The sequence below is a fragment of the Loxodonta africana genome, chromosome 6, assembly GCF_030014295.1.
Source record: "Loxodonta africana isolate mLoxAfr1 chromosome 6, mLoxAfr1.hap2, whole genome shotgun sequence".
Taxonomy (NCBI): domain Eukaryota; kingdom Metazoa; phylum Chordata; class Mammalia; order Proboscidea; family Elephantidae; genus Loxodonta; species Loxodonta africana.
The window spans coordinates 30330415-30474593 of record NC_087347.1 but is presented as its reverse complement, the minus strand read 5'-3'; the positions used below and the strand labels follow the sequence as shown (position 1 = coordinate 30474593).

Sequence of the window (144179 nt, the reverse complement as noted above, 5' to 3'; positions counted from 1 at the left end):
GACTGAGGGCTCATTTAAACCTCTTCAGGCCTGAGACCAGAAGAACTTGATGGTGCCTGGCTATCTATCACTACTGACCTTTCTGACCAGAGACAAAATAGAAGGTCCAAGTTAGAATGGGAGAACAATGTAGAACAATCTAAATTCATAAAAAAGACCAGACTTACTGAACTGATAGAGACTGGAGAATCCCCCAAGACTATCACCCTAAGGTACCCTTTTATCCTGAAACTGAAGCCACTCCCAGAGGTCTCCTTTCAACCAAATAGTAGAATGGCCTATAAAATAAACAATAACACCCATGAGGAATGTGCTCCTTTAAACAGTCAACCATATGAGACCAACTGGTCAACATTTACCCAAAAACAAAGATGAGAAGGCAAGGAGGGGCAGGGAATCTGGATAGGTGTGGCAGGTGGGACAGAAATGGTGAGAATGCTAACACACTGCTAGGATTGTAGCCAATGTCATCGAACAATCTGAGGATAAATTGTTGAATGGGAATCTAATTTGCTGTGTAAACTTTCACCTAAAACACAACAAAATATTAAAAAATTAAAAAAACATACAAATTTTAAAGAGGAAAATATCAGCAACACAACAGAAAAAAATGGGCATAGGTATGAAAAGTTGAAAGGAAATATAAAAATAACCAATAAATAATTTGAAAAGATGTTCAACCTAATTAATAAATAAATGCATGTTAAAACAATCATGAAATATATTTGCACCAGTCTAATAAGCAAAAAAAAAAAAAAAGCTCCCTGAGTGGTACAAATTGTTTTCACTCGACTACTGGCTTAAAGATTGATAGTTTAAACTCACCCAGAGGTGCCATGAAAGAAAGGCCTGGCAATCTGCTTCTGTAAAGATTAAAACTAAAACCAAACCCATTTCTATCAGGTCAATTCCAACTCATAGCAACCCTACAGAACAGAGTAGAACTGCCCTATAGGGTTTCCAAGGAGCGGCTAGTGAATTTGAACTGCCAAACTTTTGGTTAGCAGCCTAGTTCTTTACTGCTGCACCACCATGTTACAGCCAAGAAAACCCCATAGAGCAATTCTACTCTGAAACACATGGGGTTGCCATGAGTCGGAATTGACTCGGCAGCACATAACAACACAACAAGCAGAAAGTAGAAAGCTTGACAACACCCAGCGGTGTCAAAACGTGAAGAAAAAAGGCAGTCTCATATTTCCCAACTCACAAAACCAATTTCCATCTAGTCGACTCCAACTCATGGTGAATCCACACATGTCAGTGTAGAAGGGTATGCCATAGGACTTTCAATGACAGGTTTTTCGGAATAGATCTCCGGGTCTTTCTTCGAAGGCAACTTTGGGTAGATTCAAACCTTCAACTTTTTGGTTAAGAGCAAGTGCATTAACCATTTCGTCACCCAGAGACTCCCCAATGTCACACGTCACTTTGATCTCTTCTATAAGAGGCTCCATTGGATTGATGGCTCCAGTTGTGCCCTCCTCCTCTGCCCTTTATCTTTCTTTCCAAGCACGAATTCATTCCTTTTCCCTTACAGTCCAAAGAGGAGCTGAGACTAGCATATGCTGTTAAGCAAAACTGTATGAGTGATTGAGGAATAACGAAAGGGCAGCTTAGAAAGTGATCTTCACTACTAAAAAAGCAGGTACAGTTTAACCTCACTTCTAAACCCTCCGTATTTTAGTCGTCTTCCATGAGAAAGAAGCCAGCTTACCCCTCACAAAGCAAAGTCTCTAGGTCTTTCCTATCCTGAGCCCCATAAAAAGCCTCAAACACAGGGGATCTGTCCCTACCCCAGCGTAAGGTGCACTTACTCCATATCCTAGGATAACTGACAGTGAGATGGCTCGTCTCTTTCAGTAGATGAAATCACAATAGTCAATATTGTGTTTCTCAAAATCTGAGTTTTTCTGTGTTGAATAACATCACGTGAGAGTCCCCACAGATAAGGGAAAATAGGGCACTTAGGGCAATTAGTGTTAAATTGCTGAGTGATCTCTCACAGTTGCTCATTAGCGTCCCTCCTCAAGCAGCATGCAGGGCAACCATGCAGCACTGTCACAAGCCCTACCTGCTATGCCTTAGTTACGCCTCTGCCAACAGACCCTAAAGCCGTATTTGGAAAAAAATTTTTTCTTTAATTCTTCAAGCACATAGCTGTCCATATCAAAATGCGCCCAATTCATAGCACTGAACTGAACTCTAATACCCAGTTGTAGCATCTACAGTCAGAGTCTTAGTGGCTGTGTTACCTAATTAGGGTCCGTGCCCTGGAGCAGTCGAGCCAATGAAACATACTCTAAGTCAGAAAGAGAAAGTTCGTTAAGGAGATGCATACATCACCATGGACCCAGCAGCAACACAGGCTGTCTCTATGGAGTCCCAAAGAGCAATTTGACATTAGAGCTTATATAGAATTTTACAAGGGTTAGGAATGTCTTTGTAGTTACTTGGCCAGAGGTATGCTCAAGAGGGGTCATTCATTACAGGGTAGTGACAAAAGATACCTTCCAGACATTGCTTTATTAGGCTAAAGATATACATATCAGATACCTGGGCTCCAACTTTCCTGTGGGGGTTGTATGCCACAGGTGGTCAGACATGACAAAAGGTTATTTGCCTCAGTTTAAAACAAAGAATGAAGTCATTAACATTTGGTCAAAACAAAGTCATTAACAGAGATATGTGAAGGAGGGGGCAAGCAGAGGAAGGAGAAAACTTAAACGTTCATCATCGCCTTAGTTATGTCAAGCTCTCAGCTGCCCATTTGGAAATAGGGGAAGAAAAAAAAAAACATGCTGGGGAGTATTTGGGGTCACAACCGTGACGAACTCTCAGCCATGATTTCCAGTATTGTATGGTTGTCTACCATTTTGTCATCTGATGTGATTTCCCTAAGTGTTGTAAATCTTATCATTACGATCAGATGGATTAGTGGCATTTATATTGATGAGATCTACAAAATTAGATAGAGTCTTAAGCCAATCTCTTTCGAGATATAAAAGAGAGAAGCGAGGAGAGAGATGGGGGGACCTCATACCACCAAGAAAGCAGCACCGGGAGCAGAACATGTCTTTTGGACCCGAGGTTCCTGTGCTGAGATGCTCCCAGACCAAGGGAAGACTGATGACAAGGACCTTCCTCCAGGGCTGACAGAGACAGAAAATCTTCCCCTGGAGCTGGTGCCCTGAGTTTGGACTTCTAGTCTACTGGACTGTGAGAGAAGAAACTTCTCTTTGTTAAAGCCATCCACTTGTGGTATTTCTGTTGTAGCAGCACTAGATGACCAAGACAGTCAGTAAACTCTTGCCTTACACCCATTCTGATGATGAAATCAAGTCAAAGTTGTACCAACTGTGAACCACCACCTCCAATAACCCATAATGGAGGATTCTCCAAAGTGCAATTATCTCAATAAAAAAGAATTCAAAACTGAATCTTTCTTCAGCACTCAGACTCAAGTACATTCAATTCTTCTACACTGTACATATATTATGGAGTCCCTGGGTGGCGCAAACAATTAAGCACTGGGCTACTAACCAAAAAGTTGATGGTTCAAACTCACTCAGAGATACCTGGGAAGAAAGGCCTGGCAACCTACTTCCGAAAGGTCAGAGCCATGATAGCCCTATGGAGCAGTTCTACTCTGAAACACATGGGGTTGCCATGAGTTGGAATAGACTCAATGGCAACAAGTTTGGGTTTTTTTGTGTGTGCATGTATTACTTGTATAAACCAAACTGAAGCCATTGCCATCGAGTCAATTCCAACTCATAGTACAAATTAATAAATGTTGTTTAAAATAATCCTTTAGTCATTTGGGCTCAGAGGACAAAGAATATCTCCATGAGTATAATTTTTTTTTTTTTAATTAGCCTTTCTCTACCAACACCAATCTTAGATAAACTTAGGACATGATTAAGTTTTATCTTGGGCTCACTTGATTCACTTTTGGGTCAGAACTCACCACTTAGACTATTTGTAAGTTTTCTCCATTCCCTCACCATCCACTTGCCTCCTCCATTCCTATAGGTACAAAGAGAGGACAGTGCTCTGATTTTATTAAGAACTCAAGAGAAGAAAAAAAAAAGTCAGAGGGATCTCAACTTTTAAAAAATGGTATTTATATTGCAACCAGGCAATCAGGACAGCTGTAAAGAAAACCTCACGACATGGAAATTAGGATCTATCCCAAATAAATCAAGCTTGCAGTTGGCAATTAGGAAACATAAGGTGAGCTTTGTGACATATTTTTATAAATCTTCACAAATAAACTGTCACTTAAGTTAACTCATGCCCTCTATTCTGTCTCGATTTTTTCGTTTGAGTGTTTTTCTGTCACCTTATGTTTTCAAAATAAAGAATTTTTCTTCAGTCGTCAACAGATACGCCCTGCTGAGAACTGCAGATGGAATACAATCTGCTTAGTTTAACTGAAGGCTGAATCTTGTTCATAAGATTTCAGATACGCTGCTTGGTTTACCTTTATAAACACCATCCCTTGCCCACAATTCAAAGAAGAGCACACATACTCACAGAGGTCTTTCCGTAGAGCTTTCTCTTTAATGATCCAGGAGAGAAATTTCATGTGGGGGTATAAAAGAGAGGGAAATATTTGGCAAAATGTTGAAAGCGTATGATAATGGCTTCCAAGGTTCAGAAGATTAGATTAGGAAGTTTCCAGAATATTTGAAGAATAAAGTAATGCGTTAATTACGGAAATTTGATTTGACTTTGGAAAGACTTCTCCATTGAACATGCCTGTGCAATGCCAGTTCCCAAAGTATCTTACTATTAAATGGAAACTTTTGTCTTCTTCATTGTATGTTTGAATATACTTTGCTTCTTTGTAGAGAAGTACTGCAGCAGGCAGCCTTAAGACAGACCCTGGCGATCCCTACCTCCTGGTGGGAACGGTCTTGTGTAGTCCCTTCCCATTGAGTGACTTGCTCACCAATAGAATACAGCAATGTTGAGGGGATGTCACTTCTATGATTAGGCTGTGACACCATCTTGTTCACAGAGCCTCTCTTTTGCTGGCTTTGATTAAGCAAGTTGCCATGTTGGAGAGGCCCACATGGCAAGGAATTAAGGGTCACCTCTGGTCAAGAGCCAGCTAGGATCTGAAGCACTCAGTATAACAGCCCTTGAAGAGGTGAATCCTGCTAACAATCACATAAATTAACTTGGAGGTGGATTCTTCCCCAGGTGAACCTACAGATGAGACGCCAGCACTGGGAGACATGTTGACAGCCTCTGAAAGACGACTAAGCAGAGGACCCAGCTAAGGTATACCCAGATTCCTGATTTTGGGGTATACAATTAACTTTACCCACTGTGGTCTTTGTCCCTGGTTCCTGGGAAGTAATCTCTAAATGCTTGGAATTTCCCCAGTGATTAGAATCTTTGTTATCCATATGAGTTGTAGATCACACCTGAGGGTTTATGATAATGAGGAGACTCATGATGGGTAGAGGCTGGCTGTGCCAGGAAGGCCTACTCCACAATATCACCCTGACCTGAGGGAAGGGAAGGTGGAGGTTGGATTCAACCACATGGGCAATACTTCAACCAATCAATCAATCATGCCTGTGTAATGGAACCCCAATAAAAAGTCTGGACGCTGAGACTTCATGAGCTTCCTGGTTGGTGAAAGACATGGGTGTTTGAGAGGGTGATCGGGTCACAAAACCTCCACATTGGGAATCTTCCCAGATCTCATGCTATGCATCTCTTTTTTTTTTTTTTTTTGTATTCTTTTTGCTATAATAAAACTGTAATTTTAAGTATAATGCTTTCCTGGGTTCTGTGAGTCATTCCAGCAAATTATTGAACCCAAGGGGGTAACAGGAATCTCTGAATTTGTGGCCAGCAGATCAAAACTGAGGAAGGCTCTGGAGACCCTCAAGCTTATAGCTAGCACCCTGAAGGGGTAGTGGGAAGCTTCAAATTCATAGCCAACAGGTCAGAAGCGAGGGTGCCCTGGGAACCACCGAGCTGTGGCTGGTGTCTGAAGTCTTAGGCAGTCTTGGAAATCTGGAGGACTGTGCCCCATAATTTGTGAGATCTGACCTAGTGCCAATGGTTAGGATCAGAGGAAGAAGTACTACATTTAGTTGGCGTCAGAGAGGAGATATAGATTTGGAATTAAAGTTGACCTCAGAGAAGGAAGGCAGAGAGACAGAGAGACACCCTTTATAGTTGCTGTCAGAGAGGAGATTTAGAGTTAGTGTTGGCCTCAGAGAAGGCAGATACAGAGACAACCAATACACTTACCCACAGAGACTATGAGATAATATATGCTGTTTTAAGCCAATAAATTATGGAGTAATTATTCCACAACCGTAGTGTTACAGATTGAATTGTGTCCCCAACAAATATGTGTTGTAATTCGTAACCTCTATGCTTGTGGTTGGAAACCCTGGTGGCGTAGTGCTTAAGTGCTACAGCTGCAAACCAAAAGGTCGGCAGTTCAAATCCACCAGGCGCTCTTTGGAAACTCTATGGGGCAGTTCTACTCTGTCCTATGGGGTCGTTATGAGTCAGAATTAACTCCAGGGCAGTGGGTATGCTTGTGGTTATAATCCCATTTGGGAACAGGTTGCCTTTGTTATGTTAATGAGGCAGGATTAATATAGGATGTGTCTTGAGTCAATCTCTTCTGAGATATAAAAAAGATTTAAAAAGCAAGTTAAGCAGCAGAGATAGAGGAAGAGATACGATGTCACCTGAGGATCCTCCAGGATAGCAGAAGCTCAGAAGGCAAGGACCTTCTTCCAGAGCTGACAGAAAGACTTCCCCTAGAGCCGGCACGCTGAATTTGGAGCCTCCTTTTTTTTTTTTTTTTAAACTGTGAGAAAATAAATTTCTATTTGTTAAAGTCTTCCACTTGTGGTATTTCTATTATATCAGCAGCACTAGATAACTAAAACAGATAACTAAAATACTTATTCCCTTTTGGGGTAGTTTCCATAATCTCCACTGTTTTCTATTGTTATAGGCTATTGTATACTTGTGAAATGACCTGTCACAGTTCTTCCTGACACACTGTTTACATTTTGGTGTTAGCTGCAATAAAACTCAGTAGAACTAATAATGACTTAAAAAACGGAGACTGGAAATAATGGGAGTTATTTTAGGGAAGGCCTCCTAGCAAGTCTAACCTGTCCTACACCTCTCCCACCCTGTTTTGATCTCTGACAATTTATAATTAATACTTCTTTTTTTTTTTTTTGCTTAAATTATTAGGTACATTGTCCCATTTAAAATGAAACTATCTCTAAACCCTTGGAGTTTCCCCAGTGATTAGAATCTTTGTTATCCATAAGGGTTCCAGACCACACCTGAGGGTTTATGATAATGAGGAGATTCATGATGGGTGGAGGCTGGCTGTGCCAGGAAGGCCTACCCCACAATATCACCCTGACCTGAGGGAAGGGAGGTTGGAGGTTGAGTTCAACCACATTGGCAATACTTCCACCAATCAATCAATCATGCCTGTGTAATGAAACCCCAATGAAAAGTCTGGACACTGAGACTTCATGAGCTTCCTGGCTGGTGAAAGACATGGGCACTTGAGAGGGTGGTGGTCTCCTAGCAATTTCATCTTTACCAGTTGTTTGGCTTCAGACTTCTTCAAAAGTTTTTAAAAGGAAGTGGGACAGGATTTCTGAAAGAGTAGAGAAGCTGCAAGGTTAAAAACTCAGAAAATAATTTCAGGATAATCGACTCGACAGCACTGGGTGCTGGGTTTACCAAGTTCTAGCCCTCCCTGGTTCATACCAAGAGAAATGACACTCCGAGGGATTTAAATACCCATATCCCCCTTTTGCACCTCGTTGCCGTGTCTTTTTACTATGTCTCTTGTGCATGACGGAGGCTTGACAGACATTAAGGGATCAGGCTTATAAACTAATTCTCTTTGGCTTCATAAATGAAAGGGTTGTAACCAATTATCTTGGAGGATGAAAAGCGAGTTTAGGGTCCATTCTGCCACAGAAGTTCTCATCAGAGGCTTGACTTCTCCCACCACCAGCCCTGGGCAACTTTAGAAATATAAGAGGAAGTTTTGGTGCGTGTGTGTGCGCGCGCACGCGCATGCACGTGTGCATGCGTTTGTCACAATGACTGGGCCATGATGGTCTTTATCTCCGGAGCCTCATCACCCTTCCCTATACCAGCCTTCCGGGGCAGTTCTGCTCTGTCCTATAGGGTCACGATGAGTCAGAATTGACTCGATGGCAATGGGTTTTTTGGTTTGTATACCAGCCTTTGTCAGGGTTCCTTAGACAGCATTGACAGATAGGACTCATTTTCAATCATGAGGGGAAGGTGTGGGACCTTGACCCCTCTCCTCCTGAAGAACTCCGGGCTCCTTAAACAAATGTGTTTACTCCTGCCCTAGGAAACTTCAAGCTCCATTTATCAATAGCTTCTATTCTCAAAAAAAAAAAAGAAGAAGAAAAGAAATCAAGTTCCTTCTCACTGAACACCCTAGGATGTAAATAAGCAATTGTAATACAATGTGACAAGTGCTATGGCATGTGTTGGCACTAGATACAGAATAACAAAACCAAAATGATAGTGACACACATGATTTAGTGAGGATTTCTCCTTGTTGTTGGGTGCCACTGAGTCAACTCTGACACATGGTGACCTGATGTAACAAGGTAGAACTGCCCCATAGGGTTTTCTTGGCTGTAATATTTTGGGAAGCAGATTGCCAGGTCCTTCTCCTGCTGGGAGTGTTTGAGCCACCAGCCTTTCGGTTAGCAGCTGAGCACTTAACCATTGGAGCCACCAGGGCTCCTCAGTGAGGGTTTAGTGTGTATTAATGTGCCTGGCATTGTGCTAAGCACTTTACATACTTCATCTATTTTAATAGGCATACCAATAGTATGTGGCAGGTACTATTGTTGCTGTTATGTGCCATTGAGTTGATTCCAGCTTATAGCCACCCATGTGAAAGAATAGAACTGCCCCAATAGGGTTTTCTTGGCTGTAATCTTCATGGAAGCAGGTCGCCAGGTCTTTCTCCCAAGGAATCACTGGGTGAGTTTGAGTCGCCAGCCTTTCAGTTAGCACTCAAGCCCGTAACCATCACGCCATCAGGGCTCCTTGTAGATACTATTAGGATCCCCATTTTATAGACAACCCTTAGGCTTAAAAAAAAAAAAAATTTAGGCTTAGGTAGGATAAATAACTTGTGAAGCAGAGTGTCACAGGTTGATTCCCCAAGAACAGGCTATGAGGTGGAGATTAGCATGCAAGAGGTTATTAGGGAGCAGAGTGCTCTTGGGGTCAACACCTATGGAAGGGAGGTAAAGGAAGCAGGACTGGGCAGAAAGGGAAGTTGAACCGCCATGCAGTCTTCAGCAAAGGCCTCAGCCAACCCCATGAGGAGCTCTGAAACTAGGAAGGCCATTCAGAATTGTCTTAGTTGGGGCAAGGGGGTCCTTCAACCAGTTTTTGGGGTGGATGGGATGGGCTGCCCCAGGAAGGGGACATAACCTTGAGTAGGGTGGCTCGCTTCAGCTGAGGCATTCCCTAAAGAGAGCTGGGACTTGAGGCTTTCTGCCACTCCCAGCAGCTGAGGGAATAAGAGCACAGCATCTACTACATAGGTTGTTGTTACGTTCCCTTGTGTTGATTTTCAACTCATAGCAACCCCATGTGACAGAGCAGAACTGCCCCATATGGTTTTCTAGGCTATAATCTTTTCAGGAGCAGATCAGCAGGTCTTTCACTTAGTGGAGCTGCTCAATGGATTTGAACCCTAAACTTCCCATTACCAGCTAAGCACTTAACCATTGCACCATCAGGATTCCATCATTACATAGAGTTAACTATATCATTTGAGCCAATTTCTCTAAGGAGTTAAAAAAAAAAATTGTCCTTAGGAAGAAAATTATGCTGTTTTCTTTAGAATAACCTCTTGAGAAAGAAGAGACCTCTCTGGACTAATGTGAATAAAAAAGAAGACAAAGAAAGCATAAATTACTCTGCATAATACAATAGCAAGACTCTGGGATTGTCCTCTGCAGGTTTGGAGGGAGGAGGTTGTAAGGGCTCTGGTGACTCAGAGAAGAGGAGGCAGAGAAAGGAGACCTGACCCCATCAACACAGCAGCGGGTGTCAGCTGGGGATACGGATTGCCTGTGGGAGGTTCCTCATGTGGGGTTGACCACGAATCTAAGAAGTCAAATATTTAATTGTAAGTTGTTCACTGGTGAAAGCCCTCTCTTTTTCCCAAAACTTCAGTAAATGTCTTTTCTACACAAGTTTTTTTGTTAGTGATGCTTTGGGGAATATAGAAGAAGCTAGCCCATACATGGAGTCCCTGGGGGGTGCAAACAGTTAATGTGCTTGACTACTAGTTGAAAACTTGGAGATTCGAGTCCACCCAGAGGCACCTCAGAAGAAAGGTCTGGAGATCTATCTACCTCCAAAAAAAAATCAGCTGCTAAAAACTCTACGGAGCACAGCTGTACTGTGGCGCACATGGAGTCACCACGAGTCAGGGTCAACTGGTCAGCAACTGGTTTTTAGCTAATGCTTAGGAAGAATCAGTGAAGCAAGCTGGAGAATTAAAATTCAAAAATCCAGGAAGCGGTAAGCATCCTTGAGAACACTTGAAAATAATGAGGAAAACATTGAACCTCATAGTATATTCAGGATGGGGATCAATTTGATAATATCTGGGTATAAAAGGAAAAGGTTACCTTCAGAAAACTGAAGGACTTTAGAATATCCAGTTTACAGTTGCACCAAGGAAACTGTGAAAAAGTTTGCTTGGGAAAGTCAGGGAAGGCTTCAGAGAGGAAAAGGACAAGCAAGCTGGGTATTGAAGGATGGGTAGGAACTTTTTAGGTGGACAGAGGTAGGGCAGGTAGGATAAAAATGCATTCCAGGCCAAAGAAACAATACGTGTAAAGGCCAGAGGTGTATTAGGTACTATGCCTAAAATTCTGATGAATCTAGAACACAGAGCATCAATTTAAAAAAAAAAAGGCAAGAAATTGGAACAGTAGGCAAGATGGTGGTAACTAGGGGCTTTACATGCCAGCTTGCATTTGGCTGTGTAAGCTCCTACTTCTCAAACCAAGGTATTTCTAACTGTGGAATATATGTGGCGAGCAGGGCTTACAGAAAACTACAAATAAATGTGGCTTATCTTTGTAGAGCATAAATTTTACATACAGATTTGAGAGAAAGGACCTTCTTTTTAGCTGAAACAAACATGGTGGTGTTTTGCAGTACAACACTTTCATGACTATTTAACATAAGAAATAAGATTTCCAATAAATTTCCTGATTGTTTCGGCTGTTCTCACATTCTGCCTTCTCACATGAAAGAAATTTTGATGAAACTACTAACTTAGGTGATGAGAAGTTTTAAACAAGAGAGTAAAATGATCTGCAATTACATTTAATTTTGTATTGCTCATATTCCATGTGTTTTAATTTCATATCACCAAATGAATTGTACTGCAGTTAATAATATGGAGAAGGGATGGAGAGAAAAAGACAATGATGGGAAAGAGACTGAGACAGAACCCATGTGTGGCTCACAGGTTAGGCTTCATGTGACATCTCTACCATGGTGATGTTTCCAATGGGTAGTGGGTCCTTGGTTTGGTCCCCAAATTAGCTGTTTGAAGATCTAGGTTTTATCAAGTCACCAATTTACCTGTTGTTGAGCAAATCCTAGAAGGCTGAGTCACACTAAAAAAAACTCACAAGAGATTGTTTTACCAACCCTGTTGACAATATCTAACATTTGTCTATCAGTTTGTCATATTGTGGTGGCTTGCATGTTGCTCTGATGCTGGAAGCTATGCCACTGGTATTTTAAATACCAGTAGGGTCACCCATGGTGGACAGGTTTTAGCAGAGCTTCCAGACTAAGACAGACTAGGAAGAAGGCCTGGCGATCTACTTGTGAAAATTAGCCAGTGAAAACCCTATGGATCACAGAATATTGTTCAAGACTTTAACCCACTTACTCTGATTCAGTCCTCAGGAAGGACTGATCACTGGAGGAAAATGTCATGTTTAGTACAGTAGAGGGCCAGCAAAGGCGAGGGAAGTAGTCCATGAGATGGATTGGCACAACAAAGAACTCAGTGGAAATCAGCCATGGACAAGCCACAGTCATTTCTGCAGAAAAATGTCTGAAAAAGGGTCAGCATCCTTCCCCCGTTTTCTGGAATTTTAACTCAGAAATTTCCTACAAAGTCTTGACTGTTGGCTCTGGGCATGCCCTCTGTTGTCTACCTGAAAATACAAGTCAGCCATGTCAGTCCAGGGCTTAGGACACTTGGACAAACTTTAGACAAAGGGCTGAAAACACTATGAGTACTACAGTTTGGGCATTACATTTGAAAGTGAATAAAAAAGCTTATGTAACACTTCAATGGATTTCTGTCTCCTGATGTCCTGAAATTCTCACCTTCTGGTAATTTAAAGAATCGAAGATAGTCTAGGGCAAGCCAGGGAAGGGGCCCCTAATTTTGACAGATCCTGAAACAACAATAGTTCCCCTGTCCTTGTGAAAACAAATTATATATTCACAAGTGTTATGGACGGAATTATGTCTCTCCAAAATATTTGTTGAAATCCTAAACCCCGTACATTTAAATACGGCCCTGTTTGGAAATAGGTTTTTTGTTATGTTAATGAGGTCATACCAGAGTAGGGTGGGTCCTAAACCTAATCACTTCAGAGTGATTAGCAGGAAGACAGAGGCCACGGGAGGATGTGTCTCCAAACAAAGAACACCAAGTGTTGCTGGAAAAAACCAGAAACTAGGAGAGAGGCCCATAGAAAGAATCAACACAGCCAAGACCCTGAATCTGGACTTCTAGCCTTCTAAACCGTGAGAAATTTCTGCTCTTTAAACCTACCCACCTGAGGTATTTTTTATTATAGCAATACTAGGTAGCAAAGACAGGTTGTGTGGTGAAAGGAGAATCACAATCAAGAGAATTGGATGGTTCTTGACAGATTTCCCTCAGACTGCGGCTCTGCACATGGCTATGCCTGCTTCACTAAGCAGCTTACCTTTCCAGGTGTGATAGATGCAAACAGTCTCTTCCCTCAGCTGGACAAACAGTAAAACAGCTCACGTTCTTAGTCTTCTTTTTCTAAACTGCAAGCAGACTAGCCCTTCACTGCTATAAAATTACTTCAGGAAAATTCAAATGAATTAGTGTGCATATTCTCTGATATTAACTGCATTTTAATCTCCTCAGTGAAATTCAGGGAATTCCATAGCCCAATGAAACTCAAGGGTGCCATTTTCTGCACTTTCCTTAAAATCCTGGGGTTTTTGGCTTCTTATGGCATGACTACAGTTTGTGAACAGTGAAGGCCAAGATTCTCACTATTGCTGTTTTACAGAAGAGATGAAAGTACACAAAACATAATAATGTCTCAATAATTAAATACCTGTTGATTAATGTATGCCCAATTGGTGATATGACTAATGGAATTGTCTTTTAGATAAGACAACTTTATAATAAAATCCTTCAATAATTAATTCCCCTTGGCTAGTGCCCAAGACTCTCATAACACTGAGTAGAACAAACAGCCTTTATGGAGGTCCCAGAATGCTTACTCTGAGATGTCTTTGTCCTTCCACAAAATTAGCAGCTCTGTGGAAGGGCAATGGAAGAAATATCTGCATGCCCCTTGACACTGAGATATCTAAAGGAATTCTTTCCCTTTCCTCTAAAATCTACTGTGATCAAAGAAGACTCAAGAGTGTCAAGAAGAAAAACAAGCTAACACAATTTGTATTGAATTTTGAAACAGCTTTCCCTGTAGCCATGGGTAACTGGGTAAGAAAGCACTAAACAAGTCCCTATGGGGATATTACATGATGGTATTCAATTTTAAATCCTGCCTCCTGCATTGGGGATTTCTTCAAGATATGGACAGGCTGTGAGAGACAGACTTAATAAATAGAAGCATTGCTCAGGGATGAGATTACCCTTGGCTATAAGGCAAAATTATTTCCAAATAGATCACGGCATTGAAAAAAAGATTTCTGGTTTCAGGGCTTCAAGAAAGCAGCACAAGTATTTAAAAGGTTACCCATAATGCTCCAAGAGTCACATACAAAATGATTGCAGAGACAAAAGGAAACCGTGATGATGAACAGGCTTGATTTACCTTTTTTCACAGAGCAACCAAATTCCCTTCTACATTGCCACACCTAACGGCAATACAAGGGATTACATCAGAAACCCTAGTTTTGCTTTCTTGCTGCAGGAGATGGGGGAACGAAACTTTACATGATAACTTAAAATGTTCCTTCTCTGGGGAGTAAGGCGCCCATGTAACTATAAAGTCAGAACTCCCTCTGTTAGCAGGCTACGTACTTAATTAGGGTCTGAACTGTCAATGTTCAATATGCTAATTATATGCTTAAGAACACTGATTATAATTTTCAATCTATCACTCTACTGGATAGGATACCTTCTGGATATATAATTACATAACCAAGGAATCTTAAAATACTCTCGGGTTGCCTGTTCCCAGTCAAGTCACATCATTCATGTAGTTAACATAACTTTGGCTGTATAACCACAAAAACATACTGGAACTTTGCCATCTCTGCCAGAATGTTCAGACACATCTCTTATTCTTCATCTGAAATAGTCATCTTTTTCTTTCTTTCATGTAAGGAATTCTGCTTTTCCAGAAGGCAGAATAACGTCCCCAGGGGCCTCGGAGCCATAAAACGAGTTCCTCCCCTGGTGAGGATGAACGGAAGACGACTGGCCCGTAGTGACTAGAGCATCTTATCTCTAGTCTAGACTATGACCTCTGGAAATTACAAGTTGCCAACTCTCACAGTCCCTGGGTTTTAAACATAAATGTAAAAATGACACTCAACAGGTTCCTACCACCTGCAGTATGTATTTCAGCCGAGCCAGTATTCCTATATCCACGTTAACCATTTCCTATCACCCCTTAGCTTGTGGGGTCCATCAACGTAGCTTCTTTCTGAAACATGCCCTGACCCAGATCCATGGCGTATGAGTCTAGGGGCACAAGCAGAGCTGAGGCGTGAACTGAAAGTACAGTCGTTATTACCTTACAACGCTCTGAGGCCCAAGAAAATCTGCCGCAAGCCTTCCATCCCCCAATGTTCATTCCACAAAGGGAAGGAGCATCCTTCTGATTCAATAAGACCATCAGTGGCCCCTCAAAAGTGGGTACAGTGGGAGCAGCATGGCTCCTCTCAGGCCTCTCACAATCCTTCCCAACGGGCATGATGGCGGCCAACCTCCAGAACGATTCCAACTGAAGCTTCAGGGAGAGAGTGAATCCGTCAGTCACCAGCTGCCTTGCTGGCCACAATAACAAAAGGGAGCAAGGAGACATGAGCCCACCTGATACCCTTGAAACTCCCAGAAATTCTTGGAGAAGGGTAGCTTTTCAAGGAAGCTCTTGTGTGGACAGAAGTTGTAGAAGAGCCCTTTGGACCTGGCACTGGGCTGAAGGTGGTTGCATTTTTCCTCAGACTGGTTGAAACCTGGGACACTTGGGCTTTCACATAATTACAAAACAGTGAGAAAGAGGCTGCCATTGGGATGGGATTCAACAACAGGAAATAGAAGAGAGAAATGAAGTGAGGAAAACACAAGGTGGGGGAGAGTCAGGGAAGGCTTCCTAGAGGAAGTGATGCTTAAACTAGGGCAAGAAGAATGAGTAGGAGTAGCTCATCTTACTGAATAGGGGGAAGAGGATCCCAGGGAGAGGAAGCAGTTTATGCTAAGGCCCAGAGGATGCAACCACAGGGTGAGTTTGGAGACTGGAAGCTAGAGCAGTGGGGGCAGAATGGAAAGGGGTCATCTAGGGGAAGATGAAGAGCCCTGAAAGCCATGTTGGAGACTCAGGACTTTTCTGTAGGCCACAGGTAGGCACTGCCAGGTTGAAGTAGTGACTTAACCTCATGGGATTTGCATTTGGGAAAGATTGCAATGGCAGCATTGTGAAGGAGAGATTGGAAAAGGTCGAGGCTGGAGTCAGGGAATCTGCTCAACTGTCCAGGGCAGATGAAGGTGGGCTTGGCTAAGGCAGTGTCAGTAGGATGGAGAAGGGACTACGAAATGAAAATTTTCTCCAAGCAGAAAGAATCAAAATAGTATATCACCCTGGCATAGTACTTGATGGTTTCCAAACTCATACCCAGTCTCAGATAATCCTCATACAAACCCACCGAGGCAAGCAGAGCCAAGAGTCATGTTACTTCTAGATAAAGAAATGGGCCCCAGTTGGATAACTCAGGGCTGGAAAGTCCCAGCCAGGGAAAACTCCACATGCCCAGGCCAGAGCTCTTCCCACTACACTGCAGTGTCTGGCACTAACAAGCTGATGTTTAAGAACCAGATAACCATACTCAGAGAAAATATGTATGATTTGAGAGAAACCCCACTGGCAAGGAGATTTTCTTAGTTTCTTATTGCTGCTATAACAAAATACCACAAGTGGATAGTTTTAACAGAATTTTATTTTCTCACAGTTTAGGAAACACAAAGTATGAATTCAGGGCGCTGGCTCTAGGGGACGCTGTCTCTGTCTGCTGTAGGGGAAAATCTTTGTCTCAGTTTCTTTAACATTCTTCTTGGTAATGTCTTGGAGTTTTCCACCTGACATCTATCTTTCCCGCATTCTTGCTTGCTCACTTCTGTGCCTAATCTGCTCCTTTTATGTTTTAATAGTGATTAGTTTGAAACATATCCTAGGCTGATATGGTCTCATTAACATAACAAAGAAAACCTTATTCCCATATAGGGTTATATCCACAGGTATAGGGGTTAGGATTCGCAACTAATACGGGGGGTGGTGGAAGGCACAATTCAATTCATAACAGAGACCAAGTTAAGGAAGAGAAATTCTATTTTTTTTTTTTTTTACAATAGATCTTTTTTTTAATTTTTGCATTTTAGATGAAGGTTGACAAAACAAACTAGCTTCTCATTAAATTGTTTGTACACATATTGTTTTATGACATTGGTTAATAACCCCACAACAGGTCAACACTCTCCTTTCCTAACCTTGGGTTCCCTATCACCAGCTTTCCTGTCCCCTCCTGCCTTCTAGTCCTTACTCCTGGGCTGGTGTTCCCCTGTAGTCTCATTTTGTTTTATGGGCCTCTAATCTTTGGCTGAAGGGTGAACCTTGGGAGTGACTTCATTACTGCGCTAAAAGGGTGTCTGGGGACCATACTCTTGGGGTTTCTCCAGTCTGTCAGGCCAGGAAGTCTGGTCTTTTTTTGTGAGTTAGAATTTTGTTTACATTTTTCTCCAGCTCTGTCTGAGACCCTGGAAAAGAAATCCTTGAGAAAGGAATAGTTCTTTCTAATGGTCAGAAAATAATATCCCTCTGAGAGCCATTTTTTAGAACAGTTAAATAACCAAAGAATTACATGAGAGATTTATTTTTATTTTGAGTTGATTTTTTTAATGTTTTATTATTTTGTATTTTCTTTCCTATATTTCAGTAAAGCCTATTTTTACCCAACCACTGTCTTCCTGTTGGTTTGTTGTACTGTGGTGGCTTGAGTATTGCCATGATGCTAGAAGCTATGCCACCAGTGCCTCAAATATTAGCAGGGCCACCCATGGTGGACAGGTTTCAGCAGAGCTTCCAGACTAAGACAGACCGATAAGAAAGGGCTGATGATCTACTTCTAAAAATTAGCTAATGAAAACTCTATGGAATCACAATGAATATTGTCCAATATAGTGCTGAGAGATGAGCCCCACCGACTGGAAAGCGTGCACAATACACAGTGGACTCAAGCATACCAGTGATCCTGAAGATGGCGGGGAACCAGGCAACATTTCATTCTGTTCTACCTGGAGCCACCATGAGTAGGAGTTGATTCAACAGCAACTAACAACAACATTTTTAACCAAAGATAGGATTACTGTCTCAAGAAACTGCTACCATTTGGTAGGTATATAAAAGGTGCAATAACCCCTTACAAGCAATATTAAGATATTTAAATAAATGAATGTCATTTATCTACCTAAAATTTGCATGTACTATCACGAAATGGAAACTCTGGCGGTGCAGTAGTTAACAGCCATGCCTGCTAACCAGAAGATCGGCAGTTTGAATCTACCAGGCTCTCCTTGGAAACCATACGGGGCAGTTCTACTCTGTCCTAAAGAGTCACTATGAGTCGGAATCAGCTTGAAGGCAGTGGGTTATCGTGAAATAGTTTGGTTTTCAGCCAGTTAACTGTGTTTTATGCTGAAAACTTCCAGAGACCGCATTCCAAAGAGGAGTAAACAGTAAAGATGTGTATCACAAATGTATGATCTTTGAAGGAGAAAACCTCCTACACCCTTGGCAGTGACCAAAGAGGAAAAGTGTAGGAGCTCTTTCTTCAAAGGTGACCTCCATGTGACTGCTCAACTGTGGTTCACAGTGACTCATTTAATCCCAAAGGGTTATCTGGTCAAAGCTGTGCTAATGAGTAGAACATTTCTTTATCTGTAGTTTGAGATCCTCAAACAGAAGATAATTAATGAAAGAAAATCATAAGGAAAAAAAAAAATTTTTTTTTTTTAAGTACCTAGAAAATGGCTGATAGATGGTACCCGGATGCAGCTGGTTGCTGTCAAAACTAGACCGTGGATACAAGACAAATCCTTTCCCACAGACTGGCTAAATTCTTTTATGTTGCCTAAATGCTATGGAATTGACATTCACAATATATAAAACTGAATTCTTGATATCCCAACCCAAATCTGGTCTTCCTCTAGTCTTTCCCATCTTCATAAATGTCACTTTGATTCATCTAGGTATTCATTTTTGAAAGCATCCTTTATCTTCACATTCAATCAATTGCCAAGCCTCAACTCTATCTAATAATCTCAAGACGCTCTTATCACCCTAGTTCATGACACCATCAGTCTTCATCCCAATGGGAGAACTTCAAGAGCCCCCTGCTGGTCCCTCCACTTCCACTTTTACCCTCTCTACCTTTCTCCCCATGGCAGCTAGAATGATCTTTAAATGCAAGCCAGAAATTAAAAGACCTAATAGGTACATGCTCTAAAGAATTGAAACCAGGCACTCAGATACTTATACGCTATTGTTCATTGCGGCATTAGTCACAATAGCTGAAAGGTGGAAGCAACCCAAGTGTCCATCAACAGATGAAAGGATAAACAAAATATGGGATGTTCATACAATGGGAATGTTATTTATTTGTAAAGAGAAATGACTTTCTGGTACATGCTACAGCATGAATGAACCCTGAAAACATTATGCTAAGCGAAATGTCAGGAAAAAAAGGCAAGCATTGTGTGATCACACTTACACGAAATATCAGAATAGGCAAATCCATGGAGACAAAAAAAAATTTTTTTTTTAAGATTAGTGGTTACCAGGGGCTGGGGAGAGGAGGAAATAGGAATTATTGCTTAAAGGCACTGAGTTTCTACTTAGGGTAATGGAAAAGTTTTGGAAATAGTTAGAGGTGACGTTTGCACAGCACTGCGAATGTAATTAATGCCACTGAATTGTATACTTAAAATGGTAAATTTTATGTTATATATGTTTTATCACAATAATTTTTTTTTAAGTCCCTTAGAGGTTTCCCTTTTCTCCTACAGTGAGTCCTACACTCTGTAGCGTGTTCTGCACTGTCTTAATGTGATCAGTCCCAGCCTCCTCTCCAAGCTGACTTCACACCTCTCTCCCCAGCACACACTGCTCTCCAGAGACACTGTCATTGAATCCATAAATATGCCAATTAACTTCCCACCTCAGAGCCTTAGCACATGCTGTTCCCTATGCCTGGAATACTCTGGTTCCTGATATTCACCCGGTTAACTCCTACCTCTTACAGGTCTCAGTTGTAACAGCCAGCTTTTCCTGATGTGTCAGTATCCGATTTATTCTAAATTATGCCATTCCTTCTTGACATAGTATTTTGAATCTACCATATTCATTGTTTATTTATCTTTTTAATACCTGTGTCTTCCACTATACTGCAATATCTATAAGAGTGGGAACAGGAACCAGGTTTGTCTGTCTGCTTCACTTCTGTTTCCCCAGCACAGTGCCTACTACACAGCAGGTGCTCAGTAGCTATTTGTTGAATATGTGGATGAATTAATGAGAAGCAACCAAAGCGCAGGAATATTTTTGCTGCACGGAAAGTTTTCATTTAAAAGATACTTGTACTTAATTCCATTTCTTCAGATTAGCATAATACAAAGAAATGGTACACAGTTGAGTTAAACATGCTTATATTCAAATACTGCTTGCACCACTTAGTAACTGTGTAATGTTGGGGAAGTTTCTTCCTTTTCTGCATTTTGAGTTTCTAAACTGCCTTTAGTATGATTACATCTCAACATGAAGAAAACAAAAATCCCTGCAAATGATCAATAAGCAACATCACGATAAACGGAGAAAAGATTGAAGTTGTCAAGTATTTCGTTTTACTTGGATCCACAATCAACACCCACGGAAGCAGCAATCAAGAAATCAAATGAAGTATTCCATAGGGCAAATCTGCTGCAAAAGACCTGTTTAAAGTGTTAAAAAGCAAAGATGTCACTTGGAGGCCTAAGGTGTGCCTGACCCAAGCCGTGGTATTTTCAGTCACCTCATATGCAAGCCAAAGCTGGACAATGAATAAGGAATACTGACGAATTGACACCTATGAATTATGGTGTTGGGGAAGAATATTGAATATAGCATGGACTGCCAGAAGAACAAACAAATCTGTCTTGGAAGAAGTACAGCCAGAATGTGCCTTAGAAGCGAGGATGGCGAGACTTCGTCTCAATTATTTTGGACATGTTATCAGGAGGGACCAGTACCTGGAGAAGAACAGCAAGCTTGGTAAAATAGAAGGCCATGAAAAAGAGGAGTACCCTCAATGAAATATATTAACACAGTGGCTGCAACAATGGGCTCAAACATAGCAACAATTGTGAGTACAGCGCAGGACCGGGCAGCGTTTTGTTCTATTGTACACAGATCACTGTGAGTCGGAACTGACTCAACAGTACCTAAAAACAACAAAATGTATGATGGGAATAATAATAAGGAGCCCTGGTGGTGCAGTGGTTAAGCCCTGGGCTGCTAACCAAAAGATTCATGGTTGGAATCCACCACCCACTCCGCAGGAGAAAGGTGTAGCAGCCTGGTTCCGTAAAGATGATAGTCTTGGAAATCCTATGGAGCAGTTCTACTCTGTACTGTAAGGTCACTATGAGTCAGAATCCACTTGACATCAGGGGTTTAATTTGGGGTTTTGTTTATCTCATAGTACGACTGAAAGCGATTTTTTTTCCTTTACAATTTTATCGTACTTTCCAATTTGTCTACTCTTGTAATCAGGAAAGAGCAGTAAGCATTATTTTAGAATATGCCTATCTCACAAGGTTATTTACACTGTGGAAACTGGCAAATGCTACAAATCAGGTTTTTGTTTGTTTGGGTTTATATTTATTATTGTTTGTTTTCAGACTACTGATGGTTGAACATTTGCCAGCACAACACTGAACTGAACTGCACATGCCTGAAGACAAAAATAATTACAAAACAAAATTACCACAAAATTTTAACACTTTTCATTAATCTTATTGTTGGCAGTAGCCTTGGCATTGTTATTCTGAGATTGGTTTGCACGTAGTATGGGATAGAACAAATGAGTAATTACATTGCTGTTGTTAGGAACCCAGATTTTGGAAAAGAGGAGAGAGAAGATACAGGTTCAGGAAGAGGTTAAGTTAGAACCCGTAGTCCTGAATTTGAGTTAGAAGTATCAGAATGAACACATGATGTATTTTATTTAGTCTAACATGATCGTGGGGTGGAATCAGCAAAACTCAAACTACATTGTTTCTTAAAACAAAATAAAATAACAAGGAAAATAAAAAGAAATGGGGAGAGGATCTACTGATTAAAAAGGACTTAAAAGATACATTAAGCAATCTCAGTGGATGGACTTTATTCAGATCCCAGCTCAAACACTGTTAAAAAAATAAAATGGAAGGAAGGGAGAGAAAGAGAGAAGGAAAAAGAGCAAGCCAAGTGAGCATGTTCCTAGACAGTCAAGGAAACATGAATGCTGACTGGAAATCTGATGTTATTACGGAATAACAATTGGGGGATGTGACGATGACATATGGTTATGTTTTGATAGCATTAGTCTTTGTCTTTTAGAAATACATCCTGAAATAGTTACATATGAAATTACATTGTGCCTCAGGTTTGCTTCCAATCATCAGTGATGGGGGTATAAGAAGGGCTACACCCACTGCTGTCGAATCAGTTCCAATTCATAGCAACGCTATAGGACAGAATAAAACTGCTCCATACAGCTTCCAAGGAGCAGCTGGTGGATTCGAACTGCTGGCCTTTTGGTTAGCAGCCGAACTCTTAACCACTGCACCACGAGGGCTCCAAGAAGGGCTGTAGAAAAATAAAATTGGTTATACACTGATCATTGTGAAGCTTGGTGATGGATACATGGGAGCTCAAGATGCTATTTATCTAATTTATGCTTGAAATTTTTCTCAATAAAAGTTTATTTTTAAGATTAAGACCCCTATACCTTTCTTTCTGCTAGATTTTGCCTTCCTCAATTTTCTTTACACATATAAGCATTTTTTTTTTTTTTTGGTTGACATAAATTTCTGGGGGTGTGTTTTCACTATCATTATCACCTACTAAAATCATTCACTAAGTATCTTAAGTGTGGGCCTCAATTTAATAAAATTCACATATTACCAAAGCAGAGGCATAAAACATGTCGAACTAGTTAGGGGGAAAAAGAACTCAACTTAATAGAGTCTTGTTATAGACCAAGGCACCTTTTAAGCTGCTAATGAAACGCTTTATTAGGAGTCACATACACCTGCCAAACAATAAGAAATCAAAACTTTTTAAAAAGCTACAAGCTTTTAAAAGAGTTATTGTTTCCATACAACAGTATAGAGGCCCACATAGAAATATTCTTAATGGCATCTAGAACCTGAGTACATCTGCTACAGGTGAGCCAACAAAGCCTCCATAAAGCCATGGGACAGACAAGGTGAGCTGATGGACTCGAGGGGCACTTTTATGAATAGCCCATTAGGAGAAGTGTTAGACAGCACTTCTATCCACTGGACATTCCCCAGAAAAAAGAAGCCACCCAGAAGTACAATGAGGCATCAGACTAAACCATCCCAACTTGTTTTTGGTGTGAAATACCTCTCCCTGATTCAGACAGACAGCAAATATTTAACGAGGAAAGAGGAGAAACAGGTGCAGTGTTTGGACGACTCCCTTGTACCATTCTGAGTCACCAGGACGGCATTTAGATCAGTAACCTTCAGACACAGCTGGTGCTTTTGGTCACTATAAAAAGTAGGTGGTGTTTAAAGAGGAGATTCAACCCTGGCTCTGGCCCCAGAGTTCCAACTAAATAGAAAACCCACACACCATGCATGGCAAGCAGTGGCGAGAGACCTCTGCCATCAACCACAGTAACAGAGGTGAACCTGGGAAAGCATCCTGAAGCCATTCTTCAGGTGAGATCAACACCTGAAGCTTTTAGAGCTCCTAGTCAGTGTTCTTAAAGCCTTAAGTCACTCAGAAGTGCAGTTTTCTGAGCAGCGTGAAGCCAGTGTCCATGTGAGTACGTCCACTGGGACATATACATCAGAACCACCCTGAGGTGCTGCTGAAATGCAGATCCCTGGGTTCCACCCAAGACTCCCTAAATCAAAATGGGAGGCTATGGCTTGGGAGGAGTCCTGGAGGTGAAGTGGTTAAGAGCTCAGGCTGCTAACCAAAAGGTTGGTAGTTCAAATCCACCAGCCACTCCTTGGAAATCCTATGGTTTTACAGGGTCACTACAAGTCAGAATCACCTTGATGGCACACAACAATGGCTTGGGAATCTGCATTTTTAACAAGCACCTCCGTTGGTATGTATCCAAGTAAAATGTGGGAATCGCTATACTGGGTCAGCAGTGAATGGCAAATGTTACCACACATCACCAAATGCCAACCAGCAGAAGCAAACGCTTATTATCCCCCCTCACTACCATTTCCACTCCCCAAGGACTTCCTGATGAAGAACTACTTTCGGTTTCCTAAAATTATTAAGCATGTCATAAAAGATTGAACCTGGGCTTGGGGAGGGAAACACTGAGAGCAGAAGTCCCTGTCTGGGGACAATTGCCAAAGTCTCTTTCCCCTTTGGAATTTTCTCAATTCCTTCACCTCTTTTAAGGCCTTGCTCAAATCTCACCCTCGCACAGGATAAGCTGTGAGCAACTCACTGAAAACAGCACCGGCTCCTCACCCCTTGCCCACACTCTCAACCTCCTTTTTCTTTCAGCCATAACATTTATCATCTTTTAACATCCTATAAAATCAACTTCTTTACTTTATTGTTCATGTCTCTCTCCCCTCACTGGTTGTAAGCTCCATGAGAGCAGAAATATTTATTTTGTTCCTCTATATATGCCAAGTGCCTAGAAGTATGCCTGACATACAGCAAAAAAAAAGCGAAACTAGTTGCCATTGAGTTCATTGTGACTCATGATGACCCATGTGCTTCACAATAGAAATGTGTACCATGAGGCTGTCATGGCTGTGTCCTTTGGGAAGCAGATAGCCAGGGCTTTCTCCTAAGGTACTTCCAGGGAGATTCCAGCTGCCAGCCTTTTGGTTAGTAGCTGAGTGCTTAACTGTTTTTGCCACCCAGGGACACTTTGACATACAGTAGTCATTCAAATAGATATTTGTTGAATGAATGCATGTTATTGATGTCCAATAACTGGATTTTAAAGCCACGGTTGTTAACTGAAGTAGAGAAAGGGGAAGGGAGAGCTCACGATGTGCTCAGGCATTCGTGTTTATTAATATAGTTACCCAAAGGTTGGAGGTTTGAGTCTGCCCAGAGGCACCTGGGAAGAAAGGTCTGGCAATCAAAAATCAGCCATTAAAAACTCTATGGAGCACAGCTCTACTCTGACACACATGGGGTCGCCATGAGTTGGGGTCAACTTGATGGCAACTGGTTTTTACCCATTTTCTCACAGAGTTTCTAGAACAGGGAGCTTTAACTGACAAGTTCCAATCTAACAGCCAGTCTTAAAGTCTGACCTGGAGATTCCTGAAAATCTCTCCAGGGAAAAAGAAATATTGCCTTGGTCACAGACTTATATCCTAGGTGATTCCCTCTACCACTTCATCTCCAAGTCATAACAAAAATCTTAACAGTTTTTGGAATCTAAAATTAGCTCTTCATCTGGAAGCAACAGGGAATTCCCAAGCCCTTTTTTTTTTTTGCCTAAGACCTTGAGGCAGGCCCCAGACACAGCTCATGAGTCTATCACCACTCGTCGTAAAAGCAGATAAATCAAACGTGGGCCTGGACTATTAAAACTGCATTAAAAGCAATATATATGAGCAAACATAGCCCATGAGACAGAAAGCAGGGTTGCTGGAAAAATCATTGGTTCAGAACAAGGGACTGGTTTGGCCCCTGAGTCTCACCAGGCCTTAATCAGTTCCAATCGCTCAAATCCTACTTGACTCCTAAAAACGAAAACAGTAGCATCAGCACTTTGTCTTCTGAGATGGAAGGTGAGCCTTTCAAGGAAAAGTGTGGAAGGACACCTACACCAAACCCTTAACTGTGGTTATCTCTGGGGTTCAAGATTGTAGGACGAGAGGAACACTTTTAAATTGACGCACTTACGGATCTTATAAATTTATCAACACAAGCCTATACTACTTTGCATATACTACTTTTATAGTTTAAAAATCCAGTAGTCTTTTTTTTTTTTAAGGAGTTCTACATTGGAGGAAGGAGCCCTGATGGCACAGTAGTTAAGCATTTGGCTGCTAACCAAAAGGTCGGCAGTTTGAATTCACCAGTCAATCTTTGGGAACCCTATGGAGCAATTCTACTCTGTTCTTACAGGGTCGCTATGAGTTGGAATTGACTCAACAGCAATGGATTATGTAGGAGTAAAGGAAGTCCATGGGTGGCATAAATTGTTAAAAGCTTGGCTACTAACCAAAAAGGTGGGCAGTTGGAATCCACCTAGAGGCACCTCAGAAGAAAGCCTTGGCAATCTATTTCCAAAAGATCACAGCCACTGAAAACTTTTAAGCACAGTATTTCTCTGAAACACATAGGATCGCCATGAGTCAGTTTGGATTTTGCTTACACTGGAGGATAAAAGTAGGCTTATAGTGCCATGACAATATGGAAGTTCTCCTTGAGAAGCAATTCCAACTTGCTCCATTGGGAAGCATGGAAAAACACACATCTCTTCTGGCTTGTGGATACTGAGGCCACATCATCCCAGGAACCAGAGTTTGGTCTCAACATGGGGTCCATAGCTGGGACTCTCTTCTGTCTCTTTAGCCTCTGCAGGGTCATAACTAGGGTATGGCGGGTATTGTACTGCCCCTAAGTGCATGGAGCCACTGAGCAGTTTCTATTAACCCAGTACAGCCAGCGGGGTGTCTACAGAAAATGACACCTACGTCAAGCACTGAAATTGCACCCCTGTCCAAACATATGACACCCCTTTTTAGATAAGTTTACCATAGTATCAGCTCAAAAATACAAGTCAAGCTTGTTAGTATTTTAATTAAGGCGTTACCGTGCTTGAGGACGGACGTTGGGCCATCCCAGGTTAATAGAAACTGCTCAGTGGTGCCACGCGCCCAGGACACCAGCTGATTAGAGCTGATTACTGGGAAATTAGAGCAGCCTCTTCCAGGTGCAATACCACAGATACACGACTGGTGGAGCCATGTGCAAGTGTGTACTCCACGAATAACTCTACTCAGAAAGGCAGTCTGCAGTATCCTCCACAAGGCTGATTGCCCAAGACCAAAGCTAATCTCCATCTGTTTCAAATGACTCCTTGTTTGCAGGAAGCCCACTGAACAAACTGGTTTAAACCGTCAAGCCCTGTTCCAATGGCACGCAGCAAAGGGATTTATGAGAAGCCGTGTCTGGAGACAAGAGGAAAATATAGGGTAATTAGAGCAGCCTCTTCCAGGGTCTGGCTGTGGTGTGTAACTAGACGGCCATCCTGAAGCAAGGCAGAGAGTTGGGTCATGTTACCTGGATTGGACAGAGCCACAGTGGGCCCCATTCACAAACCACATCCGTCAGCCCAGAGTCTGGAGAGGCTCCGTGCTGAGGGCACCTTTTCCAAAATTTGGTGACTCAGACACGTAACCAGAAAGAGTCTGCATCTCCCCGTGGTCAATGTCTGTGACTGAGGATGAGGCAAGGCTGGCATTGTGCAATGACTTTCAGAGTTGGAAGGAGCTATTCAAAGCGTGATTTCAAACTATGCTTCACAGAGCTCCAAGGATCAGAGCAGGCATCTCAGGGAATGAGGGTGAGGCTTAAGGGGGTTCTCTCTGGTTCACCTCTTCTGACTTCCTTAAGAGTAATTTGTTGTTTATCTATTTTACATTTGGCTTCCCCCCTGTAAATGACAGATGGCCTTGTGGCCCAATCTCAGCATGGAGTCACAGTCAAAGAAACAATTGTCCATCAAAATAATAATAATCAAAAGTAATTTGAATCTATACTACCTCTAAAGAAAAAGTCAAAGGGATGGAGTACACTCTCAGTGCACGCCAAGATGTCTTTAAAATCCATTACTTCCAATCTCTGCAATTCTCGATATCCTCCATGCAGAAAGCAGCTGCTTCCTAAAATCATACTCTTCATTCCATTCTCATAGCCAAATAAAAAGTTTTCAAGACATCCAGCCAGTGCAGCTCATCTACCTTGCCTCTCCTTTCCTGGCTCAGTTCTCCATTATATAGCTCAACTAGGGCTTCCGACTGGTGGAATTTGCATTTCCATATGTCTTAGCTATCTAGTGCTGCTATAACAGAAATACCACAAGTGGATGGTTTTAACAAACAGAAGTTTATTCTCTCACAGTTTAAGAGGCTAGGAGTCTGAACACAGGGTGCCAGTTCCAGGGGAACTTTGTCTGTCGGTTGTAGGGGAAGATCCCTGTTAGCAACCTTTCCCTGGTCTAGGAATATTTTAGGACAGGGGCCCCAGGTCCAAAAGACACACTCCGCTCCCAGCTCTTCTTTCTTGGTGGCATGAGGTCCCTCTCCTCTCTGCTCATATATATATAATATATATACATTTTTTTTTTTTTTAGTTTTTATATAAAATATATCAAGAGATTGACTCAAAATACAACCTCATCCTGTAGATTCTGTCCTGCATCACTAACATAACTGCCTTTAATCCTGACTCATTAACATCATAAAAAACCAAACCTGTTGCCATCGAGTCGATTCCAACTCATAGCGACCCTACAGGACAGAGCAGAACTGCCCTATATAGTTTCCAAGGAGCACCTGGTGGATTCAAACTGCCAACCTTTTAGTTAGCAGCCATAGCTCTTAACCACTATGCTACCAGGGTTTCCCATTAACATCACAGAGGTTAGGATTTACAACACACAGGAAAATTACATCAGATCACAAAATGGAAGACAACCACACAATACTGGGAAGCATGGTCTAGCCAAGCTGATACACATTTTTGGGCAACAATTAAATCCTTAACATTCTACCATTTGGCCCCCCAAAATTCATGTCCTTGACACATGTAAAATACTTCCACCCCATCACATCATCCCCAAAGCCTTAAATCAATTCCAAGTCCAAATTCCACCCTAGGCCAAAATTCTTCATCTGTAAAATCTAGAATACAAGTTATCCAAAATATAATGGTATAGCAGGCACAAGGCAGACATTTCTAAATGGTAAAAATTGGAGGGAAAAAAGGAATAATGGGCACAAAGTAAGTCAAAACCCAGCAGAACACATTACATTAGCTCTCGAGGCTTAAAAATAGTCATCTGTTCTCTGAGACCATTTAGGCAATGGCCTCGCCTTCCAGAATCTGGGTGGAGGCCCCTCAGCTCTAAGCTTCAGCTTCGCCTTCCAGGCCCACTTGGATGGCAACTCTGCCCTCTCGGTTTTAGGCAACCTCATTCTCCTAGTCCATCTGGATGGCGACCCTCCCCCACCACCACCGCTGCAGGCCCTGTTCTTCTGCCCCTCAGGCATGGCAGCCCTGCCCTCTCAGCTTTGAGAAGCGAATCCGGCCCCATCCCCCTGGCATTCGTGAATGGTGGCCCCACACTCTGGAAGTGAGTTGGTGAAGATCTGACTCTTTGAAACCTAGGAGGCTGGGGCCCCACTCTTTGACACCCAGCAAGCTGTGGTTTCACCCTTCGAGACCACAGAGGTCATGGTCCTACCCTCTGAGACCAACGCAGCTCTGTTTCCTATGCTCCTTGTCTCCTCAGCTTCTGCTTCCTGGTTCCTTGGCCTCTCAGACCCTCAGGGCTCTTAGGCCTCTTGAGTCGGCCCAGCCTCTGTTTGCTCCTGCTCTGGCAAGTGTTACAAAGCCCTTCAGCTCTACCAATATGTGCCCAGAGGCACCCTACTCCACCAGTAAATCTGCTGAAGGCACTCAGCTCTCTTGCTCCATTGGTCAGCTCCCATGCAGTCTCACGGAGGTCTCCTGGTTCTGCTGCTACCAGTTCTCTGCTACTGTTTCTCACTATGCCATCTGCATTGTTACATCTCTCCTCACTTCATTCTGTGCCCTCACCAGAATTGTCTGATGTCCATAATTCCACCAACAGTCTCTTCAAGACCATCTAGGCTTTTATTGTTACATCTCTCCTCACTTCATTCTGAGCCCTCACCAGAATTGTCTGATGTCCATAATTCCACCAACAGTCTCTTCAAGACCATCTAGGCTTTTACTATTAGGCACCTTAAAAATCTTCCAGCGTTTACTCATTCACAGTTTCAAAACCACTTCTACATTTTAGGTATCTGTTAGAGCAGCACCCTTGGTACCAAATTTCTATCTTAGTTACTAGTGTTTTTATAACAGAGGAGCCCTGGTGGCACAATGGTTAAGAGTTTTGCTGCTAACCAAAAGGCCAGCAGTTCAAATCCACCAGCTGCTCTTTGGAAACACTATGGGGCAGTTCTACCCTGTCCTATAGGGTCTCTATGATTTGGAATCGACCTGATGGCAAGGATTTTGTTTGGGGTTTTTTCATTATAACAGAAATACTACAAGTGGATGGCTTTAACAAACAAGTTTATTCTCTCACAGTTTAGGAGGCTAGAAGTCCAAATTCAGGGCACCAGCTCCAGGGGAAGGATTTCTCTTTCTGTCACCTCTGGAGAAAGGTTCTTGTAATCAACCTTCCCTTGGTCTCAGCACAGGCACCCCACATTCAAAGGATGCACTCCACTCCCGGCTCCTCTTTCTTGGTGGTATGAGGCCCCTCTCCTCTCTGCTCACTTCTCTCTTTTATATCTCAAAATAAACTGGTTCAAAATGCAAGCTTATCCTAAAGATTGTGCCCTGCATCATTAACACAACTGCCTCTAATCCTGTCTCATTAACATCATAGAAGTTAGAAAATACAACACAGAAAAATTACATCAGATCACAAAATGGAGGACAACCACACAATACTGGGAATCATAGCCTAGCCAAGTTGACACACATTTTTTTGGACACAATTCAATCCGTAACATTACCCCACATATACTAAATCAGAATTTACATTTCAACAAGATCCCCAGGAGATTCTTATGTATAACTTCCTGGGAACTTATTAGAAATGCAAATTCTCAGCTGGGAACTTGTTAGAAATCCAAATTCCCAGCAGGGGTTCAAAATGGAATGAACCTGTTTGAAGCCCTGAGCTCAACTTTGCCCCTCTGGTTTTTTGCCCCCAACCCTTTGGCCCATGACCCAGAGTCAGCCCCACATTGGAAAGACCAGTAATTGATGTAGTAAATATGAATAACCCTTCTTCCTTAGAAGCAGAGAAAATGGAGAAAAGACTGAATTCTAATACAGTGATCATGTTTTCTTTGTTGCATTGAGATCCTACATAAAAATTCACTCTTAAAAGGATGCCACTACTGTAGTCCATCCTAAACAGGGCCTCGTCTCTGTGGAAATTCAAACCAGTAATCATTTTGCCTCTAAACATCCAGTGACAAGGAGTTCATGACTTCACAAAGCAATCTGCATAGTTTTTGGCCAAGTTTCATTTTTGGATGTTCTTTCTTAGCCAGATTTTTGATAGGGTTTGAGGTCTAGCCAAAGGTCCTCCTGCTTAAAAATATCTCTCTCCATCAACCAACAGAAATGTCTCAATGTTTGAAAGTCCCACGCTGGTTTCCCAAGGACTGCTTAGATATAAATATAGTCTCTAAAACAGGTAAACCCTTCAGTTACTAACACCGACTTTATTCTCTGAATTCATTTCTCAAATTAGCAGCCAGTAATACCTTGATATGTTGGTTAGCTTAGGAGTGAAGACGGAAAAAATTCCAAAGTATGAGGTGACAGAGGAAAAACCCTGAGAAAGAACATGCAGCAAAGTGGAGGAGGGGCTGGAGCAGCTGGAAAGGACAGATCCCAAAGGCAGGCTCTATTACAGCCCCAATGTCCAAGTTCCCCAGCTCCCAGAGTGCTGTATCTTTAACCACCGGCATCACCATCTAAGAAGCCTTGCGCTGTCATAATATCAGTGGACACTGTGATTCCAGATGTACTTTTCGAGTGGAATACCTCCTGAGGGCATCACCTCAGCAATGCTCCTGACCCCACAAAATCGCTAACACTTTTTCCTCTGCTCTGACAACCCCTCTAACAATGGATTGACACAGTGGCTAAAACAATGGGCTCAAGTATAACAATCACAAGAATGGCACAGGATTCGGCAGTGTTTCGTTTTGTTGAACATAGGGTCGCTATGACTTGGAACCGACTCGACGGCACCTAACAACAACAACAACAACCCCACCGAGGATCTCGTCCCCTGGTTCCAGACACCCCACCTATTCTATTTACTCTATGTTCTGTTACAAACTTCACTCTCTCCAAGCTGGCTTCACCTCTCATCTCCTTGTGGTAACCAGGGCCTGTTTCCCCAACCAGTCCAGTCTGGCAATCTGGTCCCACGACCCAGTAAGCTCTGCCTCTCAAAAGACTCTCCCCTCAACTAGCTCTTTTCTTCTCCGACTTGTCTCTAATGGTTCGTAAGCAGCTGTACCTGGTGTCTCCTGTCTCCAGTCTGTCCAGCCCAAGCCTAGCTCTAGGAAACTTTCTTAAATTAAGAGTTTTACCCAGAAACACCTTTCCTGCTTGACATCACAAAACCAACCACGCTGGTAAGTCCTTACGTTCCCAGGGATCTCTAAATGTTGCCAAGTGAATGAATGAATGAATGCTTTTTACCATCCGGTGGTGTGAGAACTTACCGAAGAAACATTCCCTTGAGGGATACTTGTGCAACCATAACAACAACAATTATTTTCTGCTTTGAATTTTTTGTCAATACCATGTGTTTTCGTTAATGGAAGCATGCTGAATCATTGAGTAGATCTGAATTTTTGGTAGATTGTGTGGATTTTTTTTCTCGCCCCCCTCCCATAATCCTACCCTAAGTGTCTAGTGGTACATATGAAGTACCACTGATTATACCCCAGAGTCCCCACTGGGGTCCATTGGAACATATGTGTGACAAATAAAATTTTTCAAAATTTCTATTTTTCCTACCAAAAATTCAGACGCCTCGTACAATATACCCTGCAAAAAACAGTAATTTATGGCACACACCCATTTGTTTGGTTTCAAACAGTCATAAAGGCCACTGCCTTGTGGCAGCACATGGTGTCAGTGGTGCAGAAGCTTCCCAATAAACCTTCAGAGGCAGAAAAACTACTTGGTCCCTAGAGGTACCTGTGAGCAAGAAAGGGTATTGATGTTGCCCATTATGTATCTGTCGTTAGAGTCCTACTGGCTCCAGTAACAGTGAACATTCATTGCTTTTGTCCAACCATCTGTGATTCCCTTTCTTGTGATTTTCCTCTGGGGATTGTCAGTCAAGGCATTTGGCCCTCTTTTGGCCAAGAGATGGGTTCATGGCCCAGTTAGGCCAATCAGGCTCTCTCTTCCAGGAATTTGCATCTTAATCCATAGCAATAATTGAGCAAATTCCTCCAGAAGGCTCTGTGCTGTGAAGACTCCCCAGTTGTTTAAGGGGCAGCCTATTACTGCATGGGCGCTAAAGCCAGGCTGCCCAGGATTGAGCACACTCTACCACTTGTTATCCATGTGACCTTGATTACTTAAGGAAATGTTACTTAACTTCTCCCTGCCTTAGATTCCTTTCTGTGTATCGGGAATAGGCAGTGTCACCAGGGGCCTTCTTAGATTCAAGTAAAAATTCAGACTCACAAGACAGCCATGGGCTCTAAATTTGGCATCAGTTTACTCAGAAGTACGTCAGATCTCCTTCGGAAGCAGGAGTCCTTGCAATAATCCACATAGATTGAACTGTGTTCCCAAAAAATATCTGTCAACTTGGCCAGACCATGATTCCCAGTATTGTGTAATCATCCACCATTTTGTCACCTGATGTGATTTTCCTATATCTTGTAAATCTTACCTCTATGGTGTTGATGAGGCAGGATTAGAGGCAGTTATGTTAACGAGGCAGGACTCAATCTACAAAATTATCTTAAATCAAAAGTATCTTAAATCAATCTCTTTCGAGGTGTAAAAGAGAGAAGCAAGCAGAAAGACATGGGGACCTCATACCACCAAGAAATAAGAGCCAGGAGAATAGCACATCCTTTGCACCCAGGGTCCCTGTGTTAAGAAGCTCCTAGTTCAGGGGAAGATTGATGACAGGGACCTTCCCCCAGAGCCGACAGAGAGAAAGGCTTTCCCTGGAGCTGACACCCTGAATTCAGACTTCCAGTTAGCCTCCTAGACTATGAGAGAGTAAATTTCTCTTTGTTGAAGTCATCCATTTGTGATGTTTCTGTTATAGCACCACTACATAACTAAGACAGCAGGATTCAAGAATAAGGAGCTGAGATCCACATGAGGTGGGATGGGAGCTACCCTAGCTTAAAAGCCTCATGACCACCCCCCTCCCATGCAAGTAGTTCTTGCAACAATTTCTTAGGCATAGCTTTCAGGTCCTCCATATGAAGGCATGCCAGTTGAGTCAGAGAAGCCCAAAGCTATAGCTTCCTAACAAATATTTATAGTTTTCCCAACTTGGGTGCAATTTATAAATCAGAGATCATTTTTACCATAAGCAATGTTGCCTAGCATTATGGTTGACCTATATCATCATATCTGGTTTCCAGGGTAACAGGTAGGTAGTTAACTAAAGGTCAGATTCTCATGCAACAATTTTTTTTTTTTTAACTCTTTTACTCACAGAGTAATAATGGTTATTACTGCCCACTTCTTACCATTGTTGTGAGGATCAGATGAGTTAGTACATGTCAAGGGCTTAGACCAGTACCTGGCACACAGTAGGCACTCAATAAATGGCAGCTACTGTTGTAGATTTCTGGAGGTGCCTGTGTTTTCTCTCCTTTCCAGGATCTGATTATTCAGTCTTTGATTCTCCTAGCGCCCAATAATCCTTCTAATAAATTGAATTTTCTCTTAAATTGGCCAGAGTACCTTTCCACTGCTTGCAACTAATCAACTCTGATTACCACAGAGTGGCAGAGGGGAGGGTACCTGTCTGAACTGGGTGGTCTAACCCAATCTGACTCTTTGGGACTCTCCTAAGCCACAGATTTCTCAAATTATCACACAAGGAACCTAAAACTACCTGTGTCCTCCTGACCCAGAGTGACCAGAAGTTGATATGGCTTCCAGCCCAGAGCCTGGGGTGACTTGTCATACAGGGTAAAAAAAGGAAGAAGCCCTGTTACTCCGCTTACCTTGCTCTGTGATTTTAGGTCTCTGGGTTTATTAGTGACTTTAGAATGTCGCCAGACGGAGTATGTAGGCTTAAGTAGAGAGTGGTTTCGGAGAAGGTTAAGTTGTTAAAGCCACTCAAGGGGGAGCAGGGAATGAAAACTCAGGTAAACAAGACCAGGATGTGTTGCCAATATGACCCTTGGCCAGAAGCAAAGACCTCAGTCTAGGGAGGAGCAGGCTAATTTTTTTTTTTTTTTTTTTTTAAAAAGGAGAGTTACCACAAATAGCACAGTCATTTCTGTCTCCTGCTCTTTGGTGAAAAGGCATGATGGTATCAGCAAATCTTGTTCCCCTCCATTTCACTGAGGTAACCGTCTCCTTGTAGAAGTAGGATGACTCACTTGAAGGCATTCCTTCTCCTGTCTCCTTTTTATGGTCATGGTGTCTGGCTTTTTGAATTGATAATTCCTTCCCTTGTCTGAGCTTCCCCAAGTACCCTACTTCAACACCCTAGGTCAGGTCTGGCTTCCACTTTACTGCCTCTGACACACTGGCTACAACAAGCAGAGCAAGAAACCAAGGTGGCTTTCCTGTCCTGGTGGCCTGGTTAGGGGACTATAACTCTACTTCTTGCTAAAGTAAGTTTCCATGCCTGCTCCCTGGGTTCAAAGAACCTTGCCTGAGAAGACCGCTTCTTTAGAAAAGAAGAGAAGAGAAACAGATACAAAAAACTAACAAGTGTCTTGAAACAGGCTGATGACTTTGGAAGAAGCTCAACAAGGAGCAGACCACCTGGGCCTCCTGTTGGACTCAGTCTTCTTTGTGCTGCTCTTCTGTCTGCTGTAGACTAACTAAAACCAAACCAGTTACCATCAAGTCAGCTCGGACTCATGGCAACGCCATGCACTGCAGAGTAGAACTGCGCTCCAAAGGGTGTTCAGGGCTGTGAGCTTTCAGAAGCAGATCTCCAGGCCTTTCTTCCAAGGTGGTTCTGAGTGCGTTTGAACCACCAACCTTTTGGTTAATAATTGAGCACTTAGCCATTTGTGCTACCCAGGGACTCCTGCTATATAGCACAGTTGTAGCTGTTAGTTGCTGTAGATTCTCACTCATGATGACCCCATGTGTTCCAGAATAAAGCTGCTCCATAGGGTTTTTTCTTGGCAGTAACCTTAACAGAAGCAGACCACCAGGCCTATCTTCTGTAGCATCACTGGCTGGGTTCAAACTGTCAACCTTGGTTAGTAGTCAAGCAGTTAACTATCTGTGCCCCCCAGGGACTCCTGCCACTGAACTGTGCTTCCCAAATGTCAGTCATTTTCTTCATATGTGCTATTACTTACCTATTTTACTTTTGAAATTATTCCCTCTCTTTTTAACATAAATTTCTATTTTACCCTCTTCAAAGTCAAAATATTCATGCAATCGTGAGTTTTATGTGCTATTTATTTTATTAACACACACTTATAGAGCATTTGGGGAAACCCTGGTGGCATAGTGCTGAAGAGCTACAGCTGCTAACTAAAAGGTTGGCAGTTCGAATCCACCAGGCACTCCTTGGAAACCCTATGGAGCAGTTCTAATCTGTCCTATAAAGTTGCTATGAGTAGGAATCAACTCGAAGGCAACAGGTTTGGTTTTTTTATAGAGCATTTGGAGCCCTGGTAGCGCACTGGTTAAGAGCTTGGCTGCTAACAAAAAGGTCAGCAATTTGAATCTACAAGTGGCTCCTTGGAAACCCTATGGGGAAGTTCTACTCTGTCCTGTAGGGTCACTATGAGACAGAATCAACTTGATGGCATTGGGTTTGGTTTGGTTTACAAAGCATTTACTGTCTGCCAGGCACTGTACTAAGTGCTTTACAAATATTAACTCATCGAATGGTTGCAACAACCCTATGAGGTAGAGACTGCTATTATCTCCGTTTTATGATTAAGAAATTGAGGCTTAGATTAGTGAGGAAAGGATCACACAGTAAGCAGTAAAGTCAGGATTTGTATCCAGGTACTATCTGCTCTGGTAAAGATTACAACCTAGGAAACCCTATGGGGCAGGTCCACTTTGTCATATAGGGCCACTATGAGCTGGAATCAACCCAACAGCACACAACAACGATGGCTCCACAACTTGAGTTTAACCTGAGTTAATCCGAGTTAACTATTATGCTATTCTGCCTGTCTCCTTTTTAATATAAATTAAAATTAAAAACTAAATATTTAACGATGTCAATTTTTATTTATATACCATCTGAAATCATCTCACACACCACCGGTAATAGATACCATGCTTTGAGAAACACAAGCCAAGTGGGAGGGCTGCTAGCCTTAGAAATGATTTCATTTCAATTCTTTTTCTACTATTTACTGGCTATGTGGCCTTAAGCAAGTTTTGATCAGTCTAAGCCTCAGTTTCCTCACTTGTTGACTATAGATAATAATCCCTACTCTCTCACAGGTGGCTGGAGAGACTAAGGGAAATCATACCACTGAAAGTGCCTTGGGAAATATTGTTGCCACAAGTCAACATCATCTCCAATGATGAGTAAATGTTCAAGGAAATGGTGCCGCTACTTTCTCATTCCAGGCAGCCCTTGCTGGTTGGAAAATCTTTTAAATAAAAAGGAGATCCTTATGGTCCTTTTCACTAGAGATCGTTACTGCTGCCACCAATCCAGAATAAATTACTTCATGAAGTAAGGTCTGTTTATATTATTCCACTACCTGATGACTTCCTGTATATAACATTCAAATGTGAACATCTCAGCCAAAGACCCATAAAGCCATTTCCCCCGCACTTTACACTTAGCTGTGCTAAACATCTGCTTTTCTTGGCCACCTGAGTTGATGAGCTTCACTCTGCACCATGGTGAGGCCCAGGTGTCAAGCAAGGACCCAGACAGGTTCTTCCCTCCATGCCTCCAGAGGGGTCTGGGTTTATAGCTCCATTTCCCCCTCAGGAGCTAGCAGTTAGGGAACCATTGCAGCTGGGCTCCATTATAATCAATCAACCACCATGACTTTTTTATTTTTTTAAGGTAACAGTCAGGGACAAGGTTGCATTCTCACATTTTCAGCCAGGATGAAGCTGTGGCCACCTGGAAGGAGGCATATGAATATAAACCCTTGTCATGGATTGAATTGTGTCCCCCCAAAAATATGTGTCAACTTGGTTAGGCCACAATTCCCAGTATTCTGGTTGTTCTCCATTACATGATTGTAATTTTATGTTAAAGAGGATTAGGGTGGGATTATAACACCACCCTTACCCAGGTCACATCCCTGATCCAATGTAAAGGGAGTTTCCCTGGGGTGTGGCCTGCACCACATTTTATCTCTCAAGAGATAAAAGGAGAGGGAAGCAAGCAGAGAGCTGGGGACCTAATACCATCCAGAAAGGACTAGGAGTTGAGCAGGTCCTTTGGACCTGGGGTCCCTGTGCCTGAGCAGCTCCTCAAACAGAGGAAGATTGAGGACAAGGACCTTCCTCCAGAGCCAACACAGAGAGAAAGCCTTCCCTGGAGATGATGTCCTGAATTTGGGCTTTTAGCATACTTTACTGTGAGAAAATAAATCCTTTGTTAAAGCCATCCACTTGTGGTATTTCTGTTATAGCAGCCCTAGATAACTAGGACAACCCTGATGAGGGAACTTTGGATTTTCCTTCTTGGAGTGTTCCTGAAAGTTTAAAATCTCTTGACTCATACTGTGGAGCCCTGTTGTCACAGTGCTTATGAGCTCAGCTGCTAACCAAAAGGTCAGCAGTTTGAATCCACCAGGCACTCCTTGGAAACACTACAGGACAATTGTATTCTGTCCTATAGGGTTGCTATGATTTGGAATCTAATGGGTTTTAGGTTTTCCTCATACTGAAAGTAACCTGTTTTCCAGAATGAGACTAAAGGGGCATACCAGCCCTGGGGCAAAGGACTAGAAGGCAGGAGGGGACAAAAAAGCTGGTCATAGAGAACTCAAGGTTTAGAAGGGAGAGTGTTGATATTTTGTGGGGTTGTTAACCAATGTCATAAAACAATATGTGTACTGTTTGAGAAACTAGTTTTTTCCGTAAACCTTCATCTAAAGTACAATTTTAAAAAACAAGTAACTTGTTTCCTTGATTGTGCCTATGAGTATGGGCAAGGGTCTGATCTCTGTTCCTTTCTGCTCTTTCTCATTATCAATATAAAATGAGAATAAATGATGTGATACGTATTGGCTTCCTAGGGCTGCCATAACAACTTACACCACAGATTGGGTGGCTTAAGAGAACAGGAATTGTTTCACAATTCTAGAGGCTAGATGTCCAAATTCAAAATGTCAGCAGGCCATGCTCTCTTCCAAGGCTCTTGGGGAAGATCCTTTCTTGTCTCTCCCAGCTTCTGATAGCCCCAGGCATTCCTTGGCTTGTAGATTCATCTTCACATGGCTATCCTTCCTCTGTCTCTGTGTCTCTTTTATAGAACATTACTGATTGGATTAGGACTCACCCTACTCTGGTATGGCCTCATGTTAACTGATGACATCTTCAAAGACTATTTACAAATGAGGTCACATTCACAGGTACCAGGGACTAGGACTACCACATAAATTTTGAGGGACACAAATAAATCTATCACATAATGTCCGTGGGGTGCTTTGATATATTCAAGAACCAAAAATCAAATTCAAATCCATTGCCACCGAATTGGTTTTGATTCATAGCAATCCCCTAGGGTAGAGTAGAACTGTCCCATGGGGTTTCCAAGGAGGGACTGATGGGTTTGAACTGCCGACCTTTTTGGTTAACAGTAGCTCTTAACCACTGTGCCACCAGGGCTCCATATTCAAGAAGAGTAATCTGTAATTAATTAGTGAAACCCTTCTATCACAGATGCGTTTTGAGGCTCATACCTGATTCCAGCTCTTCAGTATCAAAGGATTTCTTTGAGCCCTGTGCTCACTTTGACCATTCAGAGTACATCTCGATATAAGAGACAACTTCACTGATAACTGACAATTGTGAGGAGAGGACAGATTTTTCAAAGGGAGGAAACACCTCCAGATACAGGGGAAACATCCCCTAAATCCCACATGGCTTTATCTCTGTACCTCTGTTGGAAAAACAAGAGCTTCCCAACATGGAAAGAAAACAACACTCTTCCTGAAACAATAAGGATCATATGTTGGGGACCAGATCTAATTAAAGAAATGATTCAAAACAGGTTGCAGCTGCACCAATAAGCTGGTCTCCCAGGTGCCTGCCCTTCACAGCTTTTGTATTTAATAGCATGGGGGCCTCTGTGACTTGGTAACACTTCAGGGGATGATAGTAAAATGCGACATGGAGCACAAGCTTACAGTCTTTCTTGAGTGGGATTTGCACATGGATGCCATCTATCTAATGTGCTTTTATGCGTATGTGTAGTCTTATACTGCCAGTCATTTTCCTAACCCACCCCCAGCACCTATTCAAGAAGCATAGGTCACGTCTTAAAAAATGAACCCGGTTGACCATAGATAACCATAGTCATTTAGCTGCTTGGGTTTTTCCCTTCAAACATTCCTTTTTTTACATTAAAACTTCACAGTGTATTTTTTTTTAATGGCTTTAAAATGTTACCTGGTCCTTCGTGCATCTCTCAACACCATTCACTTTCGCTACTTACCATCTGCCTTTTTCAGTACTGTGTTCTGTGCACCCAGACATCTTCCTTGCCTCAAACCTTCAGAGCCTAGATTCAGATCCACCATTGTTTACGAGGGATGACTTTGTTCCAGGCCTTGCATTAGATACTCTCACATGCATCACCCTAGTTGATTCTCATAGTTGTAAGGGAGCCAGGACACTGCCATTTTACACACAGACCTGGTGGTGGTTGATTCAAGGTTTACGCCTGGGTCTTCTCCAAGTCCTACACTCTCTCTACAAAACAAACTCCTTCAACTTCTCTCCCTCTGCTCTGCACTATCTCAACTGGTATCACTAATCAGTCACTCTCCTCTTTCCAAGAAGTATCCTTCCCATCCATGCTTGGGATCCTAGCCTGTAGGCAACTCTAGGACCTTTCTTCCCTGGATCTTGTATTTTCTTCCTTCCACTGACTCTCTCCTCCCACCTTAACAATCTTCAAGAAACCACTTTACCTTCTCCTTTCCTTTTACAACCCGAATTCCTGAAAAGTCAACTACACCCTTCCCCCCGCCCCCCTTGCTCAATCCTATTTGTTTCTAACTCTGAAGTTGCCCACCAAAAGGACAGGTTCAATTCACTGCCAGTCTACTCCTTTATTTTTACCACATTCTGATTCCATCCAGACGTCAGGGGAAATTCCATGATCCCCCAGCCATCTCGGAAGCACCCAGAAGATAGCCATTAGCAGGCATTCTGGAACTTCAGGCGGTTCAGGTCCTTATAATGCCTGTCACTAGAAAGAATTTTACAGCAGCCGCTGTTGTCAAGTGGAAATAAATTTTTAATAATAAGAATAACAGCAGTGGACTGATACTTTGGCCTTTCGCGCACAGCCATCCAGGGATATTCCAGCCTTAAAGTTCTATCAGTTCGAGCAAAAGCTGATGTTTCCACCTCACCTGGGAACACTTTAGCCCTTAATCTCTTTTACAAGCAGCAGAGGATTTGCCAGAGGAAGGCAGAGGACCTGGCTGTTTCCAGGCAGCCTATGAATGAGCAACCACAGAGGAATTGAGAGCTTTCCCTGTCTGTTTTTCTCACTAGTCTTTCCTTACAACTTTCTTGTAGGTATGGTAAATCTGAGGCACCCTGGTGGGGCAGTAGTTAAAGCCCTCTACTGCTAACGGAAAGATCCGTGGTTCGAACTCACGAGCTGCTCCACAGGAGAAAGATGTGGCAGTCTGCTTCCGTGAAGATTTACAGCTTTGGAAACCCTATGGGACAGTTCTACTCTTGTCCTGTAGGGTCCCTGTGAGTCGGAATCAGTTCTGTCGCAATGACTATGGCAAATCTGAATGCATAATTCTCAGAAACTATAACTCAGATTTTCTCTAGACACTACACAATCTTAGATGCTAAGATGCTTTCAAAAATCTACTTTCCCTTCTCAACTTCAGCTTCTGGCATTGATCAAGAAAGGGAGACCCACCTCATTTGCCCTCCTCAATCTTGTTCCTGCACTATCAAGACTAACCTATGGGAGGGGAAACTCTTCCAAGCACCCGATGTGAATTTATATCTTTACACACCTAATATATATTGACTATTCTTGAATCCTCATGCAGTTTGAAAGAGAACATAATACAAGTTAAACCTGAATTGATTTTAGCCTGATTGTTCCATACACTTATAAATCACTCCATATGTCAAACTCTGCCCTTTTTTCTGAATCAGTAATCACTGTCTTGGTAACATGGGAGAGCTAAACTCGACATTTGTATCTACCATGGGCCCTGACAGGGTTATTTGTTTAATTCAGCTAAGATTTGGGGTGTTACGTTCCATTAATTCACCAACGATCTATTTTAAATTAATGACTCTAAGTCAACTTCTTTTTGAGATGTTGGACTTGATATAAATACAATGAGGTAAGAAGTAATTCCCCATTCTGGTCTAATTTTGTTATTGTCCTAACTATTCCCACAAGAAAAAAAAAAAAATCCTCAAATGCTTCCAAGCTTCACAGGGGTATTTTTGTCTGTATGTTTACTCAGAAAGGAGATCACATCTACTGTTTAATTTTCATACTTTAACAGCAAGAGGAAGATTCTAAATCAATCCAGAAAACCCCAGCTATTTTGAATTAAAGTTGAAATTATGAGAATGATTTATAAGCACAAATTATTTTTGGCTTTTAATTTATCTCTAACACATAGATATAATTTAGCTACACATTGCATTAAGAGAATCTTAATGGTTTGAAAAGTGTGCATTTCCTTCCCACCTTTTCTTAAGAGCAAATTCTTCAACTTTGATGGTGCCAAAACCTAAAATTAAATGGATCACTATTATTCATAAAAAGTTCTCCACTAATGTTTACATATTGGAGGAAGATGAGCAAGCGGGTGAGCAAGCAGATAGAGCTTTACTATCCAAAGTAGTGGCTTCTGCTAAATGTCCTGTAGAAGGTAGGTACTCGAGGGTCACCTTTCAGCCCCAAATCTGGAGCTTGATTTTTTTGTATGACTACTAATGGGACCCATGATCCCATGACTCACATACCGGACCACTTCACGTACATTGCTTTTCCATCTAACTATGTCTCCATCTTAGAAAAGCAAAGTTGTTGTTGTTGTTTGCCTATTTTTACTACTGAAATTCAAATGGCCTCCTTTGTTCTGAGCTATAAGGGCAACAAAAAAACAGTCAAAACTGACTTTTCAGGTGTTTTATTTTTCCCCCATCTTTATGAGAGTGCTCAGTGAAAGGAGATAAAGTGCGCTCTTAGAAAACCATTACCTTGTAGATTTCTTAGCATCTTCTTCTCATGGTGCTCCTTTCACTTAGAAAATCTTCTTTTCCCTCTCCACGTAAGCAAGCTCTCCTGACTCTCCAAGTCACATCAAGGACTGTTCTTATGATACTTTTTCTGCCTAATTGGGGTTGGAATACCTAGCAAAGAGCCACATCACGTGAGTGCTCAAAGAACTGTGGAAGGGTGAGACTGCGCTTGTCTGCCTTTCAAGATTTTCATGTACCCCCAGGATAGAGTTGATAGCAGAGGGTGAACAATATAACCCTTAGGTTTATACCTGGTCTAAAAGCTCAGTTGTAACTGTAATCTCTGAGGAAGTATGTCTATACACACCCTATGGCTACACCATTGCCTCCTCTTCACCCTTCCCCACTTGTTTTAAATGCTACCTACAAACATTTCACCTCGGCATGTTACAGTGTTTGGGCAGGGAGATAAAGGTCAGTTTCTTTTCTGAAACTAGAGGCTGGTGCTAGAAAGAAAATGTTACTATTAGACAATCAAATACATACAAGTGTAGGAAAAAATTGTAAGACTTTGAAATGGACCAATAAGATGACCAGGTATCTTCAGTGGAAAACTAGACACTGTCTAAGTTCACCCTTCCAGGTTGCTGGATTCTGTGGGTCCTCTGTGCCTTTCATTGGTTGACTTCCCAACCTCTCAGCTTCTAGCAAGAAGCCGTGGTTGCACAGTGGGTAAACGCTTAACTGTCAACTGAAAAGTTGGTGGTTCAAACCCACCCAAGTGCTCTGCGGAAGAAAGATGTGGTAGTCTGTTTCCGTAAAGATTATAGCCTTGGAAACCCTAAGAGACAGTTCTACCTGGTCACTGTGAGTCTGACCCGATGGCAATGTACAAATGAACATTGTTTCCTGAAAATACAATTGATTTCCACTGCCCTCCGCCAATGAGTTATGCATCTATTTGTAAATTAATCGTAGAATTATCTACTGGTTCTTTGAATTCTCCTTTGAACTAATGTAACATCTTGCTTGTTCTCTCATTTATTAGTGAGTTAAATAGAACTTTTAACACGTTCATTTTATACCTGAATGACATATGTGATTACACTCTATTTTAAAAATTATACTTTAACACATGGAATCCAGAGGATAGTCCACATTTGTTCTTTATTTTCCCCAACTGAGGGATCCATGGCATCCCCCTCAGGTGAGTACCAGGGAGCATCTCAGATCTCTACCTTTGTCCTCTTAACGCCCCACCCCTAAAATCTTCTCAGTCTTTTCAGCTACTTATTCCATCACAAGCTTTGAACCAGCCAGTTCCATCTCAAAGGAAGAGAGTAGAATATTCTGATTCGTCAGTTCCCTCACCATGAAAGAGCTAAAAGAAAAATAAACCTTTCTATTGCTAATATTGATGATCCATCAGACCAAAACTCCAGTGTGTTATATGAATTCCAGTTGTCAAAGATCCCTTCCCAGGAAGAGGGTGAGGAAGGGCCTAAAACTTCTCTATTGCCTTCCTTCTCTTACAAAAAATCCTTCTTCTGCAATTTGTCTTTCCCTTAATGAGGATGGTTTCTGTTAATCCACATTACTCTTTCATCCAGTCTCTTACATGACTCTCAACCAATTCAGTGTAATATTAATTGAGCATTTACTACAGAGCAGGTATTGTTCTATTTGCTGAGGACTCATAGACCTCAGAGAGTTCACGGTTTTGAAGGGATCCAGCCAACTAACCAGTTGCCGTGAGTCGACTCTGACTCATGGTGACCCGATGTGTGTCAGAGTAGAACTGTGCTCCATAGTGTTTCAATGCCTGATTTTCAGAAGTAGATTGCCAGGCCTTCCTTCCGAGAAGCCTCTGGGTAGATTCAAACTACCAACCTTTCAGGTATCAGCCAGTATATTAATCATTTGTATCATCAGAGACTTCTTGAGGGGATCACCTTTACATAAATGAACGATTTTGATGAATGTAGCCATGCAACACTTAGAACTGTGTATTTTCAGGATGATTGCCTTGAACTAGGTTTCTAGTCTGTGACTAATTAATGCAACTAAAGGCATGCTCCCTGGGTGGTGCAAATGGTAAAGTGCTTCACTACTAGCCAAAAGGTTGGTGGTTTGAACTCACACAGAGTTGCCTAGGAAGGCAGTCCCGGTGATCTGCTTCCAAAAGGTCCCAGCCTTGAAAACCCTACGGAGAAGTTCTACACAGCACAAGGTAGGGTCACCATGATTCGGAATCAACTCAATTACAATGACGACAACAACAAAGGCTCAATAGAGCACCAAGCCTAAACTCCTTGACTTCTTTGGCATTAAATTTGAATAAACCTAGCCATTTCCAGGCCAGAACCTGTCTGAACACAAAATAGTAGAGATCAGATATTTCAGACAGCTGGTTATCAAGTTACTACTCACAACCCAGAAAATATCAACACTTAGTTTGGCTTTCGAGATGACAGTTCACAAAACACAAGGTTATGAAAGCTATCTGGATGAGCATTTAAGTGATTGCTGTATGGAGACTCGACATTTAGGGGGCCAGTTCTGCTTGGGGGTGCCTTTCTAAAGTGAAACCTCCAAGAGGCTTCCAGAATTTGCCATGTTTTATGAGTAAGTGTTAAAGTATGTTCTAGACCTTCCTCCCTTTCCAACTGCTGAGGCTTCACTAGGCTTTTAAACTTTCTATTTCATTATAGTACAAACAACTCTCCAAGCAGGCCCCCTGCTTCTCCCCTCAGGCTAAACGGAATTATTCATACTCAAGGTCTAAAGAGGAACATCACCATGAAGGAAAAACAGACTAAGGAGTGAAAACAAATTAGCAATCCAAACAGCCCTCTCCCTGCCTGTCACAGGAAGGCCTTTGGTGTCCTCTCCCAGAGTTGAGGGGTTTTCTGAGAAGAAGATTAAAGGATACATTTTCAGGGCCCAGAGAACAGACACTCTGTGAAATGTATATTCACCTAAGGCAGCCAGGACAAGCTATGCATATGCAGATCCAGGGTGGGCCTCAAACCCTGCAGGAGTCTCCAAAGTCAGATCAGCCCAGCTTGGGTGTTTGGTATTCTGTACCCACTGGGTACAGGTCTAAAAGTACATTTCATATTTTCTCCATGCTTAGATAGAAAAAACAGGAAAGAAAGAGGGAAAATAAACCATTAAGCTATCTTTAAAATGTTGTGAAACCTTATTTTAAAGAAGTTACTCTCTACTGGGGTGATTTTGCGCTCCCCCCGCCCCCGCCCCCCGGATACATTGCCAATGTCTGAAGATATTTTTGATTGTCGAAAGTGGGAGCGGGAGGTGCTACTAGCATCTGGTGGGTAGAGGCCAGGGATGCTGCTAAATGTCTACAATGCCCAGGGCAGCCCCTCACAACAAAGAATTATCGAGTCCAAAATGTCAGTAGTGCTGAGGCAGAGAGACCCTGCTAACCAAACACATTGCCATCAAGTCAATTCCGACTCATGGCAACCCCTTATATTACAGAGTAGAACTGCTCCACAGGGCTTTCTTGGCTGTAATCTGTATGGAAGCAGATTGCCAGGGCTCTCTTCCATGGTGCCACTAGGTGGGTTCAAACCACCAACCTTCAGGTTAGTAGGCAAGCGCAAACCATTTGCACCACCCAGGGGCCTATATATAAATAGTATTTAAAAGGATAAATGAGCCTAGTTTCTTCATTCTCTCTTGTGCTCTCGCTCTCTCTCTCTCTCTCACACACACACATACAGCAGGTTCTATGGGTATGCAACCTGGCCCCAGGCTCAGGAAGGCCCCTGCACTTAACTCAGTGCTCTGCTGTTACCATCCTGAAATTCTTAATAATTGTGAACAATGGGTGCCACATTTTCATCTAGCCCTGATCCCTGAAAATTATGGCACTGATCCTGCATGCAAACGCATGTGCACATGAAAGAGATCCAGCTGTATACAGGACCAGAACCGTAGGTTCTCCTTTGCACTCCCAATTTACTTCATCATAGTATTGCATGTTCCTGCTGTTTTTGAAACCCCTTTTTGGAGTATGGCAGAAGGGAAGCTGGAAAATATACCCATCTCATGGATTTCAAAGTGCCTGCAGATTCCCTTCTTCCCTGTCAAACTGTCTACCAAATCCACACCATGCACCTAGTTGCAGGTGGTGGGTCATGTGATATAACCAGACATTTTCTCAAAGACCCTGGATGAAGCCGTGGAAGCTGCAGAGGGTGTTCCTTCCTGCAGGGGTGGTAGGGCTTTGCATTAATAACTTTTGCAGAGATGAAAAAAAGAAGCCAGGGCAAGAATCTTAATCCCTATAATCTAATATTATCAATTTTCACATCTCTCCTCTTCTCACAAGTCTTTTCTCATATGATGTTCTCCATTGCTGACAAACCTATGAACATCCTTAAGATGCCCTATTAAAAACCAGTAAGTTAGGAACCATCACTTTGCTTCTTTTTTTGTTGTTGTTAGGTGCCATCAAGTCAATTCTGACTCATAGGCTCAACAGAATGAAACACCACCCAGTCCTGTGCCATCCTCGTGAATGTCGTTATGTTTGAGCCCATTGTTGCACCCACTGTGTCAATCCATCTCATTAAGGGTCTTCCTCTTTACCAAGCATGGTGTCCTTCTCCAAGGACTGGTCACTCCCGATAACACGTCCAAATTTATTAACTAGTACCAGTTGCCATCAAGTTGATTCCAACTCATGGCGATCTCACGTGTGTCAGAGTAGAACTGTGTTCCATAGGGTTTTCAGTTGCTGATTTTTCAGAAGTAGCTTGCCAGGCTTTTCTTCCAAGGCACTTCCTGATAGACTTGAAACTCCAACCTTTAACATCAACTGTGTTTGTGCCACCCCGGGACTCCTTTAAATCTGTTCCCCAAGGTCAATAGGTAACAATTTATTGACCAAATGTATGACCCTATTAACAAACAGATCACAATCTTGCTCAGGTTTCCAAACGAATCCCTTAAAATCTCCTCTTCATAGAGATATATAGACTTCTCAATGCACCAGAAGGAACACATACGTGGATTATTCGGGATGACTTCATGAAAAAAATAAAAGCAACAACAAATTCCGCTTTGAAGACTATACAAGTATAAGCCACCACTTCTCTGTCAGTTTGTCATGCTGTGGTGGCTTGCGTGTTGCTGTGATGCTGGAAGTTATGCCACTAGTATTGCAAATGCCAGCAGGGTCACCCATACTCAAGGTCTAAAGAGGAACATCACCATGAAGATTTCAGTAGAACTTTCAGACTAAGACAGACTGGGAAGAAGCACTTACTAATAAAGATCAAAGACTTCAACCTTCAGTACGGATTACACCTTAACATAGAGTGAACAAAAAATCCTCCCAACTGGACCAATAAGCAACATCATGATGAACAGAGAAAATATTGAAGTTGTCAAGGATTTCAGTTTTACTCGGATCCAAAATCAATACCTATGGAAGCAGCAATCCAGAAATCAAACAATGTACTGCATTGGACATATGTGCTGGAAAACACCTCTTTAAAGGGTTAAAAAGCAAAGATGTCACTTTGAGGACTAAGGTGCACCTGACCCAAATCATGATATTTTCAATCACCTTCTATGCATGTGAAGGCTGGACAATGAATAAGAAAGACCAAAAAAGAATTGACGCCTTTGAATTACAGTGTTGACAAAGAATACTGAATATACCATGGACTTCCAGAGGAGTGAATAAATCTGTCTTGGAAGAAGTACAGCCAGAATACTCCTTAGAAGCAAGGATGGCGAGACTTCATCTCAGCTCCTTTGGACTTGTTATCAGTAGGGACCAGTCCCTGGAGAAGGACACCATGCTTGGTAAAGTAGAGCTCAGGTCAGTGAAAAACAGGATGACCCTCGATGAGACGGATTGACAGAGTGGCTGCAACAATGGGCTCAACATCTGAGGATGGTGCAGGGCTGGGCAGCGCTTCCTTCTGCTGTACACAGGGTCAGTATGAGTCGGAACCCACTGGACGGCGCCTAACAACAACAGGAGTATGAGAAGCCCAGCCTACAAGGTCCAAGTCCAGGCTCCCTTGGTGAGGCTATATATAAATGTGTCTCTGCTGCCACCTTCTGCTGGATCAGCCAGCACACAGGTCCACTTGCATCTCCACTGGGGCATCCCCTGCAGCACTTCAGAACTGTACTTCGACAAAGTAAATGGGCTTTGGAAAAATATTAAAGCACAAATCACAGTTGCTGCCACATTAGTAAACAGTTGAGAACATCAATAATCATTTCCAAGTTTGCAGGCGATTTGAATTAAAACCACACACACAGACACAGAGTAGGAGTGGACAGAGCAGTCTGTGAGCAGGCAGCCCTGACTGCACAGTGGGACGCCCCAGGGACCTGAGCAGGGATGAGGGAAAGGACAGGGAGGGAGCCGATAGGCTCTGATCTTGCAGCTTGCGTTCTTCAAGGGGTTTTGTTTGTTTGCTCCTCTATGGGGAAAAGGCCAAAGTTTTCAGTCCACGTTTCCAGATAAAATAGAAATACGGTCAGTGTCCCTTCTCAGGCGTCATTGGAGACACACTCAGTTCTCCTTTCTTTTTTGTGCATCACAATGGAGACCAGATTTGCAAAGGTGATAGTGATCATGTGTTACTGCTGAGTTACCAGAACTAGAACCGTACCTGACGTACGGTCTGAAGATATGTGTTAACAAAGGAATGGTAATAACCAGTTGCCACTGAGTTTTTTTACTGAGTTATCCAGTTCACGAGGGTCCCACGTGCGTCCGAGTGGAATTGTGCTCCAACGGGGCTTTCAGTGCCTGATTTTCCAGAAGTAGGTCACCAGGACTTCTTTCCAAGGCACCAACTTTCATTTATTGAGGATATTTTATGCCAAGTCCTTCAGAGTTCTTAGCTCACTTTATCTTTATAATAATCTACTAATCTACAAGGTCTGTATTATTATCCATGTGTTACTGATGAGGAAAGTGAGATTAAACAGGCTTGGTAAATGGCCACACTGGCCAGAGGGAAGAAAATTCATGCTAAATTAGCTGTACCTCACAGAGAGTTGACTACATAATAATAACAACCACCAGTTTTTGAAAAATTACCCTGTGCCAGGATGGTGCGGAGCGACCTCTTATTTACTCCTAAGAACAGCCCAAAAGGATCAATATTACTAGGTATTGACATTTTGTAGATGAGGATCAGAAAACATAAGCAATTTTCCCCAGTTAGGAACTGGAGAGCTGGTATAACAACCATGGGCTGCCTCGCTGACCTGATCTCCTCACCAGACATGCTGCCTCTCACGACACGTTCCACTGTATACCTTCCCCTGAGAAATCACCATGAGAGGGACAACAGTGTGAGACACTCCCACATGCAATGTCTACCAAGTGGCCATCTGTGAGGTGTCTCCTTACAAAATATTTAGCAGACAATACAGCAATTCAGAAGCCCTGGTGGCGTAGTGGTTAAGAGCTTGGCTGCCAAACAAAAAGTCGGCAGTTCGAATCCACTAGCTGCTCCTTGGAAACCCTGTGGGGCAGTTCTACTCTGTCCTATAGGGTCACTTACTATGAATCAGAATCGACTGGACAGCAATGGGTTTGGTTTGGGGTTTTATCACAGTTCAGACATACACACAGATCTGGCAGGAACCAAACATTTTTTAAGAAATAAAGAGGCTTACTTGTGTTTGAATATTTAGGAGTCCTGAGGTGGAGATGTTAGGATTCGGGTTGGTTTGTGTGCAGTGGAATGGAGTCTCCTGAACACAATGGCAAAGGTCAGGAGGAGGTCAGCTGTAGGTAGAAAGCGTGAAACCACGGGCAGCAACATGGCTCCTCCACTCAGCTGCCCATAAACACCTCATACTAGCATATTTAAACAAAACTCTTGGTTGTTCACACTTGTACACAAATTTTCATAGCGGCATTATTTACAACAGTCAAAAAGTAGAAACAACCTAAATGCCCATTAATTGTGGAATGAATAAACAAAATGTGGTATATCCACACAATGAAATATACATTCTTCTGGGAGATTTTATGCTATCCTGACCCCTCCTTGTCCCTGGGTGGTAGAAATGGTTTGTGCTCAACTACTAACCTAAAGGTTGAGGTTCCAACCCACCCAGCAGCACCACGGAAAAAAGGCCTGGCAATCTGCTTCTGTTAAGATTAAAGCCAAGAAAACCCTCTGTAGCAGTTCTACTCTGTAACACATGGGGTTGCCATGAGTCAGAATCAACTTAAAGGCAACGAGTTTGGATGTGGGGAATTTTTGTTCCCTCCTCAGGTACAAATAACTAGTGCCAGCAAAATTTTGAAGGCTTATTGGAAGGAGAGTCAGTGGTCAGTATTCCCAGGTTATTTTTGCAGGTGTAACACCTCCCTAACAGTCCCAGGCTTCAGGCCTGCCCGTGACATCTTCTTCAAACGTTATACATTGGAGCCTTCTGAAAAATCATTCATTTATTTGCTTGTTCATTCACTAAGAGGTTCTAGAAAGAGAAGTGAATGCTGAGGCCTGAAATGGAGCAAGAGCTTTCCAACTTTATTTGCAATTTTGTATTTGAGAGAAGCATCCCCTTTACCACTTGTCAACAGATCACGGAGAGTCTGAAACTGGTCTTAACTGGTCCATGTTTCTTTTATGCTTAGTTTACTAAAATGAAAGTAATAATAAACCCAAACCAGACTTGTTGCTGTAGATTGGATTCTGACTCATGGCAACCCCATGTGTTACAGAGTAGAACAGCTCCATAGGGTATTTTTTTTTTTGGCTGTAATCTTTACAGAAGCAGAAAGCCAGGCCTTTCTTCTGCATCACTGCTGGGTAGATTCAAATTTGCATTTCCACCCCAGACATAGTGAATCAGAATCTACATTTTAACAAGATCCCCAGGGGCTTCTTATACATAACAAATTTTGAGACTCACTACCCTACTAATGGTTCTCAGAACTGGTCCCTAACCAGAAGCATTGGCATCACCTGGGAACTTGTTAGAAATGCAAATTCTCAGCAGGGGTTCAAATTGGAACAAGCAAGTTCAAAGCCCTGATTCAAACCACCAACCTCTAGGTTAGTAGTCAAGCACATTTGTGCCGTAATAGGCCCTGATAAGTTTTGTAAAATGGCATCACAGAAGACGGCCTCAGTGAAGGGAGACCAGCTTTCTGTGGTTGGCTATGGCTGGAGATGAGAGGATGCCTGAAGGGATTAGGACTTTAACAAAAGTAAGGCCTGGTAGATAGTTTTGAAGATAGAAGCTGACTGGCTATAAAGAAGATGAGTTAGAAAAGCTTTGACTTAAAAATAGTCAAGTTCTGTGAATTTAGTGAGCTATTCAGAGAAATTCTTTTATAAAGACCTTGCCAGGGTGGAATACAAGCTGGGGAATACCTTGTCCCATCTTCCTCATTTGCAGTGTCCATGTGTGCCAGTTTACAGCTTCCAAGGGATTTCAAATATCTTCTGGTAGCTTTGTTTTCTTTAAGGGATAAAATGCCTAAATACACACACGTTTGTAATATATACACCCATTATAAAGCTAGCTAAGCCCTGGTGGCACACTGGTTAAGAATTTGGCTGCTAACCAAAAGGAAACCTTATGGGGCAGCTCTACTCTGTCCTGTACGGTTCTATACAGTCACTATGAGTTGGAATTGACTTGACGGCAATGGGTTTGGTTTATTTTGGTTTACAATGAAATTCTAACGATAAATTGTTCTCTCTTTAGAAGATTTCTGCAAATGTATTGTAAGAGCTTTTAAAAATGTGTATATAGGGCTGGTCTTCAAAAGCAAATATAGTTATTCAGATACACAGCTCTGGTAGGAATCAAACGTGTTGGAAATAAAGAGACTTGAGTTTGAAGCAGACTCTTACCATTAGCTGAACTAAACTGGGCCAGTGCTTAATCTCTATGACCCTCAATTTCACTGTCTAGAACACGGAGATGGTAAAACCTGCCTAAGAAGATTAAACAGATGATTATGTAAAATTTGGTAGCTTTTAAAGTGATCAGATAGGTACATGGGGTTCACTGTACTAGTCTATTTTTGTATTTAAATTTTTCCATAGTAAAAACTTAAAAAAAAAATTAAAATGACACCAACACCCTAGTCAACCAGTAAGTATGTACCTGATAATAATATTCAAATAAATGCCAAAGGCAAAAAACAACTTGGTATGTCACAGAAGTAGCCCTGAGAGTAACGTGAATCTTTCCTGGGACAGAACCTCGGTTACAAAAATGATTTTACTCACAAGCCTCTAGTACTGTGAGGTGACCACACCCATGCCCCTTCGACTTTTCATTTTCTGCCAGTTATCAAATGTTTTCTGGGAAATGACAACCTCTAAAATTATCAAAACAAAACCCCTAAATTAATCACAAAACGGGAGAAAAATAACAGAGATTTGCGCGTTGACTCGGGCTTTTTCTTAAATTTGCGTCTCCCGGTGGGGAGCTGGGAACCGCGATGCTGACAGACAACAGCGTGAGGCAACAGCGCCATCTAGCGGTCAACCAGAATCCTCCTACAAAGCTCCTTAACGCAGGTAGGCGAATCCATTTGTTAACGTAAGATGCAAATCAGTTACATTTCACCAACAGGTTGAAATAATCGAAACATGCTCACCTGAGGGTGGATGGTGCTGCTTCTACAGATGTTTCCAGTTCCAGAGATTGAACATTACAGAGGCTCGGAGCACACCTCTAGGTTAAGTAACTCGGCTTGTCCCACCCCCATCTCAACCTCTCCACTGACCCAAGCTCGATGACAGGCTAAAATGCCTTAAGAGTCCCTGGAGGAGAACCTTCACAATCATTTAACTGGCTTCTCTTTCAGTAAACGAAAGAGATCATGTCAATTTTTGGAAATAATCTTGATTTTGCGTTAACTTTTCCCCCCTGATTTCCTGAACAGTGACTTCCGGAGAAACTACAACCGCAGACCGTTCGCTTAGCAGCCGAACACTTTAAACACTGCACCACCAGGGCTCCTTCGTATTAATCTACTACATTCCGTAAATGAGGAGCTATTTTTGATCTATATATGCCAATGATTTTCAACCTTTTTTTTCTAGACTGGAACCCTACTAAAAAAACAAAACAAAAACCAAACCCTTTGCCGTCAAGTCGATTCCGACTCATAGTGACCCTATAGGACAGAGCAGAGCTGCCCCATAGGGTTTCCAAGGAGCAGCTGGTGGATTCAGACTGCCGACCTTGGTTAGCAGCCGTAGCTCTTAACCACTAGGCCACCAGGGTTCCCGGAACCCTACTAGGGAAAAAAAAACTATTATTTGAAATGATAATGTTACAAGGAATAGATAAAAATGGGGCTTCTCCATTTAAGCAGGGCTGAGGTAGAAGAAGTTCCTGAGGGATGCAAATGGTTAAGAGCTCACTACTGCCCAAAAGGCTGGCAGTTCACACCTACCCAGAAGTTCCTGGGAAGACAGGCCTGGCACTCTGCTTTGAAAAGGTCACAGCCAAGAAAACCCTAGGGAGCAGTTCTACTCTGTACACATGGGATCAACATCAGTTGGACTTGACCACCTGGCAACTATCAACAACAACAACAGAGGGGAAGAACTAGATGCCCATCCCACTCAGCCTTCCAGAACTCCCACCTTCTCTCTCCCCTCCTCACCTAGCTCCCCCTTGGCCACTTCTACCACACCATCTCTTCAGCCCCATCCCACCACTTGCTCCAAAGACTTTTTTGCAGAGCCTTACACCCTCCCAACACAAGCCTTTTAAATTTAGATCTGTTTTTGTAGGTGACAATTGACAGAAAGTTACCTGCAGACCTGGGCAAAGGATACAAGGTACTTTAATATAGGTAAAGATGTAACTTACCTAACACAGACAGCTACAAAGAGTAGGAGACCTGTAGCATTTTCCCAGCAAGAAAGACAAGCAACTTCCTTGCCTTCTATACCCATGAAGGTGCATCAGCCCTACCCTCCGCGTCCTGCTGATGGCACCATATCCTTGGATGGGGATGCCATTAGATCCTTTGCGAAACTCGTGTGGTCGTTCTTCTGGGAGGTTTTATGCCCTTCTGATCCCTCCCTAGGGTTTACCCAACGGTCTGCCCAAGGTTCAACTAACCAGAGTCAATGCCAGCAAAATGCTGATGGTATACGGGAACGTGTGGGGGTAGAGGCTGGGGTGCCGCTAAACATCGTGCAATCAGGAGACAACCTCCCACAACAAAGAATTGTCCCACCCCAAATGTCAATAGTGCCAAGCTGAGAAATCCTAAAATAACGTTTTGGAAGAAAATCTCACGGTAATTGCTCAGCATCAGCTAGCATTAAAAAGCTTTGAGTAAGAATGATAATGCATCTGTGATATAGAACTTACCAAGTATTCGTGTCTGTTTTGACCAAGTAAGAGACCAGGAGAAGTTTCCTTATTTTACTCTCTGATAAACCACACTAATGACATTTCAGCTATAAGGTATGGTTGTCAGTTTCTTCCCAGACTCTCTGGTAGTCATGAATGGCCTGGTGACCCAGTTCTGGCTAATGATATTCTGTGAATGGAACTCTTCTTTAAACTGATAGATGTAGCCGGCATGCCCTTTGCTACTTCCATCTTCTCCATCCCTGGATGTAGATGCTGTGCCTGGAGGTATATATAGAAGCCCTTTTGGAGCCAGGAGCATGAAAGTCACAAATTAAGAATGAGGAGCGAGATCTCATTACTACAGTTGAGCCACGAACCATCCATTCCCAGACTTCTTGTTGCATCGGACAAATAAGCCTCTTAAGTGCAGGGTTCTCTATTACTCACAGGTGAACCCAATCCTGACTATACCCATTAATCCCTCAGACAACCTCAGACATGCCTGAATCCTAGAGTAGACGCTGCATTGGGTCTTCCTCCAAATTTGCTCCATAGGTAACGTGCATTGGAATCTCCTAGAGTTGTTAGCTGACATGAAGGTGGCCTGTGACTCATGGTGACTTCATGTAACAGAACAAAACACTGCTCAGTCCTGCACCAGCCCCATGTTAGGTTGCAGATCAGACCTTTTGGTTGGCAGCCATAGATCTTAACCACTACACCACCAGGGTTTCCAGTCTCCTGGACTAGGGGGAGTTAAAAATGCAAATACCCTTAGCCAGGCGACCAAGGTTAACACCAAGAGCAGTAACTCATGCTGATAGCATGTATCCTTGGTATGATGTAAGCAGAATAGCACTTTACGTCTTCTTCCCCAAGACCAATAACCCCAATCTAATCAAGCAAAAAATATCAAAAAAATCCCATTTTGGTACATTTTAAAAAATACCTGACCAGCACTCCTCAAAGACAAGGTAAGTCTGAGAAACTGTCATAGACAAGAGAAGCCTGTTGTTGTTAGGTGCCTTTGGATTGGTTCCAACTCATAACAACCCCACATACAACAGAATGAAACACTGCCGGGTCCTGCACCATCTTCACAGTCCTTGTTATGCTTAAGCCCATTGTTGCAGCCTCTGTGTCAATCCATCGCATTGAAGGTCTTCCTCTTTTTGGCTGATCCTCTACCAAGTCTGATGTCCTTCTCCAGGGACTGATTCCTCCTGACAGCATGTCCAAAGTATGTAAGATGTAGTCTTGCCATCCTTGCTTCTAAGGAGCATTCTGGTTGTACTTCTTCCAAGACAGATTTGTTCTTTCTTTTGGCAGTCCGTGGTATATTCAATATTCTTCGCCAATGCCGTAATTCAAAGGCATCGATTCTTCTTCAGTCTTTCTTATTCATCATCCAGCTTTCACATGCATAATAGGCAACTGAAAACACATGGCTTTGGTCAGGAGCACCTTAGTCTTCAAAGTGACATCTTTGCTTTTCAACACTTTAAAGAGATCTTTTGCAGCAGATTTGCCCAATGCAAATTTCTTGACTGCTGCTTCTATGGGTTTTGATTGTAGATCCAAGTAAAATGAAATCCTTGACAACTTCAATCTTTTCTCCGGTTATCATGATGTTGCTCATTGGTCCAGTTGTGAGGATTTTTGTTTTCTTTATGTAGAGGTGCAATCCATACTGAAGGCTGTGGTCTTTGATCTTCATTAGTAAGTGCTTCAAGTCCTCTTCACTTTCAGCAAGCAAGGTTCTGTCATCTGCATAAAGCAGGTTATTAACGATTCTTCCTCCAATCCTGATGCCCCGTTCTTCTTCATATAGTCCAGCTTCTCAGATTATTTGCTCAGCATACAGATTGAATAGGTATGGTGAAAGAATACAACCCTGACACACACCTTTCCCGAGTTTAAACCACACAGTATCACCTTGTTCTGTCCAAACAACTGCCTCTTGATCTATGTACAGGTCCCTCATGAGCACAATTAACTGTTCTGGAATTCCCATTCTTCACAAAGTCATCCATGATTTGTTATGATCCACACAGTCAAATGCCTTTGCATAGCCAATAAAATACAGGTAAACATCCTTCTGGTGTTCTCTGCCTTCAGCCAGGATCCATCTGACATCAGTAATGATATCCCTGGTTCCGTGTCCTCTTCTGAATCCAGCTTGAACTTATGGCAGTTCCCTGTCAATAGACTGCTGCAGGCACTTTTGAATGATCTTCAGAGGAATCTAAGGAGACATAATGATTAAATGTGTTTTGGTATCCTGGATGGGATTCTGGGACAACCGACATCAGGTAAAAACTAAAGAAATATGAATAAACTATGGATTTTAGTTAATAATAATGTATCAGTTTTGGGTCATTAGATGTGACGACTGTACCACACTAATGTAGGATGTTAATAATTGGAGAAACTGGGCATGAGATATATGGGAATTTTCTGTATTAGCGTCACATTTTTTCTCTAAATATGAAACCATTCTAAAATAAAATATTTATTTAAAAAAACTGCATATTCCCAGGCCCCATGCTCGTCCTACAGGATCAGACTATCCCAGGTGGAATCCAGACACGTGGATTTCTAACAAGACCCCCAGGTTTCAAAACTACTAAAACCAGTTGCCATCAAGTTGATTCCGACTCATGGCAACACCTTGTGTGTCAGAGCGGAACCGTAAAAACTACTCGTTTAGGCTTCGCCTGGAACCCCTGCTATGCTTCAGAGGAAAGACCTTTCAGGCTACCTGCTCAGCTACCACAGAGAAAGACGTAGAAGCTTCAAAAGAGAGGGATGTTCAGACTATCTAAAAGCGAGCGCTGGGCTTCTAGAACAAAGCGAGCAGTTTCCTTGTTGTGTGTATTTCATTGACACCAGATGGCTTTGGATACAAATGGCATGTTCAATAATATGACCAAAAAATTAGGTTTGAACATTTGCAGTAATGATGCTAATAAGGTTAACTCCAGTAAAATATCTAGACTGCATTTTTGTATTTCTGTTGAGGTCGTTCATTAACAAGTGAAAAATTTGGTGATTTAATTTTTTCTTGTATTTTGCTCCCACTGCCACCATTATGTGTCTTAGAATAAAAGAGTAATAAAACCAAAATCTGTAAAGTTTTCCTAGTCCACACCACAGGATATTTAAAGATGCCTTTCAAATCCATTTTGCTTCTATTATAGATGTTGCCATGTGAGACAGTGAGAGACCCAAGGATAAAAGCTAACAACAGGTAGAGAAAAGAAAAGCCCCACGAAACAGTTGTTTTAAACAGGAAGCAGGTGTTGATGTTTATTTATACCTGGCTGCTGCATAGACTGACATTGTTAAAATTTCAAAGTAGGCGTTCTCTCAGTAGACAAGGGACAAAGGGAAAAATAGACAAGAAACAAAAGTGGTAAACAAGCCTATGGAATAATGTTTAACCTAACTAATAAACAGACTGTTGCCACTGAGTCGATTCCTACTTGACCCTATAGGACAGAGTAGAACTGCCCCACAGTGCTTCCAAGGAGCAGCTGATGGATTCAAACTGCCATACTTTTGGTTAGCAGACGCGCTCTTAACCTCTGTGCCGCTAATAAACAGACACGCAAATTGTATCCACAAGGAGGTACCTTTTTTTTCTTTGACAATTTTTTTTTTAACTGGCATATATTCCAATGATGATAAAGATATGGTATAACTCTATTCTCATAATCACTGCTAGGAAAAGCATAAATTGGTACAAGCCTTATGGAAAATGTTTGATGATGTATGTAAACAATGATGTAAACATTCACGCCCTTTGATTCTTTCATTCTATTGAGAAAGCAATGTGCATGAAGGTATTCACTGCAGGGAAAAATTGGAGCCATCTCTATATGTCCAAAAAGAGATAAAAGATTGGAAAATATGTTACATCTACTTAAGTATTATGCAACTTTATAAAAATGATGTTTTGGAGGCTACTTAGTAACATTAAAAATGTTTATGGTCTGTGAAATGTAGTAAACTGTTAGTTCATGTATATGTCTTTGGCTTACACAATGTTTCTGAAATTTTTAATTAGTAACCAACATGTTAAAATTGAAAGAATTTACATAAAACATCGTGTTGTTTGGCTCTTCTAGAATAATCAGAATAGTTGGCAAAACTGAGTTACTTTGTATGACAACAATCATTTGGAGCTAAGTAGTAACTGTTCTCTTTAGGGCAAGGAACACAGGACCCCTTCGACCCACAGTCCCAACCCAGTGGCCCTTGGAGGCACTGGAGTGTACGATCCCTATCCCAAATTTTAAAAATTAGGATATAAAACTGGATATACAATTTACAAATATACATACGAGAAAGAATAAAAAGAAAGCTGCCAAAATGCTATGAATGGTTGTGTGAGAATTCTAGTATCATAGCTGGTTTTTTTCTTTGTACTATTTAAAATTTTCTTCACGTCTTTTGTATTTAAAAATGGGCTGGAAATTGACCTAACCCAATGTGACCAGTCATTTGGTAAATACCAGTGATCGCCAGTGTCATGGATTGAATTATCTCCCCCCAAAAATGTGTGGTATCAACTTGGTTAGGCCATGATTCCCAGTATTGTGTGGTCGTCCTCCATTTTGTGATTGTAGTTTTATGTTAAGAGGATTAGGGTGGGATTGTAACACCACCCTTACCCAGCTCACAGCCCCAAGATCCAATGTAAACAGACTTTCCCTGGGGCGTGGCTTGCACCACCTTTTATCTCTCAAGAGATAAAAAGGAAAGGGAAACAAGCAGAGAGTTGGGGACCTCATACCACCAAGAAAGCACTACCAGGAGCAGAGCACGTCCTTTGGATCTGGGGTCCCTGAGCCTGAGAAGCTCCTCTACCATGGGAAGATTGAGGACAAGGTCCTTCTTCCAGAGACAACAGAGAGAGAAAGACTTCCCCTGGAGCTGACGCCTTGAATTTGGACTTTCAGCCTACTTTACCGTGAGGAAATAATTTTCTTTTTGTTAAAGCCATCCACTTGTGGGATTTCTGTTATGGCAGCACTAGATGACTAAGACAGCCAGCAATTAGAAGTGGAAGAAGACTAGATGTCTCCTTCTCCATAATCTTGCTTCCAGGTGATATGTTACAATGAAAGCAAGTTTAGCCCAAGCTGCTAAGCATAGAATTCGTATTAACAGGAATTTACACTATCAGTTCCTGTAATCCCAGACACTCCCCCCTTTCTGTCTTCAGGTACTACGATATTGAAGTGAATGTTCAGATGAGGCTTGAATGAAAGTTTTATTCTTAGGCAGACACAATAATATTCTGTTAACAGGATCAGACACCATACTGTCAGGTCAGGTGACTGAGTTCTCTATGAAGTTGTCTGACAAAGGACAAATGGGTGCCACCAGGCTCAACAGATTCTTAACGTCTTCTTCCTGCAAAGATGGTGAAACCAGTCTTTCTAGTTAACCACATATCTTTACTACCATCCATTTTGTAAATGGAGCCCTGCTGGGATAGTGGTTAAAAGCATGGCTGCAAACCAAAAGGGTGGCAGTTCGAATCCACCAGCTGCTCTTTGGAAACCCTATGGAGCAGTTCTACTCACTCGAAAACGACTCGATGGCAATGGGTTTATTTATTTTATAAATGGAAAATTATTCCTAACATCCCTATGCGACCTAATGAACCCTCTAGTGTAAATTTCTATAAAATGATTAAGTAACTATCTCTTGAAAGTAGATTCCAGATTAAGATATTTCAAGTGCTAATTACATGTCTCTAGGATATGTGATAAAGTTTACTTATACATATTTCACACTATTAAGAATTTATAGGGTAAATTTTATATAGAAGTCAAAGCTGTTGCTTCTTAAAAATGTAAGGCCCTGTCAGTCTATACTTTATCTAGCTATTATAAAACGTCAACTTCATCTTTGCATTCATTATACTGTTCTTTACAGATTCATTCTCATGAAATACTTATAAAATAGAACAGTAGCAAAATCAGATGAACCCCACTTAGCTACTAGGACTAAGTGATCAAAAGATGAGACTTAAGCTAAGACCTGGTTCCCATATTCAATTCTCCTCACCACAGTATTTTAAAACATACATTAAGGGATATGAAAATTGGTTTTCCAAGTGTCCATTTGCGGTGTGCCAAAAGTCAATATAGAAGACGACTCTGGAAGCCAATAATAACATTTGTTGAAATATTATAAATAGAAAGTTCAAGGTGACTGGCCATTTTCATTCTGTACATGGTAGTGGTTTAGAAAGTATGAGAGCACACTGCTTTCAATGCGACATGATCGAATTTAAACATATTTCTGATGATGTCAGTAATAGAAAGTGGTCTGAAGAAATGAACAAATACATTAATGCAATTGAAAGGAAACCAGGTTTGTGTCATGATCCCTCTCTGATCACTAGAAAGGAATCAGATAAACTAGTTTCTGCTGCTGTCAATGCAGTCTTCTTCCAGAAAGCACTGCACTTAAACAGCTAACTCCTAGGGAAGCTTACACCTAATACCTTAGCCAAAGAAAGGTAACTTTTATGATGGCCTTTAAAAACCATTTCACCACTTAGGTTAAATGAATTTACAGACAATAATACCTACCTATGATAAAAATCTTTTTAAATGTTCTAACTAATATCAAATAAATACATTAAATATGATCCACAATGAAATAATGCCTATTTCAACAAATAAATGTTCTGGCTGGCTTGTACTAAAAAAAAAGTAGAATTACTATGAATATAACAGCTACAAATGCAAACTCAAGTTAAAGATTAGTGACTCGGATACTGTCATAATTGTATTCCATGGGGAAAAGATTCTAAGACGGAGACTGGCATACAAGCCTACCAGCCACTCCTTAGAAACCTAATGGAGCAGTTCTACTCTGTCCCATAGGTGCATTCTGAAACAGAATCAACTCTATGGCCAACAGGTCTGGTTTGGGTTTTAGGGAAGCGTGAGGGAAGGCAAGGCTGAGAAAAGGAAAAGTTTTACTGAGATGTAGTCACAACAGAGGCCTCAGCTAATCCAATGCAGAGCTCTAGAGCTGTGTAACCCCTGCATCAACTAGTCAATAGATGCCCCCAGGCAGGGTGGGGACCTTGGGCAAGGCAACTCTAATCAGCTGATGGCCATTCCCAGAAGGACTCAGTTGACACCAATACTGCCCTCCCCTGAGAGAATGAGTATTTCAGTCCTGAAGAGGGCATATCTGAGCAGTGCACCGAGTCATCCGATGCAGTCTACCCCCTCTGCTGCTCAGATACACGTGCTTTGTATGGTAAGTTCTCGAAGAGGCTTCTCCAGGACTCTGGTGTATTTCTTTTCCTGAGGAAAATTGTATGAAGAAGGTTAATGAAACAGCCTACAGCCCCAATTCTGCAGATGTTCTCAAGGCCACAACTAATACGATTCCTCTCTTCCCCTACCCATTCTAGATTCCTCTCACCCTTGGCTAGCACCTCAGCTGGTTTAGGTGCCTTACATGGTGGGTGACCCTGACCCTCACGCCTGGTGGGGTCTGAGCTGCTGGTCACCATGCTCATCTTAGCACTTGCCCATTTACTGTCAAATTGGGCAGGGCAGCACCAAGAACTGCTCAAATGGATCACCTGGATGGCAAACATATCTTTCCCAGTCCCCCATTGTGTAATAGCAGCTCTGCCTCCTCCTGATACTCAGGGACATGTTTCCCTGCCAAGAATGTGACTCCTTTCCCTGCCCTCCCTTGGCATGCATAGCCACAAGTGACCAGACATAGCCTCCTTCCCTGCCACCACGGCCACTCCATTCATGTGCCCACCCTGCCAGCATCGGGGTGGCCAATGACAGCTGTTAACTGACATCAGCCAGTAGAATCATTCTGTCTTCTTGGTTCTGTAGTGTCTCCTCTGCAACATTCTCTGCTGGACATTCAAATGCCAGATCTTCATATGCCCCCCGCTCTCCCCAGAGACCATTCTACATGCTTTTCCCCAAATCACCTCGTACTTCATCTTCCAATGTTTCTCCTTTAGGGCCTCAAACCAAACAGCCAAGCTGTTCTCCACTGTCCATGAGTCCATAAGAGGATGAGCAGCTGCACCGCCCAAAGCTGTTTTCACCGGGAAGATTTCCTCTCACTGCTGTCAGGACCATCCCAGTGTGGGCTTTGGGACAGCTGTATCTATTTTTGTCTTGTAGCCTCATCCAAAGATGACACATTCATGAACCCAGCCCAACCTTTTTCCTCCTCAGCTATCATAAGGGATCCCCAAGCCTACCCTCACAGGCAGCCAAAGATATGAGCTGAGAGATACCAGTTTAAAAGTAGTAGATAGATGGCTTGGGGCTCTGAGCCACCTGCTTGTGCAACATACCTGTGTCCTCTGGCCCTGCTCTTGCTTGATCCCAGATAATAACTTCCATCTTAAAATGGATTGCTGCCAAATTCCAAATAATTCATGTAAATACTCTGCCCCCAAGGGAGTGGAGCATAGTTGCCCACCCCCTTAAGAGTGGGTTAGGTATAGTGGCTTCCTTCCAAATAGTACAGTAGGGAAAGGAGTCCGGGAGAACAACTTTACAGTGGAGAAACCTGGCAAACACTACTTTGTTCAGGTGATCAAGGTTAACATTATTAATGACAAATAACGTTCGATAGCATATACCCTTGATAGGATGAGAGTGACATTGTATCTGTGGTCTTCCTCCCAAAATAACCCCAATCTAATCATAAAAAAAATCAGTCAAAACCCAATTGAGGGACATTCCACAAAATATCTGGCCAGTATTCCTTAACACTGCCAAACCCGTTGCCATCAAGTCGATTCTGACTCATCGACCCTGTCAGACAGAGTAGAACTGCCCCATAGTTTCCAAGGAGTGCTTGGTGAATTCAAACTCCTGACATTTTGGTTAGCAGCCATAGCTCTTAACCACTATGCCATCAGGGTTTCAAAAAAATCCCAGTAGCAAGCCAAAAGTTGTTTGTTCAATGATATATAATTCTTCCCCTGAAAACAGCATGGCTTTGCTCCAGAACCCTAGGTGTCTAGGTTATCATTCTCCTACTGGGCTACCCATAAATTCCATGTGGCATCTTTTCTCACCACCAAGACTTTCAATACCACTGGGTCTGCAGGGTCCTATGACCCAAATGGCAGTCCTCTTGGCCATAGCTTGGACCAGCTTTGGAACAGTTTTCTACTTCGGAGCTGGCAGTGTTTCATGTCATAGTTAGGTGGGATAAAGCAGTATTTCCAGGACAGGAACATGCTTCCTCCAGAACAGGAACAAGCCTACCAGACATCGTGCTGCCTTCTTAGAGGTGGGAGGGGCAGATGCAATGATTCACCTTTACTTTGAGGGGACATTCCAGCATCCCCACTGCTGTCAGTGAGCCCACTTCTGTATCAGCATCTGACCTGCAGAGCTACTGCTGAGCTTCTCAATGATGTTGGTGCATCCTCACCAATGCATTCCTTATCCTCTGTGCCTTCCTGTGTGCCCCGTTAAAGAAAACATACATAATTGTTCTGTGTAATGTTGTTGTTACTAGGTGCTGTTGAGTCAGTTCCAATTCATAATGACCCTATGTACAATAGAACAAAACACTGCCCAGTCCTGGGCCATCCTCACAATCATTGCTGTCCACCCATTCTTGCAACCACTGTGTTAATCCAGCTCGTTGAGGGTCTTCCTGTTTTTCACTGACCCTCTACTTTACCAAGCATGATGTCCTTCTCCAGGGACTGCTCCCTCCTGATAACATGTCCAAAGTAAGCCAGATGAAGTCTTGATATCCTTGCTTCTAAGAAGCAGTCTGGCTATACTTCTTCCCAGACAGATTTGTTCATTCTTCTTGCATTCCATGGTATATTCAATATTTTGTACAATAATATCTACGAAATATGAAATCAGGTGTTTGCTGATTACAATTTTTTTTCCTGGTATACATTAAAAGTTTAATAGAAAACTTCTGCCCATATAACAGCTGAAATCAGCCTGCATACACCAATGAACCTTGAACAGTAGTCAACAGGGAGACATTTACCCAGCAGGAAAACCTCCAACCTCTCACACATCTGTGGCTACGACTTCTGAAGGAGTTACTTCAGTCATCCTCAAGTCTCCCTCATACGCTGAAGTGTCCACATGGAGGACTGAACTTTACCACAGATCTGCCCTTGACTGGTTTTAGAATGAGGCAAGGTCCTTAAACCCATCTCCATCTAGGCTTCTCTGCCCTTTAATTTAAAGGAATTAAGGAAAGGATCATCTGTTCTTTCTTACTTCTCAGAAATACAACACATATACATCCAACTGAAAAGTAAATACAGAAAGTTTTTAATTTCTTGGGAGAAAAATTTCCTGGGAAATTCTCTGCTTTTATAATCATAAAGGCAATCTTATTCTTGTTCACTCATTACCAAAAAGAAAGACTATGGTAACGCTTTATTCTCCGTAGCTGCAAACAATCTCATCTATTTCGACACAAAAAAGGCAGAAAGGCAAAACACAAGTACTTAGTACAAAGATTACAACAATACAACTTTCAAAGATTTTTTGTTTTGTTGTGTGTTTTTTGTTTGTTTCACTGTTTATGTATTTATCTTGCAAAAGTCTACAGAAGTGTGGAAAAAATCTGCAGGCTAATTTGAAACATGAGTGAGGAATTAAGAGCTAAATATAAAAAATAAAACTTTTAATTTACTTACTAAACTAGGAAGAATTTTCCTGAAACATGTCAGTTCAATTGGCCTACAGTGCCTAAATAAATGGAGAACGTGTATGTCTTCTAACGAATATTTGAAACTTTTTTTTTTCTTTTAACACTACCAAAAGAGCTAGCCGGGATACGGAAATTCCCGAGTCACAATCTCCTGAACAGACTAAATACAGGTCACTTTTTAAACCTGAAGTCTGCAATGCAAAATCCGTAAAATAATGGAGTCATTCTTCACAGTAATCTACTGATGAATCCTGTATGTCCTTGAAGTCTTTTCAATAAAAGGAACCCTGATACCCTGACAACCTTCTTGCTTAAGATGCAAGTAACTTTTAAAGCTGGACTTCTCAGGCTGTGTATAGAAGCAAGCTGCATTTGCAACACGGCTCCATTTTGGAGTCTTCCGGTAAGTGAAGAGAGTCCAGCCTGACCTTCTTCAGTGCAGCACTGCCTGCATAGCTGCAAGCCTGCAGGAAAGACCCCGGGGGCTGGTGCAACTCTCAGCCAATAAGCTAGAAACAGATTAATGGAAGAAAAGTAAGTGGTGGCCAGGTGTTTCAATTTACAGATGATATCCCAGATAAAATGTTAAGGGCTTTTGGACTGGTAATGAACAAACAATATGCAAAAAAGGGGTAACCTGGTATCAATAATGTGAGAATTTAAGATGCGTGTGCCACAAATGAAGGCAGAACTTTTACAGGTGGCTGCAGAATGTTTGGTTTGGAGTTATTCTACTTGGAACTCACTTCTGAGCAGCGCCCCTAGACATCTCTATTATCTGGTACACCTATACTTCTCAATAATCCTAACTGATACTCAACATGATGTCAATGACACCCTCCAAGGGTCTGCAGTTCTTCCAAATCAAAGAAAGGTACACTATGCCTAGTATTATTTTGGTGTTGACCTACATTGCGTGATCATTATTTAGAAATTGGGAATCCATGTTTGAGCTCTATGAGAGCTCTATTAATTATATTGTTTCATTAACTAGAACATCCCATTATTCCAAGAGGATTAATGATAGGAGGTTATTGTATAGCCAAACCCAAACTGGGGCAGTAGGTTCTTCTTGGGATCTAAGCACCCATGATGAAATATCCCATTGACCAACTCTTTCACTCTCTTGCTGAGTGCCAGATCACCAGGGTATTTCAACACAATCTGAGCATTTCATAGAGTAAGGTCCTTATGAAGTCCAGATATTCAGATCCTTAGATTTTTGCAGGATTCAGAATCCTTCATTTTTCACTCAGCAAGTCTTCTACTTGCTCACTCTCTTCCACATGCAATTGTCCAACTGTGGTTGGCAACTGAGTCCCAGTGGAAGGATCCCAATTCTACCTCTTAGTCTTTCCTTTAGGGACTTGGAAATGGAAAGTAGTGCAGTTCTTTCTGGCCATCTGCCATGCATGGGACGACTCCATGCTTCTTGGGGTAAGTTCGACTGGCAATTTTAAAGAATTCTTCTGCAGCATCAAGAGCAATGAGACGGTCCTACCCAAAAAAGAAAGAAAGAAAATTACATATATACATCGCCAAGATGGGAACTAAGCTAAGATTTGCCATGTCGATGGGAAAACCAATCTAACAACAACAAAACCCACCCGAGAAATAATAATGAGCTAATAAAACATTTATTACATTTTTCTCAGCAAATTTAAAGACACGCTTTAATCTTTTATTTGCATTATCTGAGAAACATCTTGCCACTTTCAGAGTTGTTTTGTAATCTTTTTCAATGTTAGGCTATATAAACAATATTTCTCACAGCTCTTTGACCTATGGTTCAAAAAGCTGTCTACACAGCAGAATCAGCTGAAAAATACAGATTCTTGACCACAGCCCAAGCCTCCACAGGGCTGGACATAATCCAGAAATCTGAATTTTTAAAGTCCTCCACGTGATTCTCATGCCCTGGCCACTGGACCACCAACGCATATGATACCAACATCGTCGGCCACCTCTTACTGGGGTGTTGAGGGTGCTGGAGTGATGTGTATATGAAATAAAATACTCTGTTATTCCACATGCTAAGTAGAAAAGGCAAAAATGTCAAACAAAACTTGGACAGATGAAAAAAGGCATCCACTTACCACAACAAAGAGGTATCTCTCTGAGAGCTCCCAACTTGTTGGAAAAATACTGGTCTCTTCAGCCAGTTTTAACAACATTTCTCGAGCTTTTCCTATGTTTTTAGAATCATTGAGGGTGCTGAGTTTAGTAACTGTCAACAAAGAGTCTGCTTCTTTTTGAAAACCTAAGGTAAAAAAAAAAAAAAAAAAATACCCCTTGTGTGAAGTAATGTAGTCATGAGGAAACAATGGCCATGTAATATGGACCAAAGAGGTCGGGAGAGGCCCAAATGTAAATTCTGTGCCACATCAGAAATCTGGTTAGTAGGGCCCTTCATCAAAATTCTTTCAATCTTTCTTCTTAAGGAATTTTATTTTTTAACATAGTTTTAGCCTCTGGTACTTTTTTTTTTTTTTTACTGCTTACTATTGACTGCTTACTATTGTTTTGTTTGTTTGAAGCCCCACTTCTACCCCCGTTCTTTACCTCCTTTCCCTCCCCAGGATCCCTACCTGACCCTTAATCCCCAAAGTGGGTGCCTCCAGGCAATATACTTGGCTGGTTAAAATAACTCACCCAGTGGTGTAAAAGCCTAATAGGCTTAAACCTACCTGTAGTAACATGCATTGTGAAAAAGAGACTACTAACTCACATAACTACTGAATGAGCAAAGAGGGTAAAGGCCCCATCCCATCCCACTCCATACCAACTAAAGCAATAAAAAAAAAAAAAAACCTATTGCCATCGAGTTGCTTCCGACTTGTAGTTACCCTATAGGACAGAGTAAAACTGCCCTATAGGGTTTCCAAGGAGCACCTGGTGGGTTCTAACTGCTGACCTTTTGGGTAGCAGCCATAGCTCTTAACCACTACACCACCAGGGTTTCCAAATTAAAGCAACAAGGGCTAGCAACTTGGCAACCACTTTTGGAAAGTTATGATACCAAGGTGCCATGTTCTCTTAAAAAGCAGAAGGACTTCAAAATTGACAAAATTCATCTTTCGAACATCAAAATGAACTTACGTTATGATATGGGGGCTAAGTTTATTGTATCACAAACCTGATAGGATTAAGAAAAACCAGTACTCAATATCTACTTAACGCCACAGTAATTTTCCCAATTTTGAAGCTTTTCTTCCTTTTAGTCCTTCTAAAATACCGTGCTGAGTTTTGCTGCCTCTCTTACAAACAATAGCAGCCTGCCTCATCTCATAAAGGTATTACTGATTGACCAACCATCTCCATCTAATTCAATCCAGGTACCAAGCCAAACAATTCAACGGTAGTGCCATACGACTCCATTGCCCTGTGCTACCCTATACGAGGGACAGATGGAGTAACACATGGCAGAGTGCGTCCCTAAGACAAGGTCCAGTGATAATAGAGATAACAGCTGTTCATGCTCGAGGAGAGAAGGAAAGCAGGATTGGGAAATAATTAGTACACAGTAACCTTAAAATTCATCAATTACTAACAAGCCTTTGATAAAAATCATGGTGGACAAAGTGAAGAGTAATTATCACCACTAATCATGGTGGAGAAAGTGAAAAGTAAGGATCACAAACTATTTTTGCCATTTCACCATCACTTTCAGACTCACCTAAATCTTCTAAAATGTGTTTCCATCTGTTTCTCACTTCCCTTCGAATCTGCCGCAGGGCATAGATATCATAGTTGAGTTTTTGCCATTCCTGTAGGAAAATAAAAATAAGGTTTTATTTGTACTCTTTGGTCTAAACCTCTATCTCATTCCTGAAGTTGGAGTTGTCTAAATATGCAGTTCTCTTCATTAATCTTCAAAGCATGCCTAAAAGAAGAAAAGGAGAGGGACAAGATGGAGCCAGGGCTTCAGGTCCGAATCCCTGCTGAGAATTTGCTTTTTTTGTTTTGTAATTTACAGTTTTGTGTGTGTGTGTGTGTGCTTTAGAGGAAGGTTTACAGAACAAATTAATTTCTCATAAACAATACACATACTGTTTTGTGAAACTGGTTGCCAGCCCCACAACATGTCAACCCTCTGCACTTCTCAACCTTGGGTTCTCCATTTCCATTTGTCCAGTTTTCCTGTTCTCTCCTGCCTTCTTGACCTTGCCCCTGGGCTGGTGTGCCCATTTAGTCTCATATATGTGGGTGAGCTATGTTTACAATTTTTTGTTTTATGGGCCTCTCTAATCTTTTTTTTTCTAATCTTTGGCTGAAGGGTGAGTCTCAGGAGTGACTTCAGTACAGAGGGAATTTGCATTTCTAACAAGTTCCCAGGCGATGCTAATGCTGCTGGTTAAGGACTATTTCTGAGAACCACTAACAGTGCCCCCCCTCAAAAAAAACCCAGTGGTTCTCAAATTTTATTATACATATGAATCACCTGGGGATCTTGTTACACTGTAGATTCTGATTCAGTATATCTGGAGTGGAAATGCAAATTCTCAACAGGGAGTTCGAACTGGAATGAACCTCGTTCGAAGCCCTGGATGGAGTCAATAGGAATACCAACCGCTACTGTTTCTGCAGAATCTGCTGTGTACCAGGGGATATGACACTTTATGTAAACTTTTTATATTACCTAGTCTCTCTACTTCAGTGTTTTCACCTGTAAAGTGGGGATAACAATTGTAACTATTCCTTATAAGATGCTTGTAAAGGTTGAAAGCACGTAAAGGCACAATACCTGCGCACCGTGAGCACTCAACAAAAGCCATCGATTATTACAGCCATTTTATAGATGAAGAAACTGAGGCCCAAAGAGGTTAACTGAGTAATAGACTAATATGTGTCAGAATTGGTATTTAAACCCAGGTCTGGCTCCAAAGTTCATGAGAAAACTGACACAAAGAATTTAAAACAGCTTTTGTTAACAGGCTAAAATAGACTTGGGAATCCCAAAGTTTCCTGAGTCCCAGGCAATGTTTTCTTCACCATATCTCAGCATCTCTCTTTTTCATTTTTATCTCCTTTATAGGATGAATCTTTCAAGCATTCAGCAGAATTATTAAAAGATTATCATTCTGGAAACTTCTTTATCAATCTTAAGGACAGTAGGCCATCATGCTGGTTCCCATACAGACATCTGAATCTTCCTGCAGCATTAGAATCTTCACTGAGCTAAGCATTCCTTTAAAATGTCATGGAAAATTTGTTTTTAAGGAGACTTATCGATATAGAAATCATTTTATAGAGCATACCATTTCCTCCTCCTTAGCCAAGACATTAACCATGTAACAATCCTAATGCATAGTTTAAAATAACATTCTAAATGCTGAATTTAAGACTCAAGTTATTTTGACTCCTCTAACTGAAAATGTTTCCATGATGCCATTACTTCCCCATTAAGCTTCTTTCAAGGTGTGCCTTGCTCATTGCTGATCAACTTTCATGACTGGTTAAGAGAAATCAATTTAGCTGCCATTCAAAAATGTTTAGAGGTATCACTTTGAAAAAGAAGAGCTAGAAATGTGTGTTTCATTATGACTGCATTTTAGATCTTGTATCTGAAGATATGCCACAAAAAGGGCATGGGATTTTGGCTATTTTCTAGAAGTCAGGAAGTGATGAATTTGAAAACTCTTTTCTTGGTCCTCCTTTTTTGAACAAAGATGTGCTTGCATGTGCATGTGTATGTGTGTACGTGTGTGTATGCATGTGCGTTCATGCAGGCGTGTGGTGACTGGTGTGGGGGATAAAGCCTGTGACCCTGGAAAACAGCAAAGTTAAGTAAACAAAAAACCCAGTGCCGTCGAGTCGATTCCAACTCATAGCGACCCTATAGGACAGAATAGAACTGCCCCATAGAGTTTCCAAGGTGCGCCTGGCAAATTTGAACTGTCAACCTCTTGGTTAGCAGCCATAGCACTTAACCACTACACCACCAGGGTTTCCAAAGTTAAGTAAGTTATCTCAACATATGCGACCCTGGCCTCTTCTTTAGCATCCTGTTAAAACACACCTCTCTAATTCCTGCCACAGACTATAAGTTGGGGTGGGAAGGAGGGGGCGCCTCAAGTATTATTTGTATTACTTAATTGGTCATTCAGTATACTATCTTGGAAAAGATGCTCTACTTCTAGACACTAGAGCCAGACTGTCTGGGTTTGAATCCCAGCTACATTATTTATTAGCAACGTGACTTTGGATAAATTCTTAACTTCACTGTGTCTCAGCTGCCCTGTCTACAATACCAGGATAATAATACTACCTACTCCATAGGTGCTGCTAACCAAAAGGTTGGTGGTTCAAACCCACCAGCCACTCCACGAGAGAAAGATACGGCAGCCTGCTCCCATAAAGATTACAGCCAAGGAAACCCTATGGGGGGGTTCTACTCCATCCTATAGGGTCACTCTAAGTACGAATCAACTTGATGACACACAACAACAACTTCATAGGCTTATTGTAAGGATTAAATAAATCAATACAAGCCCTTAGAATGGAGCTTGGGTTGGCACACAGCCACCCCCAAATCAGAGGACACAAAACTAAGAAAACAATTCTCCAAGACTCAGAATTATTTCTACCGTAAGGACTGAACACAGTATTCATTACATTATACAGTATCCTATTTGTGAGGACCCCCAGAAGAAAATTTTCTCTGCTCTTATGATCAAGTACAGTTTTACTTTTCCTGAAAATTGTCTTTCCAGGCATTGTGAATTTTATAACTGATCGATTTTCTCTCTGACCTCGAAATTTAGAGCCCTTTCATGGAAGATATATAGGGTTTAGTACACATTTTTGAATTACTAACATTTTGGGCTACTTTTTATGTCTTTATTTGTATTTTTTCTCTTTCTCATCTTCTAGTTTGTATTAACTCACTGTATTTTCATGTAAGTTTCCTTAAATCCTTTTGGTAAAAAGAAGGTTACAAATAAGATATTAGACAGAGCAGTACTGTGCTCATCCTCAATGAAATTGACCCTGTTTGTTGTATTAAATGGAAAGTGGTCAGGCTCTTAGTCATTCTTGATTAGAGACACACACAATCCATCCGAGCTGCTTCAGATATTCAAACAACCTTCAATTATGCAACACACCACTAGGTGGCCTCATTAGCTTGCAATTAAAGATCTCCACTCATTTTTCTTTTCACTCCAAAGGCTGATGCCTCAGCCTTTGTTTTCTCAACTAAGTGTCACCCAATTCTCTGCTTTTCAGAGACTCGTTCACCATGAGGTCACCCTGGCTTCAGAATTTTTTAACACCAACACTGAATGTTATATAAATTCATGCAGTTTCAGCATTTGTTACTCTGACAAAATGTTTATTGAGAACCAACATATAACTAATAATCAATATGAGATTTAAAAAGCTGCTAAAATAGGTCCATACCTGATGCGTCTTTGGATTCCACCTCTCTCCTCCAGTGGTTTGTGGACTGACTTGCACATGACAGGTGCTTTTTAAGATTTGTGGCATAAACTATGTACTTTATATATCCGTACCATGAATATATAAAGCTTAGAAGCTTGGGTAGAGTTTTAACTAAGAATTGGCCTTTGAAAAAGGTAAAGAGTAAAAAAGGAAATTTGAATTCCTTTTACACATATGATCCCAAAGAACATTAAAAAAATACAGCAAATGTGAAATGATGCAACAAAATCTGTTCCAATGATACTTCTCCACGACTAAAGACACTAACTCACTCCCTCCTCGGCACTAGAGAAGAACAAGTTTTCTGACGTCCTTCTGTGACCTTTAAGTTGTAATGATTTCTCCTTTGGCCTTGAGACAAATCATTTTAAATAATATATTTAAAAGATGTTAAATATTCTTCAAAAGTGACCTGAACCTCAATTCCAGTAGACATCAAAAGTTGAAGTCTTGTTCTCTAAAATAATCTTTCATTTGTTTTCCCATAATTTCTGAAATCATACATTGTAGTCAACGTGATGCTGTGGCTGAAACTTTAATGCATAAATTAGCAAAGGTGTACTCAAATCATACAGAGCGAATTTCATAAGATACCTGGGAACCAAGTCAAATTGAGAAACACGTGATCGAAATTGAATAACTGAAGATGTTCGTAGCAATGTTTTGAGGTTTTTCATCTCTCCAGTTATTGGCCAGATCATATGAGGGCTGCTAGATAATTCGGTTGAGGCAACAAAATGAAAGGCTGAACAAAACCCGGCCTCCTGCAACCATCAACACTGGGTCCACTCCAGCTTTTGATTCCCATGAGCTGGGCTTGACCTTGAATCCTTAAGCTTCTGATGCCTTCATTTTTATCATGCACAAAATTGAAACAACATTCAATTCTTATCTGCACTGTATTACAGATGTTGTTGTTAGATGCCACCAAGTCGGTTCCGATGCACAGCAACCCTGTGTTCAACAGAATGAAACACCGCCCAGTCCTGCACAATTGTTGCTGTTTGTCGCAGCCACTGTGTCAATCTACCTCCTTGAGGGTCTTCCTCTTTTTTTTGCTGACCTCCTACTTCACCAAGCATGGTGTCCTTCTGCAGGGACTGGTCCCTCCTGATATTATAGACAATATACCTATATTGTAGATAAGTGAGATAGTAAAAAGTACTTCTTATTTCTTATCTGGAGATGATTTATATATTTAAAGGAATATATTCTAACAATTGGTTACATATAATTTATATCATCTTAAACTCTTCAGAACTCAAAAGGAACTAATTTATTTTTAATTATAAAAATAATATAATTACTGGGAATAAGAATTCAAAGACAGAAGGGTATATAAAAAGAAAACTAAAATTTTGCCCTCTTGTCCTTTTCTCCCAGTCTCACTTCTCAGAGACAGCTACTTTTGAACATTTTTTCTCTCTCCTCTCCCCGTCGGAGTTTCTTCCATACCTCCAAGTAATAGGCTTACTTATACTTCTAGCTCCTCATGTGTTAACATCAAACATCCTTTGTACTCCCTGCCATAAACAAAGGGAATTTTAGCTCCTCCTCTGCTCTCTCCCTCTCCCCGGCAGGGGAGGCTGGAAAATTAGGGAAACAGGCTGTCAGTAGTAGTCTGGACCAATCATGATCCATCTGTGAGGGCTGGTACCTTGCTGCCCAAAACAAAAGCTGAGTTCTTGTATCAAGGAAAAAAGGAGAGAGGTGGGCAATGGGGGAGTAATGAACATGTCTGCCACAAGCAAATATTTGATGTTTGCTTCCCCAACGTCTATGGTCTCCTTCTTCCATCAATCTGCCAAGTGTACCAGATTTTCCTTTGCAGAAGGTTCCTCTCACATGCTAAGAGTAGACCCTGATTGGCTTAAACCAATAATCTCAACTTTGGCTGTATAGTAGAATCATCTAGGGAACTTTTTGAAATACCAGTGCATGGGATCCACCCCTAAGACCCATGAAATCAGAATCCCTTGAAGCAGAAACAGGTTTGAGATCCAGTAACTAAGCCAATCCACATATCCCATTGGTTCATGAATGGGCATATAACCCAACTCAAGCCAAGGAGTTGCAATGAAATTCAACAGGGCTTCTAGGGGGAACCAGGAATGTTGTTCTCTCTTCCCTGGACGAGATGCTATGAAGGTGGAAAGTCTGGAATCACCCCGTCATTTTTACTACCCTGAGAAGAGCCAGGCCAAGGGAGAAGACAATATGCAGAGGAGGACAAAGTTAAAAGAATCACGGAGAGATGAAGCCTAAGGACATCCTGGACCTCTGGATCAAGTCTCATCTGAAACCAATCCTGCTTCAAAATGCTCTGTTATCTGAGCCAATTCCATGTAAGTTTAGACAATTGGAGATCTTTGTTTGGTCTTTGCACCTGAAAGATGCATGTTACAAAGCCCACTCACTGAGTACATAAACGAAAAGGAAACTATAGAAACTGCATAAAATGTTAGTCTCATATTTTCCCATCTCCAGCCCCTGGAGAAGATTTCAGCATATGGACCTATTTCTCTGGGGATGCATATGGTTTATAGAGGATGCAAAGTTAATGGCTCTTCCTGGATCCCAAACTTTCTGTCCCAGGAGTGTCACAGGCAATGACATGGATACAGCAGCAGTCCTTGTCTGTGTGCAGGGCTCCCTTTGTGGCACGCTCCCTGAATTCTGTTCATCAGAGCAGAGCTTCTCGCTCTGGCAAGACTGTTGTTGTAACAGAAAGAGGAGGTGGCTTCTATCTTAGCTCATTTCTTCCAAAGATCCAGGGGATAGGGGCCTAACTACTATTGGCTTAACCGCTCCACTCCCTTATGTTAATGAGGTCATAATTAGAGTAGGGCGAGCCCGAAACTCAATCCCTTCTGAGTGGTGTCTTAGAAAAAGGGCACAACAGACAAACAAACACAGACACAGGGAGAAGAGACCATGTGAGAAGCCTCTAGAAGCCAGGAAATGTCACACAACACCTGGGGCTACCAGCAAAGGACATTCCCCCGGAGCTGATGCCCTGATTTGGACTTCCAGCCTCCCAAATTGTGAGACAATAGACAGCTATTCTTTAAAGCTATCCAGTTGTGATTTTCTTTTTTGCTGTTTTGGTTACAGTAGCACTAGGCTAAGCAGGAACTAAGAAGGATAGCTAATACATTGGATAGGCGAATAAAGATTTGAAAACATATAACAAATGAGGCCTATGAAACAAAACTTATAGGTTGGAAATGTATTTGGGATAAATAAAAATACATCCTACTCTTGGGCTGAAAAAAAAATCGATGCACCAGATGCGGGTTTCATAGCAGTTCATACGAAAAAAAAGCCTAAGGTTTGGATAAACATAAAGCTACAATCCACTTAAAATGTGGTGTTCGCTCTGCATTTATTAAGCATCTGCTCTGTGCCAAACACAATGCTGGGTTCTGAGCTTACAAAGAAAAAGAATACATGGACCCTGCCCTACAGGAACGAAAATGTAGCCTCAAAACAAATGTAATATTATGCTGTATTAGCAGAAGCATTGTTTAAAAGGAAGTAACAACCAATGCCATTTACACAGAACACCTGGGGGAACTGCTTTAAGGGGGATGTTGCCAAACAGCCACACAGCCAGGAGGAAGGGGAGCAACCAAGATGGCGAAGGCTTGGAAACCATGTCATAGTGGCCTGGCTGACAGCTCTTGGAAACAGAGGAAGGACAAGAAAACAGCCTTCAGACTTGAAATGTTTACCCTACAGAAGAAGGCTTCCTTTCTTCTTTTCTACATAGCTTCAAAATGTAGAATTAAGACTCATAGGCAGAAGTCACAAGGAGGAAAATTTTAGACTGATGTAAGGAGGAACTTTCTGCTTGGAATGGGGGCATTGTAAGATGATGAGCCTTCCATCACTGAAAACCTAAAGTTCCGAATGAATAGCATCTGTCAAGGCCTAGAAAGGATCCAGAACTGGATGGAAGACTGGAATATAATTTTTATAGACTTTTTCAACATAATATATTTTTCCTATATCACTTAACAAAATCTACAAAGGATTTAAAGGAGTTTTGCAATAAAGTGGGGGTTGGGTGTGTGAGAGAGAGAGAGAGTGTGTGTGTATAAAAATAATTATAGAGCACTTATTACTTCCCAGGAGCTCTGGTGGTGCAGTGGTTAAGCACTCAGCTGCTAACTGAAAGGTTGGTCGTTCAAACCCACCAGTCACTCTTTGGGAGAAAGCTGTGTCAATCTGCTTCCATAAAGATTTACAGCCTTGGAAACCCTATGGGGCAGTTCTGTAGGTTCCCTATGAGTTGGAATTGACTTGATGACTTGCTCTAAGCTCTTTGCACGTATTTACTCAGTTAATCCTCTTAAGATGATGTGTTATCCTACGAGGTGGATACTATTATTATTACCATCTTAAGAATGAGGAAGCCGAGGCTCAGAGAAGGTAAGGAATTTGCTCAAGTTGTGTTTGCTAGTAAGTGAGGGGCTGGGATTTAAACCCAGGCAGCAGTTGTGGGGATGACACACTTAGCTGCTGTCCAGAGTCCTTCCCAAAACAGGAAGGAAGCAGTTTGACAAGGTACCAGAGAGGAAAAGAAGTAGAAGAAGAGAGGCTGAAAAGAGCAGTTCGTTGGAGAAGAGACCAAACTGAAGTCACAACAGCTGTGTCCAAGGAGGAACTAGAAAACACAATTAAAATCTTGGGAGAATAAGAACTTTTCTGGAGGCAAGGTATTTCTTTGCCTCCAGAAAAGAACGCTGCCAACCCAACAGCTTCCTTCTAAAGGGCCGATTCTTTAAAGGCTTCAGTTCTGCTCCCCTCTCTACAGAGAAGATGGAAACAACCTCAAAACCCCTCCCACTCTTCCCCACACTCCCTCCTCTTCCTTCAGGAGTGAGACAAAGGCAAACTTGTTCTCTCAGGCTGCACGGGCTGGTGAGGGGTGGTAGGAACTGCAAAGGTCCAAGATTCTGAGGCGTGAGGAGAAAAGCCAAATATTTTCTCCCACCGCATCCCAGGGGACTGAGCAGTGTGTGTCTGCAACGGAGAGCTCTGTGAGACTCGCTAGACTTTTCTCAAACTATGCTTCAGGCTTCAGGACTGAGAAGCCTCCGGGAAGGCTGACCTTGGGTACCTTCTCTGCTCTTCCTCATTGACGCACACCTCCAATCTAAAAAGGCAACCTGCCTTGTATCCTAGCTGCCTTGGAGAAGTCCCTGGAGAGCTGCGCTGTTTTGTTCAACACTCTCAAGATTACAGGGTTACAAGAATCCCTAATTCAGAAACCCAGCGGTCTTCTAAAGCACACTTGACAAACCAGTTTCGCTCACATGATGCTTCCTTCTCTCAGGCTTAATCAGCTGGCCTATTTGAGCAAGCACCCAACTACTTGACCTCACATAAGATGCCAAATCCAAAAGGCTGTTGCAAGGAACTAGCTCACTTTTCTTATCTCACAGCTGTTTCGTTGGCTCAGACAGCCCTAAGGTCCTTCTCTTAACCCCTCTACTTCTTCAAGCTCCGATTCATTTTCCATCACTCCGTTCACTGCCAAATGGTCTAAAAGGGAAACCTCTACGTTCAGTCCTCACTTCCTCCTCACCTCCTTACTTGCCAGCCCCTGACAATCTGCAGCCTTCAGGATCCCTTACCCACAGGAGGTGCTAATCCTCACCCTCCCCACCCTACTAATGACCAAATCTAAGGACATCTTGGAGCCCTTTCCGAAGGTCCTCACCCTCTCTACAGCATTTAATACTGATGGCCGTCCCCTTCTTTTGTCATGTCTCTCTAGTTTCTGCAGGAACAAGGAAAAAGAATGAGCATTTATTAAGTGTCTATGCAGTTCAGTAGGCATTGAGTTCTCCCCCATCCAGGGAGATGGATGTTATTATCCGTACTTTATCTGCTGCAAAAGACCTCTTTAAAGCGTTAAAAAGTAAAGATGTCACTTTGAGGACTAAGGTGGACCATGGTATTTTCAATCACCTCATATGCATGTGAAAGCTGGACAATGAAAATGGAAGACTGAAGAAGAATTGATGCCTTTCAATTATGGTGTTGGTGAAGAATACTGAATACAGCATTGACAGCCAAAAGACTGAGCAAGTCTGTCTTGGAAGTATAACCAGAATGCTCCTTGGAAGCGAGGATGACGAGACTTCATCTCACATCCTTTGGACATGTTATCAGGCGAGACCAGTCCCTGGAGAAGGACATTATGTTTGGTAAAGTAGAGGGTCAGTGAAAAAGACCCTCAATGAGACGAATTGACACAGTGGCTACAACAAGGGGCTCAAACATAGCAATGATTGTGAGGATGGCGCAGGACCGGGAAGTGTTTCATTCTGTTGTACACAGAGTCACTGTAAGTTAGAACCGACTCAACAGCACCTAACAACAACATGTTATATAGCAGAAGAATGGCCTGGCAATCTGCTTCCATTAAGATTACAGCCAAGAAAATCCTATGAAGTAGTTCTACCCTGTAACACCTGTGGTTGGAATCAACTAGACAGCAACGGGTTTGGTTTATTATTACTATTATCATACAGAAAGGTTCAGTATCTTGCCTAGAGTCAAAGTAAGAAGTAGGGCTGAGATTTGGGATCTGCTGCCTTTAAAGGCCATCCTCCAGCTGATCTCTTTCACCCTTCTTCTCCTTTTCCCTGGCCGATTCCTCTTCTTCCTTTGCCTCTTCCTTTCATGTCGTACTTTCCCAAAGTTCTATCTTAGGATCTCTTCTCATCTCTATCTCTCTGAATAATCTCCCCTAACATCTCAACTTCCATTGTCACTACTTCTCTTGGTGACTCTCAAGACTCCTTCTTCAACCCTGGCCCCAAGGCTCAGCTCCACGTCTCAATTTCCACCTTTTTGCTGAATGACTCCATGCAACACACCCACTCAACAGAGCCCAGCCAGTGTCCTCCATCATCCTTGGCCAAGCCAGCTCCTGATATCTTGTGATCCCTACTTGGTTAACTGATATTCAAACCAGTTGCCGTGGACTTGACTCTAACTCATGATGGCCCTCTGTGTGTGGAACTGTGCTCCATAGGGTTTTCAATGGCTGATTTTTTGGAAGCAGACTGCCAGGCCTTTCTTCCAAAGCACCTCTGGGTGGACTCAAATCTCCAACTTTGCAATTAGTGGCCAATCCCATTAGCTGTCTGTACCACCCAGGGACTCCTAATTACTGCTCAGTCCCCTTTAACTCTACCTTCCAAATCCAAATCAGTCACCTGATCTTGATTGTCCTTGTCTCTGCTTTCTATTCACACTGTGTCTCCTTTCATTTTCCTGAATGCCTGCAATAACTGGTCCCTCTGCCTCAAAATGCTAACTTCTCAAATTTCCTTCCAACCAGCTGTCTTCCTAAAGATCAGCTGAGGTTACCGCCTTCCCCCAAACTTCAGTGGTTCCCCACCACTTACTGAATATAGCTTCAATGCCACAGGAGGCTCCCCATGACCTGACCTTTACAGTCTTATCCCTGACAATATCCCTTCACACACACTATGCTCCTGCCGCTCGGAACCACCACTCTATTCTCCAGCTGGCCTTGATCCTGCTGCCTCTATTTTCAGTTCGTGTCCGAGGCTATTAAGTGAGGCTCCATGAGGTTTAATAACTCAGCCAGATCTCACCATTAATTGGAGAAAAAATTTTTTTTTTTTTTTTTTTTTTTTACCATTAATTGGAGAACCTGGTATTTAAACCCAATTCTGTCAGACTCCAAAACCCACACTCCTCCCGGCACCCTAAGCCACCACTCAATTAAGCCCAAATTAAGCCCACTATCTATTGTCCTTCCCTGTCACCAATGTGGAAATTGAAACACAACAAGAAAAACAGAACATAACGTGTAGGTACTTTCCTTCCAAAAGGGGCTTCTGGCATGGCCACTCAGACCTAGAAGACAGATGGGCCTCGCTTCTCTACTCTCCAGCTGCCCCTCTCCGAGGCCTGGCAGAGGGAAGATGAATAATGCAACTAGACCCCAGTGCAAAGGGCAGGCTGGGAAGACAGGGCAGGGAAGGGAGGTGACAGGGCTGGGCATGCAGAGGAAGCACAGAGCTTCCTTTACGCCTGCCTGGGCCTGGACACTGTCAAGGTCACCTACCCAGTTGGAGCACCCTCTTTCAGCATCATAAAAGCCTACTCTCTGCATCCACCAGACATGGTGTTTAAGTAGAAAAGATAAGATTGTATTTCACTGTTTCTAGACAACGGGTCTAATCATTAGCTTTCTGCCTCTGCTCAGTCCAAATGGTCCTGGATCAAATGACAGAGCAGAGCAACCATTTACCAGAGGATAAACAACAGGCTAGATGAACCTCGGAGGAGTGTGAGCAGGGAGTGAGGCCGAGGAGGAGCCAGTGCGCCCAGGGAGCCTGGCACTTAGGTCCCTGGGGCTCCAGGACTTAGAGAGCCTCCAACAGGTCCCAACAACGGATGGCTTTATTGCTTCATCCCAGACATCTCAGCATCCTGGAGCACCCAGTCTAAGAATGGCCTCTCTGTTAAGAACCAGAGCTAAGCAAAGTGAGCCTTTTTAGTTGGGCAGGACAAACGCTGATATAGGTATCTCTCTCCAAGCCCTCACCAGACCCACCTACTCAATCAGATGAGAGCCAGCTCCTGGGTGACATTCGTATCTGGGTCTCCTCCCTACTGAACTTCCAGAGTTATCTACCTCCCTGTCATGGATTGAACTGTGTCCCCAAAAAATATGTGTCAACTTGGTTAGGCCATGCCCCCCAGTATTGTGTTGTTATCCTCCATTTTGTGATTGTAGTTTTATGCTAAAGAGGGTTAGGGTGGGACTGTAACTCCACCCTTACTCAGGTCATCTCCCTGATCCAACGTAAAGGGAGTTCCCCTGGGGTGTGGCCTGCACCACCTCTCATCTTACAAGAGATGAAAGGAAAGCAAGCAGAGATTTGGGGACTTCATACCACCAAAAAAGCAGCGCCAGGAGCAGAGCGCATCCTTTGGACCTGAGGTCCCTGCGCTGAGTTGCTCCCAGACCAAGGGAACACGGATGACAAGGACCTTCCTCCAGAGCCAACAGGGAGAGAATGCCTTCCTCTGGAGCTGATGCCCTAAATTTGGACTTCTAACCTACTAGACTGTGAGAAAATAAATTTCTCTTTGTTAAAGCCATCTACTTGTGGTACTTCTATTACAGAAGCACTAGATGACTAAGACACTTCCCTTTCTTCAAGTCCCATGGGAAGGTGGACCTGGGTAGAGCTCACAATGTCCACAGGCCTAGGACCAGCCTGCTGTTCTGACCACTAGGCCTGAGGCCCCGCCCCAGATGCTCTGATACTTAAAAGATCAAGAAAGTGAAACTTGGGCAGTTTGGCTCTACATACCATGCAGAGCCTCAAGCCCAAATATAGCCCTGGAGTTACCGCTTGGTACATTCATATCCTGTTTGCTTACACAGTTCCACTTTCTCTTTTTTTCCCCCGTTTGCAAAACAGTCTCAATGCTCACCTGTTTTGATCTAGAAGTAGAGCTAGGGCTTTGACCTAGAACAGGTCAAATGCAAATGCCCAGTAATGGTTTGCCACCTCTCCCAGTTTATTTTTATTCCTCAGCTCTGCTGGAGTTCTGGAAACAGACTGTAGCCAGAGGCCCCTGACCTAATTCTTTATCTGGCTTTAACCAGATTACGCCAACGGAGAGCTCACAGCTTCTGAGGCCACAGTACATCAGCAGAGCCATGGGAAGCGGCTGCTGAGAAATGAGACTTGAAGCTTGTTTTGTGTAATTTGGGAGTTTCCAGCCCACGGGTGGCTTTAGGGTTAGGAGAAGGGCCAGAACTCAGAATGTGAGCTGGCTAATGCTGCCAGTGGGAGGAACAGGGGCTTGGTGTTTTCCATGGGACGTTACTCCTAACACACTACTTGGAGCTACACTAAGAATTCTGTTGCTCCAGTCACTGCAGGAAAGGAGGACAATTAGTTGCTGTCACCAAAGACAGAGGAAAACATGACTAAATTCCTGTTCACGGAGAGAAACCAGTTGCTGTCGAGTCAATTCCGACTCACAGCAACCTTATATGAGAGTAGAACTGCCCCCACAGGTTCCCAACACTGTAGATCTTTACAGAAGCAGACTGTCACATCTTTCTCCCATGGAACAGCTGGTGGGTTTGAACTGCTGACCGTTTCATTAGCAGCCAAGTGCCTTAACCACTGAGCCACCAGAGTTCCTCATGGCGGGGGGCGGGGAACCAAACCCACTTCCATGGAGTCGATTCTGACTCAGAGCAACCCTACTGGACAGAGTAGAACTGTCCCAAAGGGTTTCCAAGGCTGTATTTTTTAATCTTTAGAAGCAGACTGTCACATCTTTCTCCTGAGGAGCGGCTGGTGGGTTCAAATCACCGACATTTTGGTTAGCAGCTAGGCACTTTAACCACTGAGCCACCAAGGCTCCTTCATGGAGAGAAAAGGGGGTCTTAAATTTCTGTCAAGGCAGAAACAGCAAATTCATTCAACTGCTTTTAAGTATGTGCTGCCTTCTTCCAAGTACTGAGGAAAGTTTAGATTTAAGGATGGACTGCCTGACTCCAGAGTCTACAAGACGCCTCAAAGCTCTGACTACCCCTCTGCATCTAGAAGATACCTCAAAGCTCTGCCTATCCCCCCGCATCTAAAAGACACCTCAAAGCTCTGCCTATCTGCCCGCATCTAGACCTCCGCTGCCCGATACTGGCCACACGTGGCTACTGAGCACTTGAAATGTGACTGTCAGCTGAGATGCACTGCCAAGTATAAAATACATACTGGATTTTGAAGACCTGAATGTTGAAATGATAACATTTTGGATAGACTGGGTTAAATAAAATATATCAGGGTTAAATAAAATATATTATTAACTTCACCTGTCTCATTTTTTAATGTGGCTACCAGAAAATTTTTAATTATATATGTGATTCATATTATATTTCTATTGGACAGCACTAACCTAGACAATACCATGCCCAGTGGTTTAATTTTGAAGAGTGGCAAAATTCACAAAGGAATCCCTTTCACCAGCAACACTCTTGCATGGCCCTTAAGGTCTGCAGAGTCTCTCCAGTGACAGTGAGGACGAGGAGTCAAAGCTCCTTCTAGCTGTAGTTTGTGTTTTCCTGCTTACAAAAACACTTCCACATCCATAATCTCATTTAACTGATAACTATACCTAGGCAAACGTCTTCATACTTCGAAAAGACCTCCAAGAAAATGGAAAAGGTTAATAAATTTCACTAAATAAAAACTTGAAACTTTTATATGTGAAGGAAAGAAAATAAAAAATAAATAGGTAACCAACTAAGGAAAGAGGATTTGTTACAACTAGCAAGGGGTTAGGATTAAAGAAAACCATATGAATGAAAGATATCAACACATAATTCGCAAAAGGAGAAATTAGGAAATAAAATCCACTCTTTTTTTTTTATTGTGCTTTAAGTGAAAGTTTACAAACCAAGTCAGTCTCTCATACAAAAACTTACACATACCTTGCTATCTAGGTACTCCTAGTTGCTCTCCCTCTGATGACACAGCCCACTCCTTCCCTCCACTCTGTTTTCCTGTCCATTTAGCCAGCTTCTGACCCCCTCTGTCCTCTCATCCCCCCTCCAGACATGGGATGCCCACATAATCTCATGTGTCTACTTGATCCGAGATGCTCACTCATCACCAGTATCATTTTCTATCCCATAGTCCAGTCCAATCTCTGTCTGAAGAGTTGGCTTTGGGAATGGTTCCTGTCTTGGGCTAATAGAAGGTCTGGGGACCATGACCTCTGGGGTCCTTCTACTCTTGGTCAGACCTTTAAGTCTAGTCTTTTTACGAGAATTTGGGGTCTGCATCCCACTCTTCTTCTTGCTCCCTCAGGGGTTCTCTGTTATGTTCCCTGCCAGGGCAGTCATTGGTTGTAGCAGGGCACCATCTAGTTCTTGTGGTCTCAGGCTGATGTAGTCTCTGGTTTATGTGGCCCTTTCTGTCTCTTGGGCTCATAATTACCTTGTATCTTTGGTGTTCTTCATCCTCCTTTGCTCCAGGTGGGCTGAGACCAATTGTTGTACCTTAGATGGCCGCTCGCTAGTGTTTTAAGACCCCAGATGCCACTCTCCAAAGTGGGATGCAGAATTTTTTCTTAATAGATTTTATTATGCCAATTGATTTAGATGAGCCCTGAAACCATGGTCCCCAAACCCCAGCCCCTGCTACGCTAGCCTTCAAAGTGTTCGGTTTATCCAGGAAACTTCTTTGCTTTTGGTTTAGTCCAGTTGTGCTGACCTCTCCTGTATTGTGTGTTGTCTTTCCTTTCACCCAAAATAGTTCTTATCTACTATCTAATTAGTGAAAAAACCCTCTTCCTCTCTCCCTCCCCGCTTTTGTACCCATCAAAGAATATTTTCTTCTCTGTTTAAGCTATTTCTTGAGTTCTTATAATAGTGGTCCTATACAATATTTGTCCTTTTGCAACTGACTAATTTCACTCGGCATAATGCCTTCCAGATTCCTCCATGTTATAAAATGTTTCACGGATTCATCATTGTTCTTTATTGATGGGTAGTATTTCATTGTGTGAATATACCATAATTTCTTTATCCATTCATCCATTGATGGGCACCTTGGTTGCTTCCATCTTTTTGCTATTATAAACAATGCTGCAATGAACATGGGTGTGCATATATCTGTTTGTGTAAAGACTCTTATTTCTCTAAGATATGTTCCAAGGAGTGGGACTGCTGGATCGTACGGTAGTTTCATTTCTAGTTTTAAAAAACTAGAAATGAAACTAAATAAAAGGAAGCGCCAAATCGATTTCCAAAGTGGTTGTACCATTTTACATCCCCACCAGCCATATATAAGTGTTCCAGTGTCTCCACAACCTCTCCAACATTTACTGTTTTGTTTTTTGGATTATTGTCAGCCTTGTTGGAGCAAGATGGAATCTCATTGTAGTTTTGATCTGCATTTCTCTAATGGCTAATGATCACAACCACTTCCTCATGTATCTGTTAGCTACCCAAATGTCTTCTTTAGTGAAGTGCCTGTTCATATCCTTTGCCCATTTTTTAATTCGGTTATTTGCCTTTTTGTAGTTGAGTTTTTGCAGTATCATGAAGATTTTAGAGATCTGACGCTGATCAGAAATGTCATAGCTAAAAACTTTTTCCCAGACTGTAGGTAATCTTTTTACTCTTTTGGTGAAATCCTTGGGTAAGCATAGGTGTTTGATTTTTAGGAGATGGGGTAGTGGTTAAGTGCTACGGCTGCCAACCAAAGGCTCGGCAGTTCAAATCCGCCAGGCGCTCCTTGGAAACTCTATGGGGCAGTTCTACTCTGTCCTATAGGGTCACTATGAGTCAGAATCAACTTGATGGCACTGGGTTTTTTTTTTTCCCCCAGTTATCTAGTTTCTCTTCTGCATTGTTAATAATGTTTTGTATACTGTTGATGCCATGTATTAGGGCTCCTAGCGTTGTCCCTATTTTTTCTTGCATGATCTTTATTGTTTCAGATTTTATCTTTAGGCCTTTGAAGCATTTTGAGTTAGTTTTTATGCATGGTGTGAGGTATGGGTCTTGTTTCATTTTTTTGGAGATGGATATTCAGTTATGCCAGCACCATTTGTTATAAAGACTGTCTTTTCCCCATTTAACTGACTTTGGGCCTTTGTCAAATATCAGCTCTCATATGTGGATGGATTTATGTCTGGATTCTCAATTCAGTCCCATTGGTCTATGTATCTGTTGTTGTACCAGTACCACGCTGTTTTGACTATTGTGGCCGTATAATAGGTTCTAAAATTAGATAGAGTGAGGCCTCCCACTTTGTTCTTCTTTTTCAGCAATGCTTTACTTATCCCTTCCATATGAAGTTGGTGATGTTTCTCCACCTCATTAAAAAATGTCATTGGAATTTGGATCAGAATTGCTACCTATCTATCCATCTATCTATCTATTTTGATATGTTGTTGAATTCTACTGGCTAGAATTTTGTTGAGGATTTTTGCATCTAAGTTTGTGAGGGATACAGGTCTGTAATTTTCTTTTTTTGTGGTGTCTTTACCTGGTTTTGGTATCAGGGATATGCTGGCTTCATAGAATGAGTTTGAGAGTATCTGGGAGTATCCCATCCTTTTCTATGCTCTGAAATATCTTTAGTAGTAGTGGTGTTAACTCTTCTCTGAAAGTTTGGTAGAACTCTGCAGTGAAGCCCTCCAGGCCAGGGCATTTCTTTTGTTTGTTTGGAGTTTTTTAATTACCTTTTCCATCTCTTCTTTTGTTATGGGTTTATTTACTTGTTCTACCTCTGTGTAAGTTTAGGTAGGTAGTGTGTTTCTAGAAATTCACCCATTTCTTCTAAGTTTTCAAATTTGTTAGGAGTACAATTTTTCATAGTAATCAGATATGATTCTTTTAATTACAGTTGGGTCTGTTGTAATATCGCTCAACTCATTTCTTATTTGGGTTATTTGCCTCCTCTCCTGTTTTTCTTTTGTCAGTTTGACAATGGTTTATCAATTTTGTTAATTTTTTCAAAGAACCAGCTTTTGGTCTTAACTCTTTCAACTGTTTTTGTATTCTCTATTTCATTTAATTCTGCTCTAATTTTTATTTGCTTTCTTCTGCTGCCTGACAGTTTCTCTTGTTGCTCTCTTTCTATTTGTTCAAGTTGTAGGGCTAATTCTTTGATTTTGGCCCTTTCTTCTTTTTCCATGTGTGCATTTATTGATATAAACTGACCTCTGACCACTATTTTCGCTATGTCAGAAAGGCTCTGACAGGAAGTGTTGTCATTCTCATTGGATTCTATGAATTTCTTTATTCCATCCTTGATGTCTTCTATAACCCGTCGTTTTTTTGAGCAGGGTATTGTTCAGTTTCTAAGTGTTTGATTTCTTTTCTCTGCTTCTTCTGTTATTGATTTCTACTTTTATGGCTTTATGGTCAAAGAAGATGCTTTATAATATTTCGATGTTTTGGATCCTGCTAAGGCTTGCTTTATGACCTAATATGCGGTCTATTCTAGAGAATGTTCCATGTGCTTTGGAAAAGAAAGTATACTTGGTTGCTGTTGGATGGAGTGTTGTGTATATGTCTATGAGGCCAAGTTGGTTGATTGTGGCATTTAGGTCTTCCGTGTCTTTATTGAGCTTCTTTCTGGATGTTCTGTCCTTCACCAAAAGTGGTGTGTTTAAGTCTCCTACTCTAATTGTGGAGCTGTCTATCTCACTTTTCAGTGCTATTAGAGTTTAAGTGTCTTGCAGCCCTGTCATTGGGTGCATAAGTATTTAATATGGTTATATCCTCCTGGTATAAAAAAAAAAAAAATTTTTTTTTTCCTGGTATATTGTCCCTTTAATCATTATATAGTGTCCTTCCTTATTCTTTGTGGTGGATTTAACTTTAAAATCAATTTTGTCAGAAATTAACATTGCCACTCCTCTTTTTTGATTGTTGTTTGCTTGATATTTTTTTTTTCCCATCCTTTGAGTTTTTTTGTGTCTCTAAGTCTAGGGTGTGTCTCTTGTAGGTAGCATATAGACGGATCGTGTTTTTTTGTTTGTTTGTTTTTTGTTTTTTAATCCATTCTGCCACTCTCTGTCTCTTTATTGGTTCATTTAGTCCACTAACATTCAGCGTAATTACGGATAGGTATGAGTTTAGTGCTGTCATTTTGATCTCTTCTTTTATGTGTTGTTGACAGTTTCTGTCACCCACTTAATTTTTTGTGCTGAGTAGTTTGTCTTTATATATCGTGTTTTCCTCTTATTCGTTGTATTTGATTTTGTTTCTGCTGAATCTCTGTTTTTTTCTTGTGTTTTATTTTGATGAGTAGGATTGCTAGTCTCCTTTGTGGTTACCTTAACATTTACCCCTATTTTTCTAAGTTTAAACCTAACTTCAATTTCTTTTTATCGCCTTGACTTCCTCTCCATATGAAAGATCTATGACTACATTTCTCAGTCGCTCATTATTGTTTTAATGTTGTCTGCCTTTGCATAATGACATCACTGTTTCCCTGTTTTGAGCATTTTTTTTATCTTGATTTATTTTTGTGATTCCCTCTCTGTGTTGACATCTGATTGCTCTGTCCAGTGTTCTAGTCTTGGGTTGATATCTGATATCATTGATTTTCTAACCATAGAATTCCCTTTAGTATTTCTTGTAGTTTTGGTTTGGTTTTAATGAATTCCCTAAACTTCTGCTTATCTGGAAATGTCCTAATTTTGCCTTCATATCTGAGAGACAGTTTTACTGGATATAGGATTCTTGGCTGGCAATTTTTTTCCTTCAATGCTTTATATAAGTCATCCCATTGCCTTCTTGCCTGTATGGTTTCTGCTGAATAGTCCGAGCTTATTCTTACTGACTCTCCTTTGTAGGTGACTTGTCATTTATTCCTAGCTGCTCTTAAAATCCTCTCTTTATCTTTGGTTTTGGCAAGTTTGATTATAACATATCTTGGTGACTTTCTTTTAAGATCTACCTTACGTGGAGTTTAATGAGCATCTTGGATAGATATCTTCTCATCCTTCATGATATCAGGGAAGTTTTCTGCCAACAAATCTTCAATAATTCTCTCTGTATTTCCTGTTATCCCTCCCTGTTCTGGTACTCCAATCACTCATAGGTTATTTCTCTTGATAGAGTTTACTCTGTATTACTGTATTATTCTGTATTCCAAGATCTCTGTCAGGTTCCAAGAGAGGAGGCAAACAGGGAGCAGGAAGATAGAGCCAGGACAGGGTGGTGACAAAGACAGGGGTCCCACTGAAGCTGAAGTCATCTCTAGAGATGTGTGTGATGGGGGAGGGGAGGGTGGGCACTCAGGAGAACCAGGGAGGAAGACAAGGGAAAAAGAGGAGAGGAAGAAATTAGAAAGCCACACTTTGTTTCACTATCTAACAACCCTAAAAATCTGAAAGCTTTTCCTTTTTCAACCTAAATACTGCTTATTATAGTGGTAACCCACTTTCTCTGATTAACCGTCCAGGATATCTTATCACCAGTGACCCTACTTATAATTACTCTTCCTATATGGAGCCCTGGTGGCATAGTGGTTAAGTGCTACGGCTGCTAACCAAAAAGGCTGACAGTTGAATCCACCAGCTGCTCCTTGGAAATTCTTTGGGGCAGTTCTACTCTGTCCTATAGGGTCACTACAAGTCGGAATCAACTCAATGGCAATGGGTTTATATGTGAAAGCTGTCAATGTTTATTCCTGCTTGACCCTGAATAATCCTAGTTCCTTTTAACTTCACCCCCTAGGAAGAAGGAGTTAAAGCAACTGGCCTGTGACCTATTCACTCCATTTATTTCCCAGGGAAAGGAAAGAAGGCAGGTGACCCTATCAAATTTCCACATCAACTGAACCTCCAGGTAACTACCAACCAACCAGTTACCACCAAGTCAACTCTGATTCATGGCAACCCTATGTGGGTCAGAGTAGAACTGTGCTCCACATGGTTTTCTTTCTTTTCTTTTTTTTTAAGTTTATTTTGTTGTTGTTGAGAATATAAATAGCAGAATATACACCAATTCAACCATTTCTACATGCACAATTCAGTGACATTATTACATTCTTTGAGTTGTGCAACCATCTTTTTTTTTTTTAAAGAACATTCCTCATTTTGAGCTTGTCTGATATTTTCCTGTGATTAGGTTCAGGTTATTCTTACTCTGCTAGAACCCGGATTAGGGTGTGTCTTTCTCACAGTATCACATCTGAAAGCACACAATGTCCCTTTGTCCCTCATTACTGAATTTTATATATATAATTTTATTTATTTTGTTGCTGAGAATACACACAGCAAAACATACACCAATGCAACAGTTTCTACATGTACCATTTAGAGACACTAATTACATTCTCTGAGTTGTATAACCATTCTCACCCTCCTTTTCTGAGTTGTTCCTTCCTCATTGACATAAATTCGCTGCCCCATAAGGTTCCTATCTAATCTTTCAAGTTGCTGTTGTCAATTTGATCCCATATAGATAGTTCTTGGAAAACCTTGGTGGTGTACTGGTTAAGAGCTACAGCTGCTAACCAAAAGGTTGGCAGTTTGAATCCACCAGGCACTCCTTGGAAACCCTATGGGGCAGTTCTTCTCTGTCCTGTAGGGTTGCTATGAATTGGATTTGACTTGAAGGCAACAGGTTTTTGGGGGGCTTAAAAAAGCACAATGCTCAAGGTAGAACTTTTTTGCTAGTTCAGCTAAACTATTATTTGTTTTTAAGAAGACATCAGGAGATATTTTTGGCTTAAGGTTTAAAGATTATCTCAGGGCAATAGTTTCAGGGGTTCATCCAACCTTCATGGCTCCAGGGATCTGGATTCCATGAGAATTTGAAATTCTGGTTTCCATTTTCCCCCTTTTGATCAGGATTCTTCTATGGAATCTTTGATCAAACTGTTCAGTTATGGTAGCCAGGCACCATCCAGTTCTTCTGGTCTCACGGCAAGGGAGGCAGTTGCTCATGGAGGCAATTACCCACATATTCCATATCCTTCTCCTATTTCTGACTCTCTTTCTTTTGCTGTTGTTCCAGGTGAACAGAGATCAATTGTTATGCCTTCGGTGGCTGCTTGCAAGCTTTTAAGATCCAGACACTACACACAGTTATAAGGCCAGTTATAAGGCCAATTAACTGGGATATTCCATGAAACCATGACCCAAAACCTGTAAACCAAGAAACCAAATCCCATGAGGTACCTGACTGTATATAATCAGCCTCAGCAGCTACTCTTTCTTTTTTTGTGATTGTTATAAATATACCTATCACACAACTTTTGCCAATTCAACTTTTTACAGGTGTACAACTTATAGACAGCAATTACAATAATCAGCTGTGCAACAGTACCTTTAATCAATATGATTTTTCCATCGAAGTTAACCCCCCGTTACTCCCTCCCTTCTACCCTGGTAACCACTGATAAACTTTGGTCTCTATACATTTGTCTTTTTATGTAAGTGAGGTCATACAATATTTGTCCTTTTGTGATTGACTTATTTCACTCAGCATAATGTCTTCCAGCTCCATCCATATTGTAGCATGTATCAAGACTTCATTTCTCCTACTGGCTGAGTAGTAGTCCATCATATGTACATACCACATTTTGTTTACCCATTTCATCTGTTGATGGGCATTTAGGTTGTTTCTACCTTTTGACTATTGTGAATAGTGCTGCAATGAATATTGATGTATAAGTCTCTGAGTCTCTGCTTTAAAGTCTTTTGGGTATATAAGTAGGAGTGGAATTGCTGGGTCATAATTTCTATTTTTATTTTTATGAGAAACTGCCACATTGTTTACCACAATGGCTGTATCATTTTGCATTCCCACCAGCAATGCGTAAGGGTTCCAATTTCTCAACATCCTTGCCAACATTTCTTTTTTTTTTTAATCTTAGCCATCCCGGTGGGGGTGAAATGGTATCTCACTGTGGATTTGATTTGCATCTCTCAGATGGCTAATGATGTTCAGCCTCTTTTCATATGCTTGGTGGCCATGTGAATGTTCTCTTTGGTGAAATGTCTATTCAATTCCTTTGCCCATTTTATGACTGAGTTGTCTTTCTGTTGTTAGGTTGTCAAAGTTTTATATGTATTTTGGTTATTAGGTTCTTGTCTGATATATGGCTTATAAGATATGCTCCTAGTCAGTAGCTTGTCTTTTCACTTTTTTGGAAAAGGCTTTTGATGAACAAAAGTTTTTAATTTTTATGAGGTTCCATTTGTCTTTTGCTGCTTGTGCTTTTGTTATTATATTAGATAATCCCATTATTAAAAGCTAGGCCTGACAGCATTGCCCCTGCTTGTTCTTCTAAGAATTTTACAGTTTTAGCTTGAACGTTTAGATCCTTAATCCATTTTGAATTTGTTTTTGCATATGGTGTAAGGCATGGATCCTATTTCATTTTGCTGCATGTGGAAATCAATTTTCCCAGTACCATTTATAGAAGAGACTCTTCCTTCCCCATCGAATGGACTTAGCACCCTTGCCAAAAACTGGCTGATCGTAGATGTGAGTGTTTATTTCTAGGCTTTCCATTCTATTCTGCTAGTCTATGTGTCTATTGTTATGCCAGTACCAGGCTGTTTTGATTACTTTAACCATACAATATGATTTAAAATCAGGAAGTGTGAGTCCTCCTACTTTGTTCTTCTCTTTCAACATTGCTTTAGATATTTGAGGTCTCTTGCCATTACAATATAAAGTTGAGAATTGGGTTTTCTATTTCTGTAAAGAAGGCTGTTGGAATTTTGATCAGGATTACACTGAATCTATAGATCGCTTTGGGTAGTACTGACATCTTAAAGATATTAAGTCTTCCAATCCATGAACATGGAACATCTTTCCATTTATTTAAGTCTTCTTTAATCTCTTCCAGCAGTGTTTTATAGTTTTCATTATATAAGTCCTTTACAACCCTGGTCAGATTTATTCCTAGGTATTTTATTCTCTTAAATGCTATTGTAAATGGAATTGTTTCCTTTCAGATTTCTCATTGCTAGTGTATTGAAACCCAACTGATTTTTGTTTGTTGACCTTGTACCCTGCAACTTTGCTAAATTTCTCTACTAGCTTTAGAAGTTCGTGGAATTTTGGGGATTTTCTATACATAGGATCATATTACCTGTGAATAGAGATAATTTTACTTCTTCTTTTTCAATCTGGATACCTATTATTTCTTGTTCTTGTCTTATTACTCTTGTTAGGGCTTCTAATACAATATTGAACAGAAGTGGTGAGAGCAGGCACCCTTGTCTTGTTCCAGTTTCCAGTGGGAAAGCTCTCAGTCTTTCTCCATTAAGTATAATGTTGGCTATTGGGTTTTCAATGGCTAATTTTCTGAAATATATCACCAGGCCTTTTTCTCAAGGCAACTCTGGGTGGAATTAAACATCCAAACTTTTGGTTTGCAGCTGAGTGCTTTAACCATTTGCACCTCCTGGGACTCCTCAGGTAGCTAATGATATTTGGTAGGAGAAAGAGAATTCATCTAATTCATCTAAGGAACACTTTAGCAGGATGTCTCTGGCCAAGCAATTACTTAGAACCAAGCCACCCAAAATTTATGAGGCATGGCTCCTTGGAGAATGTCATGCATGCTACACAACAATCAGGGGTATAAAATGGAGCTCTTTCATAATTTAAATGCTTCCTACTGTGCATGGTAACCCAGTGAACCTCACTTAGACTCATCTATCATTGAGGAGAGGTACATGTCTATGGTGTGATGGATCACTTTTGTGTGGCCTTTCTAGCCTACCCAAGTGATTGGGTGAGACTGTATGATAGGATAATTGTGGCCCACCAAAGGGATTGGTCAGTTTTGCCATCCTGCTGAGCTTGAAATGAGCCACCCCAGAGGCAGGAAAAATAAGGTCCTACCACCACCAAGGAAGAAAAGCCAGAAGCCAGCAATCCTTTAGACCTGGGATCCCTGGAAGCAAGAGAAGTTCCTGGAAGCAAGAGACCAAGAGAGAGAATGTGCTATAACCCTGAAGACAGTGAGAAGCAGTGGCAGGAAAGACCTGGCAGTAGAAACCCAGCAGTAGGAGATGCGTCGGTGCGCTTCCCAGCCCACCGGAGAGAGAAAGCTGAATGAATGCCTTTGGGCAGAGGCCTAGAGCCAGGGAGAGGCAAGCCTGTGAGCACAGGAGGGAAGAGGCTGCCCTGATGGAAGAACCATATCCTTGAGTGTTCTTGAGCCTGAATTGTAACCTGTTATTTCCCTAATAAACCCCATAATCGTGAGTATGGTCTGTGAGTTCTGTGTGGCCATTGTAATGAATTTTCCCACCCAGCAAAGAAGTAGAGAGTGCTGTGGGAGGGATGGTTGGTGTCAGAATTAGTAAAGATAGTGGACACAGGAGGCATATCTAACCTCTGTGCCTCATAGGAATCAGCCTTGGGCTGATGGTTTTGATTCTCCTTCCCCCTTGTAAAGTTAAGGGGAGGTTGGACACTGCCCCCATGCCATTTTTTACAATGTCCAATGAGAAAAGGAAGGTTCTAGGAAGACCTTCTCAGCACCTCATGCTTTTTTCTGCTTCATCTTGATTGCCTGTGTCTCTGAAATTATAAGTAAAGCTTGATACTCGGTAAGATCTATGATCCATGTGTATCTGATCTGACAACCTGTGTTTTGCTCACCCCACCCCCATCACTTGATTCCTGCTTTCAAATTTTTCTGTATTTTCATTGTCCATCCCAGACTTTCTCTAAATTATCCATATCCTTTTTTAAGACATAGAGTTGCAAACTAAACCACTTCTCCAATCATACCAAGCACATCTCCAGGTTACTATACCCCTACGAACACAACTCTTTCACAGGAGACACGAGATGCTTGCCCTCTGTGTCACTTGTCAATGAAAACAGGGTTTTTTTTAACAGCTGGGCTTAATTATTTAAATCCAGGCTTTGTGAAACATTTTCCCTTACAATTCCAGTATCTCATTCACTGCCTGTTTTTTACTCCTCCATATTCTTCAACCAAGCCTGTGGATGCTGCTTCCCCACTCAAGTGTTTGGGGGTTACCCCAACAAAGCCTAAAGCATGATGTAATGCCACAAGCCTCAAGGCAAAATAACTACTGATGCTGAAGTGGTCCTGAAACTACTTGAGAACTAGCTGGTTAACACATTTGTTTATAATTACCTCGTCTTTATTGGCTATTGTAGACACATGGATGACTCTTTGCCAAGCCAGTTAGGAAGCAGCCTTGTGAATCCTGAATTCAGCAGCCATTTCAATTTTCAAGAACTTTGACTTGTCAGTCACTGGCCTGGTTGCTTATCAACATGGCAGGCTTTAATTAATTCAAACAAAGCCCCTAACACAATTCTTATGAATTGAAAATTCCACAATGTGGAGGAGAAAATAAATGCTGTGGCAGTAATCCATGCCTGGGTACACTTTACCATGTTTGGAAATTACAGTGTATTGTTTTAGCTTAGTCTAATCTCACATAATAGATAATTGTATAATTGTTTCTCAAAAGAAAAAACCATCAGTAAATGAAAAAAAAATGTTCTGCACTCATAAATGAAAATGTTAGAAAACGCTCTCTTTCTAAAGAGGATCTCTTCTTCCAACGTATCACAAGTCAGTGGACATAACACACCCTCCTCAAAGGGGTTAAGTACCCTATTTGTATGAAAAATTAAATTAGCAAAATCATTGGTTCTATTAAGAACAAACCAAAGGCAAAGCATGGATATCCTTGAGCAAAGCTCAGCAAACTTTTTCTGTAAAGAACCAGAGAGTAAATATTTTATGCTTTGCAAGATGTAAAGTCTTTGTCACAACTGCTCAATTTTGTCACTGTAGCACAAAAGCAGTCAAAGACAACACGTAAACAAATAAGCATGTCTCTGTTCCAATAAAACTTCTTTACAAAAACAGGTGGCAAGCTGGATTTGGCCTGTGGACCATAGTTTGCTGACCCCAGCATGGAAATCAAACATACCTGATATACTCTCAAAGATGCCCCAACTCCAGTCACAGTACAAGCATCTTGCTCAAATGGCATGAATGAAGCCTGGCTCCTTAAAAGACCAAGAGTACAACACTTAATGTTTCTTGGGTTAAAAGCCACATCACATATCATAGGCCTTTAAATATTGGGACTTTTGAGGTCATGTTCCCCATACCTCCCTCCTGTCAGATGAGAAATCAGGCCCAGAGAGGTTGAGGGGCCTGCCAAAGGTCACACAGCAAATTAGCAGTATAGCCAAGAGTTGGTAGTAGAATTGGGCCTGAACCCGAGAATTCTTTCTGCTGGGCCACCCTCCTGCTTGTGCTCTGTGAAACAACCATCTTCTTTACTTTTTAGAACAAACTGCCAGAGCCCCAGGTAACAAAGTGAAGTCGGTGAACTTTCAAACTTGTTTCAGTAGGAGAGTAATTTTTCCAAATGATGTCTCACACAGAACCCCAACATATAATACACATGAAAGTAAGGGTGTCGGGTGAGCAGACACTTATCTCTCTCTCTGCCCAGCCCCACTCTAAGTTCCTGGGAAGCTCCAAGAGGTCCAGAGGATCAAGGAAACCAAGCAATTGAAATGTGATTTTATTTACCACCTACCATCCTCTCAGGACAACCTTATTTCTAGCACCCTCCCTCCTCTACCTCTTAGCCCTGCTCAAACACCCAGGGCCCGCCACTGCTGGGCCCTCCCTCCAAATCCTGCAACCAAAATTTATTAATCCTGGATTGCATTCCCATTTAGGGTCTACTCTTTGAGAAACTAATTTGTCCTGACCTATTAACGACTAGCAAATTAATTTTTGCTAAAACATAACCAATTGTCTCTGATAAGAGTTTAATGTGTTATTGTTCCCACATATCAGATTTGAGTTGTAAAGAGACCTTTAGCAGCTTGGAGAGTCCCTGGGTAGTACAAATGGTTAATGTGCTCAGCTACCAACTGCTAGGTTGGAGGTTTGAGTCCATCAAGAGGTACCTCAGAAGAAAGGCTGGGCAATCTACTCCTGAAAAATCGGCCATTGAGAACCCTTTGGAGCACAGTTCTACTCTGACACACATAGCGTCACCACAAATCAGAGACGACTCAAGGGCAACTGGTGGTTTGGTGGCTTGACAGTGTTTCAGAAACTATGTCAGGTGCTTCTCCAGAGATGCCTGGGGGCTGCATAGGATGGAGAAATTCAGGCTCCTACCCCTACTTCAACCAGAGAAGTTTTCATTTTATTAGTTTCCTCAGCAGATTTCATTTCAGGGAAAAAAGTTCCAAAGATAATAGAAAAAAAGTTTAAAAACCACAGACATATGCCAAAGCCATTGACCCATGGTCAAGATCTCAGTCATGATGCCAGTTTGGAAGTTATTTTAAGAATGTCAGGAATTTTGAAATTAACAAGTTATCCTGCCAGAGCTTCATGAATGCTGGCAAAAGACATGAGACTCCTGGGCCAGAGACAAGACACTTTACAATAACAGCAACAGTAGATTGGCATTTTTTGTGCCAGTTCTTTGAGTTCCAGTTCCCACACGGTGATGCAAAGAAGGCCAAATGATACCTGCACATGCAGTAGGTTGCATTACAGGAAAGGAACTCTGAATTTAGGGAATCTGAATCTTTTATAATGGGTAGTAAGCCTGTCTGAACTTTGTTCCAGAGGGAGGCACTATCTCTATCTCCCAAAGCTGTTTGCTATATAAACATCGTTGAAAACATAGTCCTAAAGGAAGGGCAGACAGCACCTCTGCTCACAAAATATACGGAGATGTGAGGGCCCCATGGAGAACTGTCTTGAATAGAGGGCATGGGGAAGCCTTTTAAGGCCAGGCCTGCTCAGGACTCCCAAGAAATGTGAGCTTCCCAGATTTGTGAGTAATGGGTCAAAGGGACAAAAAAAAACCTTGCAAAGATAAAAGACAAATATGTATTTTCTACTTGTTTAGTTTGAAAGTGATCCTCATCCCTCTTAGAACAAAATTTAAAATTCTCACCAAGGCCTACAGGGCCCTACATGGTCTGGCCCTTGCTAATTTCTCCCATGTCATATGGCCACATTCTTTCTCTTGCTCCCTCTACTACAGCCACACTGGTCTTCTTGCTGTTACTGGGATATACCAAGCTCATTCCTGGCTCAGAGTCTTTGCATCTGCTGTTCCCTCTGCCTGGAATGTCCTTTACAAGACTCACTCCCTCACCTCATTCAGGTCTCTAATGTCTAGCTCAGAGTCACTTTCTGCCTGCTGACATTGCCTTATTTTTCTTCAAAGCACTATCACCACCTGACATTATATTTATTTGTTGTCAATCTCTCCTCAGTAGGATCCTCGAGGGCAAACCCTGTGTTTATTGCTATTGTCACAATGTCTACATCTGGCCTCCAAGAGAAATAGTCACTTTTGACCGTATCAATGGCATGCCCACTGAACTCACACAACAAAACAAATGAATCCATCTGCCAAGTGTGAGTTTCCTATTTGAAACCTCCCAAATAAAATGAGTATGACCCAAGACTCCATAACAAAAGTTCCTTACTGATCTGTACAGCAATATATGCAGAATGGCAGAGTGGAAAGAGCACGGGCTCTGGGTCTGAATTCCAGTTCCATCCTGACTAGCAAGTCTTTTAACCTCCCTGACCTCACTTTCACCAGCTATAAAATGGGAGATACCCACCTTGCCAATACCACAGGCCTGTGCAGCTCAAATGTTATATGTGAAAGCACTCTGTAAAAACAAGCACTATGCAAAGATTAAGTACAAGGACATGGTAAGCACAGCATCATAGCCGCCATGACTGGTTAAAAAAACAACAGTGTCAACTGCTATGTGCACCTGCAGGCAGGAGTTCAGCAAAAAATGATCACTCTGAAAGGGTTTCATATATGCCTTCTCTAGTTTCTACATAGCTAGAGGTGCTTTTTATTCCTCAAGCATCACTATAAAACAGGTAAAAGATAAGTACTATGTCACGGTTTAAGATATTAAGGTGAGGTCTGAGGAGTCAATGAAATGCTATGATTTCAGACACTCAGCAATTAAAAGCCTAAATACATTTGGGCCTGAACCACCTCCTCCCAATGACCAGATCTCACCCACTGTCAAATGAGAAGTTCACATAAAGACAAACACAGACAGATGGAGGTGAAATATCCTGAGCAAATAAAATGAAGAAGGGTGGATGCCACAAGCAGAGGTTCTGCTTGCTTCCCTTCCTGGTGATCTACATAACCCTGTTCTCCACTCTCTGTAGCTGGGAGAAGAGTCAAAGGGATTGGGAACAGGGGAAACAAGAAACCAAGAAAAACTTTTCAAACTAGGGCAGAGGAACAGGTAGAGTCAGTGGTATGAACAACAGCCAGTGTTTCAACATCAGCCAAGGATCTGCCAGATAAAAGGGCGATCATTTCTCAAATGCTCCTACCTTACCTAATCCCAGTCAGATGGGAAAGATTCCTGGGCACCCTCAGTTAGCTGTCCACATTCTCCTATCATGACACTCACTGATGTGCCAGGTGCTGCCTGCCAGCTCATGCCAGGGCTCCTCCCTGTAAACAATGTAGCCTCTGGACCCCATAAGGCTGTTTTGGACAAAAAGCAGTCTGGCTTAGCCATTATCTTGACTTCCACCCTCAGGGTATTCATGCAGTACCCCATTCCCATCCCAGGAGTCCTGGATCCCAAACTTCTGGCAGTATTTCCAAGGTGATGAGGCTGCTCCAACCCCAGCTCAGGAACAACCAAAGACCACAGCAACATTATCCACGGAGGCATCTGGAAGCCCAGCAAGAAAGCACTGAGCCAGCCCCTCTGCTCAGAAAACCTCTCATCTCCTTCATATTTCACCAATCATGATGAATTTGGGTTCATGTGTTCCTCTTTCAAAACTGCAAAGCAGGTTAAGTTCATCAGTCATTTGCACCCCTCACTGATTTCCTCGGGTTTTCTCTTAATACCTGCTTCTTTCTGACTCCTGGTTAAGCTGAGCCTGCATAGAATAAATGAGTATTAGATGAAAAGACGGGAGAAAAAAATTTAGGATTGGGGTGCTTGGGGCGAGAGCCAGGCTTGGTGAGGAGCCAACAGAAGTAGGCACAGCCAGAAGGAAGATGAGAAGAACCCTGGAGGATGAACAGCCCGGGAGAGGGGCCCTCTAGAAGTTAGAGAGGAGCCCAGAACGGGAGGAGGAGGCTTCAGCTTGTGAAGGACATCCATCTTAAGGGTCACAAATACATCTTTCAGGGAGCGCTGAGGGTAGCTCCAAAGGTCAGCCCTACTCCAAGGGTCTAGTTCATCCTAGACATGTTAGCCATTTCCTCCAAGCCTCTGTTGACATATCCAAAGGGACTGTGGCTCAAGGGTATATGCTTTAGTCATTCCCCCTTAGAAAAAATACTGAAACCTCACTGACTTCAAACAGTTAACATTATCTAAGGCAACACTTTTTTAAATTTATTTTTGCAGACTGCCAATGTTGGGTTGAAAGGGTGACCCCTTGACTGGCCCATGGTCTAAAAGTCTCTCTCTTCTTACATGCTATTGCCATTCCCATTCCTAGCTTTCTTTAGGGTCTCTAAAATTTTAAGTGATTTCTAGGAAAGAGACTAGAGAAAATGGGCAAAAGGCCATATCTCTGAAGTACCTACTGTGCTTAACAACAAACTCAACTGAAGCGGATTGAGATCTCCACCACTTGTATCCATTTTCTAAACTTTCTGGTAAATTCACCGAGGCTGACAAAAAAAAAAAAAACTAGAAAAACTGAACACTAAAAACAAACCAATATTTGGTTGTACTATCAAAGCTTGAATCCACCAGCTGCTCCTTAGAAACCCTGTGGGGCAGTTCTACTCTGTCCTACCGGGTCACTGTGAGTCATAGTCGACTCAGTAGCAATGGGTTGGTATTAAAGGCTAGGCCCAGCCAAAACCAAATGCCTTGCTCAATATCTGTGCCTGGTGAATCTGCAAGAGTACCTTGATTTTCTGGTCCTTTGTTGGAAAACGTGATTCCAAGGCCAGGACTGGCAACCTGCGGTCCACATATACACTTCTGACATGCCTGGGGCCCTAACGCAAAACATATTCTTTAGGGAAGAAGGAACACGGTAATTTTGATTCAAGTCCATTGAAAATGGCCCTGTCTTAGTCATCTAGTGCTGCTATAATAGAAATACCACAAGTGGATGGCTTTAACAAACAGAAATTTATTCTCTCACAGTCTAGAAGGCTAGAAGCCCAAATTCAGGTGCCAGCTCCAGGTGAAGGCTTCCTGTCTCTGTCGGCTCCGGGGAAAGTTCCTTGTCATCAATCACCCCCCCGCTCTAGAAGCTTCTCAGCACAGGGACCCTGGGTCCAAAGGACATGCTCCACTCCCAGCACTTCTTTCTTGGTGGTATGAGGTCCCTATCTCTCTGCTCCCTTCTCTCTCCTTTTAACTCTTGTAAGATAAAAGGTGATGCAGGCCACACCCTCAGGAAACTCCACTTACATCAGATCAGGGCTTTGACCTGAGGTAAAGGTGTTACAGCCCATCCTAGTCCTCTTTAACATAACCTAGTCTTGCCTCATTTTTTTTTTTTTTTTTTAGTCTTGCCTCATTAACCACAGGCAGAGATTAGGATTTATAACACATAGGAAAATTACATCAGATCACAAAATGGAGGACAACCACACAATACTGGGAATCATGGCCTACCCAAGTTGAGACATATTTCGAGGGACATAATTCAATCCATAACAAGCCCCAAGTTAAGTGCTTTAATAACAACAACAAGAGCAATTTGGTAAAGAGCTTGGGTATGTCTTTACCTCTCCTAAGCTAATTTGTCATTAAATATGACAATTATTTCAAGAGGGTGTACCCAGTTTTTATTCATGAGCTGTGTGGCTTGCCTCTTTAATTGCAAAACCATAAATGGCACAACTCCTTGCTTCTAAAACAAGGCCAAGGTGCTGGTGCTGTAAATAGCATGATCATGTGTAACAATTACACAACAACAGGCAGCCAGGGACGCAGCACTCAATCAGAAGGGCTGCCTCATATCAAGAAAAATATGGTCTCATTCCAGAGCATGTTGGGGATTTTAAGTCTGAGAAGCAGCAGATCTGGGCCCCTCATCAGAACTGAGCAGGTGCTTCCCTTTCATGCACGTTTTCAATCAAAACCAGAGAGCAAGCTAAGCTCTTCTCATCAAGTACCCCTCATGAGCCTTCCAGAGGCTCGCCAGCTGAGCCACAGCTGCATCATGAATCCCAGTGGGTCCCTATCAAGGGCTCTCACAGGGCTCTGTGCAATTAAGTTTATTCTAAGAGGAACAAGAGCAGACAAAGGGATGGGAGCGTGGGGAGCGGAAGGTGGGAGTGGTAAAAAGCCCACATATGGAACTCTGTAGTTAGCAAATGAATTCGCAGGTGGTAGGAGAAGAGAGCTCCAGAGAAAGAGCCTGATTTAAAAGCAGAATCTCACAATGTTGAAAAGATAATGTTGACTGATGGCTTCATGCATGTTCTGCCGTTCTGCTTGCTCCCAAAACCAAAACCATTGCCCTCTAGTTGATACCAACTCATGGCAGCCCCTCCTAAACACACGGCCTGTGTGCATGCACACGCACGCGCTCACACACACACGAGTAAAACAAACAGGCAGTTAAGAAAAACCCTGGGAAATAGTCCACACAAAGTGTGTGTTGCAAAATAATAGGGAGAGAATTTCATTTTAATTTTTTATAAGAAGTAAAACATGAATATGGCTTAAAAAGTTCTTCAACAGTACAGAAGAATAGAAAGTTAAAGAAAACTAAGTCTCCCTTCCCCACCCCCTTCTACTCCTCATAGGTTACCACTGCTAACAAGTTCATAGGTTGTTGTTTTTACCAGCTGTGGCCCCACACTCATGGTGATCTTATGCACAGTGGAACAAAATGCTGCTAACCTTCCAGAAATGTTATCACCATATACTACCATATATATGCTTTTATACAAATGAGATGTGTTTTATACAAATGGGATAAATACGTTTCCAAGTCAATATTTATATATTATTGCTGTTAGGTGCCATCAAGTCAGTTCCAACTCATAGCAACCCTATGTACAACAGAACAAAACAGTGCCTAGTCCTGCACCAACCTCACAAATGTTGTTATGCTTGAGGCTATTATTGCAGCAACTGTGTCAATCCATCTCATTAAAGGTCTTCCTCTTTTTTGCTGACCATCTCTACCAGGCATGATGACCTTCTCCAGGGACTGGTCCCTCCTGATAACATGTCCAAAGTATGTGAGACTAAGTCTTGCCATCCTTGCTTCTAAAGAGCAGTCAGACTGTACTTCTTCCAAGACAGATGTGTTCCTTCTGCTGGCAGTCCACAGTATATTCAACGTTCTTCGCCAACACCATAATTCAAAGGCATCAACTCTTCTTCGGTCTTCCTTGTTCAATGTCCAGCTTTCACATGCACATGATGCGATTGAAAATACCATGGCTTGGGTCAGGCACACCTTAGTCTTCAAGGTGACATCTTTGTTTTTCAACACTTTAAAGAGGTCTTCTGCAGATCTGCCCAATGCAACACGTCCTTTGATTTCTTGATTGCTGCTTCCAAGGGTGTTGATTGTGGATTCAAGAAAAATGGAATCTTTGACAACTTCAATCTTTTCTCCATTTATGTGATGTTGCTTATTGGTCCAGTTGTGAGGATTTTTGTTTTTTTATGTTAAGGTATAATCCATACTGAAGGCTGTAGTCTTTGATCTTCCTCAGCATGTGCTTCAAGTCCTCTTCATTTTCAGCAAACAAAATTGTGTCATCTGCATATCACAGGTTATTAATGAGTCTTCTTCCAATCCTGATGCCCTGTTCCTCTTGAAGACAGTGGTAGTTAATACAGTCAAGAGCTTAGACCTGTACCTGGTATACAGTGAGTGCTTAATAAATGTCAGTTGTCATGATTATCAGTGTCTGATTCCTTCACACCAAGCCACCTCCTAGTTTTGGCCACTGGCTTCCCTTAAGATTTTATTACAGGGGAGAGACTGCACTGACTGGCCAATTTATGGTCCACCAGATGGTGGCATAGTGGTTAGGAGCTATGGCTGCTAACCGAAAGGTTGGCAGTTAGAAACCACCAGGTGCTCCTCGGAAACTCTATGAGGCAGTTCTACTCTGTCCTATAGGGTTGCTATGAGTTGGAATAGGCTTGACAGCAACAGCTTTTTTGTTTGTTCGTTTAGATGGTTACAGGCGTTTGGGTTTATATGATGGTCTCTTATGAATTTGGTTAGTGCCAGTCAAACCCTCTGAGCTAAAATAGCTCTAAGTACCTTGACAAGGTCAAGTTCAGAGACTTGCAAAGCTTATCACCAGTAGATACACCACCCATGGTATTGCCAGCCTGTGAGCTTTGCAACAACAAATCAGCCAGTCTCCCTCACTGGTAACATCTATCATGCTGACCTAAGAATAATTTTGAAACTGGAAGTGGATCTATACTATGATGAAAATAAAAACTTGAACTAATGCAGTATCAACCACCTAGTTCTCAAATTAGGTTGAGAGGTAGAGGGTCAAAGAAGAAAACAATTTCCTACATTAACACTAAATTTACATCAAGACTAAAAAACTTTAGCCTTTCATGAAAAACTGGCAATACTCTAATCCTAAATCAACCCTGTTTGATTGCTTATCATTTCACATTAGACACACTGCTTTTGATACAACTATAAAACCAATTAAAAGATGAATCAAACAGAATTTGAGCTTTTGTTGAAACATGTCCTTTATATGAGAATAGTTTAGGTACCTGTGGAAAAAGTCCACATTGGCAGCTTTCTTAAGAAGGAACTAAGTTGGATAGGGTCTTAGAGTTTTTTCTGTAAAGTTCTATGCCTATCAGCTTATTTGTCATCTGATTGGGCCTGATCACATTTAAAATAAAGGACAAAATGAAATCATTCAGCTATCTGCCCTAAATTCTCAGAATCTTGTAGTCTTTCCTTCTTCACTCTGCAGTCGAGGGCATTGGACTTCATGCAGAAAGACACTGACTTAAAGTCAGTTAATCTCTTTTGATTTCATTTATTTGTTTATAAATAGTTCATCTATCTCAAAAGGCTGGTGGAAGAAGCCAGGTAATGCATGTAGAAGACACTCCGATCATATGACAGGCAGGTATCGCTGATGATCCCATATGTTCTAGAGAAAAACCAAATTCAACACTAAGGTAGGTTATTGGCAGCTCAAACTGGTATTAATCTCTGGTAATTCAAATTTATATTTAGCCAAGTGTCATTTAAAAATAAAATAAAACTTCGAGGCAGCTTCAGAGTTTTAGTTTCTTCTCAGGCCCAGTTGGTTTACGTAAGTTGTAGAAAATAAAGCAAAGAGCCAATTCCTATCAGCAAATTATCCTGCACACGGTTGCCAGCAAATATGCGGCCTTCCTTCTGGAGAATTCCACCATCACAAATACAATCACACAGGAAGTACAGAGTTATGCCAATTCATTGCTGCGACAGAGAAGTTTTGGATAGTGAGAAAGTTGGCCAGCTTCCTGTCCTTCTTCCACTATATTTTCCTAAAGGTCTCCAACTTGTTCTCCGTCTTGGCTATCTTACTGACCCATCAATACTCACAAGGTACATTATCTACTGACTTTCATATATCTTTCTAGTTCTCCAGGGGAAGGAAGACAATAAGGACAACCTGTTGGTGTAAGGTGCTGTTGAGTCGATTCTGACTCATAGTGACCCTATATGACAGAGCAGAACGGCCCCATAGAGTTTGCTAGGCTCTAATCTTTACGGGAAGGAGCCCTGGTGGTGCAGTAGTTAAATGTTTGGCTGTTAACTGAAAAGTCAGTAGTTTGAACACACCAGTCACTCCTCTGGAGAAAGATGTGAGAGTCTGCTTCTGTAATTCCAACTTCAGGGTGCCAGCTCCAGGGGAAGGCCTTCTCTCTCTGTCAGCTCTGGGGGAAGGTCCTTGTCATCGACCTTCCCCTGGGTCTAGGAGCATCTCAGTGCAGGAACCCTGGATGCAAATGACGTGCTCCACTCCTGGCTCTTCATTCTTAGTGGTAGTAGATGCTCATCTCTCTACTCACTTCTCTTTCCTTTAATCTCTTATAAGATAAACGGTGATGCAGGCCACAATCCAGGGAAACTCGCCTTATATCTATCAGGGCTGTGACCTGAGTAAGTATGTTGCACTCCACCCTAATCCTGTTTAAAATAACCTAATCTTGACCCATTAACCACAGGTAGAGATTAAGATTTATGACACATAGGAAAATCACATCAGATCACAAAATGGCAGACAATCACACAATTCTGGGATTCATGGCCTACCCAAGTTGATACATATTTAGAGGGATACATAATTCAATCCATAACACGTCCTAACCTGAATAATGATCATCTTAATGTTAAATAACTATCTAGTATAATATAGCTAGAACACGGCAGACCTAGTACCTTCACACTCAAATCTGTCAGATTCCAAAGCCCGTGTTTATAACCATACACGTTCTACTGAATATGAAATGATCTTTCCCCAGCCTATATCTATTTTTCCAATATTTATTGTCTGAACTCCGCTGGTTTACACAGAGCGGTGACATGTTGTCTACACGGTAAGAAACTTTGACTATCTTAATACTACTCTCCAGAAATGCTTATATACTTTTTTTTAATAAATAATGGGTGGGAGCAAACAGTTGAAAGGAACATCACAGACAAACAGAATGTCTTCTGGTTTAGTCTATTGGATTTTAGTCCCCAGAGTGGTGACCAGGGTGTTGTAAACTCCTAAAGCAACAGTATCTGGGGCATGTCACACGCAGTGCCCAACACAGGCTGACACTAAACAAACACCAAAGTTGGTCACTCTCTGATTCAGTTGGTATATGGTGAGAAGCAGTCAACAAATATACAGACAAGAGCATCTGACTGAGGCAGGAAGTCAACATCCATTTGATAACTTTGTCTTTGACCGAAGAGTTTCCACTGAAGCTTTTCCTAACCTCCCAAAAAGACCAAGGCAGTGTTCCAGGCAAACAGGCTCCTGAGTCATACTGACCTGAGCTGCAACCCCAACTTTCTCATTTCTTTCAAGACCCTGTACAGATGACTTAAAGTCGCTAATATTAGGTATTAAGATGCCTCCTTCATTGGGTCTCTAAGAGGTTTGAGTATTTGTCTGGAGAATACACAGCACGCTACTCAGCACACAGCATACCAGTAGACATCGACTCTTGGCAACTCTGTATGTGTCACAGAACAACTATGTGCCATAAAGTTTTCAACGACTGATTTTTCAGAAGTAGTTTTTTTTTGATTACCAGGCCTTTCTTCTGAGGTGCCTCTGGGTAGACTTGACCTCCAACCTTTCAGTTGGCAGCCAGATTCATTAACCATTTGTACTACCCAGGGATTCTAGTACACAGCATAATACTCAATAAATATTACCTAGAAAACAGAAGACAAGATTGTTTGATGCTTGAACTCTAATAAGCTTTTTTTATTCTTCCTCAGACCAATCTTCTAAATCCAAAGAGCCGCTACCAGTAAAATAAAGAAGAGATGCATTCAATAACCTCGATAATTTAGGCCTCCCAAAAAAGAGCCTTTTGGAAAACCTAGAATTATCTAGAGAATTCCTTCAATTTTCCATTGTACTTTTGCTCCTCCGTCCTTGTTGTGAAACTAGCAGTCAGATCTCCAACAGTAGCCAATATTCACCCAACTGTACAGATATCAGATGACCCTGCAAGAATAGGCCTGGTCCCATCAGGGGAGACAGAGTAAGGCAGAGCCAAAGGGAACAACCGGGTCTCTGAGGGCTTACGAATTACATGGCTGATGCCTGATCAATCCAACCCTCTGTCCCCTTCCTCACATTTGCCTACCAAATACATCAGTCAACTCTCTTAGGTTCTGTATTGTTTCTTTTTGCATCAAGGATATGAAAGGCTAAATGTATAGTCCAGACACTGGAAACAACTCCTGAGAAAGTCTGTTGCTATTTTAGGCATTTTATAGGAGCTGTTTACAATGCCTGGCGATACTATGCCAGCGGGAGTCCTGACGCACAGGAAGAGTAAGCAAACTGTGAACCAGGAGCATTTTATGTTTTTGCCTACCTGGTTTTAAAAAAATAATAACATTCAGTTGTTCCCCAAGGTTGAGCAGAGGGTGGTTTTCATGCCATCAGTCTAGCCACTCAAGGATCTAGTGATCACATGGAGGCCTGCTATGTGTAAATACTGCCTCAGTCCCTGACAGGCAGGTAGGCACCAGCTCTGAGAACCATATACATTGTTGAGCACGTCATTACTTCATAGTTTGAAAATTAAACATAGAATTTCTATCACAGATTATGCCAAATAAACAGCACCTATTTTTTTTTTTTTTTAACCAAAACAGTGCTTACAAACAGGGGCGGATTATCCATTAGGCAAGGTAAACGCAGTGCTTACCTTGGTTACTAGATCACCTGTAGTGAACAATTTCACATGGGTTTCACCTGGCGATCTACTTTGAAAAGATCACAGCCATTGAAAACCCTAAGGAGTACAGTTCTACTCTCAAACACATGGGGTCACCATGAGTTGTAGTGGACTCCATGGCAGCTGGTGCTCATTATAACTGTTCACTACAGATGAGTAAGTAAGCACAAGTAAGCCCACGCTTACCTTGCTTACTGGGTCGGCTTCTTCTGTTAGGGACTGTAAATTTTAAAAAAAGGCCCTGATTCTGTAGAAAGGTGCTATAGGGTTGGGAGAGAGACAGATGTCAGCCATACCTAGAAGCAGAATCTTTGATGTGATTTAAAAAAAAATGTGAAATTGTTCATTACAGATGATCTGGTAAGTAAGGTGAACACTGTGTTTACCTTGCCTATTGGATAATCCGCCCTCCTTACAAGTGTTTGCTTATTTATTTGTTTTTGGAGAACATACACACAGCCAAAGACACACCATTTCCACAATTTCTACACGTACAATTCAGTGACATTGATTACTTTCTTCAAGTTGTGCTATCATTCTCTCTATCCTTTTCCAAATTATTCCACCATCATTATCTTAAACTTACAGTTCCCAACATGACGAACATAATTGATGCCACTGAACTATATATGTAAGAAATGGTTAAATTGCAAATATTTTGTGTCTTAGGCTGGGTTCTCTAGAGAAGCAAAACCAGTAATGTGTATAAATAGAGAGAGATTTATATTAAGTGAACAGCTCACGTGATTGTGGGGGTTGGAAAGTCCCAAGTCCTTGGATCAAGACAGAGTCCTTTCCCAATTCACAGAGCTGCAGAAGCTGGGAATCCAAGATGAGCAGGTTGGAGAGCAGGGATTCCACTCACAGGTTCTGACGGTGAGGAATCCCCAAGGTTAGCAGGCAATACGGCAAGTTTTCTCCTGAGTCAGCTGCAGGGGCTGCCGAACCCAAGATAGGCAAGTCCGAGAGCAGGACTCTTGCTCACATGCCATGAAGATTGGCAAATCCCAAGATGGACAGGTAAGCTGCTAGCTCAAGTCCCAAGAACTAGAGGTCAGACAAGAGACAGCTGCTAGATCCAGAACAAGACAACAACCTTTGAAAGTTGAGCAGGAAAAGGAAGTAGATGGCGGAAGGTGGAAAGATGGAGGCTGAGGGGGCATTTAGCCACCACAGGCCCTACCCCCAGCTGGTACCACTCAGCAGATTCCATCATGGGGGTGAGCACATATCAAATTTCAACAGGAAAGTGATCACAACATTATACAACTGCCAAAACACTGAGAATCATGGCCCAACCAAGCTGACACACAATCTTAACCATCACATTTTGTTATATATATTTTTGTCATAACAAATGAAGCATTTGGGGGAATGATTTTATTTTTAGCATTTATTTTCTGATTCAAAAGTTTAGAAGCTTTTAGCAGGGTAAAAACGGCTTAATGCCAGATATGAAACCATAGAGGAATGGCTACAGAATCATCAAAAGGGACCCCAAATAGCATAGGTCAGAGAACACTAAGCAAAGTGAAGAAGGAACGGGAAGAAACAGAATGAAGCATCTTGGAGCTAATAAAACAGAAGCCCAGAACAGGAATCTTAACCAGCTATGATCACCGTGTAAAAGCACAACTCAGGAAATGTGTGTCAGAACTGGGAATACTTCCTGAAACATGATCACAATCCTCATACCAAACATAGCTCTGATCCTACTGATGTGAAAATGCCTTTCGTACTCATTGGTATCAGCAAGTCACAGGGAAAGGCTTTGGGCAGACTTTGCTTATACATTTTGAACTCTATATTTAATCACAGGGAACATCTGGTCCTCCCTCAAGATTTCAATCATTGTATCTGGGCGGCACAAATAGTTAAAAGCTCAGCGACTGACAGGTTGATGGTTTGAATCCCCCCAGATGGCAACTCAGAAGAAAGGCCTGGTGATCTGCTTCCAAAAGAAAACTCTACGGAGTACCGTTCTACAGTTCTACTCTGAAACACACGGGGTCACCATGAGGCGTAATGGACTCCACAACAACTGGTATCCATTACATATTATATCTCTAGATTCACAAAGCCTAGATGCAAATCCTGACTCCACACTTACTAGCTGTATGACCTTGATCAAATTGCTTGAAATAGAAATAACAATGGTACCTACCTCACAGAGTTGTTGTCAGGAGTAAATAGTTAATATATGTAAAGTGATTAGAACAGTGTCTGGCACTGTTATCACTATTATTACTATTTTAGAAGACAAGACTGCTCAGTATGATTGTAATTAGATAAATTAATAAGATGCATTGGTATTTCATTAATAATTATTAAGCTTCTTAGAAAGTGTGTGTTATGTGAAATACAACTAGTTTAACAAGAATGAATATAAGGATAATGATTTAGTGACATGATTTTGAGGCTGTTTACTATTTTTTAGTCAAACAAGTATTTTATGGCATAATACAAAGGTAAGAGCAGTAATATTTCGACATCTTGGAGGTCTACAAATGTATCATTTCTTCAGCTAAGAATTTGTTTTCCAGCAGTTCTTGAAGGCTTGTGAAAATGGAGGTGGATTCTATTAGGTTTCAGTAAGTCACTTCTTCTATCTTCTGACACTGAACAAGTTATTGTAAGTTCACACCTTTGCTTAATTGTTTCCAACCAACCAAATGACCCATTGCCATCGAGTTGATTCTAACTCATAGTGACCTATAGGACAGAGCAAAACTGCCCCATAGGGTCTCCCAAGCTGTAATCTTTTCAGAAGCAGACTGCCACATCTTTCTCCCACAGAGCGGGCTGTTGAGTTTGAACTGCCAACCTTTCGGTAGCAACCATAGCTCTTAACCAACTATGCCACCACGGTTTCTGGGCTCCCATTAGCTAAGTCAAACAAATGACTTGTTCTTCCCAGCTTTTAGGTGGGTGAAACATTTTGTTTCCTCACTAAAGGCAGGGCCATCATAAAGAAAGTAGATTTTTTCATGAATACTTATTTATTCTGAGGGTCAGTCTCAGTCTCATAGAGAGGTGGGTGAAGTTCTACACTGGACATGGGGGCTGAAGGGACTTCCTTGGGTGGCTGGAGGCTGGCTTAGGAGATAATATTGCAGTCATTACTCCCTGTCCTAGAATGTGATCCAGCTGGAGCTGCACTCACAAGGGACACATCAACTGGGCCCTGAGGTATAAAGACAATAGCTAGGACAATCTTGGAAAAGATCTTTTAGGGAAACTTTCACATAAGGAGCCCTGGTGGCACAGCAGTTAAAAGCTACGGCTGCTAACTAAAAGGTCAGCAGTTTGAATTCGCCAGTCACTGCTTGGAAACCCTATGGGGACAGTTCTACTCTGTCCTGTAGGGTCACTATGAGTCAGAATTGACTCCACGGCAACGGGTTTGGTTTTTGAGCTTTTGTTTCTTTGTTTGTTTGTTTTTCTACACAAACTACTAAAACAGCACACAAAAGACCCACACACTTTCCACTCTTATCTTTTTCTATTAGCGTTTAGTGAATAGTACGATTTGTTGGACCAATGAAGACCCTCCTGACTGCCGTTACTGAAACCTGTACCAATGATTAAGAAAGGCGATTCAAAATGGAGAATCATGGCGACTTAACAGTTTCTAGCCAAGCTGTGAATATGTGAAACTTTCAATGGTTTTGCCCATTTGTAATTTTAATATATACTGATGATTCCGTAATGTTCCTCAGACTCAGACAGACACGGCTCTGGCAGCACGCTTGTCCGTTTTCCCACTTTTGTCTGTTCTGTAATATTCCTTGGACTTGGACAAACATGGCTCTGGTAGCATGCTTGTCTGTTTCCTACTTTTGCCCCTGCATATATGCCGAATAAAACCTTGCTTTTTGCATTACTAAACTTTGTGGTGCTTTTACACTAGAACAAGGCTTTACTTATGATTCTTCCCTCACTGCACATTCTGGTATTTTCTCCTGTGCCTGAACCCAGATCTGCCTGTTAATCTCAATTACTATCAGATACAAAGAAACAGGTAGTCTATATTTAACATAGGTTTCTACTCAAGTCACTGAACGCAGAAGTCAGAAAACCTACATTGCATTATTTAGAAAATGATAGAACACAATACAATTTTGTATTATACATACCATTATTTTAGAAAGAAGGGGGGATGGTCTCCTTTGCTGTTTTCTCTTATTAAATCCCCTACTTTTTAATATTCTAATGTTCCCATACCAATAACTTTGGGTTGTTAGGAGTGGTTTAGAACCTTCAGACAAAAATCTCAACTATGGTACATACACTACTACCTGACCAACAGGCACAATTTAAGCTGTTTTAAACAGAAAAAAAAAAAAAACTCCTAATTTGGACCCCACTAATTCAGAATTAGTGGTAATGCAAAGCACCCTTCAGCCTAGCTCCACCTGGATCATCTACCTGTAGCTTGCTAAACAACTGCAAAGATCAGAGATGGACAGCTTAAGCCATTTAAGTAGATAAAGTATCTTTACACTCTTCAACAAAACTGCCCTGTGTCTAATTTGTACCATGAAGGTAATAATTAGAAACGAGGCATATCTGTTTATCAAGCAGGTCTATCAAGGCTAGCTATTAGTAACTAGTGACGATATATATTACTAAAATACCTGCACTTCATTTCAAATATTGCGTAATTTGTTCTTTATTTCAAGATGGTCTTCTCAGTAAATTCTTTTTTTTATTATTGAACTTTTTCATCTGTACACGGTGAGATCTTACCTCGGAATCTTTGGCCTGTTGATTACGAACGACTATCAGGTTGTACAGGATTCTGTCGTCGTCGGCCTCCGTGTGCGACACATCGTGAGGCATGCTCCACAAATTCTTTTCATCATCCCTCTCCAGAGTTGCTCCAAATGAGGAATATGGATTGTTACCACTGGTGTAGAGGAAAATTAATAACAGACATCTTACTTTGATTTTAAGGTTTTTCTTATTCACGAAACCAAGTATTAACCAGCAAAAGCCTGAAAGGAACTGCTCTAGAGCAAAGTAAATCTGTCTTATCCTATTAGAAAAGGATAGTCAACAAACCACTACCTCCTAATTTAAATCTCAAAAAGTCTGTTGGCTGCAGGTGGGTATTAGTGCCCTCCAGTTGGTTCCAACTCCTAGATACCCTATCTATGTACAGCAGAATGAGACACTGCCCTGTCCTGCACAATCTTTGCTGTGTTTGAGCCTATTGTTACAGCCACTGTGTCAATCTATCTCATTGAGGGTTTTCCTCTTTCTTGCTGACCCTCTACTTTATTCATCGTTGCTATGAGTGCTTTAAGCATGATGTCTTTCTCCAGGGACTGGTCCCTCCTGATAACATGTCCAAAGTACATGAGACGAAGTCTCATCATCCTTGCTTCTAAGGAGCATTCTGGCTGTACTTCTTTCACGACAGATTTGTTTGTTCTTCTGGCAGTCGGGTGGAGGGCCAAATTATTAGCAGCTAGGGTAGAAGTGGAAACCCTGGTGGTGCAGTGATTGAGAGCTATAGCTGCTAACCAAAAGGTCGGCAGTTCGAACCCACCAGGTGCTCCCCGGAAACCCTATGGGGCAGTTCTACCCTATCCTATAGGGTCACTAGGAGTTGGAATCAACTCAATGGCAAAGAGTTTGGTTTTGGTTTTTTTTCAGGCCAGAGGTGAAGTGATATCAGTTGATCTCAGAAAGGCGGAAGGCAGGGTTCAATCAATCATGTTAAGATTAGCCAATGTTTGATCTTTTGTATTTCTCCCTCCTCTTCCCTTTATTTAAAAAAAAAAAAAAAAAAAATTGAACATAAGCCTTATTTTAGCAGTAATTCTATATGCATACAGGGAGGCCATTTTGATTCCTGAAAAAGCAAATGGTTTGAAGAAGGTAGAGACATGGAAGGGGCATCAATATCATGAAGGGTACTGACTCCAATTTCTTCTTGCCCAATGAGCTTTTGTGAATACACCACCACTCCATTTATACAGAGCTTTAACCAAGGGCTTCCCCATTTCCTACCTCGTGCTATACAATCACTTGAGGTGGGCAGGGTGGGGAACAGTATCCCATTTTGCAGATGGGACATGAACACGAGAGTTGCTTGACTTCTCTGGGGTCAGGCAGCCAGCTGACAGTCCGCCCCGCAGGAAGTCCCTCATGGCTCATCTCCAAGCAGCCACAAGTCCTAAGACTTGGTATCCAAAAACTGTGACCAGGACACACCCACAAATGGAGCAGCTCAGATAACTGCACGTGAAAAATACCCCCTGTACAAATTAACACATTTCCCTGGGTCTTCTCCCAGGGAAAGCACCCCCTTGAGTCATCAGAACCCCAAGGGCCCAGCTTCCACCAGGAACCACGACCACAGCTGCTGACACTCCAGTCAATGTACCTTCCAGGGCAGTGAAAGCCCAGTACTTTCCTGAAACCAGTCTTTTATTTTTTCCCAAATCTGTTTCATTTTCATACGTTCTCTCTCTTCAACAAGTTGATAAGTTCCTCAAGGGCAGGAATCATATCTACTATTTCTTTTACAATCCCTACTTCGTAGCTGCTTCAAAAGTACTTGTGGACTAGAACAAACTGAGCTGTGATCCCAATCTGCTAAAGGAAATCCCAGACATAACTCATTGCTCTGACCTTTTTAAAACTGCCCTAAAGCAGTGGGTTTAAAAATTAGTATCTACCTGAACAATCAGTAATAACATTTTGACCATGAATGTTGCCACCTTTTACTTTACTACACCACAATTTCTTATCCTGCCTTGAGGAGATTATCTCAGCTGTTTGCCTGGCCGGTCACCTCCCTTCACAGCCTCTCCCTCTCTTTCTCTCTCTGTTACACACACACACACACACACACACACACACGCACACACGCCTATAACTCCACTCAATGTAAAACACTACTCACTCATCCTAAATCTACAAACTGGAATGAAGCTCTACAGGAAGGTCAGTGCCAGGTCTCTTTAGAAGCGCCTGTGTCTCCAGACAGGTGAGTGTCTCCTGAGTTCTCCCATCCTCCAGCCCTGCCCTAATCAGATCCTCTGACTCTGCCTAGTGACTGATACTCGGGGGAACAACACAGAGAAGAGAACTGACACCTTCTGCCTCTGGAGGAGCCTCCTGCCACTCTCCTAAGCATGGAATCTGGCCTGCTCATATAAATTAATATTTAAAAAAAAAAAAAAAGCCGTTGCCGTCAAGTCAGTTCCAATTCATAGTCACCCCACGTGTGTCAGAGTAGAACCCGTGCTCCATAGGGTTTTCGATGGCTGATTTTTCAAAAGCAGATTACTAGGTCTTTCTTCTCTAACACCTCTGGGTGGGCTCAAACCTCCAACCTTTTGGTTAGCAGCCAAACATGTTAACCATTTGTACCTAGATATGTCTATAGTGCAGTCTCCTCCACGCTGCTTCCACTGCCTCCCTCAACCTGGACCTGGTTCCAGCTGCATTATTTCTGTTCATTAGAGTTACAAGTCAGATTTCACTGGGGCATAGGAAAGGTTTTAGGTTCTTTTGTGAAATAAATAATTGAATTGATCATTTTCCAAGTTTCAGAATTCCAGTGGAAGTGAACATGAATGAGGGCGTGAGCTCCTTCAGAAGTATCAGAAGAATGTTAGGCCCAGCCTAGCTCACCGGGTCCCAGGTGCTGTGCTCTGGAGTGCTGTTTCCTGCTCCGTTCACTCCTGCACCACTGACGGGGCAAGGCCTCAATCCACTTGGTTCTAAAACACTGGGCCCCCAGGGAGGAGAGACTAGAAAAGAGAAAAGCCTAAAGCAAACAGACAGAAAAGCAGCTTGGGAGCCCCTGTGGACCCAAGACCCTGAGTGCTCTGAAACCCTGTTGCCATCGAGTTGATTCTGATCCATGGCGACCCCATGTGTTACAGAGTAGAACTACTCCACAGGGTTTTCTTGGCTGTCATCTTTACAGAAACAGATTGACAGGCTTTTCTTTTGTGGTGCTGCTGGGTGGGTTCGAACCTCCAGCCTTTTAGTTAATAGTTGAGTGCAGCCTGTTTGTACCACCCAAGGGCCTCTGAAGGGCTCTGAGGAGTGTGTAAAGAGAATTCAGTGTAAGGCCCCAAGACCTGATCCAGCAGCCAGGGGAGAACAACAGAGGGCAGGAAGGAGCACTGGGCCAGGGGCCTCACTTCTCCCTCCCCGATACAGAATTTCTAAAAGGTTTTCAGGAAATGAAAGCAGCTGTTTTGCCCCTGGCCACCATCTGCTGATGATAAATATTTTACCCACCTCGGGCACTTGAGAGGTTGCTCTGATGTTACATACTATCCTGCAGCTGCCTTTATTCCCAAAAGATAGGATGAGAAAAGTCTTCAATTCCACCCCTAATCCCACCCAGGGGCAAAAAAAACCTTACCACTCAGAAGTCTATCTAGTCTACTATCTATAACAGGAGACTCAAGGTTTAGAAATACTGGACTTCCTGCCTGGGATAAAGGTTGAACGTGCTAGTCAGCATTAAAGCTGTTCACCGAGAGTTGCCCGCATTTTGGAAGACCCCACAAAACATCCTGTGCACTGGCCGGCTGCTGATGCCAGCAGTTCCAGGGACTTTACTGCTGTCCCTACAGGTCATGTGTCAGTGAGCACTGGTTTAAGACCGAAGCTCTGAAAACAGTGAAGAGATAAAATCTCCAATAATGGGTCATCAGAGGTCCAGAAAAACAGACCTCAAGAAGGCTGTCTGTGCCACCTCTTAACTATTCAAGCCCTTCCCATCTGACTCCCCACTAGGAACTGACCTGTCAGCCCCCTGGCTTCTAGATCTTTCCCGTCCTCCCTTTGTGGAAAGCGCCCTACGAAGAGCAGGTGAACCTAAGGTCGTGTCCCTTTCCTTCCCTCCCTCCCTTCTGCTGCCTTTGCACAGTGATGTATCTGGAATACTTACAACGCTGCCTAGCACATAGTAGGTGCTCAACAAATATTTGCTGAATTAATGAGCTATCATTTTCCAAAGTCATAGGGCTCTAAACGGTAGAAACAAGGCTGGAATCCCTGTCTTCAGGCCCACAAACTCTTAATATTTTTTAGCTGTTTAAATTTACGAAGATGGGGTACAAAGTCTTGAGGGAGGAAGTAGATAATAAGCACATATGTTTATGTCAAGTGATGATCAGGGCTATGAAGAAATACAGGGTGGAGAAAGGGACAGAGCAAGGGTGGGGCAGGGGGACTCTTTCAAAGAGGGTGGTGAGGGAAAAACTTTCCAATAAGGTGGCTTTGAGCAGAGAACCTGAATGAAACGAGGGAGTTATCCATGCTCGTAACTGGAGGGAGAACATTCTAGGCAGGAAGAGCAGGAAGTGCAATGGCCCTGAGAGAGGAGCATACTTGATGTATCTGAGGGACCAAGAGGAGGCCAGTATGGCTGAAGGATGAGCAATTCCACCTTATGTGCCAACTTTAAAATCTAAACGATGCATAATAGCCCTAAAGTTCACCCAAAAGTCCATGAACAAGAGAATGGGAGAACAAAATGGAACATTATATAAGTAATGAGAAGCACAATCTGCAACTACACCCAACAACATGGATGAATCTCACAAACTTGAGCAAATGAAGCAAGTCGTACGTGAACACACACAGTTTAGTCCCAATCACCTAAAGTTTAAAAGCAGGCAAAACTGATGTACATTTTAAGATGCACACTATAAAGAAAACCGAGAAAAAGACTATTACAAAAACCTGGATCCAGGCAGGAGCCATGGGGCTGGCAATAACTATCTCATGCCCTGGATGGTAGTTACATGAGTATTCTCTTTATAATTGTTCCTTATAATGTACATATTTTTATGTTTTCAGTCTCTGATATCACACGCACACATACACACACACACACAAGCTTCGAAAGTCAAAGAAAAACCTAAGTGAGAGGCAATACTGGAAGCTCTTATCACCTGTCACACACAGGCAGTACAGGGGTTCTTGTTAAATGTCTTTAAATATACACTGTTTAACCAAAATTAATTACTAAAAGAGCACAAAAGAGTGGAGTACCTGGTATATAATTGGCACAAACCAAATATTTGTTCACCAGACTAAAAAGGACTTCAAGCACTAATATACCCACATTAGACAAAACTTACCCTTTAAACAAAGATGTAGTGAAAAGATTACTTTAAGATGTCTAGAGCCTAAAAAGTTCTAGGAGCCCTAGACCACACGATGTGCAAGAGAAAGAACTTTCGCCTTCTTAAGAACTTCCAGTGTCACTAAGACTGACTAATGCAAATCACACAAACAGAAGAGGGATGCTGTGGGTTGCCTGGGAAGAAAACCTTTAAAAGTCACCCTTAGTAATGCTGAACTGCTGACTTCTCGGTAAAAGCCCTTGTCTCCGTATTGGACCTGAGAATATTTGGCCCTGTTCTGGGAACAGCACCATGATCCTCCCCTATCTCTCTGCAGTCTTTCAAAAAGGTGAAAGTACAAGCCCTGTATCTTATCAATCCATATCATTCCACCTTTTGGCCCCCCAAAATTCATGTCCTTACCCCATGTAAAACACATTCACCCCATCATATCATATAAGTCTTTATTCAAAAAATTCCTCTTCTGTGAAATCTAGAAGACAAGTTAGCTGCTTCAACAGCACAATGGTAGAACAGGTACAAGCTAGACATTTCCATTACAAATGGGAGGAATCAGGGAAAGAAGGGACAACAGGCACCAAGCAAGTCAGCAGGACACATTACATTTGCCCTCAAGGCTTGAAAATAATTTTCTGTTCTCTGAGACCATTTACACAATGGCCCTGCCCTCCAGACTCTAGGTATTGGCCATACTGTCCAGACTCTGAGTGGAGGCCTCCGGGCTCTGGGCTTCAGCTCCGCCTTCAAGGACCACTGGGACAGCAACTCGGCTCCCTCGGCTTTAGGCACACCATTCTCCTAGTCCATCTGAGTGGTGACTCTAGCCTTGGAAACACCAGAGGCCATGGCTCGACCCTTTGAGACCCCAGAGGTCATGGCCATACCCTTTGAGACTGAAGCAGCTTGTGTTCCTTGTCTCTTCAGCTCCTGCTTCCTGGTTTCTTGGCTTCTTGGCCCTGCGGGCCTCTCTTCCCGCATCTGCCCTGCAGGCATAAGTGTTCCAAAGCTCTGTAGCTCCACAAATCAGTGGAGGAACCCCACTCCGCCAGTAAACTCTAGCCAAAAGGCACTCAGCTCTCTTGCTCTATGGGTCGGCAAGCCTAGCTCCACTGATAAGTGCTCAAAGGCACCCCACTCTGCCAGGAAGCCTCCTGTGCAAAGGCTCTCAGCTCTCCCACTCTGTGCGTCAGTACCAGTGCTATCTCACTCTGGTCTCCTGTTTCTGCTGCTGCCAGTTCTCTGCTGGGCCGTCTCCAGTGTAACAGTTCTCCTCACTTCCTTCTGAGTCCTAACCAGAATTGTCTGATGTCCATAATTCCACCAACAGTCTCTTCAAGGCGACCGCTTCCACATATTACATATCTGTCAGAGCAGCACTCCTAGTACCAAATTCTATCTTAGTTATCTTGTGCTGTATAACAGAAATACCACAAGTAGATAGCTTTAACAAAGAGAAACTTATTCTCTCACAGGCAACAAGGCTAACTAGAAGTCCAAATTCAGGGTGCCAGCTCCAGGGGAAGGCTTTCTCTCTCTGCAGGCTCTGGAGGAAGGGTCTTGTCATCAATCTTCCCTGGTCAAGGAACTTCTCAGTACAGGGACCCCAGGTCCAAAGGCCATGCTATGCTCCTGGCTCTTGTTTTTGGTGGTACAAGGTCCCCTGTCTCTCTGTTCATTTACATCTCAAAAGAGATTGGCTTAAAACACAATCTAATCTTTTAGATTGAGTCCTGCCTGATTAACATTACTGCCACTAACCCCATCTCATCAACACCATAGAGATAGGATTTACAACATATAGGAAATTCACACCAATGACAAAATGGTGGACAATACTGGGAATCACGGCCTAGTCAAATTGATACACATATTTTGGGGGGACACAATTCAATCCACATCACCCTGGAATGGGATTCTCCTGGGCAGGAGCACATTCCTGCAACAGTTAACTACACACCTCACTACATACTAAGAGGGCTCTGCTCTATCTACGGCATTGAAACATAATGAAATTGGGATCACACCTCTGCCATTTCCTGTCTGTATGCCTCTGAGCAAGTTACTGAAGCTTGCTGTGCCTCGGTTTCTTCAACTGTCAAATGTAGATTATGACAGCAATTAATTTATAGGATTATGGTGAGGATTTTTTTAAGAGATATCAAGCACTTTACAACTGTGCCTAGTATACATACAACCTATGAAGAATTGGAAGAGCTAGTGCAGGGATCACAAATGTCAGGGATCCTTTCCTCTCCAACTTCAGCTGAAATAAACTGAGATTTTTTTTTTATGACCTGTGGTCAGGAAATTCTGTTTTGTTGCCCACATGCCTAGACACAGATCAATTCCTTTTTAGAAAGGCCCCTTGTTTGGGCATAAAACAATCATCAAAAGCAAACTAAGATTTCATTTTATTTTTATTTCCTAATGGAAATTCTGAAGTCCCTAGGTGGCACAAACGGTTAAGTGTTCAGTTACTAACCAAAAGGTTGGTGGTACGAATCTACCCTGAGGCATCTTGGAAGAAAGGCCTGGCAACCTACTTCCAAAAGATCACAGTTTTGAAACCCCTGCGGTGCATAATTCTACTCTGACACACTACGGTCACCATGAGTCAGAACTGATTCAACGTCCACTGGTTTTTTTTAATAGGAATTCCAGGCACTGTAGCAAAATAAAACACTGACTACTGCTCTCTGTTCACTGGCCACAGGTATGTGCATAAATTCTGTTAGCATGAATGGAAGCTGCAGGTGTACAATGAGAAGAGCAGAGAACAAAAGATTTGAAAGCTCATTATATGGTTCACTCAGGTGGCTTCAGAAAGAGCCAAGAGTAACAACCTACCAGGGTTGTTAATTCTTTCCTTTGATTCTTCTGTTGTTTTTGAATCACTGAATAGTCGTGATGTTTATCAGTTATTAACAGCCAATAAAATTAAAACCAAACCATTGTCACTGAGTTAATCTGATTCATAGCAACCCTACAGGACAAAGTAGACTGCCCCACAGGGCTTCCAAGGCTGAAATCTCTACAGAAGCAGACTGCCACACCTTTCTCCCCTGGAGCAGCTGGGAGGTTCAAACCACTGACCTTTCTATTAGCAGCCAAGCCCTTAACCACTGCACCACCAGGGGTCCTTCAATAAAAATTAAAGAGTAAGAATTCTACTTCCCTGAAAAAATTCAAAGGAACCCATATAAAAGATGCCTTAGCACAGGGACACTTACACCTCAGCTCTTTCACATTCCATTTCTGTCTCTCCCAGGCCTCTGATGTCTGAAGTGAATATTATACGGCAGTAGACTCTATGGTGCCAGAGAAGATGGGCATCTCCAGAATCATATAATCTCTAGAGCCATGACTTAGGAAATAAAAATTGACATCTTCTGGGCATGCATATAAGGAATGCGACCTAGCTGGAGGAACAAGGACATGTCAAACTGGGCCCCGAGCTATAAAAACAATAGCGGAGACAATCTTGGAAAACCCCTTTTAGGAAATCTTTTACACAAACAAAATACTTAGATGGAGCACATAAGACCCACCTATTTTCCACTCTTATCTTTTTCCCTTGTTGTTGTTCTTAGGTGCTGCCAAGTCGGTTCCAACTCAAAGCAACACCATGTACAACAGAATGAAACACTGTCTGGTCCTGCGCCATCCTCACAATTGTTATGCTTGAGCCCATTGTTGCAGCCACTGTGTCGATCCATCTCATTGAGGGTCTTCCTCTTTTTCACTGACCCTCTAGACTACCAAGCATGATCTCCTTCTCCAGGGACTGTTCCCTCCTGATAACATGTCCAAAGTACCTGAGACGAAGTCTTGCCATCCTAGTGTCTAAGTAGTATTCTGGCTGTACTTCTTCCAAGACAATTTGTTTGCTCTTCTGGAAGTTCATGATATCGCCAATATTCTTCGCCAACACAGTAATTCAAAGGCTTCAATTCGTCTTCGATCTTCCTTATTCCTTGTCCGGCTTTCACATGCATATGAGGTGACTGAAAATACTTGGGTCAGGTGCAACTTAGTCCTCAAGGTGACATCTTTGCTTTTTAGGACAGGCCCTGATGGCCCAGTGGTTAAAAGCTCAGCTGCTAACCAAAAGGTCAGCAGTTCAAATCTACCAGCCACTCCTTGGAAATTTTATGGAGCAGTTCTACTCTGTCCTATAGGGTAGCTATGAGTCAGAATCGACTCCATGGCAGCTGGTTTGGTTTAGTTTTTGGTTTTGCAGCAGAAGGACTGAAATTGAAGTTTAGACACCCTCCCAAAACAACCATCAACTGACCTCCTTCCTCACGTGAGCAACTCAAAAAAGTACAATCTAGATATCTTGCTTGCTATTTGTTATAGTCTTTGTCACTTTATTAATCTATATAAATTAATTTCTTTTGATTCAGAATGATATTGATTGTTCATTTAGTTACCTTTTTATTTGCTAGAGGAATAGATACCTGGAATGCAAATGCTTTTGTCCGATTATCACAATCTGCAGCGAGTACAGGTAATTTGACACAATGTTGGATTTGTCATCAGAACCCTCATTCCGTTAAGAAAAACTCTTACCCTTTAACATCCCCCATGTTAAATTATCATTTGATTCCCACCTCCTACTTTAAACGCTAGTGAACTTTTATCCTGAGCTATTAGACTTAAATCATAGACTTCTCGGCTTATAACTCAAACACCTTCAATACCACGCTTTAGTATCACTCAAAAAAAAAGACCTCAGATCTGGTTAAATGATCACTTGTGTGACACACAGTTCCTTCAAAGATATCCTCGTTTGCCTTGTAATAAGGATGGATATTTTATACAATTACATCAACATCCTCCTAGAGATTTAGGTAATTGATACAAAGCGTGCTCTAACAAACTAGTTGAAACTGCAAGCCATAATCAGTTACCTCGTCCTTCATGCTTATAATGATGAATGTTGGAAAAACCTTATTTTTTTTTATACAGGATTACGACTAAGAAGGCTACGTGTCTGTGATAACTCTGTAATGGAAACTTGGTTGTCACATGTAAATTTTTCTATACCTTCTGTGTTCTCCAGATAGACTTTGTGTGCTCCTTATGAATATGTATTCTTACATGGTAGATCTAATTATTCTGGTCTAGATGATCCTATTTCAATTGACGGTAAGTTTACATAGGCAATTCCTTGTTTAGATTCCAGGCAAATGCATGGACAATGTACTTTGAGAACTTTAGGATTACCTTTAGATATTCATATTGATAATGCGAGTAAACATTGGAAAAGTGATATTGTTACATACTGTAAAACAAGAGTCAGAAGAAAACCCAGTGGTCCAACATTCAGGGTGGGGTTGGTTATTTCTAAGAGCTTTAATGCCCACTATGGTGTAAGTGAATTAGAAAAATTCTTGAGGAATCTATTAATCACTATGGGACAAACAGCCAACGAAGTTGCTAATGAAATGGAAGCACAAGAGTGATCTCCGACCTCATTATCCAAAGTGGTATTGGATAACAGAACAGCCTTAGATTTTTTATTAGCCCGAGAACATGGAGTCTGTGCTATAGCAAATACCTCTTGTTGCACTGGGATAAATAACAAAGGAGAAGTAGAACAAGATGCACACAGAATTAGGCAGCAAGCTACTTGGTTATGCACTATAACACCCTTACAAACACCAGATTTATTTGATTGGTTACCATCAGGGATGAGTCCATAGGCTAGATCACTACTCCAAGGAATGGTAATAATTTTAGTCTGTATCCCAATAGTATTGTTGTTGTTGTTAGGTGTCGTCCAGTGAGTTCCAACCCACAGCAACCCTATGTACAACAGAATGAAACACTCCCCAGTCCTGCGCCATCCTTACAACCTTTGATACGCTTGAGTCCATTGTTGCAGCCACTGTGTCAATCCATCTTCTTGAGAGTCGTCTTCTTTTTTGCTGACCCTCTAGACTTTTCCCGGGACTAGTCCCTCCTGATAACATGTCCAAAGTACGTAAGCTGAAGTCTTTCCATCCTTGCTTCTAAGGAGCATTCCAGCTGTACTTCTTCCAAGACAGATTTGTTCATTCTTCTTGAAGTCCATGGTATATTCAATATTCTTTGCCAACACCATAATTCAAAGACATCAATTTTTCTTCAGTCTTATTCACTGTCCAGCTTTCAAATGCATATGAGGCAACTGAAAACACCATGGCTTGGGTCAGCTGCACCTTGGTCCCCAAAGTCACTTCTTTGCTTTTTAACACTTTAAAGAGGTATCTTGTAGCAGATTTGCCCAATGCAATACGTCGTTTGATTCTTTGACTGCTGCTTCCATGGGTGTAGATTGTGGATTCAAGTAAAATGAAATCCTTAACAATTTAAATATTTTCTCCGTTTATCATGATATTGCTTATTGGTCCAGTTGTGGGGATTTTTGCTTTCTTTATGTTGAGGTGCAATCCATATTGAAGGCTGTAGTCTTTGATCTTCATCAGTAAGTGCTTCAAGTTCTCTTCACTTTCAGCAAGCAAGGTTGTATCATCTGCATATCACAAATTGTTAATGAGTCTTCCTCCAATCCTGATGCCCCATTCTTCAGATAATACAGCTTCTCGGATTATTTGCTCATCACGCAGACTAAGTAGGGTGACAGGATACAACCTTGATACACACCATTCCTGATATTTTAAACCACACTGTATCCTGGTTTGGTTCAAATGACTGTCTCTTGGTATATATACAGGTTCTCCTTGAGCACAATTAAGTGTTCTGAAATTCCCATTTTTCACAATTTGTTATGATCCACAAAGTAGAATGCCTTTGCATAGTCAATACAACACAGGTAAACATCCTTCTGGTATTATCTGCTTTCAGCCAAGATCCGTCTAACATCAGCAATGATATCCCTCATTGCATGTCCATTTCTGAACCCAGCTTGACCTTCTGGCAGGTCCCTGTCAATGTTCTGCTGCAATCATTTTTGAATGATCTTCAGCAAAATTTTACTTTTGTGTGATATTAATGATGTTGCTCGATAATTTCTGCATTCTGTTGGATCACCTTTCTTGGGAATGGGCATAAATATGGATCTCTCCCAGTCAGCTTGCCAGGAGGCTGTCTTTCAAATTTCTTGACAAAGGAGAGTTAGCATTTTCAGTACTGCATTTGTTTGTTGAAACATCTCAATTGATATTCCGTCAAATCCTGGAGCCTTATTTTTCGCCAATATACTCTGTGTAGCTTTGACTTCTTCCTCCAGTACCATCGGCTCTTGATCCTATTCTACCTCCTGAAAAGGTTGCATGTCAACCAATTCTTTTTTGTACAGTGACTCTGGGTATTCCTTCTATCTTCTTTTGATGCTTACTGCAGCGTCCAGTATTTGCCCGTAGAATCCTTCAAAATTCTAACTCGAGGCTTGAATTTTTTCTTCAGTTCTTTCAGCTTCAGAAATGCTGAGCATGTTCTTTCCAGCTCCAGGTCTTTGCATATTTCATTATAGTACTTTACTTTGTCTTCTCGAGCCACTCTTTCAAATCTCCTGTTTAGCTCTTTTACTTCACCATTTTTCTCTTTCACTTTAGCAACTACATTCAACAGCAAGTTTCAGAGTCTCTCCTGACATCCATTTTGGTCTTTTTTTCTTTTCCTTTCTTTGTAATGCCCTTATGCTTTCTTCATGTATAATGTCTTGAGGTCAATCCACAACTCATCTGGTCTTCGATCACTAGTGTTCAATGCATCAAATCTATTCTTGAGGTGGTCTCTAAACTCAAGGACAATATACTCAAGGCCATACTTTGGCTCTCATGGACTTGTTTTAATTTTCTTCAGCTTCAACTTGAACTTGCACATGAGCAACTGATGGTCCATTCCACAATCAACCCCTGGCCTTGTTCTGACTGATGATATTGAGCTTCTCCATCATCTCTTTCTACAGATGTAGTCGATTTGATTCCTTTGTATTCCATCTGGCAAGGTCCACATATAGTTGCTGTTTATGTTGTTGAAAAAAGGTATTTTCAATGAAGAATTTGTTGGTCTTGCAAAATTCTATCATACTATCTCCAGTGTTGTTTCTATCAGCAAGGCCATATTTCCCAACTACCAATCTTTCTTCTTCATTTCCAACTTTCACATTTCAAGCACCAATAATTATCAATGCATCACGATTGCACGTTTGATCAATTTCAGACCGCAGAAGTTGGTACAAGTCTTCAATTTCTTCATCTTTGGCCTTAGAGGTTGGTGCGTGAATTTGAATAACACTTGTATTAACTGGTCTTCCTTGTAGGCGTATGGATATCCTATCACTGACAGTGTTGTACTTCAGATATCTAAATGTTATTTTTGATGATGAATGCAATGCTACTCCTCTTCAATTTGTCATTCTTGGCATAGTAGACCATATGACTGTCTGATTCAAAATGGCCAATACCAGTCCATTTCAGCTCACTAATACCTAGCATATTAATATCTATGCAATTCATTTCATTTTTGACAACTTCCAATTTTCCCACATTTGTACTTCGTACATTCCATGTTCTATTAATGTATGTTTACAGTTGTTTCTTCTCATTATGAGTCTTGCCACCTTAGCAAATGAAGGTCTTTAAAGCTTTACTCCATCCACATCATTAAGGTTGACTCTACTTTGAGGAGGCAGCTCTTCCGCAGTTGTATTTTGAGTGCCTTCCAACCTGAGAAGCTCATCTTCCGGCACTATACCAGACAACTTTTTGCTGCTATTCCTAAGGTTTTCAGTGGCCAATTTTTTCAGAAGTAGACTGCCAGGTCCTTCTTCTTGTAGCTCTGCTGAAACCTGTCCGCCATGGGTGACCTTGCTGGTATTTGAAATGCTGGTGGCATGGCTTCCAGCACCACAGCAACACACAAGCCGCCAGAGTACAACAAACTGGCAATGGGATATTGACAGGTACATGGGATATCAGACATAAAAAAATTTACCTTCTACGTCTTCCACACATAAAAGGAAAAAAGAAAGACTCAGGCTAAAATGTTGATGTACATTGACTCTGCTCAATTCTGCAATACGATTGATGGGAACATCACTCTTATTTCAGATCCTGGTGAAGAATCAGATAGCACCCGGTGGAAAACTAGCACCGTGAGTTTAAAGAGCCTACCATGGCCACCATCTAGGAGTCCAACTTAGTCCATGTTTTGATCATCGATGTGTTATCTTCAATTTCAGATCAAAAAGAGTGAGTCATGTAGGAAATAAAAATTGACATCTTCTGCCTATGCATATAAGGAATGTGACCCAGCTGGAGCAACAAGGACACATCAAACTGGATCCTGAGCTGTAAATAACAATAGCTAAGACAATCTTGGAAAACATCTTTTAGGAAATCTTTCACACAAACAAGACACTTACATAGAACATGTAAGACCTACCTATTTTCCACTCTTATCTTTTTCCTTTAGCATTTAGTAAACAGTAAGAGTTGCTGGGCCAATCAAGACCCTCCTGACTGTCTTTACTGAAACTTGTACCCCTCCACCCACATCTGATGAGATTAACCCAGCTGTGTCTAAGAACCTTTGTCTAAGTCATTGCCTGGGATATGACCTGAAGCAGATGCCTTACAAGACAATGCTGAATGTTCTCAAAACACATCCCCACCACCCATTTTGGCTTCTAGACCTAAATTAGACTTAAATTCCAGAGATCCCCAGGAGGGGTATGCTACGCTCCAAAAGCACTGCTTGACTTTTCCGATACGTACAAAAAGAAACCTGGGGAATACGTGTGAGAATGGCAATTAATGGTGTGGGATAATGATTCAAGAAACATAGAGATGGATCAGCCTGAGGTTATTAATATGGATCCTCTATGCACAGATTCTTCATTCACTGTTTCAGCTCAAGATGTTAGGAAAGGATCTAATAGTTTATTTGGTTGGGTTGCGTAAGCATGGATTACATGGTGGGCTATGCTAAAGCAAGCTGAAGTTCCAGACCTAGCTTAGTATACTATAGAAGGAGGTATCCACAAGTTTGGGGAAATTGGCACGTTAGAGTGGATTTATCAGGTTAGACCCATAGACCCACACATGGAGTGCCCTGAGGACACACCTTTTACCACAATGGTGTGGAACAAATTCGTGAAGGGAGAAGACTGGGAATTTGTGAATCCTTGAAGACTGCTGTGATTGCTTTTATGTAAGTCAGATTTGACAGTGGGAACTGCCCAAACTGAATGAAGACATCTAACTACACTAGAGCTGATTGGACCCTGTGGTGGTAGGGGCCACGCAGTAGCACTCAATTACAAAGATAAGGTGGACACAGGTACTATAACTGAAAACAGAGTGAAAGCAGTAATCAGAATAATCTGACCTGTATGAGTTTATGATATTGGCTACTTAGTCATGATGTCTGTGGGAGTGAAAGAGACTGGAAATCTGCTAAATATTTACTTGATCTGTACAAGCAGAAGAATTCTAGGTCAAGGAACAGCAGTCTAACTCAAATCACCAGAACTGAGAGTCATGGCACCTCAATTAATTCCTAGACTTGAGCAAGGTTACAGACCCACAATCCCTTGAATTAAGGGGAGACCAGGTGCCCTTGAGAAAGAAGCCCACTATACTGCCAAAAATTTATACTGTTAATCTTTCTCCCAGCCTTTCCCAAAGGGATCTATGGCATTTTATAAGAGTGACTGTTCATTATGGAAAAGGAAATAGACTTTTCGGGGATTACTGAATACTGGCTCTGAACTGACACTAATCCCAGGAGACCCAAAACATCACCGTGGCCCACCAGCCAGAGTGGGGGCATATGGAGGTCAGATTTTTAATGAAATCTTAGCTCATGTCCATCTCACAGTAGGTCCGATGGGTCTCCAAACCCATCCTGTAGTGATTTTCCCAGCTCCAGAATGCATAAATGGAATAGATATACTCAGCAACTGGCAGAACCCCCACAATGGATCTCTGAAAAGTGGAGTAAGGGCTATTATGGTAAGAACAGCTAAGCGGAAGCCATTAGAACTGCCCCTACCTAGGAAAATAGTAAACAAAAGCAATACCGCATTCCTGGAGGGACTGCAGAGATCAGTGTGTGATGGTTAAGATTGTGTATCAACTTGGCTGGGCCATGATTCTCAGTGTTTTGGCAGTTGTATAATGCTGTGATCACTTCCCTGTTGAAATCTGATATGTGCTCACCCCCACAATGGAATCTGCTGAGTGGTCCCTGCGGGGGTGAGGCCTGTGGCAACTCACCGCCTCCTCAGCCTTCATCTCTCTGCCTCCCACTTCCTACTTCCTTCCTGCTCACCTTGCAAAGCTGGTTGGCTTGTTCTGGATCCAGTAGCTGTTTCTTGCCTGACCTCTGGTTCTTGGGACTTGAGCTAGCAGCTTACCTGTCCATCTTGGGAACTGTCGATCTTCAGAGCCTGCAACCATGAGTCCTGCTCCCTGACCTGCCTATCTTGGGTTCGCCAGCCCCTGCAGCTACACGACTCAGGAGAAACGTTGCGGTCTTGCCTGCTGACCTTGGGGATTCCTCAACTGTCACACTCTGAGCGGGAGCCCTGCTCTCTGACCTGCTCATCTTGGGTTCACCAGCTTCTGTGGCTCTGTGAATTGGGAAAGGCCTCTATCCTGATCTAAGGACTTGGGCCTTTCCAACCCCTACAATCTCATAAGCTATTTCCTTGATATATATCTCTCTATATATATTTATATGCTTTACTGGTTTTGCATCTCTAGAGAACCCACGCTAAGACACAGTGCCACCATCAAGGACATGAAGGATGCAGGGTGGTGATTCCCACCACATCCCCATTCACCCTGCCTATTTGACCTGTGTATAAAACTGATGGATCCTGAAGAAAGACAATGGATTATCAAAAACTTAACCAGGTGGTGACCCCAATTGCAGCTGCTGTTCCAGATGCAATTTCATTGCTTGAGCAAATTAATACATCTCCTGGCACCTGGTATGCAGCTATTGATCTGGCTAATGTGTTTTTCTCCATGCTTGTTTCAAAGAAACACCAGAAGTAGTTTCCCTCCAGCTGGCAAGGCCAGCAATACACCTTCAGTGTCCTATCGCAGAGCTATATCAATTCTCCAGTCCTATGTCGTAATTTAGTCCACAGGGACCTTGATAGCCTTTCCCTTCCACAAGACATCACACTGGTCCATTACATTAATGACATTAGCTAACTGGATCTAGTAAGGAAGAAGTGTCAATGACTCTGGGCTTATTGATAAAATATTTCTGTGCTAGAGGGTGGGAAATTAATCCCACAAAAATTCAGGTGCCTTCCACCTCAATGAAACTTCCAGTGGTCCAGTGATGTGAGGCATGTCCACATATTCCTTCTAAAGTGAAGGATAAATTATTGCATCTGGCCCCTCCCACAACTAAAAAGGAAGCACACTGCCTAGTGGGCCTCTATGGATTTTGGAAGTAAGATATCCCTCATTTGGGTATGCTACTCCAACCTACTTACCAAGTGACTTGAAAAGCTGCTAGTTTTGAGTGGGGCGCAGAACAAGAGAAGGCTCTGCAACAGGTTCGTGCTGCCATGCACACCGCTCTGCCACTTGATTCATATAATCTGGCTGATCCAATAGTGCTTGAAGTATCTGTGGCAGGCAGAGATGCTGTTTGGAGCCTTTGGCAGGCCCCTATTGGTGAATCACGGGGGAGACCCTCAGAATTTTGTAACAAAGCCCTGCCATCCTCTGCAAATAACTACTCTCCTTTTGAGAAACAGCTTTTGGCTTGTTACTGGGCCTTAGTAGAGGCTAAACGTTTAACCATGGGCTGCCAAGTCACCACGAGGCCCAAGCAGCCCATCATGAACTGGGTATTGTCTGACCCACACAGCCATAAAATTGGACATGCACAGAGTCATTCCATCATTAAATGGAAGTGGTATATATGAGAACAGGCCTGAGTAGGACCTAAAGGCACATGTAAGTTGCATGAGGAAGTAGCCCAGATGCCTATGGTCTCCACTCCTCTCACATTACCTTCCATCTCCCAGTCTGTATCTATGGGCTCATGGGAGTTCCTTATAATCAGTTAACTGAGGGAAAGAAAACTCGTGCCTGGTTAACAGATGGTTCTGTACAATATGCAGGCACCACTCGAAAGTGGACAGCAGTAGTGTTACTGCCCCTCTCTGGAACCTCCCTGAATGACAGTGGCGAAGGGAAATCCTCCCAATGGGCAGAACTTCAAGCACCTGGTTGTTCACTTTGCTTGGAAGGAGAAATGGCCAGATGTGTGACTGTATACTGATTCACTGGCTGTGGCCAATGGTTTGGCTGGATAGTCAAGGACGTGGAAAGAGCACGATTGGAAAATTGGAGACATGGAGATATGGGGAAGTGGTATGTGGACAGACCTCTCCAAATGGGCCAAAGAAGTGAAGATATTTGTGTCTCATGTGAATACTCACCAAACGATGGTCTCGGCAGAGGAGGATTTTAATCAAGTGAATAGGATGATGTGTTCTGTGGAAGTCAGTCATCCTCTTTCCCAAGCCACTTCCATCATTGCCCAGTAGGCTCATGAAAAATTGGCCATGGTGACAGGGATGGAGGTTATGCATGGGCTTAGCGACATGGACTTCCACTCGCCAAGGCCAACTTGGCAACTGCTGAGTACCCAATACGCCGGTAGCAGAGACCAACACTGAGTCTCTGATATGGCACCACTCCTTGAAGTGATCCAGCCAGCAACCTGGTGGCAGGTTGATTACATTGGACTGCTTCCATCATGGAAAGGGCAGTATTTTGTTCTTACTGGAATAGGCACTTATTCTGGATACAGATTTGCTTTCCCTGTATGCAGTGCTTCTGCCAAAACTACAATCTGTGAACTTACAGAATGCCTTATGCACTGTCATCGTATCCTACACAGCATCACCTCTAATAAAGGGACTTACTTCATAGGAAATGAAGTGCGGCAACGGGCCCATGCTCACGGACTTTGCTGGTCTTACCATGTTCCCCATCATGCTGAAGCAGCTGGCTTGTAGAATGGTAAAATGGCCTTCTAAAGGCACAATTATAGTGCCAGCCAGGTGGCAATACCTTGCAAGGTTAGGGCAGTGTTCTCCAGGAAGCTGTATATGCTCTAAACCAGCATCCAATATGTGGTGCTGTTTCTCCCATAGCCCGGATTCATGAGTTCAGGAATCAAGGGCTGGAAATGGCAGTGGCATCACTCACTATTACCCCTAGTGACACCCTAGCAAAACTTTTGTTTCCTGTTCCCACAACCTTATGCTCTGTGGATCTAGAGGTTTTAGTTCCAAAGGGAAGAATGCTACCACCTAGAGACACAGCACTGATTCCCTGAACTGGAAGTTAAGAATGCCACCTGGCCACTTTGAGCTCCTTACACCTCTGGATCAACAGGCAAAGAAAGGAGTTACTATATTGGCTGGTATGATTGATCCTGATTACCAAGAGGAAATCAGATTGATATTACATAATGGAGGTAAAGAAGAGTATGTCTACAATGCAGGAGATTCCTTGGGGGCATCTCTTAGTACTACCATGCCATGTGATTAAAGTCAATGGAAAACTACAGCAACCCAATTCCAACATGACTACTAATGGCCCAGGCCCTTCAGGAATGAAGCTTTGGGTCACTCCACCAGCCAAAGAACCATAACCTGCTGAGGTGCTTGGTAAGGGCAAACGGAATAGAGAATGGGTTGGAAGAAGGTAGTTCTAGATTCCAGTTTCAACCACATGACCAATTGCAGAAATGAGCACGGTAATTGTTGTTAATATTTCCTCCTTGTGTGTGTGCATCAAATATTTGCTTTCTTCACTTATAAAATATAAGATGTAAACAGGGCTAACGTATTTCCGGTTGTATGCATGTTATTGTATCATGTTAGGTGCAAGTGTGACGTTGTAACTGTCTTTATTCAGAGATTATACATGATTTAAGGAGACGTGTACAGATGCCAGGTTGACAACGGGTGGGCACTGACCATTTATGTTGTGTATCAACTTGGCTAGACCATGATTCTCAGTGGTTTTGCAGTTATGATGTAGTTTGGCAGTCATATAATATGATCACCTCCATGATGGGATCGGCACTGAGTAGCCAATCAGTTGAAAGGGAGTTTTCTTTGGGGTTGTGACCTGAATCCAATATAGGTGGACTTTCTGGCAAGGCTTGTGGGCTTTTGCTCGCTCTGGACCCTGTGGCTAGCTCCTGTTCATCTGACATCTGGTTCTTGAGACTTGAGCTAGCAGCCTACCTGCCAATCTTTGGGTGCACCAGCTCCTGCAGCTACATGAGTTAGGAGAAGCCTCCTGCCTGACCCACGGACTTGGGACTTTCCAGCCTCTACGACTATGTGAGCCATTTCCTTGAAATAAATCAGTCTCTCTCTCTCCCCTCCTCTTCCTCTCTCTCTCTCTATACATACATACACACACACACACACACACACATATATATATATATATAGCTGGGAGATGTAAGAAAAGATTCTTCCCTAGGGCCTTCAGAGGGAGTATGGCCTAGCCAACACTTTGATTTCAAACTTCTGGAGTCCAGAACTGTGAGGGAATAAATTTCTATTGTTTTAAGCCACTAGGTTTGTGCTGATTTGTTACAGCAGACCTGGGAAACTAGGACATACTTTCAAATGTTTCTTTTAATTAGTAAGGGGAAATTTTGAACCAAAAACTCATTCATATTTTACAGACAAATGATCAATGATCTAGCCATTCCAAAATGATCCATTTGCATTATTATCTATCCTGTCCTCACTCCATACTGGTTTTTGCTGTTGTTTTGATCACTATTTACCCTAGCTTAGAAGCATAGTGTCGCTATGTGTTAGAATCGCCTTGACAGCAACAGGTTAATGGTTGCACAACTTTGTGAATACACTCAAAGCACTATATTTCACACTTAAAAAAAAAACAAGATTTCAAATCAGACGTTCAGATGACTTCAGTAAAAAGAACGTGCCCCATTCCCCATTGCCGTCAAGTCAATTCTGACTCATTCCAACCCACAGGACAGAGTAGAACTGCCCCATACGGTTTCCAAGGAGCGCCTTGTGGATTTGAACTGCCGACCTTTATGGTTAGCAGCCGTAGCACTTAACCACTATGCCACCAGGGTTTCCGAAAGAACATGTAGGCACCCCAAACTACATACACATCCCACTGTTCCACATGGCCATAAAGAAGCTGCTTTTCTCAAATACTGTCATATTGAAATGATGCCAGAATGACACTAAACCACAGAAGACCAGTCCACTCATATTCACATGCTCAGAAGAATAACAATAATAGTAACTAAAATTTACTGAGTTTTACTATGTGTCAGGCACTTTATATGTATTAGCTCATTTATTTCTTCACTGCAACCCTTTGAGGTATGTACTATTATCATCCCCACTTCACAGATGAGAAAACTGGGGCACAAATAAGTTTAATAACTTGGGACAAGCCACCCAGATGGGATTTAATTCAATCCCAGGCAGTGTGACTCATGAGTATTAATGCTATTCCCTCCCAAAAGACCCTGTCTTCTTAAAATCACTTGTAAAACTCACAGACATGGGGATGTAACTCAAGGCAAAACAGTCAAAACTATTAACTGAAATAGCAATCCCAGACAGCAAATTGGAAATACCCAAGCCTCTAAGGATGAGACAAACTGAGGGCTGTATTTGATGTTACTAAGAGTACTGACAAGTTGAGTCTATAACCCAAGCATGAATTTCTTGAGTGTTACTCACTACTTTTAAGACTAAGGGTAGATGACTCAGTTTCTCTCTGCCCGTAATAAGCTAATAACAGAACTGGGAGCACCATCAGAAAGAGCAGACAACAACATTCGTACTGTGTGTCTAAGTGTTTATATAAAATATACATGGCATGTATGTTTACATACATGTATGTTTATTAAGTAGTGAGAGTCAGATGGTTAAGTCCTAAGTCATCGGAGAGAGATGAATAAGGACAAAGTAATCAAAGAAGACTGCATGAGGGGGCCTTGAAGAATAGCATTTAGGAAGGGGTAAGGTCACTACTCAAAGCAAGCTGGGAGGGAATAAGAAGAGTGGCTTATTCTCAGCAGAAACGATGCCCGTCTGATTAAATTAAGGCAAGCACATTGTTTAATGTACTGGAAAACAACAGTGGACAGGCGGGAGGGGGTTATGTAAGATCTCAAAAGTCAAAGAAAGTGTTTAGACTTGATATAGTCAGGAAAGGTAAACCGTTCTTTAAAGCTTTGTATTTAGTTGTATGCTTCACCAAAAAAAGGAAACACTGGCTTCAATATTTGCTTACATAACCCTGGAGTTCAGCCTTGTATGTGTTCGCTAATTTCATCATAAATATTCTATTTTGCCATATCTACCCACGAGGCATGACCTAGTGGAATCCTAATTCCAGCAACATCAAGATATAAAATAATTGCTTAAAATCACAGCCCTGAATCAAACGGTGCTGCCTGATCCCTTCACAAAGTCACTTAGCACACTGCTAATGAGTATTAAACTTGCTTACACCTCACAGCTTAGCGTGTAATGACTCAACATCCTAGTGAAAAGGGTGCCCCTTGATAAAATATACATACAGTATCTTCTATGTGAAAAAGATCGATTTGTGCTCAGTCCCTAAATTTGTCTTCTTTTGGTAATAAACTAAATGACAAAGTAGCCAGTTTCTTTGCGGAGTGAAAAAAAAAAATCCCAGTAGCATATTTTCACTGAAATATGCATATCAAGTACACGATCACGGTTGGATTTAATCGGAGCCCTATAGAAACTTCTCTCAGGTACCTTCCCTGCCCAAGTAACGCACCCAAATTCTTGACACTTTCCACAGCCATCCACCTGGGTCTCAGGTGCCTTCGAGGATTTCTACTTTGGGGCAAAAGTCTTATCCGTAGAAGATAAACCCCAGGAACAGGATACCCTGTAGAGGGCTAAGGGGCTTAGTTTGCATCTAAACCCAGTAGCCAGTGCCGTCGAGTCTAAGTGGGACCTTAAATCAAGCCACCTCCGGAATTGGGACAAGCACACAGGTATCCACACTCCCTGACGCCCGGCCGCGGCCAGGTAATCCCAGATCCCGGCCAGGGCCGCGCACCCACCTGACCAGAGGCTCCTTCTCCGGCAGGGCGGGCTCCTCCAGGCACTTCCACCGGCAGCAGCAGCACACGGTCCTCAGCCAGTCCCTCAGCCCCATGGAGAGGGAGGTCCCCCGCTGCCGCCGCGGCGAGCGACCGTGGCTGGGAAGCTGCCACAGGGCCAGCGTCCAGGTGCGAGAACAGTGGCGGCCCGGGCGTCGCGGGCCGGTCGGTGCGCATCCCGCTCGGCAGCGGCCAGACGGGGCGAGGGAGGGGCTGCCTCCAGGCCCGGGGAGTGTGGGGCCGCGCGCCTTCCGTACTTGGGTTTTGTTTGGGGCGTTTGTTTTGTTGGGGCTTTTCTTTTTTTTTTTTTCCTCTTTTTAATTCCCCGGGCGCAAATTGAGGCGCATGCGTCCCCGGGACGCTCGGCTGCTGCCCTCTAAGGAGGAAGCCGAGACTCCACACAGACAGCGAAGCCTAGCGCAGCGACCCGCCCAGCGAGACCGAGCTGGGGAACGGAGGGGGCAAAGCCACGGAGTCACAGAGCACGAGGTTGGGCTGAACCTATTCAGACGGTTTATTGGCTTCACTCCCTGAGGAAATAAAAGGCCCTCTGCCCGCCCCCTCACGCCTTCAAAGCAGAGTTTGGGTTCAATTTATGTCAGCCTCACAGAGTATAAAATTAGCAAAAGACCATGAGTTCACGCAGTATGGAGGTATTTTTTTTTTAAGTAATATATTCACAAAACTTTAAAAAAAAGAATTTCAATCCTCCCAGTCTTTGAGTTAAAAAAAAAAAAGGCAACCGCTATCACTAGTTTCTTGTGATTTTCGAGAGCTGTTCTACGCTTGTACAAATCCTACATGTATGTATACATATTCCTCTTTTTTTTTTACCCAAACAATGGCATTTTGCACACCTTTTTTAAAAACCTATCAATGGTTCATTTTTCAAAAGTAGATCGCCACACCTTTCTTCCAAGGCACCTCTGGTTGGATTCAAACATCCAACATTTGGGTTGCATTGTTGTTGTTGGCTGCCATCGGGTCAGCCCCTGACTGATGCCAACCCCACGTGTTACAGAGTAGAACTGCTCCATAGGGTTATCTTGGCTGTAGTCTTTATGGAAGCAGTTTGCCAGGCCTATCTTCCTCTGAGCCACTGGGTGGGTTTGAACTGCCAACCTTTTGGTTTGCAGCTGAAGATTGCCCTCCAAAGAGGTAATCCCAATTTACCTCTGAAAGGATCTATTTCCCTACACCTTTCACCAATACATGCTGCAGTCTAACTTTTTATCTTTACCAATCTGATTATCTCAAGACATATTTATTGAGTGTTATGTGCCAGGAATGTTCTAGGAGCTGGGGATAATAGCAGTGAACAAAACAAAAATCCCTGTTCTCATGGAGTGTTCTAGTGGGGGGAGTTAGATAGTAAACCAAACAAGGACATTATTTACTATATTAGAAGGTGATATGTTCCATGGAGAGAAATAAATCAGGGAAGGGGACAGGAAGTACTAGGGAGTTATCTGTGGTGGGGGATTACCTGCAGTTTTAAACTGGGTGGTTAGAGATGATCTCTTTGATATGGTGATATTTCAGCAAAAACTTGAAGGGGATAAGCAAGTTAGCCATAATACTGAGGTGGGGGTGGGGGAGAATATTTCAGGCAGCGTGAGGACTATGTACAAAACCCCAGAGGAGAAAGAATAAACTGCAGAGTACTTATGAAAGGGGATAGAGTCCAGGGGCACTGGAAAGGAGTGGGCCAGGGAGAGGAATAGGAGATGATGGATTGTGGGACTTTGTAGGTCATTGCAAGGACTCTGGATTTTGCTCAAGATTTGATAAGGAAACCATTGGAGGTTTTGAACAGAGGGCGTGACATGGTCTGACTAGGATGGCGATAGGATCCATTGACTGCTCTTTCAAGAAGAAAAAACAGAGACTGGATGAATGTCAAGGGCTGTTTTAGGGAGACTCGTAGAGAAGCCATTCTAATAATCTAGGTGTACCCAGAAGCACCTTGGAAGAAAGTCCTGATGATCTGCTTCTGAAAAATCAGCAATTGAAAATCCTATGGAGCACAGTTCTGCTCTGACACACACAGGGTCATCATGAGTAGGAATGGTGATGTATACACAGCATCACTGGGTGTGTTACTCATGGTGTGAATTTCATTTTACTTTAATATAAAAGGTACACATTAATTATCTGCAGCTTGCTGTTTCCACTCAGTAATATGACTTGGAGATCTATCCTTATTAGTATGCATAATGCTACCTCTTTCATTTTTTTTTTAACTGATACGAGTATTCTGTTTATTAGTTTTCTAAGGATTATTAAACTACAGTTTTTGATAGTGCACACCATCCCAGAAGTTGAATACCTTCATGATTTCCCTGTTTTTGATCAACTGGATCTTTGATAGAAATAACAACTCTACCAAAACCCCCAGCTTCAGCTTCTAGGTAACTGAGATCACATTTTGGCAGCCCCATTTCAGACATTTGCAGGAGAGCAGCAAGCTTCCCTTTTTTGAGAGTATTGCTGGATTGTTCCTATTGCCCGAGTTGACACCACCACCCACCACAAGCAGCATCATCTGACATTTACCAAGAGTCCCAGGGCACCTGATGTCCGGGGTGGGGAATGCCTAACCAGTCTCCTGCGGCAACCAATGACTAACAGACCCATCAGCTGCTCGTTTCAAGGCACAATTGCCAGCCCACATTTTCAGATTTCTTCCTAGTTGGGGAAACTCTAGAGTCCACTTGGAAAACAGCTAGTGTTGTTTGGAAGTTCACTTCTTTAAGAATTTACTGACAACTTCTCAGAGTTGGAGGAAAGGGCATATAGAAGGAGGGAAGAATCAGAAAATCAAAATATGTAACCACCAACGCCTCATCTTTGGTACATGCCATAGAAAAGAACACGTAGCATGAGGTGGTGTCACTCAATTATTCATTCAACAGATATTTGAGTCAAGGACTGTGGGTACAATGGTGAACTTGAATGTAGGTTCTACTCATAAAGGTGGGGACTTTGTTTTCTTCTTTGCAACAGGCCTAGACCCTAAAATAGTACAGACCCATAGTTGCTGCTAGTTGCTGTTGAGTCACTTTCGACTCCTGGTGACCTTATATGTAACAGAATGAGACGTTACCTGGTCTTGCACCATCTTCATGATCGTTCATACGTTTAAGTCCATTGTTGCTGCTATCGTATAGTGCCTTCCAACCATAGCGCTCATCATCCAGCACAGTATCAAACAATATTCTGTTATGATCCGTAAGGTTTTCATTGGCTAATTTTGAAAGTAGATCACCAGGTCTTTCCTCCTACTCTGTCATAGTCTAGAAGCTCCACTGAAACCTGTCCATTATAGGTAACCCTGATGGTATTTGAAATACTGGTGGCATAGCTTCCAGCATCATAGCAATACCCAAGCCACCATAGTACAATACATTGACAGATGGGTGGTGGGCAGAACCATAGTGTTGCTGTTAGGTGCCATTGAGTCCGTTCCAACTCCTAGTGACCTTAGGTACAATAGAATAAAACACTGCCCAGTCCTGCACCATCTTCACAATCATTGCTATGTTTGAGCCCATTGTTGTAGCCACTGTGCCAATCCATTTCATTGATGGTCTTCCTATTTTTCGCTGACCCTCTACCTCCAATCCTGATGCTGAGTTCTTCTTCATATAGTCCAGCTTCTCGAATTATTTGCTCAGCATACAGATTGAATAAGTATGGTGAAAGGATGTAACCCTGATGCACACCTTTCCTGATTTTAAACCACGCAGTATCCCTTTGTTCTGTGCAAATGACTGCCTCTTGGTCAATGCTCACAGGTTCCTTGTGAGCATAATAAAGTGTATTGGAATCCCATTCTTTGCAATGTTATCCACAATTTGTTATGATCCACACAGTCAAATGCCTTTGCATAGTCAATAAAACACAGGCAAACACATTTTTGGAATTCTCTGCTTTCAACCAGGATGCACCTGACATCAGCAATGATATCCCTGGTTCCACGTCCTCTTCTGAATCCAGCTTGAATTTCTGGCAGTTCCCTGCTGATGTACTACTGTAACTGCTTTTGAATGATCTTTAGCAAAATTTTACTTGTGTGTGATATTAATGATATCGTTCAACAATTTCCACATTTTGTTGGATCACCTTTCTTTGGATTGGGCATGTATATAGATCTCTTCCAGTTGGTTGGCCAGGTGGCTGTCTTCCAAATTTCTTGGCATAGATAAGTGAGCACTTCCAGCATTCATCTGTTTGTTGAAACATCTCAACTGGTATTCCCTCAGTTCCTGGAACCTTGTTTTTCACCAATGCCTTCAGTGCAGCTTGGACTTCTTTCAGTACCATCAGTTCTTGATTCATATGCTACCTTCTGAAATGGCTAAACATCAACCAATTATTTTTGATAGAGCAAAAAAAACCAAACCCACTGTCATCGAATCAATTCTGACTCATAGCGATTCCATAGGACAGAGTAGAACTACCCCGTAGAGTTTCCAAGGAACGCCTGGCGGATTTGAACTACCGACCTCTTGGTTAGCAGCCATAGCACTTAATCACTATGCCACCAGGGTTTCCTTTGGCATAGTGGTTAAGCAGTTACAGTAGTACATCAGCAGGGAACTGCCAGAAATTCAAGCTGGATTCAGAAGAGGACGTGGAACCAGGGATATCATTGCTGATGTCAGGTGCATCCTGGTTGAAAGCAGAGAATTCCAAAAATGTGTTTACCTGTGTTTTATTGACTATGCAAAGGCATTTGACTGTGTGGATCATAACAAATTGTGGATAACATTCCATATATTCTTTCCACCTTCTTTTGATGCTTCCTGTGTCATTCAAGGTTTTGCTTCTAGAATCCTTCAATATTGCAACTCGAGAATTAAAATTTTCCTTCTGCTCTTTCAGCTTGAGAAATGCTGAGTGTGTTCTTTCCTTTTGGTTTTCTAACTCCAGGTCTTTGTACATTTCATTATAATACTTTGTCTTCTTGAGCTGCCTTTTGAAATCTTCTGTTCAGCTACTTTACTTCATTGTTTCTTCTCTTTGCTTTAGCTACTCTATGTTCAAGAGTAGGTTTCAGAGTCTTTTCTGACATTGTTTTGGTCTTTTCTTTCTTTCCTGTGTTTTTAATGACCTCTTTCTTCCTGCATGATGCCCTTGATGTCAGCCCACAACTTCTCTGGTCTTCTGTCATTAGTGTTCAACACGTCAAATCTATTCTTGCGATGGTCTCTAAATTCAGGTGGGATATACTCGAAGTCGTACTTTGGCTCTCCTGGACTCGTTTTCGCTTTCTTCAGCTTCAACTTGAACTTTTTTATGAGCAACTGATGTTCTCTTCCACAGCAGGCCCCTGGCTTTGTTCTATCTGATATTGAGGTTCTCCATCATCTCTTTCCATAGAAGCAGTCAATTTTATTTCTGTGTATCCCACCTAGTGAGGTCCACATGTATAGTCACCGTTTACATTGTTGAAAAAAGTATTTCCAATGAATACGTCATTGGTCTTGCAAAATTCTATCATGAGATCTCCAGCATTGTTTCTATTACCAAGGCCATATTTTCCAACTACTGATCCTTCTTCTTTATTTCTGACTTTTGCATTCCAATCACCAGTAATTATCAATGCATCTTGATTGCATGTTTGATCAATTTCAGACTGCAGAAGTTGGTAAAATCTTCAATTTCTTCATCTTTGGCATTAGTGGTTGATGCATAAATTTGAATAATAGTCCTATTAGCTGATCTTCCTTCTTGTTGTTGTTGTTGTTAGGTGTTGTCAGGTTGGTTTTGACTCATAGCAACCCTATGAACAACAGGAGAAAACACTACCCGGTCTTGCACCATCCTCACAATCATTGTTATGCTTAAGCCCATTGTTGCAGCCACTGTGTCAATTCATCTCACTGAAGGTCTTCCTCTACTTTACCAAGCATGACATCCTTCTCCAGGGACTGATCTCTGCTGATAGCATGTCCAAAGTATGTGAGACATAGTCTCACCATCTTTGCTTCTAAGGAGCATTCCGGTTGTAGTATTTGCAAGACAGATTTATTTGTTCTTTTGGCAGTCCATGATATATTCAATATTCTTCACCAACACCACAATTCAAAGGCGTCAATTCTTCTTCAGTCTTCC

At 42.0% G+C, this 144179-nt stretch overlaps 1 protein-coding gene and 1 long non-coding RNA gene across 2 annotated transcripts; both read right to left on the bottom strand.

Annotated features, from left to right (window-relative positions):
• Positions 1–42815: 42815 nt before the first annotated feature.
• Positions 42816–138219, bottom strand: MREG (melanoregulin). The gene is made up of 5 exons (XM_003406075.3): positions 138021–138219; positions 114526–114685; positions 69991–70081; positions 68411–68574; positions 42816–67811 (listed from the first exon to the last, which is right to left on the bottom strand). Exons 1-5 carry the CDS (start codon positions 138113–138115, stop codon positions 67674–67676), a joined length of 648 nt encoding a protein of 215 aa, XP_003406123.1. The 5' UTR covers positions 138116–138219; the 3' UTR covers positions 42816–67673.
• On the bottom strand, positions 83876–114518 carry LOC135231537 (uncharacterized). The gene is made up of 2 exons (XR_010322237.1): positions 84431–114518; positions 83876–84392 (listed from the first exon to the last, which is right to left on the bottom strand). It is a non-coding gene; the product is annotated as an uncharacterized LOC135231537 (long non-coding RNA).
• Positions 138220–144179: the final 5960 nt, after the last annotated feature.

Bases quoted from the DNA above. Each gene is read 5' to 3' on its own strand.
- MREG (XM_003406075.3), bottom strand. From the start codon at position 138,115: ATGGGGCTGAGGGACTGGCTGAGGACCGTGTGCTGCTGCTGCCGGTGG. The intron at 114,686-138,020 runs GTGGGTGCGCGG...CCTCTACACCAG, and splicing joins GAGAAGGAGCCTCTGGTCAG to TGGTAACAATCCATATTCCT. The intron at 68,575-69,990 runs GTGAGTCTGAAA...TTTTTACCTTAG, and splicing joins ACACATTTTAGAAGATTTAG to GTTTTCAAAAAGAAGCAGAC.